This window comes from Taudactylus pleione, unplaced genomic scaffold (assembly GCF_031769625.1).
Source record: "Taudactylus pleione unplaced genomic scaffold, aTauple2 ptg001318l, whole genome shotgun sequence".
NCBI lineage: Eukaryota > Metazoa > Chordata > Amphibia > Anura > Myobatrachidae > Taudactylus > Taudactylus pleione.
Window position 1 is genome coordinate 636,244 of NW_028285718.1, and position 144,179 is coordinate 780,422.

Sequence of the window (144,179 nt, forward strand, 5' to 3'; positions counted from 1 at the left end):
ACTGGCCATCTGACAGAGGTAGCACCAGTATTACAGTATATACAGGGTAGTTTTATACCATACCGCCTGTACTGGCGATCTGACAGAGGTAGCGCTAGTGTTACAGTATATACAGGGGTGTTATATACCTTCCGCCTGTACTGGCCATCTGACAGAGGTAGCGCCTGTGTTACAGTATATACAGGGGTGTTATATACCATACCACCTGTACTGGCCATCTGACAGAGGTAGCGCCAGTTTTACAGTATTTACAGGGGTGTTATATACTTTCCGCCTGTACTGGCCATCTGACAGAGGTAGCGCCTGTGTTACTGTATATACAGAGGTATTATATACCTTCCACCTGTACTGGCCATCTGACATAGGTAGCACCAGTATTACAGTATATACAGGGGTGTTATATACCTTCCACCTGTACTGGCCATCTGACAGAGGTAGCGCCAGTATTACAGTATATACAGGGGTGTTATATACCTTCCGCCTGTACTGGCCATCTTACAGAGGTAGCGCCAGTGTTACAGTATATACAGGGGTGTTATATACCTTCCGCCTGTACTGTCCATCTGATAGAGGTAACGCCAGTGTTACGGTATATACAGGGGTGTTATATACCTTCCGCCTGTACCGGCCATCTGACAGAGGTAGCGCCAGTATTACAGTATATACAGGGGTGTTATATACTGTATCGCCTGTACTGGCCATCTGACAGAGGTAGCGCCATTATTACAGTATATACAGGGGTGCTATATACCTTCCCCCTGTACCGGCCATCTGCAGAGCAGCTCTAGTGACTGTTCTGCAATCAGCACATTCGTCCCAATCTGTGCGAGTTACTTACCCTGCAGAGTTCAGACGTGTCTCTGAGCACTGTCAGGGACTGGACTCTTAGGGGGGGGCATCCACTAGACGATTAAGTTGAGCGATTGAACGATAACTATATCATTGAATTGTTCACTAAAATGTCTAAAACGACCAGTGATGCGCCCTCCAGCTGGTCGTTTAGACATCTATCATCGATCAAACATGCTGAGCTTGTTAGGGGATGATTGATTGAGCCTGCACTGAACTACTGCTCGGTCATTATAGGCACATCACAGACTGACAAATGACTGCTCGCTCATTATAGGCACATCACAGACTGACAAAGGACTGCTCGCTCATTATAGGCACATCACAGACTGACAAAGGACTGCTCGCTCATTATAGGCACATCACAGACTGACAAATGACTGCTCGCTCATTATAGGCACATCACAGACTGACAAATGACTGCTCGCTCATTATAGGCACATCACAGACTGACAAATGACTGCTCGCTCATTATAGGCACATCACAGACTGACAAATGTCTGCTCGGTCATTATAGGCACATCACAGACTGACAAATGACTGCTTGCTCATTATAGGCACATCACAGACTGACAAATGACTGCTCGCTCATTATAGGCACATCACAGACTGACAAATGACTGCTCGCTCATTATAGGCACATCACAGACTGACAAATGACTGCTCGCTCATTATAGGCACATCACAGACTGACAAATGACTGCTCGCTCATTATAGGCACATCACAGACTGACAAACGACTGCTCGCTCATTATAGGCACATCACAGACTGACAAATGTCTGCTCGGTCATTATAGGCACATCACAGACTGACAAATGTCTGCTCGGTCATTATAGGCACATCACAGACTGACAAATGACGGCTTGCTCATTATATGCACATCACAGACTGACAAACGACTGCACGATTACAATGTCATAATTGTGCCATCGTTTTGAGGTCTGCTAGTGGATGGGCAACTTTAAGGGGGCATCCAATTAGCAGCAGATATCGAAAAACTGGGATTTTTCGCTGGTTATTCCTGTTTTTCGCCGATGTTTTTTTTTTTTCTCGCTATCCTATTATCTCAGAGGAAATAATTGTATATTTTGGCCAAAAACACATAGGATCCATGATAAGTTCACGGACCTGTGTTTTCGCCTTTGCGCCGGCGAAGAAACTGCACTTTTCGTGGATTTTTTCTCGGGACACATCAGGTCCCGAAAAAAAATCACGATAAATGCTGGCGTTGGGCGACACTTCGGGAATAATTGGATACCGCCGTTAGTCGCGTTAAGAGCCAGCTGGTGTGTGGTATGCATAGTGAGGGATTGCAGTCAGTGCCTGAGCTGACCCGAGAGATCTGCCCGTTGCTATTGCGATAGGCACAGCGGCAGGAGACACCAGCAGAAAGGACTCGGGATGTAATAACCTCAGATTTTCTACCTTACATTATAGAATGCGAGTAGCTGCAAATTGCCAGAAAGCCGCCGTTGTAAAACTCACTGTGACGCACAGCGCTGTCATGATTTGTGATTTATTTAAAATTCAATATACAAATCTTGAATTTAAATAGAATCAATATGATCCCATCCTAACGTTCTATCATTATTCAGAGTGTTTTCTTTTGCCATTCCAGGATCAGCAGCGTTACATGGACGAGGTGAACCCCCATATTCGGTATTAGGGGTGCAGCTATCACTCTGGCCTGAGGCACCTCTGTTGTTTCATCATTTTCTGCGTCCTGTTTTCATCCATTTCTAATCTCGTACCCGATTACATCCAGCTTCTCCGATATCTGCCGCGGTCCCTCCATTTTGGAATGCGGCCGAAGCCCCCATAGGTTTCCATGGGGGATGCGATGCTGTCAGATTTAGAAGCAGTTTAGCCCCTACAGCTGTCGATGTCTGAAGATGCCGTTGTGCTACTATAATCTATGGGCTACACATCTCAAAAACTACTGGGAGAGGGATCCATAGGAACCCTCCCCGGCAATGGCCGCCGCGCATGCGCAGGAGCCCGGCACGGGAGTAAAGAGACCGCTTACCAGAGGCGGATCTACTGTGAAACTAATGAAGCTTAAGATTCGGGGCCCATAACACCGGACGGGCCCTGGAACAAATTTGTTTTTAATGAGCTCATGGGTCTGGTATAAGCACCGGGGGGTAAATTTACTGAAGTCCGGGTTTATAGAAGTAGAGATGTTTCCCATAGCAACCAATCAGATTCTACTTATCATTTATCTAGCACCTTCTAGAAGATAATAGCTAGAATCTGATTCGTTGCTATGGGCAACAGCTCCACTTCTATAAACCTGCACCTTAGTAAATTACTCCCTGTTGTGCTATATTGTACATTTGTAATTCTGTTTTGTGTTTCTCTCCATTTTCGTGTATTGTACTAATTAGGACTACTTGCCAGTCCTTTAATTATTTGGGTTGATATAACAGAGGGTTATTACCTCCCTTTTGCTTAATATATTGAATTTGCATATCCCACTGAAGATAATCACGAAACTTTGTCTCTTTCTACGAATATATTATTCTATATTGTTTAAAAAAAGAAGGAATGTTTGGCTCTACCTTATTTATTCCCCTTCCCTGTATCCCTATATATTCCTACCTGTTGCTATTTTTGCTTGATTATGACATTGTTTTATATGATACATATATTTTCTATTGTACCATGCAGAGCCATAATAAATATATTTTGGAGAAGAAAAAAGGTTATTTTAGTGATAGAATCATAAGCCAATGGGTTGAAGTAGTTAATATTGACCTTAGAATATGCTTTACAGTAGTGCATGTAGGGGGGGTTTCTGAGTACCCAGAAACTCACCCTGATCAGTACTGGCAGGCAGACATTCTATCTACAGCTCTGACCAGAGGATGGCTTCTCTGAACCACCCTGACATAGAATAGAGAGCTGCTGTCAGTGTCACTGCTGAATGCAGTACTGACAGGTGCCACTAGATTCTCCCATCTCCATTTGTGCTGTCCCATCTACCAAAAGTCAGCCCTGCAGTGCTGACCACAAACTGAAAACTGAGCTGACTGAGGGATGGCATGTAGCTCAGAGGCAGGAGCAGGCAACGTGGGGGAGAGACCTGATTCATGGGGATTCCAGAGATCCCACTCAGGAGGATCAATAGCTGGGATCCTACAGAGGAAGGGAGTACGTTTTGGTTTTGTATGTGATCTATCTACAGTCTCTCTCTCTCTCTGGGGGGTTTCTACATCTATATATCTACAGTCTTTCTCTGGGTTTCTACATATATCTATCTATAGTGTCTCACTCTCTGGGGGTTTCTACATACAGTCAGGTGCATAAATATTGGGACATTGACAGAATTTTCAGATTTTGGCTTCTATTCACCACCACAATGGCTTTGAAATGAAGCAAACAAGATGTGCTTTACCTGCAGACTTTCAGATTTAATTTGAGGGTAATTACATCCAAATCAGGTGAACGGTGTAGGAATTACAACGGCTTCTATATGTGCCTCCCACTTTTTAAGGGGCCAAAAGTAATGGGACTTTCTACTCAAAAGCTATTTCATGGACAGGTGTGGCCTATTCCTTCGTTATTTCATTATCAATTAAGCAGGTAAAAGGTCTGGAGTTAATTCTAGGTGTGACCTTTGCATTTGGAATCAGTTGCTGTCGACTCTCAATATGAGATCCAAAGAGCTGTCACTATCAGTGAAGCAAGCCATCATTAGGCTGAAAAATCAAAACAAACCCATCAGAGAGATAACAAAAACATTAGGTGTGGCCAAATCAACTGTTAGGAACATTCTTAAAAAGAGAGAACGCACCGGAGAGCTCACCAACACCAAAAGGCCCGGAAGACCACGGAAAACATCTGTGGTGGATGACAGAAGAATTATATCCCTGGTGAAGAAAAAACCCTTCACAACAGTTGGCCAAATCAAGAACACTCTCCAAGAGGTAGGTGTATATGTGTCAAAGTCAACAATCAAGAGAAGACTTCACAAGAGTGAATATAGAGGGTTCACCACAAGATGTAAACCATTGGTGAGCCTCAAAAACAGGAAGACCAGATTAGAGTTTGCCAAACAACATCTAAAAAAGCCATTACAGTTCTGGAACAACATCCTATGGACAGATGAGACAAAGATCAACTTGTACCAGAGTGATGGGAAGAGAAGAGTATGGAGAAGGAAAGGAACTGCTCATGATCCAAAACATACCACCTCATCAGTGAAGCATGGTGGTGGTAGTGTCATGGCATGGGCATGTATGGCTGCCAATGGAACTGGTTCCCTTGTATTTATTGATGATGTGACTGCTGACAAAAGCAGCAGAATGAATTCTGAAGTGTTTCGGGCAATATTATATGCTCATATTCAGTCAAATGCTTCAGAACTCATGGGACGGGCGCTTCACAGTGCAGATGGACAATGACCTGAAGCATACTGCAAAAGCAACCAAAGAGTTTTTTAAGGCTAAAAAGTGGAATGTTATGCAATGGCCAAGTCAATCCCCTGACCTGAATCCGATTGAGCATGCATTTCACTTGATGAAGATAAAACTGAAGGGAAAATGCCCCAAGAACAAGCAGGAACTGAAGACATTTGCAGTAGAGGCCTGGCAGAGCATCACCAGGGATGAAACCCAGCTGTGGTGATGTCTATGCGTTCCAGACTTCAGGCTGTAATTGCCTGCAAAGGATTTTCAACAAAGTATTAAAAAGTGAAAGTTAGATTTAGGATTGTTTAGTTTGTCCCATTACTTTTGGCCCCTTAAAAAGTGTGAGGCACATATAGAAACCGTTGTAATTCCTACACCGTTCACCTGATTTGGATGTAATTACCCTCAAATTAATTCTGAAAGTCTGCAGTTAAAGCACATCTTGTTTGTTTCATTTCAAAGCCATTGTGGTGGTGAATAGAGGCCAAAATCTGAAAATTCTGTCAATGTCCCAATATTTATGCACCTGACTGTATATCTATTGTCTCTCACTGTCTGGGGTTTTTACTTTTATCTATCTACAGTCTCTCACTATCGGTGGGGTTTCTACATATATCTATCGTCTCTCACTCTCTGGGGAGTTTCCACATCTTTCTACAGTGTCACTCTCTGGGGGGTTTTACATTTATCTATATACAGTCTCTTACTCTCTTGGGGGTTTCTAAATCTATCTACCTACATTGTCTCACTCTCTGGGGGGTTTCTACATCTATCTACAGTCTCACTCTCTGGGGGGTTTCTACATATATCTATTTTCTCTCACTCTCTGGGTTTTTTTTTTTCTATATTTATCTATCTACAGTCTCACTCTCTGTGGGGTTTCTACATATATCTATTGTCTCTCACTCTCTGGGGAGTTTCCACATCTTTCTACAGTGTCACTCTCTGGGGGGGGTTTCTACATTTATCTATATACAGTCTATGACTCTCTGGGAGGTTTCTATCTAAAGTCTCTCACTCGATAAGGGGTTTCTACATCTTTGACATTTGGGCCTCAAAATTTTTGCAAGGGCAGCAAGGCCCTTTGGACCTTGTTGGATGTTTCCCTATTGGTGCTGGTTGCAAAGGGACCCCCATAACAGTTCAAGCTTCAGGGCCCCAAAAATGTAGATCCGCCACTGCCACTTCACTCCCAGCACATCACAAGAACAAGGGCCAATACTCTCTGCTCATTATCCTTGACCTCTCTGCTGCTTTTTACACCGTGGGCCACCCCTCTCCTCCTGCACATCCCCTATTGTGTCTCTATATGTCTCCTTTAGGTGAGCTCTTCAGCTCTTTTGGCCTCCATTATCATCTCTATGCTGATGATATTCAGATCTACCTCTCCTCCTTTCTCCTCACTCGTATCTCCAACTGTCTCTCTGCCATTTCCTCCTGGATGTCTCAGCACTTTCTTACACTTTCCATGTCTGGGCTGATCATCTTCCCACCCTCCCACATAACCTCACTTCCCACTATTTAATTATCTATTGACGGCACAGCCATCTCCTCTACCCCACAATTGCGCGGTCTTGGAGTTATTCTGCAAGCCTCACATTCAGTACCTTTAGCGGTCCTGCCATCTCCATCTCTGAAATATCTCACTCTGGAGGCGACTAAGAGCCTCATACACTTACTGGTCATCTCCAGATTGGACTACTGTATCCTCCTCTTATCTGGCCTCCTTGACTCCCATCTCTCTTCTCTCTGGTCTGTCCTTAATGCTGCTGCACGGCTCATCTTCCTCTCCATATGCTATACATCTGCCTCCCCTCTCCTACAAGTCCTCCACTGGCTCCCCTTCCCCTTCATAACCCAATTCATACTCCTCACCCAATCGTCTCCTATATACATCTCTGACTTCACCTCCCTTCACACTCCCGCCCAACTACTTCCCTTCACACATGAATGCCGCCTTTTCACCAAACTGACCACTTCCTCTCCCACCCTCCTCCAACACTTTGCCCGTGCTGCTCCACTACCTCTGGAACTCTCTCCCTCTCCCCATCAGACTCTCCACAAATCTTCAAATGGGCTCTCTCAAGACCCCACTACTTCATCAAAGCCTTCCATCTCTCATCCTAACCTGCTGGTAAATTCTCCTTTCTCCCTGTCTACCTCATCTGTGTCACCCCTGTCTGCCCCTCCCCTTTTAGATTGTAAGCTCTCACGAGCAGGGCCCTCTTCCATCATGTGCATTTCCTTCCCTCACCTATACCATCATCTCTTCCCCACTGCCTACAATGGCACCTAACCTTTGGTTCTGCCGCCCTGCTGCAGCAATGTGTATTACCCTTGTCCATGTCCTGCAATGTTCTGTCCTGTAAGTTACTTTTTTCTGGTCTTGCTCATTCTGTTTATGTACATTGTAAGGCGCTGTGGACCCCTTGCGGCGCCATATAAAGGATAATAATAATCACGTGGGGGGTATGGATGCAGGGGGCACTTATCCCTGATCTGGTACCGATTTCCTTATATAGGACAACATCCTTCTCTCTCATCACAAAGACAGGAAGCTCTCCTGCTGGGCTTTCACGCTAATGGTATTAACACTTCCTTCCCTGCCAAGGCAAAATACCTACTGTACCCAACAAGCGGTGACCTCAATCACAGTGTCACTATAACAAGCTGGATCCCAAAATGCCGAACAAATCAAATATGTCAAATACATTTCTACAATTCTCGCACAGCGCAGTGGTTTAATTCCCATCAGTGCATCATCGCTGGGCATTAACTATTCCAGTGCAGCAGGGCCAAATATTAATTTGACACATTAAAGTACTTGAAAGCATTGCCCAGAAATGATTACCTCTACAGACGACATTAGGTAAAAAGCGCAGCCATTTCTCCCTTGATGGTACCGCACAGAGGAAGTGTGACGCTTTCCATGCGGTGGCGGCTATTTTAGTAGATTGACCACAGATACTAAGTAAGAAAATGGTCAGTCCACATTGCTCTACAGGGGTCGGGGTCTTAGTGGAAAATTGTGTCAAGAAAAATGTCGCAAGATAATTGTGCAAAATTCATCCCCAAACGCAGAATCAGCAAATGATCTCACATTTCCACTAAGGTAGGTTCCCAGGGGCCTCATAGACCAATCACATCGCGGCTAGTGGAGATCTTGTTGGATTTACCATTTGGATTAAAAGATACAAATGTGGGTTGGTTTTCCAGTTTGGATGACAAAGTAAGGACCGTCCCTGTAACATAATAACCATGAGAAATCCCATTGTGCTATAACGGTAACTTAATCATTGAAATAATTAATTGCTATCAAATGACAAAGCTATTGGGCTGGTTCTGTGTCGGACATGGCGCCAATATTCACGCAAATGGTCGGTTTTTCAACTGCACTTTTCTAAAGGCTCATACACACTAGACGATGTGCTGCTGTATGAACGATATTGGTGAAAGATTTCCCTTGAACTTTGTGTAGTGCAGGACAAACTATATTGGGTGTACACACTGATAGATAGATATATATATATATATATATATATATTAGACATTGGGTGTACACACTTATAGATCTCTATGATAGACATTGGGTGTACACACTGATAGATATATATGATAGACATTGGGTGTACACACTGATAGATATGATAGACATTGGGTGTACACACTGATAGATATATATATGATAGACATTGGGTGTACACACTGATAGATATATATGATAGACATTGGGTGTACACACTGATAGATATGATAGACATTGGGTGTACACACTGATAGATATATATATGATAGACATTGGGTGTACACACTGATAGATAGATATGATAGACATTGGGTGTACACACTGATAGATAGATAGATATGATAGACATTGGGTGTACACACTGATAGATAGATATGATAGACATTGGGTGTACACACTGATAGATAGATAGATATGATAGACATTGGGTGTACACACTGATAGATATATATGATATACATTGGGTGTACACACTGATAGATGTATATGATAGACATTGGGTGTACACACTGATAGATCTCTATGATAGACATTGGGTGTACACACTTATAGATCTCTATGATAGTCATTGGGTGTACACACTGATAGATGTATAGGATAGACATTGGGTGTAGACACTGATATATAGGATAGACATTGGGTGTACACACTGATAGATATATATGATAGATATTGGGTGTACACACTGATAGATATATATGATAGACATTGGATGTACACACTGATAGATATATAGGATAGACATTGGGTGTACACACTGATAGATAGATATGATAGACATTAGGTGTACACACTGATAGATACATATGATAGATATTGGGTGTACACACTGATAGAGATCTATGATATACATTGGGTGTACACACTGATAGATATATATGATAGACAGTGGGTGTACACACTGATAGATAGCTATATAGGATAGACATTGGGTGTAGACACTGATAGATAGCTATATAGGATAGACATTGGGTGTAGACACTGATAGATAGATATGATAGACATTGGGTGTACACACTGATATATAGGATAGACATTAGGTGTACACACTGATAGATATATATGATAGACATTAGGTGTACACACTGATATATAGGATAGACATTAGGTGTACACCCTGATAGATATATAGGATAGACATTAGGTGTACACACTGATAGATATATAGGATAGACATTGGGTGTACACACTGATAGATATATAGGATCAGATTGGTCTGCATGTATTCGAACGACAAAAGATATCGTTAATGACCCGCGGGAGCGCGCATCATTGGTCATTCACTGCATACACACTGAACGACATATCATTGAACAATTCGTTATCGTCCATACCGTTAATAATAGTCTAGTGTGTATGCGGCTTTAGTTAAAAAGTCACACAGCGCATACGTCCCATGGTGTCACATGTACTGGAAATGTATTGGGCATTCTTGGAGATGTACGGTCGTATGCGCGTTTTATGGGAGCGTCGCAGATGCGCCGCATAACAGATTCCGATCTCAGATGCTTAATCGATTACAATAGTCTACAACTAGCATAGGGCAGGTATTGCGTCTAAAGACTCACAAAGAGCGATTGTATTGTCTAAAGACGCACAAAGAGCGATTGTATTGTCTAATGACGCACAAAGAGCGATTGTATGGTCTAAAGACGCACAAAGAGCGATTGTATGGTCTAAAGACGCACAAAGAGCGATTGTATTGTCTAATGACACACAAAGTGGGACTATATTGTCTAATGATGCACAAAGCGGGACTGTATGGTCTACAGACGCACAAAGCGGGACTGTATGGTCTACAGACGCACAAAGCGGGACTGTATTGTCTAATGACTCACAAAGCGGGACTGTATGGTCTAATAACGCACAAAGCGGGACTGTATTGTCTAATGACGCACAAAGAGGGACTATTGTCTAATGACGCACAAAGCGGGACTGTATTGTCTAATGACGCACAAAGCGGGACTGTGTTGTCTAATGATGCACAAAGCGGGACTGTGTTGTCTAATGACGCACAAAGCGGGACTGTATGGTCTAATGACGCACAAAGCGGGACTGTATGGTCTAATGACTCACAAAGCGGGACTGTATGGTCTAATAACGCACAAAGCGGGACTGTATTGTCTAATGACGCACAAAGAGGGACTATTGTCTAATGACGCACAAAGCGGGACTGTATTGTCTAATGACGCACAAAGCGGGACTGTGTTGTCTAATGATGCACAAAGCGGGACTGTGTTGTCTAATGACGCACAAAGTGGGACTGTATGGTCTAATGACGCACAAAGCGGGACTGTATGGTCTAATGACGCACAAAGCGGGACTGTATGGTCTAATGACGCACAAAGCGGGACTGTATCGTCTAATGACGCACAAAGCAGGACTGTATCATCTAATGACGCACAAAGAGCGATTGTATGGTCTATAGACGCACAAAGCGGGACTGTATGGTCTACAGACGCACAAAGCGGGACTGTATTGTGTAATGACGCACAAAGCGGGACTGTATGGTCTAATGACGCACAAAGCGGGACTGTATGGTCTAATGACGCACAAAGCGGGACTGTATGGTCTAATGACGCACAAAGCGGGACTGTATGGTCTACAGACGCACAAAGCGGGACTGTATGGTCTACAGACGCACAAAGCGGGACTGTATGGTCTACAGACGCACAAAGCGGGACTGTATTGTCTAATGACGCACAAAGCGGGACTGTATGGTCTAATGACGCACAAAGCGGGACTGTATGGTCTAATGACGCACAAAGCGGGACTGTATGGTCTAATGACGCACAAAGCGGGACTGTATGGTCTAATGACGCACAAAGCGGGACTATCGTCTAATGACGCACAAAGCGGGACTGTATGGTCTAATGACGCACAAAGCGGGACTGTATGGTCTAATGACGCACAAAGCGGGACTGTATCGTCTAATGACGCACAAAGCGGGACTGTATGGTCTAATGACGCACAAAGCGGGACTGTATGGTCTAATGACGCACAAAGCGGGACTGTATGGTCTAATGACGCACAAAGTGGGACTGTATGGTCTAATGATGCACAAAGAGGGACTGTATCGTCTAATAGACGCACAAAGCGGGACTGTATCGTCTAATGACGCACAAAGCGGGACTGTATGGTCTAATGACGCACAAAGCAGGACTGTATGGTCTAATGACGCACAAAGCGAGACTGTATGGTCTAATGACGCACAAAGCGGGACTGTATTGTCTAATGACGCACAAAGCGGGACTGTATTGTCTAATGACGCACAAAGAGCGATTGTATTGTGTAATGACGCACAAAGCGGGACTGTACTGTGTAATGACGCACAAAGAGGGACTGTATTGTCTATAGATGCACAAAGCGGGACTGTATGTTCTACAGACGCACAAAGCGGGACTGTATTGTCTACAGACACACAAGGCGGGACTGTATGGTCTACAGACGCACAAAGTGGGACTGTATGGTCTACAGACGCACAAAGCGGGACTGTATGGTCTACAGACGCACAAAGCGGGACTGTATGGTCTATAGACGCACAAAGCGGGACTGTATGGTCTACAGACGCACAAAGCGGGACTGTATGGTCTACAGACGCACAAAGCGGGACTGTATGGTCTACAGACGCACAAAGCGGGACTGTATGGTCTACAGACGCACAAAGCGGGACTGTATGGTCTACAGACGCACAAAGCGGGACAGTATTGTCTACAGACGCACAAAGCAGGACTCTATGGTCTATGGACGCACAAAGCAGGACTTTATTGTCTATGGACGCACAAATGAGGACTGCGGTGGGCGTCCTTGCAGTCAGACCACTCATGTACACCAGGGATAGGGCTGATACTGGCATTAGCAAAAGTCGCATTAGGATAAAGTCGCCTATACTTTACCTCACACGCGATTTTGCTAGTTACAAAACATTTCCTCCCGTGATTCACAACATAAGGCAACACGTGGGTACTACAGTCTGCTCCACCTGCATCTGCAGTAGTGTCACGCAATGTAAGATTATCTTCCCAGCAAAAGTAGCGACAGAGTTAAATAAAAAATGACAGCGTAATGTAACATAATAAACCATCTAATTAGCCGTTTCATCCTGCGGGTAAAGAACATTTTCTTCTAAAGAGACAGGGAGCCGTCTGCTGTGTGTAACGTGTCATCTGTACAAGGGAAAGGCCCAGTATTCTCTCTTCTCTGCGGCCCACGTGCCTGACACCTCCACGTAAATATGTACGGCTTGCTAGCTATGGTGAACTACTACTCCCAGCAAGCTGTGGGGACTTGTAATTCCCAGATGGAGAGTGACCTGGAAATCTCTATTACAAGGAGGATAAAGGAATTGGAAATTCTGAACGATTTTTAAGAACTTTCTGAATGTAAATAAAGCAAAGAGAATAACCTGTGAGATCCGCCAGATAAAGCAGAATATATAGAGCTGGTCAGGAAGGGAGCAGAGGTAATCCCAAACAGAGGACAGGTTGCTCAGAGCAGGGTTTATGTAACGGAAGCCAGCAGGTGGGACTGGTCAGGCCTCACGCTGGGTGATCTTTGGGAAAGTCCTACAATCTTATGTCCAACACTGGGTTTCTGCAGCCCCCCACTGCCCCCTTTATTTTATTTTTGGATTCCTCCATGTGGATATTTGTCTCCAGAGAAAAAAGCCTTTCATATAAATGAAGTGATCGTGTAAAAGTGCATTTTGTCTTTGCCCAGGTGGTCTCTGTCTTATATTCAGTTTTCTCTAAAGTTCTGAAACTAGACAGATACTGTATATAGGTAGGATATAGATGAAATCAGGAGAGGGGCAAAAACATTTTCATGCCACTGTAGTATCAGTGCTGGGAGGGAAATCCAAATGATTCCAGAGTTTAGGCTTCTGGATAAGACTGTAGACCGAGGTGCGGTGGTTCCAGATCGTGCGGTCAGTGTTTAGGAAAGATCCAGGGTTGTGTATATGGGGAAGGTAGAGCAACAAGATGCCCCGAGGTCCATCCACCCGTGCGGGGGCTATAACTGCCCGGGAGAGGGGGGTAGGTCACAGGCCCCACCAGCCAACGTTCCTATTTGGGCCTTCTCCTCCTGTGACCAATAATCCAGGCTGCTCAGCGCGCACTGATCCTAGCCGGGAGCGTACGGCGCCTGTATAATGCCAAAACGGTGTTACCATCAGTGGTCATAGTTATGTTTGCCTTCTGTATAATGCATTTATCTCTCTGTAATTGTCCCTGGTGTCCGTGTAGTCTTTGGCGTCATTAATTCTCACTTCGAAATCTAAAATGTAAAGTATAAAACATATCAAAAGCGAAAGAAATAGTATTATATCTTATTCCAAGGGTGCAGCTCCCATAGCAGTCTCAGGGCCTGATTCAGCGAGGAACGCAACTGCTAATACGCACGCAAGTCGGCAGATTGTTGCCTACTGCGCATGCGTATACATCGCAGTGCACAAACCGGACACTGCGATCTGGATTGCGATCGCAGCGGCTACGAAGGCCCAATGCAGAGTGATTGACAGGAAGTGCCATTTGTTGGTGGTGATGGGGGAGTTGGTGGGGGAAACACAGGCGGCAGTGTGTTTGAACGCTGTTGCAGGGGCGTGCATAAATTATCCACCGAGATGCCATACGCAGCCTGAGGCCTCATAGCGTGCGCTGATGTTAGTAATTCCTGAGTAAGGTCAGAGCCTGTGTAAGTGTGTGTGAGGCTGTGATGGTACTCCATGTTACTGATGGTCTCTCAGTCTTGTGTAATCACTGTGTGTGATGAGGTTAGTAATTCCTGAGTAAGGTCAGAGCCTGTGTAAGTGTGTGTGAGGCTGTGATGGTACTTCATGTTACTGATGGTTTCTCAGTGTTGCTAAAATTTACAGATTTGTGTAAAGTTGGCATCCTTATGTAGTGCTGCGACAGCATAGCGATCGCAATGGATTTGCATACTATCGCAGTTGAACTGCATGCGTAATCGCTATTGCATTCACAGCTGCAATCCATAGTGAATCAGGCCCTTAGCCATTGTGTTAGTAAATAATGAGATATGGTAAGAACTTACCTTTGTTATCTCTGTTTCTACGAAGTCCATAGGGTCCACAGGGTTGACCTTGGGGTATAGCTGGATCTGGATGCACGGGCACCACGCAGTTAAAGCTTTAGCTCCCAGGATGCACTGGGTCCATCCTCCTCTATACCCCGCCCCCGAGCCATAGACACCTCAGTTGGTAAGTAGCCAAGGCCGGAGGAAGAAACACAGAGAAGGAAGACTGGAAGACACAAGAACCATACTCACAGAAAGGATGACGGAAAACCGGTGACCAGCCACACAGCCCATATGAAGCCAGGGGCGTCAGGGTGGGCGCCCTGTGGACCCTATGGACTTAGAAGAAAGAGATAACAAAAAGCAAGTTCTTACCATAGCTCTCATTTTCTTCTTCAGGGTCCATAGGGGGTCCACAGGGTTGACCTTGGGGATGTCCCAAAGCAGTCCAACTAAGGGCGGGGACGCTCCTGGGCTGAAAGGAGAATCCAGAGCCCAAAGGAAGCATCCTGAGAGGCAAAGGTGTCAAAAACATAGAACCTCAGAAAGGTCTGGATGGAAGACCATGTGGCCGCCTTACATAGCTAAACAGCCGAGGCGCCACGGCTAGCTGCCCACGAGGGGCCTACAGACCGAGTAGAATGAGCCTTAACAGAGGCTGGAACGGGCAAGCCCCCCCATGTATAATCCTCAGATATAGCCAAACGAAGCCATTTAGCCAAAGTTTGTTTGTTTGTTGGCAGGCCAACCCCTCCTGTGAGGACGAACAAGGAATCAGACTTCCGAATGGAACTAGTCTGGTCCACAAACTTGAAGAGCCCGGACCACATCCAAGGAAGCCTCACCAGCCGAAAGGTCAGGTGACTGAAAAGCAGGCACAACAATTTCCTCATTAATGTGGAATTTAGAAACCACCTTAAGAAGAAAACCCGGATGAGTGCGAAGCACCTCTGTCTTGGTGAAAAAATCAGAAAATGAGGACAGGAAAGCACCCCCAATTCTGACACCCTCCTGGCCAAAGCAATAGCCAGGAGAAAAGCCGTTTAAACAGTCAACCACTTGAGTTCCACCGACTCTAGTGGTTCAAATGGAGGACCCTGAAGGGCCCAAAGCACCACAGCCAAATCCCATGGAGCCACTGGGGGAACAAAGTTAGACTGAATCCTGAGAACACCCTGGTAAAAGGTGCGAATATCTGGTAGTGGAGCTATCCTTTGCTGGAACCACACAGATAGTGCAGACACATGAACTTTTAGAGAAGCTAGGCATAAGCCGAGGTCCAAACCAAACTGAAGGAACGCCAAAATCCTAGAAACACGAAACACTTGAGGATCGTAGTTTCTCATCTCACACCACTGAAAATAGGTACATCACACTCTGTGGTAACTCCTGGCGGAGACAGGCTTGCGCGCCTGCAGCATCGTGCTGATGACCAAACTAAAGAAACCCCGGGACCTTAAGATGGATGTCTCAAGAGCCACGCTATCAAAGACAGACGACCTAGATCCTGGTAAAGGCAAGGACCCTTAGACAACAGGTCCGGACGTTGAGGCAGAAGGAACGGAGCCTCGATGGAGAGACGCCGCAGATCTGAGAACCAAGGACGTCTGGGCCAAGCTGGAGCCACCAGCAGAAGCGTGCTGCCGTCCTGTTTGAATCTCTGAAGGACCTGAGGAAGCAGGGATATCGGAGAGAACAGATACGCCAACTGGAAGGTCCATCTCACCGACAGCGCTTCCACCAGACTTGCGTCGGCATCTCTTGTCCTGGACCCATACACGGGCAACTTGTGATTCTGACAGGAGGCCATGAGGATGAGGTCTACCTCCGGCAGTCCCCACTTGCCCAAGAGTAGTTGAAACACCTCTGGGTGAAGCGACCATTCCCCGGGATGCATGTCGTGACGGCTGAGGAAGTCCGCCTCCCAATTGAGAACTCCTGGAATGAAGACTGCAGAGATGGCTGGAAGATGGCACTCCGCCCAAGACAGGATGTGTGACACCTCAGTCATTGCTGCTCAACTGTGTGGTGTTGTCGGACTGATCCTGCACGGCTATTCCTTGAAGAGAGTGACCTGATAACTGGAAGGCCCTGTACACGAAGTTCCAGAATGTTGATCGGGAGAATTGCTTCTTCCGCTGTCCAAAGGCCCTGAAGTAAAAGTGGACCTGTCACTGCACCCCAACCCTGGCATCTGTTGTAAGAAGAACCCAGTCTGGGATCCAAAAGGGGCGACCCCCAGTGAGATGATATGATTGAAACCACCAAGACAGAGACAGACGCACCTCTAGAGATAATACCAGCATCTGAGTCCTGATCCGGTGTGGTAACCCGTTCCATTTGGATAGAATCAGCCCCTGCAGGGGCCTGGAATGGAACTGGGCACACTCCACCCTGTCAAATGTTGACACCATGGACCCTAGAACCCTCATTGCCGAGTGAACAGACACTCGGCAACTCTTCAGGCAACTGTGCACCCGCAGTTGTAAGGAGGAAATCTTTTCTGGAGTCAGGAAGATCCTTTGCTGATAAGAATCCAGCAGGGCTCCCAAATGAACCATCCGTTGTGATGGAATCAGGAGGACTTTTTCCAATTTATCAGCCACCCGTGTGCTTGCACACAAGCGATCATCAGGTGTAGATGTTGTAGAAGTACCTCCGGAGAGCTTGCCAGCAATAGGAGGTCGTCCAGATACGTCAGAAGCCGTGTACCCTGGCTCCGTAGATGGGCAGCCATGACCGCCATCATTTTGGAGAAAACCCTTGGAGCCGTGGAGAGGCCAAAGGGCAGAGCCTGAAACTGGTAGTGGTGTTGTCTGATAGCAAACCTCAGGTACCGTTGGTGTGAATACGCTATAGGAACATGGAGGTAGGCGTCCTGGATGTCCAGGGAGACCATGTAATCCCTAGGTTCCATAGCCAGACTGATGGAACGCAGTGTTTCCATCCTGAATTTGGATATTCTGAGGAACTTGTTCAGCGACTTTAAATTGAGGACAGGCCGATGAGACCCATTGGGTTTCTGAACCAGATATAGAGTAGAGTAGTAACCCATCCTGCGCTGAGAAAGCGGAACGGGAACAATGACCCTGGCTTTCAGCAAAGACTCTATGGCTCCCTGAATCTGCAAGGCCCTGATCTCGTCCTGAGGAGGCCTCGTGCAGAAGAACTGGTGGGGAGGTCTGTGACGAAAGGAGAGGGCGTACCCATGAGAGTCCACTTCTCCAATCCATGGTGGTGTTGCACCAGCACTTGGCGAATTGATCCCCCAGAGGGAGGCCCGTCCCATCAGGCAGAAGGTTTATCCTCCGGTTTGGAAGCAGGGCATCTAACACTCCAAGCCTGCTTCTTAGGTTTAGGGGCGGTCTTGGTCGCCGACTGCCTCAGGAAGGACTGTCCCTTGGACTTTCCCTGAGAACAAAAGGACCGAAATGCAGAGGTCCTAGCTTTAGAAGGCACAGCTGCCAATGTAAGAAAAGCTGACTTAGATTTTGCCAGAGTATCCACAATTTTGTCCAGGTCTGGGCCAAACATTATCTCCCCATTAAAGGGTAAGGCCTCCAGGCCCTTCTTAGAGTCCGTATTCGCCCTCCAAGAACGTAACCATAAAGAACAAAAAACAGACACCGCTGCGGCCGAGACTCTGGAAGTCAAAAGACTGGCATCCAAAGCCGCCTCACCAATATATGAAGTGGCATCTCTCATTTGTCCCACTAAAGCTCTCTGAACCTCAGGAGCTTCCTCAGGAAAGGTATCTTCTAGTATATTGGCCCAGCTTTCAATGGCTTTAGCTACCCAGGAGATGACCATGGATGGACGTGCCACAGCCCCTGAGAGAGAATAGATTGACTTCAAGAAAGTCTCCACTTCCCTGTCCGTGAGATCCTTTAAGGACGAAATGGAGGGCATAGGCAAGGTAGCACTCTTGATTAAGCGAGTAACATGGGAATCCACCACAGGCGGAGTTTCCCACGTTTTGCAATGAGCCGCAGGAAACTGATAACTAGACGCTAACCGTTTCTGCGGCTGGAACCTCTTACTAGGCGACTGCCAGGCCTCCGACATGTGGTCAGTCAGCCGGTCAGAGAGAGGAAAAACTGCCAAAGACACTTTTGCCTGTTTGAAATTTGGGTATTTGGATTTAGAGTCCGGAGCGTCATCCTCAACATCAAGAATGGATCGAACCGCCCTTACCAAAGCTGGTACATTAATAGAAGATTTAGTCTCTACTTCCCGGACAGGGGATCCGAGTCAGAGTCCTCCGGCAATTCCCCATCATCCGAGGACGCATCAGAGTCTGACAGTTGCACAGACTGGGCTGACATAACAGGGCGTTTAGACGCCTTCTGAGGCCTGTCGCTCCTTAGCATAGTTTGAAAAGCTGAAGATGAAGCCGCCAAACTCTGGACTGAACTAGAGAACACATCCAGCCAAGGTGGTTGACCTGCCTGAGGGAGTCCCTGAAAGGAAATGACAGACTGCTGAGTCACCGGAGAAGACTGTATATACACTGGTAACCCCGTATAAGGACTAACAGTCTGAGGCCCAGGGGTAGACTGCAACAAATGCGGCAAACCCTGGGATGGGAGGATAGCTGGTTGGGGTAACCCCATATGGGAGAGAGTAGCTGGGACCACGAGGCGATCCACGATAGAGGCCAGCACCTGAGAAAATACCGCCCAAGGAGGGTCTTGTCCCGTAGTTGGGGGGGGGGGTTAGAGGGACCAGGCAACTGATGGCACCTCACACACAGCCCATCCTGTGATAAATCCTCCTTATTGACCCCTGCAACGCAGCGTCTGCAGGAGAACAGAGTGGGAGCAGAGGAGCGCTCAACTTCCTCATCAGACATGACTGACTATAATATATATATATATATATATATATATATAAAAAATTTCAAGGAAAGTCCAGTGGTTCACTCCTGGCGCACCCACAAGCATGCAACACACAGGTCCCCAGATAAGGTACCATGTAGCACGCAACAGTATGTGACCGACCTCACAAATACATGAATTTATATAAGCAAGGTCCAAGAAAAGCCCTTCCCACACACACCTGCAGACCGTAGGAGAAAGAAAGGGATAGGTATAGACTGACAGTAAGTAGAAATAAAGCACAGACAGGCAGCACTAGCACAAGTCACATAACTTTCTGCATTGTAATACTCACTGCACCTTGTCACTACAATCACCCTGCCCAGAGTCAGTGTCTGGGAGAGCTATAGTGCTGTGTACACTGTCCTAGCAGGGGAGAGGTACACAGGGGGACCGGTCCACATGACGCCCGAGATTTGCGCTGCCCTTCAAAGATGGCCGCCGGAGACCTCAGAGGAGGAGTGGTCGAAGGAGGAGAGAAGCTCAGCGACGCCAGGCCAGAGCGGAAAGGCGCGCTGAGCTGAGGAGCCGCTGAACAGGGACGGCTGCCTCCCCCGGCCGGCTATTGACCCCCAGGATGCCGGCTACCGCTTGCCGCTTAATCCCTGGTGGTCTAGTGTACATGTGGGGTATGCCTCCTGAGAGGGGGAGCCCGCCGCCACTGCCAGCGCCTCTGGTCTGTCCCCAGAGACCGGAGGCAAGAGACTGCTTTTACGCGTGGATCGCCGCAAGTGGTGACCCGCGGCTTACCTGTTCCCCGGCAATCCGGCAGCAATCTAGGGAATCCCCAAAAGCCCGGCTAGCACATACTCTGGGGTCCCGCCGTGATCCCCAGATCTGTACTGGCATCACAGCGCCGGCAGGTTGTAGGAGCAGCAGCTTGGACGTCCGCTGGACAGTCCGACACTGCCGCTCTGAAGAGTTCTCAAAATAAAATTTAAAAGCTCAGAAAAATAAAGTCAGCTTAGGAGCTGCTAATCAGCTCCCCTGCATTAACGGTACCCGACTCCGGCCGGGCACCAACTTAAACTGAGGTGCCTCTGGCTTGGGGGCGGGGTATAAAGATGGATCCAGTGCATCCTGGGAGCTACAGCTTTAACTGCGTGGTGCCTGTGGATCCAGATCCAGCTATACCCCAAGGTCAACCCTGTGGACTCTGAAGAAAGTTCTGTATGACGTGGGGCAGCGATATATAGTTCTGTATGACGTGGGGCAGCGATATATAGTTCTGTATGACGTGGGGCAGCGATATATAGTTCTGTATGACGTGGGGCAGCGATATATAGTTCTGTATGACGTGGGGCAGCGATATATAGTTCTGTATGATGTGGGGCAGCGATATATAGTTCTGTATGACGTGGGGCAGCGATATATATAGTTCTGTATGACGTGGGGCAGCGATATATAGTTCTGTATGACATGGGGCAGCGATATATAGTTCTGTATGACGTGGGGCAGCGATATATAGTTCTGTATGACGTGGGGCAGCCGTGGGGCAGTGATATATATAGTTCTGTATGACGTGGGGCAGTGATATATAGTTCTGTATGACGTGGGGCAGCGATATATATAGTTCTGTATGACGTGGGGCAGCGATATATAGTTCTGTATGACGTGGGGCAGCGATATATAGTTCTGTATGACGTGGGGCAGCGATATATAGTTCTGTATGACGTGGGGCAGCGATATATAGTTCTGTATGACGTGGGGCAGTGATATATAGTTCTGTATGACGTGGGGCAGCGATATATAGTTCTGTATGACGTGGGGCAGCGATATATAGTTCTGTATGACGTGGGGCAGTGATATATAGTTCTGTATGACGTGGGGCAGCGATATATAGTTCTGTATGACGTGGGGCAGTGATATAGATGACTCCTGTGCAGACTGTATCACAGCATAAATCTTATCCCAGAAGATTCAGTTTCTGATTTACGCTACAATTACGTCATTTATTCTACGCTGAGACTTCTCATTTGGTCACAATGACGGAATATTTCAAAATGAAGAAATAGTTTTATTAGCAAAGCGGACATCGGTGATCTTGTTAATATTCCGTCCATGTTGGGACTGTTATTGTACTTACAGAGGCTTCTACCTGCTTCTTGCTTCCCACAGTAACATAAGTAATGGCTCCTCATCGCTTTGGCAATATAGCAACAAATCTTGTATTCACATCAGTACTATGTATCATTTTATTTTTGTTTAAATGCCCCGCTATAAAGTGTTCTAAGCCATACGAGGATAAACTCTGAAAAGCTTTGTTTTTAGGAGTTTGGTGCAATGGGGGTCAGACCATAGTCCCCACTAATAATGAGCCTTCTGCAGATTTCTGTGACATCTCCCGCATAAGGCTGTTAGTACATAGGGCGAATACATACATTTCTGCAGAAATTGCTGCTTCTGCTTCGTTTCATAAAAGAGAGCTGAAGCCTGAAAGTGTCTTATATTCATTATCAATAAGGGAACACGCTATACAGTGCAATCATCTGCAGCATCCAGTAGTACATTGTGTTCCGATGGTTTAGGCTCAGGATAAATCTCCTGTCCCCAGACAGCGTTACCCATGTAACTGCCCCACACAGGCCGAGCTGGTACATTGGTTACATCGCCGGCTGTATCTATTCCATATTGCAAATCTCCTCTCCCTACAGCCTAGAGAGTAATGTAATACGGCCTTATTTATTACAGCCCTGATGATGGAACGTCACCAACAGCAGCCACATTACCTGCATCGTCCTTGTCCCAGGACCCTCTCTTCTTGGAATAACTTATTTCTCTGCCTTCCTGGAAGTTCCTGTGTGTTATATCATCTAGGGCTAAGTCTTTAGACACAACACAAACTGCTCTGTGGATGCAGCTCAGCTGTCTCCAATGCAGGGGGCAGAGTTGAGCTTTGTCATATCCAAGGGTGCTGAAAGTTACAATCTGCTTAGATGACAGAAGCTTTGGGGACTAACACAAACCAGCAGGATAATAAATGTGAGTTAGCTGATGTTGAAAAATCATTTTAAGCAGAAGACCCCAATAGTGCGAGATGTGATCAGCAGACGGGGCCCTGGCTGGAAATCATTGCCGTAATGGCGGCATGACCAGGACACGGAGGTGAAGAGACCACGCAGTGCAACATAAACTACAAAAAAGTCTTTATTGTAAAAAGCAGATTATAACAACTAAAGTTTAAATGACGCCTCTGTCGTTTAACATTAAATAACTTAAAGATGATAGCAGTATCGCCTCCTCGGATAAATAAATCTACATTTCCCCAAGTTTTTATTTTTTAAACAATCAAGAGAATCAAACACAGATAATAAAAATAAAGACAATTGTTCTAAGGTACTAAGTAACAAAAGCACAATGAGAGTTCTGCGAGAATTTATACAAAAATAGTTCAACTAAATCCATTTTTTTTATTTGTATTTTTTTGCCGGCATAAAACTACTTTACATGATCTACAAACCGAGCGGATTACATCGCGCCTACAGAGTTGGTCCAAGTTCTTGGGCGAAAAGAGACAACTATATTCTTTCAAAGAAAATGAAAATATATTTCTTAAAAGGAAAAACTTAATTTAAGTCAACGTATATATACTACAGTTAAGAAATTAGGTACAAATATAAAATCGTTCATGACGCAGCTCGTGAGTAAAATATGAAGACACTGAAATCCTTTATCTTAAACCTTTCCATACATTGTCTGGTAGCAATAACGTATGATACAAAGTAACCCTTTAGGTGCTGAGCTGGGAAGTAACCAATTAGGAGCTGCGGTGGGAAGCCGGGGACTAACCCTTTAGCTCCTGCGCTCGGAAGTAACCAATTAGGTGCTGTGGTAGGAACCTGGGTAGTAACCCTTTAGGTGCTGTGGCAGGAAGCCAGGGAGTAACCCTTTAGGTGCTGTGGCAGGAAGCCAGGGAGTAACCCTTTAGGTGCTGTGGCAGGAACCCAGAGAGTAACTTGCTGAGCTGGGAAGTAACCAATTAGGTGCTGCGTTGGGAAGTGACCCTTTAGGTGCTGTGGTGGGAGCCGGAGAGTAACCCTTTAGGTGCTGTGGTAGGAACCCAGGGAGTAACCCTTTAGGTGCTGAGCCAGGAAGTAACCAATTAGGAGCTGCACTGGGAAGCAGAGGAGTAACCCTTTCGGTTCTGTGGTGGGAAGCAGGGGAGTAACCCTTTAGGTGCTGCACTGGGAAGCAGGGGAGTAACCCTTTAGGTGCTGCGCTGGGAAGCCAGGGGAGTAACCCTTTAGGTGCTGCGCTGGGAAGCCGGGCAGTAACCCTTTAGGTGCTGCGCTGGGAAGCCAGGGAGTAACCCTTTGGTCTTGCTGGAGAACACGCTGATTTAGGAATGAAGACTAATGTGACAACATGAATATGAAGTAATCACTAAACGGGACATTGTGGGTATAATCAGGTGCTTGGGGCGTGGTGTAGGCATATTTCTTGCTTTGTAGCCTAGTTTAGTAACGAGCAAGACAAAGTCGCTAATAACACAGTACACAAAGGTCCGGTCACAGCAGAAAGTGACAGTAATACTATTACTCATAGCACTGATGTGAGCCCAGCAATACTATGCGGACTACTACAGAGAGTCCATGCAATGCCAACACCTGGCAACTTGGCATCAAATTAAGGAACTTATAAATTGTGTGTATTTTTTTTCATTTGGCAACTGCAGATTTGTGTTGTGTCCACCTGCGCTGACCGCTGTCCCGTCTCGCCAAGCTGGGTAATGTCCACATTGGCACCTGATGGTCACTCATCACTGAGGACCTTCCTTCTGCTGAGGAGCTCGGCCAGATTGGGCATCAGGAGACGGGGCGTTTCTACACCAGATTGGGCATCAGGAGACGGGGCGTTTCTACACCAGATTGGGCATCAGGAGACGGGGCGTTTCTACACCAGATTGGGCATCAGGAGACGGGGCGTTTCTACACCAGATTGGGCATCAGGAGACGGGGCGTTTCTACACCAGGTACAGGGCGGGATGGGAAGAAATACCGGACATTCCTGTGGCTACGTTTTGTGTTTTCACTACAAACTGTTCCTGGCACTTGGAAAACAAAGAATCCAGCGTTTATAGCTAGGAAGACGGAACCCCCCAGCAATGCTGATAGCAGCCCGTCTTCCTATCAGTATTGCTGGGGGCTTCCGTCTTCCTATCAGTATTGCTGGGGGCTTCCGTCTTCCTATCAGTATTGCTGGGGGCTTCCGTCTTCCCATCAGTATTGCTGGGGGCTTCCGTCTTCCCATCAGTATTGCTGGGGGGTTCCGTCTTCCTATCAGTATTGCTGGGGGGTTCCGTCTTCCTATCAGTATTGCTGGGGGGTTCCGTCTTCCTATCAGTATTGCTGGGGGGTTCCATCTCCACGGAGGCTCCAGACTTGGGAATAAAAAATGTTTTGGAGATTTGTAGGGAAAATACTATTTAGGAGAATGTGGCTGCGCCTCCGGCCGATATCACGCTCAGATCCGTGCAGGAGGGACAGCCGGTGTGAAACGCCTGGGCGCCCTATAAGATCCGTGCAGGAGGGACAGTCTGTGTGAAACGCCTGGGCGCCCTATCAGATCCGTGCAGGAGGGACAGCCGGTGTGAAACGCCTGGGCGCCCTATAAGATCCGTGCAGGAGGGACAGTCTGTGTGAAACGCCTGGGCGCCCTATCAGATACGTGCAGGAGGGACAGCCGGTGTGAAACGCATGGGCGTCCTATCAGATCCGTGCAGGAGGGACAGTCGGTGTGAAACGCCTGGGCGCCCTATCAGATCCGTGCAGGAGGGACAGCCGGTGTGAAACGCATGGGAGCCCTATCAGATCCGTGCAGGAGGGACAGTCGGTGTGAAACGCATGGGAGTCCTATCAGATCCGTGCAGGAGGGACAGTCGGTGTGAAACGCATGGACGCCCTATCAGATCCGTGCAGGAGGGACAGTCGGTGTGAAACGCCTGGGCGCCCTATCAGATCTGTGCAGGAGGGACAGTCGGTGTGAAACGCATGGGCGCCCTATCAGATCCGTGCAGGAGGGACAGTCTGTGTGAAACGCCTGGGCGCCCTATCAGATCCGTGCAGGAGGGACAGCCAGTGTGAAACGAATGGGAGCCCTATCAGATGGTGACGGGATGGTGAAGGAACATTGTGGCCAGTGAGGTTCAGTGTGGAAAAGCTTTATCTGGGGGAAAAAAGGCAGCAATATTATGTGTATTCCAATATACAGATATTAAATATACACTGAGTAGTCATGTCAGTAGTGTGTATAATAATGGGCAGAAAATAATTATCCCTATATAATGATGGTTTCCTCACTATTGTGACGACGTACAGGAACAGTAAGAGAGTCGGGCTCTGCTGACGGACGCCAGATCCACCACATCCGGTCATGCACGGAAATTGCCTATCTTCCCAGCAAGGGGAGGGGGAATGTTTCAGACCTTCTACAGAGGACCAGGGGAGAAGGTGCCCATAATATCCAATCATCTAGTACATTCTATACAATGATAGCTATATTCTGATTGGTTGCTATGGGCAACACCTCCAATGTTCCCCTCAAAGATCAATGGATTTGGTTGTACTTTCTGATTACAGGAAGGGTTACTGTCTTTATGTGCAGCCTTTCATGTAATCTGAGGGGCTGGGTACGGGATGCCTGTGCTCGGGCGGTCACAATCCCAACGCCGCCATCCCGACAGGCTTAGGGTACGGACACTTGTTGGTAAGTATCCTAACCCTCCCCGGTGCCTAAACCTAAGGCCAGTAGTCACCAGCGCCGGCACTCTAATGGTGCGTACACACGTAGTGACCAGCCAGCGAAACGATATCGCTGGCTGATAGTCATGTACCCTCCCTGGTGTGCTGGATAATTGATATCTATCACCCAGCACCCCACTTACTTACCGGCGACTATAGCGGAGTCCCTATAATAACTTGCTCGATATCGAGCAAGTTGACCGGCATGCACGGCCGATAGAGGATATCGCTATCGTCCATACGTGGTCACATATTACTGGTCAATGGTAAGTTCCTTTTAAATGAGCGATTTGAACAACGGTAACGATATAATTATCAATTTGTTCTTTAAAATCGCTACGTGTGTACGCACCTTAAGTGCCCGGTGTCCCGAATGTAGGGACATTGACAGGATTCCACCAGGAAGCTACAGCAGCAGCAACAAGTAGTGTTACCCATTCTGACCTCAGTGACAACTGTACATGCAGAGAAGACTGTACAGTAACAAAAGCACTGACAGCTGCCCGGGATAAGATTGTACAGTAACATAAAAGCACTGACAGCTGCCCGGGATAAGACTGTACAGTAATATAACAGAGCACTGACGGCTGCCCGGGATAAGACTGTACAGTAATATAACAGCACTGACGGCTGCCCGGGATAAGACTGTACAGTAATATAACAGAGCACTGACGGCTGCCCGGGATAAGACTGTACAGTAACATAAAAGCACTGACAGCTGCCCGGGATAAGACTGTACAGTAACATAAAAGCACTGACGGCTGCCCGGGATAAGACTGTACAGTAACATAAAAGCACTGACAGCTGCCCGGGATAAGACTGTACAGTAATATAACAGAGCACTGACAGCTGCCCGGGATAAGATTGTACAGTAACATAAAAGCACTGACAGCTGCCCGGGATAAGACTGTACAGTAATATAACAGAGCACTGACGGCCGCTCGGGATAAGACTGTACAGTAACATAAAAGCACTGACGGCTGCCCGGGATAAGACTGTACAGTAATATAACAGAGCACTGACGGCTGCCCGGGATAAGACTGTACAGTAATATAACAGAGCACTGACGGCTGCCCGGGATAAGACTGTACAGTAATATAAAAGCACTGACGGCTGCCCGGGATAAGACTGTACAGTAATATAACAGAGCACTGACGGCTGCCGGGGATAAGACGGTACAGTAATATTACAGAGCAATGACGGCTGCCCAGGATAAGACTGTACAGTAATATTACAGAGCAATGACGGCTGCCCAGGATAAGACGGTACAGTAATATAACAGAGCACTGACGGCTGCCCGGGATAAGACGGTACAGTAATATTACAGAGCAATGACGGCTGCCCGGGATAAGACTGTACAGTAATATAAAAGCACTGACGGCTGCCCGGGATAAGACGGTACAGTAATATTACAGAGCAATGACGGCTGCCCAGGATAAGACTGTACAGTAATATAAAAGCACTGACGGCTGCCCGGGATAAGACGGTACAGTAATATTACAGAGCAATGACGGCTGCCCAGGATAAGACTGTACAGTAATATAACAGAGCACTGACGGCTGCCCGGGATAAGACTGTACAGTAATATAAAAGCACTGACGGCTGCCCGGGATAAGATTGTACAGTAATATAACAGAGCACTGACGGCTGCCCAGGATAAGACTGTACAGTAATATAATAGAGCACTGACGGCTGCCCGGGATAAGATTGTACAGTAATATAACAGAGCACTGACGGCTGCCCGGGATAAGACTGTACAGTAATATTACAGAGCACTGACGGCTGCCCGGGATAAGACTGTACAGTAATATTACAGAGCACTGACGGCTGCCCGGGATAAGATTGTACAGTAACATAAAAGCACTATTGGCTGCATGGGATAAGATTGTACAGTAATATTACAGCACTGACAGCTGTATGTACAGTGATATAACAGAGTGTCTTCCCGGGATAACAGGAAAACCTGGTTGGAGCAGTGTGTGTAGTATCAGGATTACAATAAGACGATGCTGAGGAACAAGGTGGGAGATCTCGCACCTATGGGGTCTCAGTGCTAACAATACATTACAGGGGTGGAATAATGGTATCTATGGAGGGTCACGGCGGTTATGATGGTATGTATGGAGGGTCACGGCGGCTATGATGGTGTGTATGGAGGGTAATGGCGGCTATGATGGTATGTATGGAGGGTCACGGCGGCTATGATGGTATGTATGGAGGGTCATGGCAGCTATGATGGTATGTATGGAGGGTCACGGCAGCTATGATGGTATGTATGGAGGGTCACGGCAGCTATGCTACCAGGACACAGATCTATTTTAAAACTATTCCTTTTAATTGGCACCTTTGTGTATTTGCAGAGGACTGTGTAGAATTCCGGCTCTGACCATGCACCCCTAGTTCTGCCATCACGTTGTGCTCGCTGTCACGGTGCCTTTAGTCTTTGTACGTACATGTATTGCAGCTACTGAGCTGTGAGATGTATTGTACATAGGCATGTGTCAGGGTGTATGGGGTCAGCACATTTGTACAAGGTTCCGGGGTCATAGATAACCTCCGATGTATCATCACACACTATACCGGCGGTTCTCAAACCCAGCTCATGACTTTAAACAGTCATGTTTTCCAGACCTCCAGCAGGTGCACAGGTTTGTCACCAACTGTCACATTGTAAAGATCCGCAGATGATCTGGAAAACATGAATTGTTTGAGAATCTCTGCTTTAGACTTGGGCAATCTCTGGCCGACAGTTGTCGCACTACACGTCCCAACATGCCATGGGGGGGAGGAGTTATTTGGGTAGGGATGATGGGATGTGTAGTGAGCAGGGGGTTATTGGGGTATGGATGATGGGATGTGTAGTGAGCAGGGGGGTATTGGGGTACGGATGATGGGATGTGTAGTGAGCGGGGGTATTGGGGTATGGATGATGGGATGTGTAGTGAGCAGAGGGGTATTTGGGTAGGGATGATGGGATGTGTAGTGAGTAGGGGGGCATTAATGATGGGATGTGTAGTGAGTAGGGGGTATTGATGATGGGATGTGTAGTGAGCAAGGGGGTATTGGGGTACGGATGATGGGATGTATAGTGAGCGGGCGGTATATGCAGCTATACAGTGAGGTACATTATACATATAAGTATCTCAATAGAGGACAACAGAATTGCCTTACACTAATCTGCAGAGGACAAGTAGGAATGTGGCTCTAACTCCTATAGATTATTATGAGAAGCTATATACAGGCCAGTGTGATGTGGGGAGACTGGTTGGACGGGTGTCAGTGCTGTATTATGCTCCTATAGAGGATTATGAGAAGCTATATACAGGCCAGTGTGATGTGGGGAGACTGGTTGGACGGGTGTCAGTGCTGTAATATTATGCTCCTATATATGATTATGAGAAGCTATATACAGGCCAGTGTGATGTGGGGAGACTGGTTAGACGGGTGTCAGTGCTGTAATATTATGCTCCTATATATGATTATGAGAAGCTATATACAGGCCAGTGTGATGTGGGGAGACTGGTTAGACGGGTGTCAGTGCTGTAATATTATGCTCCTATATATGATTATGAGAAGCTATATACAGGCCAGTGTGATGTGGGGAGACTGGTTAGACGGGTGTCAGTGCTGTAATATTATGCTCCTATATATGATTATGAGAAGCTATATACAGGCCAGTGTGATGTGGGGAGACTGGTTAGACGGGTGTCAGTGCTGTAATATTATGCTCCTATATATGATTATGAGAAGCTATATACAGGCCAGTGTGATGTGGGGAGACTGGTTAGACGGGTGTCAGTGCTGTAATATTATGCTCCTATATATGATTATGAGAAGCTATATACAGGCCAGTGTGATGTGGGGAGACTGGTTGGACGGGTGTCAGTGCTGTAATATTATGCTTCTATAGATGATTATGAGAAGCTATATACAGGCCAGTGTGATGTGGGGAGACTGGTTGGACGGGTGTCAGTGCTGTAATATTATGCTCCTATAGATGATTATGAGAAGCTATATACAGGCCAGTGTGATGTGGGGAGACTGGTTGGACGGGTGTCAGTGCTGTAATATTATGCTCCTATAGATGATTATGAGAAGCTATATACAGGCCAGTGTGATGTGGGGAGACTGGTTGGACGGGTGTCAGTGCTGTAATATTATGCTCCTATATATGATTATGAGAAGCTATATACAGGCCAGTGTGATGTGGGGAGACTGGTTGGACGGGTGTCAGTGCTGTAATATTATGCTCCTATAGATGATTATGAGAAGCTATATACAGGCCAGTGTGATGTGGGGAGACTGGTTGGACGGGTGTCAGTGCTGTAATATTATGCTCCTATATATGATTATGAGAAGCTATATACAGGCCAGTGTGATGTGGGGAGACTGGTTGGACGGGTGTCAGTGCTGTAATATTATGCTCCTGTATATGATTATGAGAAGCTATATACAGGCCAGTGTGATGTGGGGAGACTGGTTGGACGGGTGTCAGTGCTGTAATATTATGCTCCTATATATGATTATGAGAAGCTATATACAGGCCAGTGTGATGTGGGGAGACTGGTTGGACGGGTGTCAGTGCTGTAATATTATGCTCCTATATATGATTATGAGAAGCTATATACAGGCCAGTGTGATGTGGGGAGACTGGTTGGACGGGTGTCAGTGCTGTAATATTATGCTCCTGTAGGAGGTTTTCCTATTCAGAGGAATAAAGAATAAAAAACAAACTATAAACTCTTCCCGCTAATATATCACCCTACAGACACCAGGTGTGTGGTGAGCGCACAGACTATATTTATACGCAGTACGTTTATGGGCTGAGCGACCGTATTTGGATAAGATGGACAGAGTCGGCCTTAGCTATAATTTATAAGACGGGATTAGTATCTGGTTTATAACAAAGGAAAGGAAAAAAAGAAAGAAATCCTGAATGTGGCATTTGTTGTTTTTATTTTTCTGTGTTTTATTTTCAGTTAGTAATATCTATATAGGAAGACGCAATAGATTTTGTGTTATTATTTTTCATGTTATCTGGAAAGGTAATTACAGTTGGGACTATTTTCTTTAGCTGCTGGAAACATTAGACTCAAGAGATATTATGTTAAAATGTACTGTCGGGTACTAGCGTCTTTCCTTGCGATATGCTATTACAGTGGTTCCCAAACTGTGCGCCGTGGCTCCCTGGGGTGCCTGGGGACACTTGCAGGGGTGCCTCAGGTTGGTGCCCAGCACCAAATAAATTCAAAAAAGTTTGGGAACCACTGAGCTATTGTATGATTATTGTGTGATGTAGATTTATAGGTTTATTTCTTTATGTACTGTTATGGTGTATGTTTAAAATTTAAAAAAAATTGAATAAAAAACACTTTATTCAAAACAAATGTATGGACTGAGCCAATATTCAGAATATCACAGGGTTTAGGCGACAGGCCCACTCCTCACTATTCAGAGGTCCTGCTAATCTCCAGCCACCTCCTCTCCTTATCTATAAGCCTGTTCCACCCCATAACTCTGGCAGCGACGGGCCAACTTCTATTGCCTGCAGAAATCACAGCGGTCACGGCTACTAGCGCCCCCCAGTGGCACACTGACACGTTACAGTAGCACCCAGATTACACAAAAACAAACAGTGGTGCAAGAAAATTATTATTTTTGAATCCTCCCTGGTACTTTACGCACGTGTCCATCTCCAGCACGCACCCCTACGTATGCGACTCTCTCTGACGCTACAGAGTGAGCAGCGACCATGCATTGTGGGCGTGGCGGATAAAGGCGATGCATTGTGGGTCAGTACAGTGTGTCGTGGAATTTGGAAGATAATAGAAGATTCTACTTGTTGAGAAGGGTTTAATGGTCATCTCTAGTGAACACAGCATAAAAAAATACCTCATATGTACAGGTTGTGGTTTTCGGTAACACCCTCTGAATTGGGGGGTGGGGGGGAGGTGTAGTCTCCCCCCTCAGTATTTCATCTTGTGGGGAAGGCAAAGTCTATTCACAGCGAAGACGTCTCCTGAGCCTCACCAATCAGCCATTGAGCGAAGACGTCTCCTGAGCCTCACCAATCAGCCATTGAGCGAAGACGTCTCCTGAGCCTCACCAATCAGCCATTGAGCGAAGACGTCTCCTGAGCCTCACCAATCAGCCATTGAGCGAAGACGTCTCCTGAGCCTCACCAATCAGCCATTGAGCGAAGACGTCTCCTGAGCCTCACCAATCAGCCATTGGCAATCCTCCTGGCAGCAAATGGGTTAATACAGATTAAGTGCTAATAATTACTACATCCACTGGTGAGCCACGATGTACACGCCGAGCCTGGCCGCCGTGGGCTCTGTGGACTTGCAGCCACTGACAGGACAATAAATAATGTGAAAGAAGCTGTTAAAAATAAACTACTTTCGCCCTCTGTAGAAATGCACAATAGACATGGGGGGAGCTCAGTGCTGACCCCCCATATGTGTACGCACGGTACCAGAAGGTGTTAGATGACGGGGCGATTACAGTCTCTTCCCAACCGTGGCTTCAATGCCTTAGACTCTCCTGTTCTGAGCTCCAGCTCAGAGTTCTGTCACGTGCATAGGGTAATTGGGGGGATGAGGTGCTGGAGTATTAACACTTAAACGCCTTATATGACAGCTGTGGCACAGGAGATGTCCTTCCAGGGGGTAACACCGGTGACCTTCCTCGTCATTCAGCTGCAGGTGACAGTCCTACAAGGACAGGAGACGGGTTAGTGCTACATACAGTAAGTGTCATCATCATGAGGGCAGATGTACAGAGTAAGGAGGAAGTGACATCATCATGAGGGCACATGTACAGTACAAGGAGGAAGTGAGATCATCATGAGGGCACATGTACAGTACAAGGAGGAAGTGAGATCATCATGAGGGCACATGTACAGTACAAGGAGGAAGTGAGATCATCATGAGGGCACATGTACAGTACCAGGAGAAAGTGAGATCATCATGAGGGCACATGTACAGTACAAGGAGGAAGTGAGATCATCATGAGGGCACATGTACAGTACAAGGAGAAAGGGACATCATCATGAGGGCACATGTACAGTACAAGGAGAAAGTGACATCATCATGAGGGCACATGTACAGTACCAGGAGAAAGTGACATCATCATGAGGGCACATGTACAGTACAAGGAGAAAGTGACATCATCATGAGGGCACATGTACAGTACAAGGAGGAAGTGACATCATCATGAGGGCACATGTACAGTACAAGGAGGAAGTGACATCATCATGAGGGCACATGTACAGTACAAGGAGGAAGTGACATCATCATGAGGGCACATGTACAGTACCAGGAGAAAGTGACATCATCATGAGGGCACATGTACAGTACAAGGAGAAAGTGACATCATCATGAGGGCACATGTACAGTACAAGGAGGAAGTGACATCATCATGAGGGCACATGTACAGTACCAGGAGAAAGTGACATCATCATGAGGGCACATGTACAGTACAAGGAGGAAGTGACATCATCATGAGGGCACATGTACAGTACAAGGAGAAAGTGACATCATCATGAGGGCACATGTACAGAACAAGGAGGAAGTGACATCATCATGAGGGCACATGTACAGAACAAGGAGGAAGTGACATCATCATGAGGGCACATGTACAGAACAAGGAGGAAGTGACATCATCATGAGGGCACATGTACAGAACAAGGAGGAAGTGACATCATCATGAGGGCACATGTACAGAACAAGGAGGAAGTGAGATCATCATGAGGGCACATGTACAGAACAAGGAGGAAGTGAGATCATCATGAGGGCACATGTACAGTACAAGGAGGAAGTGACATCAGGGTAGAATAAAGGTATTTACCTCAGACCAAACTACCAAATTATGTTTTATGGATCATCTAACAGGAGCTCAGGTAGTCTAATCACTGGGAGGAGAATTAGGAAACAGGCGTCATTCAATGCCCCAAATGGAGTGCGAGAAAAGGATTTAACCTAAGAACACAAATCCCATTTTCGCTAGTCATCCACTAGGGGGACCCTGAACAACCTTCACATGGGCCCTAGTAGGGTACATTCAGAAATTGCAGCGAGTGTGTTACTCCAAAACTAGTCTCTTCGGATGCAGAAGCTTTGAACATGTAATATTGCACCGAAGGCCACGTGTCTGCCGATGTTCCTGCACCATGGAGGCTCCTACCAATCCGGTGGAATACATACTCAGCCCAGCCCCAAAGTAAGCCTGGTGAACTGCCAAAGTAACCCCCCCTGGCAATGAACTGTTTGGAAGGTAGTCAGCCTCTCATGTGTATTAGTGAACCCGGCGCTCAACCCCATGGTAATCCAATGGTCCCATGCTCCATGTCACCAGACTCTACACCCCCATGGTAATCCAATGGTCCAATGCTCCCTGTCACCACACTCTACAACCCCATGGTAATCCAATGCTCCCTGTCACCAGACTCTACAAGCCCATGGTAATCCAATGGTCCCATGCTCCCTGGGACCACACTCTACAAGCCCATGGTAATCCAATGGTCCCATGCTCCCTGTCACCACACTCTACAACCCCATGGTAATCCAATGGTCCCATGCTCCGTCACCACACTCTACAACCGCATGGTAATCCAATGGGCACATGCTCCCTGTCACCACACTCTACAACCCCATGGTAATCCAATGGTCCCATGCTCCCTGTCACCACACTTTACAACCCCATGGTAATCCAATGGTCCCATGCTCCCTGTCACCACACTCTACAACCCCATGGTAATCCAATGGTCCCATGCTCCCTGTCACCACACTCTACAACCCCATGGTAATCCAATGGTCCCATGCTCCCTGTCACCACACTCTACAACCGCATGGTAATCCAATGGGCCCATGCTCCCTGTCACCACACTCTACAACCCCATGGTAATCCAATGGGCCCATGCTCCCTGTCACCACACTCTACAACCCCATGGTAATCCAATGGTCCCATGCTCCCTGTCACCACACTCTACAACCCCATGGTAATCCAATGGTCCCATGCTCCCTGTCACCACACTCTACAACCCCATGGTAATCCAATGGTCCCATGCTCCCTGTCACCACACTCTACAACCGCATGATAATCCAATGGTCCCATGCTCCCTGTCACCACACTCTATAACCGCATGGTAATCCAATGGGCACATGCTCCCTGTCACCACACTCTACAACCCCATGGTAATCCAATGGGCACATGCTCCCTGTCACCACACTCTACAACCCCATGGTAATCCAATGGGCACATGCTACCTGTCACCACACTCTACAACCCCATGGTAATCCAATGGGCCCATGCTCCCTGTCACCACACTCTACAACCGCATGGTAATCCAATGGGCCCATGCTCCCGGTCACCACAGTCTACAACTCCATGGTAATACAATGGTCCAATGCTCCCTGTCACCACACTCTACAAGCCCATGGTAATCCAATGGTCCCATGCTCCCTGTCACCACACTCTACAAGCCCATGGTAATCCAATGGTCCCATGCTCCCTGTCACCACACTCTACAACCCCATGGTAGTCCAATGGTCCCATGCTCCCTGTCACCACACTCTACAACCACATGATAATCCAATGTGCCCATGCTCCCTGTTACCACACTCTACAACCGCATGGTAATCCAATGGTCCCATGCTCCCTGTCACCACACTCTACAACCGCATGGTAATCCAATGGGCACATGCTCCCTGTCACCACACTCTACAACCCCATGGTAATCCAATGGGCCCATGCTCCCTGTCACCACAGAGAGACCAGTGAGATTTACTCCCGGTAGCAGAGAGACACTCCTGGTGAGAAGTTTACGCAGTTTAATCATCCATGAGCTGAAATTAAAGTAAAGAACTAATTGGAGATAAAAGTAAAGAACAAATTGGAGATAAAACTAAATGATTCTATGATTTTCCTTTTTACAAGTTTTATCTAAATGTCCGACTCATCGCAACAGCCGCCTTTTGCAGATCAGATATAAGCACCTCACACCTGTAGAGTCTATCTACAGTGGGAATATCACATACTGTGCGGGAAGTTCTCCACAGCCCTGCTGCACCTATAGGCTGCTTTACTGTCACCTTTCAGTCCAGCTCATCCCAAACCAGCTGGATGGGGAGACTGTGCGGCCATGCTATGATGTGATGCTACCATCTTCTTCTTTCCCTGGGAGGCAGCGCTAACATAGCACCCCGATCACTCAGAGAAGAGCGGCACTTGTGTGGGGCACTGGGCGGTATAACACTATATCATTACTGTACAGCCCCCCGATCTCTCAGAGAAGAGCAGCACTTCTGTGGGGCACTGGGCGGTATAACACTATCATTACTGTACAGCCCCCCGATCTCTCAGAGAAGAGCAGCACTTGTGTGGGGCACTGGGTGGTATAACACTGTATCATTACTGTACAGCCCCCGATCACTCAGAGAAGAGCAGCACTTCTGTGGGGCACTGGGCGGTATAACACTATATCATTACTGTACAGCCCCCCGATCACTCAGAGAAGAGCGGCACTTGTGTGGGGCACTGGGCGGTATAACACTATATCAGTACTGCACAGCACCCCGATCTCTCAGAGAAGAGCAGCACTTCTGTGGGGCACTGGGTGGTATAACACTATATCATTACTGTACAGCACCCTGATCACTCAGAGAAGAGCGGCACTTCTGTGGGGCACTGGGCGGCATAACACTATATCATTACTGTACAGCCCCCCGATCTCTCAGAGAAGAGCGGCACTTGTGTGGGGCACTGGGCGGTATAACACTATATCATTACTGTACAGCCCCCCGATCTCTCAGATAAGAGCGGCACTTGTGTGGGGCACTGGGCGGTATAACACTATATCATTACTGTACAGCCCCCGATCACTCAGAGAAGAGCAGCACTTCTGTGGGGCACTGGGCGGTATAACACTATATCATTACTGTACAGCCCCCCGATCTCTCAGAGAAGAGCGGCACTTGGGTGGGGCACTGGGCGGTATAACACTATATCATTACTGTACAGCCCCCCGATCACTCAGAGAAGAGCGGCACTTGTGTGGGGCACTGGGCGGTATAACACTATATCAGTACTGCACAGCACCCCGATCTCTCAGAGAAGAGCAGCACTTCTGTGGGGCACTGGGTGGTATAACACTATATCATTACTGTACAGCACCCTGATCACTCAGAGAAGAGCGGCACTTCTGTGGGGCACTGGGCGGTATAACACTATATCATTACTGTACAGCACCCCGATCTCTCAGAGAAGAGCGGCACTTCTGTGGGGCACTGGGCGGTATAACACTATATCATTACTGTACAGCACCACGATCACTCAGAGAAGAGCGGCACTTGTGTGGGGCACTGGGTGGTATAACACTATATCACTGTACAGCCCCCCGATCTCTCAGAGAAGAGCAGCACTTGTGTGGGGCACTGGGCGGTATAACACTATATCATTACTGTACAGCCCCCCGATCTCTCAGAGAAGAGCGGCACTTGTGTGGGGTACTGGGTGGTATAACACTATATCATTACTGTACAGCCCCCCGATCTCTCAGAGAAGAGCGGCACTTCTGTGGGGCACTGGGTGGTATAACACTATATCATTACTGTACAGCCCCCCGATCTCTCAGATAAGAGCGGCACTTGTGTGGGGCACTGGGCGGTATAACACTATATCATTACTGTACAGCCCCACGATCTCTCAGAGAAGAGCGGCATTTGTGTGGGGCACTGGGCGGTATAACACTATAGCACCCCGATCTCTCAGAGAAGAGCGGCACTTCTGTGGGGCACTGGGCGGTATAACACTATAGCCCCCCAATCTCTCAGAGAAGAGCGGCACTTGTGTGGGGCACTGGGTGGTATAACACTATATCATTACTGTACAGCCCCCTGATCTCTCAGAGAAGAGCGTCACTTGTGTGGGGCACTGGGCGGTATAACACTATAGCACCCCGATCTCTCAGAGAAGAGCGGCACTTGTGTGGGGCACTGGGCGGTATAACACTATAGCACCCCGATCTCTCAGAGAAGAGCGGCACTTGTGTGGGGCACTGGGCGGTATAACACTATAGCACCCCGATCTCTCAGAGAAGAGCGGCACTTGTGTGGGGCACTGGGTGGTATAACACTATCATTACTGTACAGCCCCCCGATCTCTCAGAGAAGAGCGGCACTTGTGTGGGGCACTGGGCGGTATAACACTATAGCACCCCGTTCTCTCAGAGAAGAGCGGCACTTGTGTGGGGCACTGGGCGGTATAACACTATAGCACCCCGATCTCTTAGAGAAGAGCGGCACTTGTGTGGGGCATCGGGTGGTATAACACTCTCATTACTGTAAAGCACCCCGATCACTCAGAGAAGATCGGCACTTGTGTGGGGCACTGGGTGGTATAACACTATCATTACTGTACAGCACCCCGATCACTCAGAGAAGAGCGGCACTTGTGTGGTGCACTGGGCGGTATAACACTATAGCACCCCGATCTCTCAGAGAAGAGCGGCACTTGTGTGGGGCACTGGGTGGTATAACACTATCATTACTGTACAGCACCCCGATCACTCAGAGAAGATCGGCACTTGTGTGGGGCACTGGGTGGTATAACACTATCATTACTGTACAGCACCCCGATCACTCAGAGAAGATCGGCACTTGTGTGGGGCACTGGGTGGTATAACACTATCATTACTGTACAGCACCCCGATCACTCAGAGAAGATCGGCACTTGTGTGGGGCACTGGGTGGTATAACACTATCATTACTGTACAGCACCCCGATCTCTCAGAGAAGAGCAGCACTTGTGTGGGGCACTGGGTGGTATAACACTATCATTACTGTACAGCACCCCGATCACTCAGAGAAGATCGGCACTTGTGTGGGGCACTGGGTGGTATAACACTATCATTACTGTACAGCACCCCGATCACTCAGAGAAGATCGGCACTTGTGTGGGGCACTGGGTGGTATAACACTATCATTACTGTACAGCCCCCCGATCACTCAGAGAAGAGCGGCACTTGTGTGGGGGCACTGGGTGGTTTTAGCCACTTGCTGACACTTACTGCAGCCCAGAGAGTATAACTTGTGGGACAGGGGTATTCAATATGCAACCCTCCAGCTGCTGTGGAACTACATATCTCACCATGCCCTAATAGCATAATTGTGGTAGGGCATGCTGGGATATGTAGTTTCACAGCATCTGGAGTGCCTCATGGAATACTGGTAATGCAGGAGGAATAGAACATGTACTTTTGACTAATAAAATGAATTACATGTAATTGGAGTTCTAGGTTCTCCTATATAATCTCCGTGTAACTTCCTGCAGGTGTTCTCTGTGCATGAATCAGACACCACAGGTGGGGGGGGGGGGCTATGCGTTACACAATCATGTGTTCGCCCTTCCCCCACCAGAACTGCAATTTGGAATATTATAAGACCAGGATTCCTTGGAGGTGTTTGTGGGGTGAGGATGCAGCGTTACCCTGGGGAGACATACTGGGGTGCAGGACTTACCTCACAGTGATAGCACTCCACGTGGTAATCTTTATCCATGGAAACCACCCTGATTGTCTCCTCTGAGCCCTGCGGGGAAAAGCCAGGTAACAGAATGACAATCAGAGCCGCTTCCTGCATTCCCCAATGATGGAAGGACGCACGCTGCTTCCCCCGGCCCCCTCCCCCCGCGCCCCGGGCAGTACAGAACCATTACATACATGTCAGGCTGCTGCTGGAATAATATGAGGATAAGGCAGTGATTGAGGCATGAGGTACGTGGTGATCTGTTAGACTTGTCTACACAAGTGATAGGAATTAGTCTCAGGCCTGGCCCTGCTTCATTACCTAACAATCATATGTAATCCCAAAATACACAGCCCCTCTCCCCTGACCCATTCCTGCCATGGAAATGACAAGTGACTGATAGAGAATGAAAGTCTCGCTCTAAACCTCGGAGTTTAGTATTTACCTTTCTCCCCGATCTCCCCCAAACCCGCAGGGGGGCCGGGGAATCATCCAGCAAGGCACGGCCACAGAGCGATAACGTAATGGGCTGGTGCTATTCCCCCGGCCAAGACCTGCTGGAGCTCAGCCCTGGATTCCAAAATAAAGTCACACTAACTGCAGAGCACCCGCACCGAGAATACACAGCGAGGGCCGTGCGATGAGACCTGCTGCGTCTCCATCTACACCACAGCATCAAGTAGCGGGGAGGGATGGTTCATATAGGAGGATGTGTAAGTGGGAAGCCCAGGAGCAGAGCACTGTGTACCTGGTGGAAGGGGACATGTAGGAGGGAGTGTAAGTGGGAAGCCCAGGAGCAGAGCGCTGTGTACCTGGTGGAAGGGGACATGTAGGAGGGTGTGTAAGGGGGAAGGCCAGGAGCAGAGCGCTGTGTACCTGGTGGAAGGGGACATGTAGGAGGATGTGTAAGTGGGAAGCCCAGGAGCGGAGCACTGTGTACCTGGTGGAAGGGGACATGTAGGAGGGTGTGTAAGTGGGAAGCCCAGGAGCAGAGCACTGTGTACCTGGTGGATGGGGACATATAGGAAGGTGTGTAAGTGGGAAGCCCAGGAGCGGAGCGCTGTGTACCTGGTGGAAGGGGACATGTAGGAGGGTGCGTAAGTGGGAAGCCCAGGAGCAGAGCATTGTGTACCTGGTGGAAGGGGACATGTAGGAGGGTGTGTAAGTGGGAAGCCCAGGAGCAGAGCACTGTGTACCTGGTGGAAGGGGACATGTAGGAGGGAGTGTAAGTGGGAAGCCCAGGAGCAGAGCGCTGTGTACCTGGTGGAAGGGGACATGTAGGAGGGTGTGTAAGGGGGAAGGCCAGGAGCAGAGCGCTGTGTACCTGGTGGAAGGGGACATGTAGGAGGATGTGTAAGTGGGAAGCCCAGGAGCGGAGCACTGTGTACCTGGTGGAAGGGGACATGTAGGAGGGTGTGTAAGTGGGAAGCCCAGGAGCAGAGCACTGTGTACCTGGTGGATGGGGACATATAGGAAGGTGTGTAAGTGGGAAGCCCAGGAGCGGAGCGCTGTGTACCTGGTGGAAGGGGACATGTAGGAGGGTGCGTAAGTGGGAAGCCCAGGAGCAGAGCATTGTGTACCTGGTGGAAGGGGACATGTAGGAGGGTGTGTAAGTGGGAAGCCCAGGAGCAGAGCACTGTGTACCTGGTGGAAGGGGACATGTAGGAGGGTGTGTAAGTGGGAAGCCCAGGAGCAGAGCACTGTGTACCTGGTGGAAGGGGACATGTAGGAGGGTGTGTAAGTGGGAAGCCCAGGAGCAGAGCATTGTGTACCTGGTGGAAGGGGACATGTAGGAGGGTGTGTAAGTGGGAAGCCCAGGAGCAGAGCATTGTGGGGGGTGTAATGGCATCGATCAGTAAATGTGTGATTTTTGAGGACTTGGTTATCGGATCACTTTGCTCTGTAATACCTAATGCTCGGTAGAGGAGTTACATGCAGTACAAGCACAATTACATCGCTGGGCTATGTATGGAGGAGCGATGGGCATAGATGGAATAATACACCTCCCTACTATATATTCTAAGGATATTACAGGCCATCTAGAACATACGTAGCAGAGAACCGGCAGACCTATTACACACATACAGTGATATAACTCGCCGACATCATGCCCCAATCACTACATAGCAGAGCAGCAGTGGCCGGGTCCATCATTGGGCATTTGAAGGTGGGGAGAAGGTATGGGGCTAGTGGATGTCCCAAATGAAACAGCCACAACATTGGGAGGTATGCACTACAAGCAGCAGTGTGGCCAGCATTATCACATTGGGAGGTATTACACGCAGCAGTGTGGCCAGCATTATCACATTGGGAGGTATGTATTACACGCAGCAGTGTGGCCAGCATTATCACATTGGGAGGTATTACACGCAGCAGTGTGGCCAGCATTATCACATTGGGAGGTATGTATTACACGCAGCAGTGTGGCCAGCATTATCACATTGGGAGGTATTACACGGAGCAGTGTGGCCAGCATTATCCTGTGTTATACAAGTTATAGACAGTACATCAGATGTTACCTGCGCTGGGAGAATTGGCTGGTTGCACGAGGCACATTTAGGTGCAAAAACTCTGAAAGGAGACAAAGAAGAAATGCTCAGTACAAGTGCGATGAGCAGGAAGATTCCTATCACGGGTACAGGATTAGATGTGCGGGGGGGGGGGGGACGGGACGGGACTAGGGGGGGACGGGGACTGGGGGGGGGGGGGGGACGGGACTCCACAGCGGGATTCTGTGCTGTAATGTGGAATAAGCCCCTGCAGCCTCCACCATTTCTATACTCAGAGAGAATACTTTGGAAGAGAAAAGTGGGTTTAATGTTCCAAGTTTATTACATAGTAGCATTTCTCCAAATTATTATAAACCCCCTTTATCCAGAAAAATGGTGTTCTTACGTGTGGTAATCTTTGACGCAGTAGATGTTGTTTTCCACGTCTACAGTGAAGGGGACGCCGTCCAGGCACTCGTTACATACCACGCAGCGGAAGCAGCCGGGATGGTACGACTTCCCCAGAGCCTGTAAAATCTTACAAGAGACAGAGAGATTAATGCCGGCAGCCGAGACCAGTGTTGCTCCGTCACCTATCTGTTAGACCACTGTTGCTCTGTCTCCTATCCGTTAGACCACTGTTGCTCTGTCTCCTATCCGTTAGACCACTGTTGCTCTGTCTCCTATCCGTTAGACCACTGTTGCTCTGTCTCCTATCCGTTAGACCACTGTTGCTCTGTCTCCTATCCGTTAGACCAGTGTTGCTCTGTCTCCTATCCGTTAGACCAGTGTTGCTCTGTCTCCTATCCGTTAGACCAGTGTTGCTCTGTCTCCTATCCGTTAGACCAGTGTTGCTCTGTCTCCTATCCGTTAGACCAGTGTTGCTCTGTCTCCTATCCGTTAGACCAGTGTTGCTCTGTCTCCTATCCGTTAGACCAGTGTTGCTCTGTCTCCTATCCGTTAGACCAGTGTTGCTCTGTCTCCTATCCGTTAGACCAGTGTTGCTCTGTCTCCTATCCGTTAGACCAGTGTTGCTCTGTCTCCTATCCGTTAGACCAGTGTTGCTCTGTCTCCTATCCGTTAGACCAGTGTTGCTCTGTCTCCTATCCGTTAGACCAGTGTTGCTCTGTCTCCTATCCGTTAGACCAGTGTTGCTCTGTCTCCTATCCGTTAGACCAGTGTTGCTCTGTCTCCTATCCGTTAGACCAGTGTTGCTCTGTCTCCTATCCGTTAGACCAGTGTTGCTCTGTCTCCTATCCGTTAGACCAGTGTTGCTCTGTCTCCTATCCGTTAGACCAGTGTTGCTCTGTCTCCTATCCGTTAGACCAGTGTTGCTCTGTCTCCTATCCGTTAGACCAGTGTTGCTCTGTCTCCTATCCGTTAGACCAGTGTTGCTCTGTCTCCTATCCGTTAGACCAGTGTTGCTCTGTCTCCTATCCGTTAGACCAGTGTTGCTCTGTCTCCTATCCGTTAGACCAGTGTTGCTCTGTCTCCTATCCGTTAGACCAGTGTTGCTCTGTCTCCTATCCGTTAGACCAGTGTTGCTCTGTCTCCTATCCGTTAGACCAGTGTTGCTCTGTCTCCTATCCGTTAGACCAGTGTTGCTCTGTCTCCTATCCGTTAGACCAGTGTTGCTCTGTCTCCTATCCGTTAGACCAGTGTTGCTCTGTCTCCTATCCGTTAGACCAGTGTTGCTCTGTCTCCTATCCGTTAGACCAGTGTTGCTCTGTCTCCTATCCGTTAGACCAGTGTTGCTCTGTCTCCTATCCGTTAGACCAGTGTTGCTCTGTCTCCTATCCGTTAGACCAGTGTTGCTCTGTCTCCTATCCGTTAGACCAGTGTTGCTCTGTCTCCTATCCGTTAGACCAGTGTTGCTCTGTCTCCTATCCGTTAGACCAGTGTTGCTCTGTCTCCTATCCGTTAGACCAGTGTTGCTCTGTCTCCTATCCGTTAGACCACTGTTGCTCTGTCACCTGTTAGACCAGTGTTGCTCTGTCACCTGTTAGACCAGTGTTGCTCTGTCACCTGTTAGACCAGTGTTGCTCTGTCACCTGTTAGACCAGTGTTGCTCTGTCACCTGTTAGACCAGTGTTGCTCTGTCACCTGTTAGACCAGTGTTGCTCCGTCACCTGTTAGACCAGTGTTGCTCTGTCACCTGTTAGACCAGTGTTGCTCTGTCACCTGTCAGACCAGTGTTGCTCTGTCACCTGTCAGACCAGTGTTGCTCTGTCACCTGTCAGACCAGTGTTGCTCTGTCTCCTATCTGTTAGACCACTGTTATTCTGTCTCCTATCTGTTAGATAAGCATTTAAATGCCCACTTAGCCATGTGGTCAACGGAGAGGAAAGGCCAATAATCTGGAGGGGCCAGGACATTATCTCCTGTATATGACGCTTGGACTCTAAGCTCATCCCACATGTTACCGCGAACACGCACTTGTCAGTTGTTGTACAATGTAGCATGTTCCATGTATGATTCTGCACACGCATGAGCTAGGAACGTGGCTGTACATCCTGCATGCTAATGTGAGACCTGTACATGTCTGCGCACATAGGAAGAATATTTGAAAAATGCGTCTAGGTTTGGATGTCAGGACACGATGACATCAGCCGGAGATTAAGGCGTTGATTCACTTATTCCCGGCTTGTTCATGCAGACGTTCCTCGCCCGTATAAATAAATGCATATTACTATACGTCTACTATTTACACACGGATGTGTCTGCCCTGCGGGTGGGATCTTCTTAATTCTGTGTAATGTTTTTTACGCTCCAGCAGCTAAGTATAAAACAGCCCTTGTGTTCTATCTACGCTACGTCCCGCAGGAGGCAGCCAGCAGTTTGGCGAAATGTGGAAACAGTAGTTTGGGAAATATTTAAAGCAGACCCATCATCTACACAGGATGGGAGACATTTTGTGGGCGGAGCCAATGAGCTAGCAAGCGGTGATATCACTCTGGTATCCATTATAAATGAGGGATTGGTTCAGCCCACAAAATGCCACCACCGCGCACACTGTAACCGCAGTTTTATTGTCACATTTCATTTTAATTATTTTTAAAATCTCAACTCTTACTTCGCTCTGGGCCTGATTCAGAGCCGGACGCCATTTGCGGACGGTTGTTCCAAAAAAAGGGGCCGGCTATTTAAATTGAGCGCTCGCTCTTTGTGGTTTGTTGACGCCTCTATGTCTGAGCAAGCGAATGAAAAATGCGCTCGCTATTTTGTAAAGACGCCCCTTTGCCGTTCGCAACACACGTCATCTCCGGTATTTATTAGATTAATCTGGAACATCGAAAGGCGTCTGAACTGCTCGCAGTGCTTGTGGTAGGTTTTTCTTACCGCAATCACTGCGAGCAGTTCAGGCTAAAAGACAACCAAGTGACGTGGTCGATGACGCTCCTTTAATAATTATGAGCTCCCATTAAACGCCCTTTTGTCCGTTAGGCACGCCTGCGTTCTGATCTCCACTCCCCGTTTTCAAGCACCTTCCCCTGTTACCACAAACGGTACATTCTGTCAATCAAATTAGCAGGCCCTCGCTGTTTTGCGAGCGCACGATTTCCAACCGCAATGACTGGTTTGCGCATGCGTATTACGACCCATACGCATGCGCAGTTGAGCGAACATCGCTCAGAGCGAACGAGCGGCCGCTTACGAGCGGCTCTGAATCAGGCTCTCATTTCCATATTTTTTTTGCCTAATTCCTCTCTCATTCCGGCCCCCTCCCCCCCACATTTATATCAGGTGTGCCCCAATTCTGCAGGAGGGGACGTTATTACTGGGACTGGGCTCACCATCTCCATTATAAGATGTCCGCACACAAAGCACTTGTCTGCCGTTTGCTGGAAGCCGGAATACTGAAATGAGAAGAGAAGATCCGGTTACAGGATCGCATCCATAACCCGCCCTCTCACACTGTGCCACACACTGGTGCCAAGGCCAAGCCAATGCCATCGGACCCTCCGCCACCCCTGGGTGATATACCGCTATTTAGCACATGTGAGATGATCATCTCCATCTGCTACATTTAATAACAACATCAGAGCATTCTGGTTCCTGTGCCATGAAGCTTGCACTCTAATGCAGGACAGAAGAAAGCCCATCATTGTGCCATTGCTCCAGGTCAGGATACGGGAAGCCCTGACTGAACTCCGAGCCTTTCCAGATCATACACTGCAAAATGGTTTAATAGCCAAAATACGTACATAATTCTCATACTGAAGCCTGAGATATATGACCTATAATATACTGCGAGGGGACGACCACCCCCCCCCCCACTTGCTCCATCACGCCTCAGAGCAGATATATTGGGACTTCCAGACTGTTGCTTGTTCACCACCCACATATCTCTGCGGCCATCTGTCTCCAGCACTTTACAATGGGCTGTGACCAGAATGCTCCCTGGAGGCAGAATGAATGGAACGGGACCATCTGGCGATAATCAATAACAGGCCTCAGATTGCTTATCAATCAATGCTATCCCCAGAACACAACAGAGAGATAAATGTCACCTGTGGGTGGGAGCAGTAATAACACAATGGATGACGGGTGTAATAGCACAGACAGTATCATCATCGTACTGCAACAGCGGCCGGACCACACACCCAGGCTGGAGCCTCACTGCCAATCAGAAACAGCCACATAACGTGCGCTGCTCCAAGGCGCAATCACAGCCTTCATCACATCCAGCTCTCCAATCACTGTAGTATTACAACCCCCACCATCCTCTGCTGCTCACTAAGGGGCTGATTCAGACCCGGTCGCAAGCGCTCACAACCGGGTCGATGGTGGCCCAGAGCGCACGACGGAGCCGGCTCCGTCGTGCAAATGCGCGAGACCCGGCTAGAGACGGGCAATCAGTCGCTCAGGGTCTCGCACCAAAGGGGGGGAGCTGTCGATGTTGAGTGACAGCTCGCCCCCTTTGGTGGGCGGCTGCCCAAACGGAGGCATTCCCATGAGAACGCCTACCGTCTGGGGGCGGCCCCAGGAGAGATTCCGGCTCTGTTAGAGCCGAAATCTCTCTGGGGCTTGCGGCCATGAGACCCTACCACAAGGGTTTCGTCGCAAGCCCGATGGCCATCATCATGGCCGCTCGCTGTAGGTGGTCACCAACAGCTATGTGAGCGGCCAGGAGGCCGTTCCGAAAAAAAAAAAAAGCCCGGTCCTGATTCAGAGCGAGCGCTCTGTCAGAGCGTCCGGCTAAGAATCAGGGCCTAAGGTCGTTAATCAACCGATAAAACCAAACTATAGTACACTGCCCAATGGGACAATCGCTCTTGTCCCCCCGGATGCTGCATGTCAGCGGTTTTAACTCCAATCCTCAAGTACCCTCTCAACAGGTCATGTTTTCTGGCTATCTTTGGTCACACACACAGGTGAGCTGATCTAATATGATGAGTCAATAGTTATCCCACCTGCTTCTACTGTGAGAAATACTGAAAACATGACCTGTTGGGGTAACCTGAGGACTGTACTATGTCACCGGCCACATCCAGCCTGCCAGGACATCGGGATAACCACCTTACACCACCTGACAATTTAGCGTCATCTTCTGAAATAGCTTTTGTTGGAGCAGATTTTGGACATATACAGCCCAAGACAGATTAACGCTACACAGGGCAGCACGGGTGGCATAATGGTTAGCATTGCTGCCTCACAGCACTGAGGTCTTGGGTTTGATTCCCAGCAAGGCCCCATCTGTGTGGAGTTTGTATGTTCTCCCTGTGTTTGCATGGGTTTCCTCAAACACTACAAAAAACACACTGGAAGGTGAATTGGAGTAGGACATAAAATGATCCATAGTGTGTGTGTGTGGTAGGGAATATAGACTGTAAGCTCCGCTGGGGCAGGGAGTGACATAGTCTATGTAATATGTGCGTGCTATATAAGTAAGTGTTAATAGAGAAATAAAAGCCAGGCTGGTAGCACTGATCTGTATTAATGAAGGGAGACTCAGAACTAGCATTTATACACTATCATCCCTATTTTTGGTCTCCTTTTATTGCTATGGAGGATAAGAGTGTCACATAATAATGCATTGTGTATGTGCAGCTTATCCCACCTTCATCTTATACGGAGGTAACAAACACCCAGTCACGTGTCCCATAAGGCGCCCACCTTGCTGACCTATATATGCCATAAAGACTGATAGGCTTTGGTGTTAGCTGTTGTCCTTTGTAATACCGGGCACCATCCAGGTGATGGCGCTGTTCCAAAAGCAGTAAGATTAGCGTGGGACAACCTGTGGTGGAACGACTTGCTGGGACTTGCAGTTATTTCACGAATACAGGCCCTAACACGCTGGGAGTGCTCAGTTAAACACACGGACGGTAGGGACTCATGGCTTTGTGTATTTGTATTCATCACCACAGACTGGCAATGCTATAGTGAATACAATATAATAAATGCCCCCAGGAGACAAGTCCACGTCTAGATTTCCCCTTTATTTACCCATGAAACTATATGTGAACAAGTCACTGTTCCCCCAATGTGAAGGACTACATAAAAACGACAGTATAAGGACCCTTCAAGGGTTAACAAATTTGAATGACAAAAATCCATTTTCCCTATAAGGTAAATTCCTGCTCACGGCTGAATAAGGTGTAAAAATAAACAACCTCGTTATATCACAGCGTCGCGTCGCTGCCGGGAAATGGGTCACAGTGATGAATTAATGATCTGATAATGAGGGATCTCTGCTGTCTGTGATATACCCTGCAGTGAAATGGGGCAACCCCCAGGGGCTGGAGTACTCCTGTTCTCTCAGCGCAGGGCCCCAACGTCAGGAGAACAGATGGCAGCCATTAGGAAGTCCCCATTCTCTGTCATTACCTCAGTAAAAGCCAAGTACTGATTAAAGCTGTGCTTTGGAAATGTTACACTCGTATACAGACAAAGCACATGAACGGTCTGTATCACAGAGTCTGGCCGGGGAGCACATGCATATAGCTGGTTAGTAGGGTGGTGCTTCTCTATATGGCATCATGCAGGGGAAAGCCAGAGCGCGTGTTATTGGCTAGATGGTCTCCTAGGTAACATGTACCCCATACAGACTGCAGATTATAAAATATGCCCTGTGTGTGTGCCCGGAGGACTGGATGGGAGAAACGCACAATCCATTACGGACACAACAGAGGGGACTCGCACTTTTCTCTATTGTCAGGTGCCACCTGCGGACGATGCTGGCAGATGTTATGGCGGATCACAGTAGTGGCACCGTAGTGACCACAGAGAGGTAACGCAGCAGCCGGGGCACCAGGACTTACCAGGAAATCTTCCTCGCAGTAAACCTTCCCATTGACGTTGTAGAAAGCTTTCCCCCGTAATCTTCTCCCTGATGGAAGAAACATACAGCGGGTCAATGTGTGCACGCCACAATACCCGCACTGCCCCAGGCCCCTGTACTAGTGCCAATACATTATTATGTCACAGATGAGGTCAGCACACTGTACTCAGAGCTAAATAGGCTTTCCTGTATACATTCTCCTGATTATCTCACTATAGGGGGCGCTGTTCTATTGGCGTTTAGGTGTTCTAGTGTGAGTGCAGAGAGAATTGGCCATTAGTGCCCCTCCTGTTACAGCATCCGCTGAGCATCATGTGACTGCGAAAACAAATAACGCACGTTGCTCAATCATTGGCAGCTCCCAAAAAGGTTAATAAAATGCTACATAAGCAGAGATAAGGAGATAAGGAGCCCTGTGATCTGTGTCATATGCCAAGCATGCAGCCTAACGCACGGTCACTGCTTCCACCCTCACACACATAATGACTAGTATATAGAAGCACTCCGCACTCCTGCACCTCCGCCCCGGGGGACGTTCTGCTGCCCCACTCACCGTGCCCACATGGGGCAGCACTGGGTCTGCGGGGGCTTTACAGCTGTATCCAAAGAGCAGCCACTGGGTCCTCACTGCCGCCTGCTGGCAAGTGATATCGGAGTGCGGCTCTGAGGCTTCTCTTACCCACAGATCACAAATCAATATATATATATATAATCAACTTGAACAACTTTGGAAGCCTAGTGCACTACAAGTGCCAGAAGTTTTCTGCAGCACAGTGTGGATTTTATATTTGCTGTAACAGCTCTGAAATCGCTAAGTGCATATCCTTAACGCATGTTTTATTGCATACACACACACACACACACAATAATATATATATATATATTCATTCTGCTGCTTCTCACCCCAAATACTCTGTCCGCTCTCAGGAAGTATAAGGAGTGCGACCAATCCCCTTCCGTCGCAGCGCACGCACCATCAGTTTTCTCGCGCTCTCCACTACTACAGAAGACAGCTTGTCAGCCTGTTTTGAGAGGCATATATGGGATCGGAAGCGCTGGGAATGCTGGTCATTGTAGTGCGATAGAGGAACATTTTTAGGGGGGAACTCCTGCTAAGTTCTCAATGTAAGAGGACATAAATGTATGCCCCAATATAGGGACCCTTAGCAGGTGGCTTATCATACATCGGCACACGTGTGACATGTATGATGGAGGCTTATTACTGGCGTATTGCAGGGGGTGAGGGAGGGGGGCGTATTGCAGTGGGTGAGGGAGGGGGGGCGTATTTTGCAGTGGGTGAGGGAGGGGGGGCGTATTGCAGTGGGTGAGGGAGGGGGGCGTATTGCAGTGGGTGAGGGAGGGGGGGCGTATTGCAGTGGGTGAGGGAGGGGGGGGCGTATTGCAGTGGGTGAGGGAGGGGGGCGTATTGCAGTGGGTGAGGGAGGGGGGGCGTATTGCAGTGGGTGAGCCTGTAACGAGCGCCTGTGTAAGCCAGTAACCGGCATTCCGTATATCATCGCTAGCCTGACTCCACATGGCACAGAATGAAGTCCGCTCTGTGCCCACCACAGCTGTGTGGCTGTAACCAGGATGGCACTGCCAGCGCCAGGCAACGAACTACAACCAAATCCACAATTAAAAAAGTTTCTGCTTAGTCTAAATTGAAAATAAATCCAATGTATATCTCCATAAACGGAATAATTCGCCATTGTGCTGCACGGGTGACATCGCAGAAACCAAAAAAACCTCCGTCACCACAAGTCCGTCTGTTCCCACATCTCCAAGCCTGGCACAAAATTCCCCATTGGTGCAGAACGTCCCACTATGCCGACAAGTCACCAAAAAAAGTGGATAAAAGTGATAAACAGGAAATAAATGGAAGCACAGCCGTGGCGCCATGTCACCGTTTAATAACTAGGTAGGATACGCCTACAGATCGCACGCCGGCACCGGCACACTAAATTCCTTTGGCACTAAAAGACTTTGTCAATCGGTCCTGCAGCTACCCCCTTACACTACCCAAATCCTCGCAGGCTTAACTAATCAATCTAGAAAGAATCCATACAGAGCATTATCAGGTATCAGGCGGGACGCACACAGTATATAAAGCCGGGACGCTGCGTGCAGGCCGGTCTCAGTGATCAGATCAGGCTGCTCCCCGCTGCGCACAGCTGATCTGCATCTCACCAGGAGACTCGCTGTACTGTATATAAGAGAGGCCGATAGCACACGGTGCCATGCAGTATATGCACCTTCCTGAGGACAGGACTCATTATTATACCGTATGGGAGATCGGATAGGCAGCCAGACACATTTATACTGGGAAATCATCGGCCTGCCAGATTCCTCTTCCGCCTCACACGGAAAAGCTGCTCCAATATTCAGCCGTCCCCGTTGCGCTCGTTCCATGGATTCCAGGTCTGAACGGGTGCCAGGGAAATAAATCTCCCATTCCCTACTACACCCATGAATGAAGCCATTCTTCTGTACAGGCCGCAAGGTACACTGGTCGCTGCGATTATTTCTCCTGGCGGGATGCTGCAATGTCGCCCCAATACACATTACTGCTTCACGCCATGATGGCGACCAGTCAGCGTAATAAGGACGGCGGCTTACAGTCAGTTTCATTCAGAAATTCTCTATTATCCAGCAAAACTTCCTTTCTAATCATTCTGCCATAATTATCAGGCGTTATCCGTCCCTCAGACACCGCGACGACCAACCAGCGGACAATATACAGGTTCGGCAAGGGAGTACCCCCGCCTCGCGCCTCAGAAGTAGGACCCCAAACATATTACACCTTTATGCGCAGTTCATTTCTCAGCACCACCTGGGGCCCCGCGTCTGCATCCAGCCGCTGTCACTGACCGGGACCCCTACACAACAGGGCCACACACATAGACGTGCGCTATCCGAGCGCACAGGCCGACGACAGCACCTCCATAGCCGCTATCACACGTAGGAGACACCCTGGGGGAACACCCTGCGCCCGGTATCTCTGTCAGTATTACAAGATGGAGAAGTCCTGTTACTGTGAATGACATCACTCCGATGTCAGATATAGGAAGCGGGGTCATAGTTCCTGGTGAACAAGACAAGTATCCAGTGTGAGAAGTATAATACATGGTGACAAGTCAATGAGGAACTTCCGCAGCGCTACCGAGCAGGAAGAGCGTCCTCACAGCAGGGCCACAGCCCCACAGAGCCGCTTCCTCCCTCCCTCCGTGTTTACTCAGCAACAACATCCGTCCAGCGCAGTCACCCGTAGAGGAGGATGCAGAACCGCGGCCAGGTTACAGGAGTCACAGGTCACAGAGGAGGAGGAGGAGGATGCACAGGTCACAGAGGAGGAGGATGCACAGGTCACAGAGGAGGAGGAGGAGGATGCACAGGTCACAGAGGAGGAGGATGCACAGGTCACAGAGGAGGAGGACGAGGATGCACAGGTCACAGAGGAGGAGGAGGAGGATGCACAGGTCACAGAGGAGGAGGAGGAGGATGCACAGGTCACAGAGGAGGAGGAGGAGGAGGATGCACAGGTCACAGAGGAGGAGGAGGAGGAGGAGGATGCACAGGTAACAGAGGAGGAGGAGGAGGAGGATGCACAGGTCACAGAGGAGGAGGAGGATGCACAGGTCACAGAGGAGGAGGAGGATGCACAGGTCACAGAGGAGGAGGAGGAGGAGGATGCACAGGTCACAGAGGAGGAGGAGGAGGAGGATGCACAGGTCACAGAGGAGGAGGAGGATGCACAGGTCACAGAGGAGGAGGAGGAGGAGGATGCACAGGTCACAGAGGAGGAGGAGGAGGAGGATGCACAGGTCACAGAGGAGGAGGAGGAGGAGGATGCACAGGTCACAGAGGAGGAGGAGGAGGAGGATGCACAGGTCACAGATGAGGAGGAGGAGGAGGAGGATGCACAGGTCACAGATGAGGAGGAGGAGGAGGAGGATGCACAGGTCACAGATGAGGAGGAGGAGGAGGAGGATGCACAGGTCACAGATGAGGAGGAGGAGGATGCACAGGTCACAGATGAGGAGGAGGAGGATGCACAGGTCACAGATGAGGAGGAGGAGGATGCACAGGTCACAGATGAGGAGGAGGAGGATGCACAGGTCACAGATGAGGAGGAGGAGGATGCACAGGTCACAGATGAGGAGGAGGAGGATGCACAGGTCACAGATGAGGAGGAGGAGGATGCACAGGTCACAGATGAGGAGGAGGAGGATGCACAGGTCACAGATGAGGAGGAGGAGGATGCACAGGTCACAGATGAGGAGGAGGAGGATGCACAGGTCACAGATGAGGAGGAGGAGGATGCACAGGTCACAGATGAGGAGGAGGAGGATGCACAGGTCACAGATGAGGAGGAGGAGGATGCACAGGTCACAGATGAGGAGGAGGAGGATGCACAGGTCACAGATGAGGAGGAGGAGGATGCACAGGTCACAGATGAGGAGGAGGAGGATGCACAGGTCACAGATGAGGAGGAGGAGGCATCACGGCGGCCAGGTTACAGGAGTCACAGGTCACAGATGAGGAGGAGGATGCACAGGCCACAGATGAGGGGGAGGAGGATGCACAGGTCACAGATGAGGAGGAGGAGGATGCACAGGTCACAGATGAGGAGGATGCACAGGTCACAGATGAGGAGGAGGAGGATGCACAGGTCACAGATGAGGAGGAGGAGGATGCACAGGTCACAGATGAGGAGGAGGAGGATGCACAGGTCACAGATGAGGAGGATGCACAGGTCACAGATGAGGAGGATGCACAGGTCACAGATGAGGAGGAGGCATCACGGCGGCCAGGTTACAGGAGTCACAGGTCACAGATGAGGAGGAGGATGCACAGGCCACAGATGAGGAGGAGGAGGATGCAGCACCGCGGCCAGATTACAGGAGTCACAGGTCACAGAGGAGGAGGATGCACAGGTCACAGATGAGGAGGATGCACAGGCCACAGATGAGGGGGGGGGGGGGATGAGACCATTACCTATACATAAAGCCAGGAATACGCAAACTTACTGCATCCCATTCTCACATCGGGGAGTACCAACCTTATGACCTCGCTGTTACTTACACATGTTATTGCTTACTGACGTTCTCTCTGTACACACAATGACCGGCTTCTATCTGCAATGCAGCATTTCCCAGACGCTGATCATTATTACGGGACAATGGTTTGCGTTACTGACTGATAAAAAGCCCCATACATTTGCAGAGGGGCGAATCACTCAGCTCCTAATAAAGGTGATGAGACCCCTCCTCTGAGAACGGTGATCTGGTCATCAGAGAAGGAGCTACAGCAGAGCAGAGACTCTGGGGGTGCAGACTGTGGTTTAATGGGTGTAATTCCCCCACATTTTCAGAGCACCATTACCCATCTGACCAATATGACCCTCATTATTATTATCCTCTATTTATATGGCGTCACAAGGGTTCTGCCGCGCCTTACAGCACATCACAGTGCAGGAGAAGGACGAGGGTTATACACATTGCTGTAATGGTGATTGTAACACTCACATAGGCAGCAGGGAGTCAGGTGTTAGGTGCGCGTGTGGGGAGAGGGAAGGAGAAGCACATGAGGGAAGAGGGCCCTGCTCGTGAGAGCTTACATTCTAAAGGGGAGGGGCAGACAGACATAAAATCTCTCTTACAGGATGCCAGAAAGCAGGCGGGACCCTCCTACTAAATGCCTCAACATTAGACGTTACGCGCGTCACGTCATTGCACAGTCTCAGACAGAATCCATCTACGTCAGGTCAGGTAACCTATGGTTCTCAAGCTCTTCTAGGACCAGAAGCCTTGGGGCCAGATTCTGGGTCACATGCAGGGAAGGCAGCAGCGTCTATGAGCGCGTGCAAGGCCTTCCGCGTGCACGTCAGCCGAGCGTGCAAGGCCTTCCGCGTGCACGTCAGCCGAGCGTGCAAGGCCTTCCGCGTGCACGTCAGCCGAGCGTGCAAGGCCTTCCGCGTGCACGTCAGCCGAGCGTGCAAGGCCTTCCGTGTGCACAAGTCCTTCTGTGTGTACATCAGCCGAGCGTGCAAGGCCTTCTGCGTGCACGTCAGCCGAGCGTGCAAGGCCTTCCGTGTGCACGGCAGCCAAGCGTGCAAGGCCTTCCGTGTGCACAAGTCCTTCTGTGTGTACATCAGCCGAGTGTGCAAGACCTGAGACACCCACATTTAGTGCCAGTACACGCAGTAATACCGACTGGTGCGTCCTTATATATCACCATCATAGAGCAGGTGCAGCGTCTGTCTGGCTGCGGCCTCCTGTGTCTGCGCCTGTAATCGCTGACACTCCCATAACACGCCCACTGAACGGACCATTACTGCGTGCACTACTACCCTCCCCCCAGTCACCGCCCATCACTACACCACCACATTCCTGACACCATCTGTCCCAATGGCAACAGCGCCTCCGTGCGCACACGCTGTAACCCTGAGTGGGGCATGACGAAGGCGCAGACATTTTTGCACAAGCGCAGTTGCAGATAATTGCTCAACTACGTGACCAACGGCATCGTGTGCGGCTAAAAATCGGGCCCACAGTCTGCTCGGACACAATGGCTGGCCTGGCGAGCTGGGACTAGTAGTGCCACAGCTATCTAACTAATCTTCAGGGCATCAGTTCACGTCTACAAATGTAAAAAGCAGCAGCGCGGTCCCTTTAATACAGGAGTGACCGGCGATTCGGACTCTCACAGGAACATGCGAGCGCCCGTCTCTGGCAAACTTCACATGTTTTACCCTTTGACTCCAAAGTTTATAGAATATCCTGTCCCACACTGGCGTGCAAAAATAGCCAGCCCCCACCCCCAGCTCAGTGTTTCCTGCCAAGTTACAGAGGCATTCCAATGTTATGACCCAGAACGAGGCTGGGGGCGAGGGGGCAAGTTAAATACATCCGAATAGGAAAGAAAACGTCTTCAGGGAGGAGAATGGTCCTGAGGTTACCCACACGGCACCTCGCATGGGAGGCACAATAACAGTACAGAGCCATCGCTGGAAAACCGGGAATCATTTAGTCACAATTCTGGAATTTCCAAATTCATTTTCCCTCTGCTTCACACCCGTTCCCCAGTCACTGAGACGCACTGCGACTCACTATACGGGACCACGCCACTCACTATACGGGACCATGCACCATTCTTTCATCACAGTCAATGCTTGGGGACTGTAAGTTTCTCATGTGCAAAGTCTTAATATGCCCGTTTCACATACACGGCAATCTGTGGCTTTTCATGGCACAGCTACCTAGCATGATGTGCAGAACGCAGAACAAATGATTCCATGCACCAGAAAGGCAATAAAGCAGATAAGTGTACATCGTATGGCACATACACGGGTCTTTCACCCATTATCCACAGCTCCATCTCCAAGCAGAGGTCCTAAGTCACTGGTTACAGCTTCATACAGGGGAGGGGACACTGGCCGCAGGGCGCCCGGGGGAGGGGACACTGGCCGCAGGGCGCCCGGGGGAGGGGACACTGGCCGCAGGGCGCCCGGGGGAGGGGACACTGGCCGCAGGGCGCCCGGGGGAGGGGACACTGGCCGCAGGGCGCCCGGGGGAGGGGACACTGGCCGCAGGGCGCCCGGGGGAGGGGACACAGTGACCTGGAGGAAATAATCTCTCTCCATGCGATGATGCTCCCCCACCCGATAGCCGAGCGGCAGCCGTTTCAATCACTGGAAGGGACCTGGTTACAAATGTAAGAAACATCGGTTGTAAAGAGGATGAAACTCACATGGACATCGGTCACAGAATGAGCCGGGAAATCACCCAATAACAAACCATCCCTGCGGACTTTTTCAGCAGTGCCAATAAGGATCGATCTGCCGGCAATGTTCCCCCTGTGTGCAGTCTGTGTGTAAGTCTGGGAACTATGTAGCGGTCAGCAGCCTATAGGTAATGCAGAACGCACAGAAGCGGCGCAGCACACAGCTCAGGGCTACGCTGGAGGCGGGACTTACCGCAGGAGCAGCACACAGCTCAGGGCTACGCTGGAGGCGGGACTTACCGCAGGAGCAGCACACAGCTCAGGGCTACGCTGGAGGCGGGACTTACCGCAGGAGCAGCACACAGCTCAGGGCTACGCTGGAGGCGGGACTTACCGCAGGAGCAGCACACAGCTCAGGGCTACGCTGGAGGCGGGACTTACCGCAGGAGCAGCACACAGCTCAGGGCTACGCTGGAGGCGGGACTTACCGCAGGAGCAGCACACAGCTCAGGGCTACGCTGGAGGCGGGACTTACCGCAGGAGCAGCACACAGCTCAGGGCTACGCTGGAGGCGGGACTTACCGCAGGAGCAGCACACAGCTCAGGGCTACGCTGGAGGCGGGACTTACCGCAGGAGCAGCACACAGCTCAGGGCTACGCTGGAGGCGGGACTTACCGCAGGAGCAGCACACAGCTCAGGGCTACGCTGGAGGCGGGACTTACCGCAGGAGCAGCACACAGCTCAGGGCTACGCTGGAGGCGGGACTTACCGCAGGAGCAGCACACAGCTCAGGGCTACGCTGGAGGCGGGACTTACCGCAGGAGCAGCACACAGCTCAGGGCTACGCTGGAGGCGGGACTTACCGCAGGAGCAGCACACAGCTCAGGGCTACGCTGGAGGCGGGACTTACCGCAGGAGCAGCACACAGCTCAGGGCTACGCAGGAGGCGGGACTTACCGCAGGAGCAGCACACAGCTCAGGGCTACGCTGGAGGCGGGACTTACCGCAGGAGCAGCAGGTGAAGCAGTTGGTGTGGAACAGGTTCCCCATGGCTTGGCAGGCCTGGCTGGCCCCATACACCCCCTTCCCACATTTGATACAAATACCTGTGGAGACAAGAGGAGAGTTATCAGCAGGAACCCCCACAGACACCCCGAAACCCCAATAACACATCAGGCACCTACACACTCCATGGGCAGAGCCAATATCAGGTATGAAGGCACTCTGTACCTCGTGCCTCAGTGAGGTCACTAGAGAATCGTTTAAATTGGTTTAGCCCACAAAAAAAGGAGTGAGTGGGGGTATGATACTGTATGCAGATAACTACAGGGGAGGTATAAATAGGTCAGTATTATTGGAACCAGATATCAGCACTATAACAGTATACTTTCAGCAATAAATCACTATTATACTGTGTATTACAGCCATATATCACTCTCATGCAATATAGAACACTATAATGTAATATTCCAGCCATATATCAGTCTTATGCAGCATATAACACTATAATGTAATATTCCAGCCATATATCACTCTCATGCAATATATAACACTATAATGTAATATTCCAGCCATATATCAGTCTTATGCAGCATATAACACTATAATGTAATATTCCAGCCATATATCAGTCTTATGCAGCATATAACACTATAATGTAATATTCCAGCCATATATCAGTCTTATGCAGCATATAACACTATAATGTAATATTACAGCCATATATCAGTCTTATGCAGCATATAACACTATAATGTAATATTACAGCCATATATCAGTCTTATGCAGCATATAACACTATAATGTAATATTCCAGCCATATATCAGTCTTATGCAGCATATAACACTATAATGTAATATTCCAGCCATATATCAGTCTTATGCAGCATATAACACTATAATGTAATATTCCAGCCATATATCAGTCTTATGCAGCATATAACACTATAATGTAATATTACAGCCATATATCAGTCTTATGCAGCATATAACACTATAATGTAATATTCCAGCCATATATCAGTCTTATGCAGCATATAACACTATAATGTAATATTCCAGCCATATATCACTCTCATGCAATATATAACACTATAATGTAATATTCCAGCCATATATCAGTCTTATGCAGCATATAACACTATAATGTAATATTCCAGCCATATATCACTCTCATGCAATATATAACACTATAATGTAATATTCCAGCCATATATCAGTCTTATGCAGCATATAACACTATAATGTAATATTCCAGCCATATATCAGTCTTATGCAGCATATAACACTATAATGTAATATTACAGCCATATATCAGTCTTATGCAGCATATAACACTATAATGTAATATTACAGCCATATATCAGTCTTATGCAGCATATAACACTATAATGTAATATTCCAGCCATATATCAGTCTTATGCAGCATATAACACTATAATGTAATATTACAGCCATATATCAGTCTTATGCAGCATATAACACTATAATGTAATATTCCAGCCATATATCAGTCTTATGCAGCATATAACACTATAATGTAATATTCCAGCCATATATCACTCTCATGCAATATATAACACTATAATGTAATATTACAGCCATATATCAGTCTTATGCAGCATATAACACTATAATGTAATATTCCAGCCATATATCAGTCTTATGCAGCATATAACACTATAATGTAATATTCCAGCCATATATCAGTCTTATGCAGCATATAACACTATAATGTAATATTCCAGCCATATATCAGTCTTATGCAGCATATAACACTATAATGTAATATTCCAGCCATATATCACTCTCATGCAATATATAACACTATAATGTAATATTACAGCCATATATCAGTCTTATGCAGCATATAACACTATAATGTAATATTCCAGCCATATATCAGTCTTATGCAGCATATAACACTATAATGTAATATTCCAGCCATATATCACTCTCATGCAATATATAACACTATAATGTAATATTACAGCCATATATCAGTCTTATGCAGCATATAACACTATAATGTAATATTACAGCCATATATCACTCTCATGCAATATATAACACTATAATGTAATATTACAGCCATATATCAGTCTTATGCAGCATATAACACTATAATGTAATATTACAGCCATATATCATTCTCATGCAATATATAACACTATAATGTAATATTACAGCCATATATCAGTCTTATGCAGCATATAACACTATAATGTAATATTACGGCCATATATCACTCTTATGTAGCATATAACACTATAATGTAATATTACAGCCATATATCACTCTCATGCAATATATAACACTATAATGTAATATTACAGCCATATATCAGTCTTATGCAGCATATAACACTAAAATGTAATATTACAGCCATATATCAGTCTTATGCAGCATATAACACTATAATGTAATATTACAGCCATATATCACTCTCATGCAATATATAACACTATAATGTAATATTCCAGCCATATATCAGTCTTATGTAGCATATAACACTATAATGTAATATTACAGCCATATATCACTCTCATGCAATATATAACACTATAATGTAATATTCCAGCCATATATCAGTCTTATGCAGCATATAACACTATAATGTAATATTACAGCCATATATCACTCTCATGCAATATATAACACTATAATGTAATATTCCAGCCATATATCAGTCTTATGCAGGGGGGGGGGGGGCGGCTGGGGGGGGGGGCGGGGGGAGCACGGCACCTGAGAGACGGGGGGGGGGGGGCACGGCACCTGAGAGATGGGGGGGGGCCTGCGACGGATGCGCATGAGCGTTGCAAGACTCTACCATATAGATAGAACATACATTACAGAGGGATTTACCTGCAGCCCTCCGCTATCGGCTCTCGCGCAGGTTAGATCGTGACACGAGGAGCGTCATGGACGCGTCTCATAGTTACTAACAAGTCACATTTTCTGGATTTACCATTCCAGGAATAAGTAATTCCTGACTAATGCTGGGTACACACTTTTAGGATTGCAGCCGTGCAGTCTGTCCCCAGTGTGACCCCATCAGCCGTGTACACACTGCGCTATGTCCGCTATGGGATCGGGAGGTCGAACCGACGAATATTAAACCGTACATAAGATGCGACCTCCCGATCCCGACTGTTGCAGGAGCGTTAAAAGCCATTTATCGGCTAACGCTCCTGCATGGGGACAGCGTACACACCTATACAATCCAACCGCTCTCTCCATATTGGATGAATTGGATTAGCTCTAGTCTATTCAGTTAAGCTACAGCGGCCAAGTTAAGGATAGCCTGAAAGCCTGGCCTGCTGGAGACACCAGAGGTGAGAAATCCAGCAGCCTGACTTGGCAGTGCAGAAATACACAGTAGACATCGCAAAGTAAGAACAGCTGTAGCCCAGTAGTCACCAGTCTCCTATACAGTAACATCGTCGCCGTTCTTCCTCCGCCGTGTGTGACCCAGCTAATACCAATCATACATCGGTACTCCCAGGAAACACCTCCCTCCTGTACCTGTACCAGCGAGACATATCCCCATCCCAATCCAATAAAAGGAATGGTAGGTGGTGCGGTAATAAGCCGGTAACCACAGCACCGCAGTCCCCCGGTAACTTCCACCATTTTACCAGATGACTGAGCACACAGGTCTCTCCCACCCTCATCTCCTGACGGAGTCTCCCGGTATTCGTCACACAGGTTTCCCATTTTCTCTTACTGTAATAACCCAGTAACCCGGGACGGTTACATCATGTAGTTCCCCGGTAAGGCCTGGCGGACGCGAGGCAGAGGCCGCAGCCAGTTATTGCTGAATGTGTAAGTGGTCTTGCTTTGGGTGGGGGCTTTAGGTCACCACATCGGAACCCTTTGTGGTCTGATTTATCTCAGTGAGACTAGTAATCACTTGCAGCCATCTGCCCCATGCCAGCTGTCTCCTCTCTCCTGGCAGAGGAACATGCCCTCCTGTAGAAGCCACGGCATCAATGTCCAAAATGTAATGGAAAAAGACCAAAAGGCCACAAGTATCGCCAAATAATGGGGGAATCTATTCTGCAAGTCCCCCAGCGATACTGGGGACACAGGCTACAGCGCAGACTGGCCGCCATGCTTACACACTTTGTTGTACCTCAATACTGGGATTCAAACCCCGACAGCGGTATCCCAGCAGAGGGGAAGATCGTTACAGCGGCTAAGGCGACTACAAACTAACCTAACCATAACCCCCCCCATAACCCTCCTTTAGGGGTGCCTAACCCTAACCTCCCCCCCCCGAAGTGCATCTAAATGCCTAAACCTAAGTCTCCCTTCCCCACTGCCTAAATGTAAGTCTCCTGGGGGGGTGCCTAACCCTAACCTCTCCCCGGGGGTGCCTAACCCTAACCCCCCTTCCCCTAGCCTAACCCTGCTGGGGGGCTGCCTAACCCTATGTCCCTCCTAGGAGCCCCTAACCCTCCCCTCCCCTCCCCCATCCGCACCCAGCTTACCGTCGATTGGGATGCCGGGCGTCGGGCTCCCGGCGTAGGTAAAAATGACAGGCGTCGGGATTTCAATGCCTGTCATTAGACCCTTGCTGGGATTAGACAGTCAGGATGCCAACGGTCGGGATTTAGACTGCATACCTCAATATTAATCTTGAAGACTTCATGGCTGGGGCATCCGCGCTCCATGATACATGTAAAAGTGTTTTTTGCCTTTTGGCCACAAGAACCTCAGACCTGTGACTGGACAGAACGCACAGGACCTCCCAGAACACTTGTACCCAATTTCCAAGGAGGTACAGACCTGACACTGCCCAGAGACCCGAGCCAGACTCTTTAGCCTCCCACTTTGAGGACCACCATTGCTCCAATACAGTGGTTATCAACCTCAACCCTCAAGCAACCCAACAGGCCATGTATTGAGGTGAATGGGTATAGGGTCTGGTCTTCCTATATGTGTGGGATGTGGTATTTGAGTTCGTATCATGTGTCAAGCGAAATAATGACAAGACACTTGGTGTATGGAGCCAAACAGTTTATTGAGTAGACACAAAGCTCTCCGGCGTGGTATGGGAGGGGGGTAGGAGGGTGGTAGATTGGAGTGTAAGGGTGCTGGTAGGATGGGGTGGGGGCGTTTGGGTTGACTGGCTCGGTTGGGAAGATTGGTAGATCCTTTCAGGGGGCTCCTTGCCGTGCGGTTCTTGACCAGCACGTTCTCCCTGCTGGACCGATGGTCAACAGATACTTCCTACCTCATCAACCACCACCGCCACACTCACAGCACCTACAGAGGCTGCAACCCGCACCCTCCACCAACACCAAGGCGCCCATCTCCACAAAGAACCACCTGCAATCAAAGAGACCACCAAGCAATACCTACCAGTAGGTAAGGATGGACACTGATTTCGCGTGGGACGCCGCATCCACAGAACTGCCTCTCGAACCACCACCCAAAGACTACCTACCCCTGACAGCTCACAAGTCTGTTGACCATAGGTCCAGCAGAGAGGACGTGTTGGTCAAGGACCGCACGGCAAGGAGCCCCTGAAAGGGTCTACCAATCCTCCCAACCGAGCCAGTCAACCCAAACCCCCCCTCCCCACCCCCATGCTACCAGCACCCTCACACTCCAATCTACCACCCTCCTACTCATGATTGTCTCCACCCCTGCACATACAACACGTATGTAAGGCAATAATGGTCTCCATCACCGCACACTGCCTCATCCAACACGTATGTACAACATCAGAGATCACACATTAGAAAGTTATGTGCTGCTGGTATATATGGTCAGGGCTGCGTGTGTTATGGGGAAAGGGTCGGTACGGATATATGGTCAGGGCTGCGTGCGTTATGGGGTAAGGGTCGGTACGGATATATGGTCAGGGCTGCGTGCGTTATGGGGTAAGGGCCGCTTCGGATATATGGGCAGTAATTCAAAACTCCAAAATGTATTACCACCACCAATGTCTACTGTACAGCTAGCCGATACGCCCATTCAGCCTGCCGGATGTCTGGATTTGGCAATGTAATAGACTGTGTGTCTGTCGGCACCTTCCATGCGCACATCTAACACTAAAGAGATCAGTCCAACACTGAACAAAGCATCGTCCAAGCATGGGGGTGCCAACTCTTAAGCTGGGTACACACTAAACGATGCGTGTACCCAGCGATGAGACGGACGACCCCCCCCCGCCGACGGGCCGACATATCGGGCGGCCCGTACACACTGGGCAATCCATTGGCCAACATGTCTGCCCTGCCACATCCAGCTTCATGGGGTGGGTCAGCCGCATCGTCTGATTGCCCTGCATGTAGGAAAGATCATACGATACGACCGGCGTCCCCACGGGAGCGCACACTGCACGATACAGTGCACGCACGCTGGACAATGTAATGATTTGTCGTTCCGATGAGCAGTTATCGGGCAAATCATTTAATATAATCGTGTAGGGTGTAGGGGCTTTAGACAATAAGGACGCTATAAAGTAGTGTCGCTATAATTTCCATATAAACGTCTGCGGCTGTGTAGCCGAAAGTGCAAATGGTCTAACTGGCTGCTAACTTAGGCCCTGATTCAGAGCCGGACGCTCTGACCAGAGCCCTCGCTCTGAATCAGGGCCCACCTCCATAAATATGGAGCGTCCTCCTGGACGCTCGTATAGCTGTGGGTCACCACCCACAGCATATACGAGCGTGCAGGATGATGGTCGCGATGGTCTTGACCATCGCGACCATCGCCACTGCGAGCAGAAGCCTGCGGTTGAGTTTTCAACCGCAGGGCCAGGAGTGATTTTGGCTCTATCAGTGATGTCAGTGGGGCCGGCTTCTGACGGTAGGCGTTCCCTTGGGAACGCCTCCATCTCGCAGGCACGCCCCGGCACGCCCACCAAAGGGGGCGTGCTGTCAATCAACATAGACAGCACGCCCCCCTTTGATCAGACACAACGGGCGAAGGAAAGTCCTTTGCTCGTCGCGACTCGCGCACGACGGAGCTCCCTCCGTCGTGCGCATGCGCAGTGCACACCATCGACCCACTTGCGAGCGGATAGCCGCTCGCGAGTGGGTCTGAATGAGGGCCTTAGCTACATAGAGAGTCTGCATAGGTCACATAAATAACAAAATGGAAACGTATAGAGAAACCCCGTATACGAGACCTCATTACTGAGATCCGCCAGTGACATTACAGCCGCAGGCTGGGGCCACGAGTCGCCACAAACTGGCAGCACTAAGGGTCGCTGGCTGAGAGAACCGGTGACACCGACCATAAAGATTTATACCTCACTAATCTGCCGCATGGCACAGACAGCGCCCATGTGCTGCCTACAGATAACGTGGCAGATAATTAGCATTTAACCCTCTGATAGGAAACACCGGTGATCTCCGCAGAGCTTCTCCAAACACATCAAACAATGGGCCCGATTCAGAGTTGGGAATAGAGAGATATCGCTCTCAGCTGATCATCTTGGTGACACCGTGCTGCACTGCAGGGGGGGCAGATTTATAATGTGCAGAGAGATTTGGGAGGAGTGTTTCCAAACGGACATCTCAATTGTAGAGCAGTGGTGTCAAACTCGGGCCCTCCAGCTGCTGGGGGACTACATATCCCAGCATGCTCTTCCACAGTTTTAGCATGCCCTAATAGCAAAACACTGGCAGTGCATGCTGGGATGTGTAGTTCCACTGCAGCTGAAGGGCCCTGAGTTTGACACCACTGTTGTAGAGTAATAATAAAGCTGTGCAGTGTTTGTGGGCTACATGCAAAAGCAGCCAGTATTTACCCCACATGTAAAAAGTGTATGTATTTACACCCCTTGCACTGCAACATGGGCTGGAGAGAGACCTCAGTGGATGCTCCTAGAACAGGCCAGAGTCCGTCTATGGACGATTACAGGGCAATGCAGGACCGGAGTGGGCAACGTCCTGACATGGATGTGATGGACATCTGTACAGCGCACCACGGAATGGCCCATTTCCAAGACCCTTCACTCACCTAACAAGCCAACATGTGTTCATGTTTTATGGCCCACTAGGTGGCACTGTTCTATTGAAGTCTATGGTTACGTTATCCCAGCAATACACACCTCTCATTCATAACAAAGGCAAAACATAGATAGAAGTCTATTTGTCTCTGAACGCACTGAGCGAGCACGTGTAGGTCTCACATTGTGACACAGTCGTGACCAAAGGTTGCACTAGCGAATTGTACGCTGCCGAGTCACTGCAGTCATCCCCGAGAGCGTACACACCGGCAGAGCGCCATCTGTGGAAGCGAGATGCAGATCGGGTTGGCGAAAGCTTTAGGTCTATAAACCACACTATGGGCTATTTTAGTTTAAAGTGCCACAGGCGAATTCAAAATTCAAATAATAACTGGGTTACAGCCGCCATTATCAATGCACCAGAATAGAGTGCGCCAGTTATGAAGCCGACTTAGCCCTAAAGCAGTCATCACATTGGCAGTAAGTGACATAGATCAGGTGCGGGGTCTGACCAGTGCCGCGTGTAACCAGGGGAGGTGCGGGGTCTGACCAGTGCCGCGTGTAACCAGGGGAGGTGCGGGGTCTGACCAGTGCCGCGTGTAACCAGGGGAGGTGCGGGGTCTGACCAGTGCCGCGTGTAACCAGGGGAGGTGCGGGGTCTGACCAGTGCCGCGTGTAACCAGGGGAGGTGCGGGGTCTGACCAGTGCCGCGTGTAACCAGGGGAGGTGCGGGGTCTGACCAGTGCCGCGTGTAACCAGGGGAGGTGCGGGGTCTGACCAGTGCCGCGTGTAACCAGGGGAGGTGCGGGGTCTGACCAGTGCCGCGTGTAACCAGGGGAGGTGCGGGGTCTGACCAGTGCCGCGTGTAACCAGGGGAGGTGCGGGGTCTGACCAGTGCCGCGTGTAACCAGGGGAGGTGCGGGGTCTGACCAGTGCCGCGTGTAACCAGGGGAGGTGCGGGGTCTGACCAGTGCCGCGTGTAACCAGGGGAGGTGCGGGGTCTGACCAGTGCCGCGTGTAACCAGGGGAGGTGCGGGGTCTGACCAGTGCCGCGTGTAACCAGGGGAGGTGCGGGGTCTGACCAGTGCCGCGTGTAACCAGGGGAGGTGCGGGGTCTGACCAGTGCCGCGTGTAACCAGGGGAGGTGCGGGGTCTGACCAGTGCCGCGTGTAACCAGGGGAGGTGCGGGGTCTGACCAGTGCCGCGTGTAACCAGGGGAGGTGCGGGGTCTGACCAGTGCCGCGTGTAACCAGGGGAGGTGCGGGGTCTGACCAGTGCCGCGTGTAACCAGGGGAGGTGCGGGGTCTGACCAGTGCCGCGTGTAACCAGGGGAGGTGCGGGGTCTGACCAGTGCCGCGTGTAACCAGGGGAGGTGCGGGGTCTGACCAGTGCCGCGTGTAACCAGGGGAGGTGCGGGGTCTGACCAGTGCTGCGTGTAACCAGGGGAGGTGCGGGGTCTGACCAGTGCTGCGTGTAACCAGGGGAGGTGCGGGGTCTGACCAGTGCTGCGTGTAACCAGGGGAGGTGCGGGGTCTGACCAGTGCTGCGTGTAACCAGGGGAGGTGCGGGGTCTGACCAGTGCTGCGTGTAACCAGGGGAGGTGCGGGGTCTGACCAGTGCTGCGTGTAACCAGGGGAGGTGCGGGGTCTGACCAGTGCTGCGTGTAACCAAGGGAGGTGCGGGGTCTGACCAGTGCTGCGTGTAACCAGGGGAGGTGCGGGGTCTTACCAGTGCTGCGTGTAACCAGGGGACGTGCGGGGTATGACCAGTGCTGCGGGTAACCAGGGGACGTGTGGGGTCTGACCAGTGCTGCGGGTAACCAGGGGACGTGCGGGGTCTGACCAGTGCTGCGTGTAACTAGGGGAGGTGCGGGGTCTGACCAGTGCTGCGTGTAACCAGGGGACGTGCGGGGTCTGACCAGTGCTGCGTGTAACCAGGGGACGTGCGGGGACTGGAAGGTGAGATGGGTCACCAGTAACAGCTGCCCCCAGACTGGATTCATTACATTACATAAAAGGTTGTTACAGGGCACAGGAGGGACAGCAATCCCCGAATGATCAATGACAAACCAGGGAACACAAGGCTTGTGCAGGAACGGTAACCGCAATGTTTAGATGTGTATTTGCTTGTCTTGGAATGCGATTATGGAAAAATGTGGGCGGTCGGGGAGGAGACGGGCGATGGGGTGAGTGCGTTTGGGAAAATATTTTCACAAACCAAACGTTAACCCTTTACGGGGGCGGCATTTCTGCTGGTATCAGAGGACTGCGGAGGTTTAGCCGAATGCATACAGAGATTCCGTACGTTCCCATCATTATCCCCTATTTATATGGCGATAACATAGTACGCGCAGTCTCTACCATCGATATCAGCGGAGCTTACATTCCCATTAGGGTCATCCCATCCAAATTACAGGGAACACACACATACAAAATTATATTTATACATACACACACACATATATATATATATATATATATATATATATATATATATATATATACACATACATACACACACATATATATTCACACACACACACACACATATATACACACACACACATATATACACACACACACATGGCCTCCGGATGGGACTAGAGCGAGACCTGCAATGCTTACCTCTGGGCTGCCAGTCACGTCCATTGAAGGAAACGGCCATATTGAGCCATTACAGAGCAAGAGTTGTGTCCCATTTTGCGTCGTGCGTATGCGCAGTGCACGCCATTTTCAGTGGCATCTGCTGCACCTGGTGAAGGCGCAAGTGCCACTGATAATGATAGGGGCGTACATTCGCATGGGAATTATGATCGCTGTTGGCATCTTCAGTGCGCACGACCCAGAACTGGACCCACCTACTGTGTAGTGAATGTGCGGAGGGCGCGGACTGAGGACATTGGGCTTGATTCAGCAGGGATCAGAACTGCGTAATCGCACGCAACGAAGCTGCGAAAATATACAAGACGCCCACTACAGCTTTCTCACATCCGTAATACCTCACAGTCCTGCATATATATCAGTAACATCGGAGAACATCGGCCCATCACGCACAATTACAGCAGGGCTGACCGGTCTCAGAAATTACAAGTCTTGGCGCACGCAGTGAGTACTGATGCTGCGTAGGCAATCACGGTGGATAATTTATGCACGCCCATGTAACGCCGTTCCAAAGGACAGGCACGCCTGCGTTTCTGCGTCACCACTCCCAAACGCTCACGGCCTGTCACTCACTCTGCGATGGATTCGCAGTGTGATCGCCGTGCATGCACAGTACGCAACAATCGGCCAATCTGCGCACACGGTTGCAATTGTGATCCGTGCTGAACCTGGGCTATTATACACTATTCTACTAGGATAAAAACATTCAAGAATATGGTCGGACATTTCTCCCACATTACCGAACAGGACTTTGGGGAAAGGAGGTGACTATCATCAAAGTATCTATGAAGTAATGAAGTACCTATAACCGGATGCTGCAGTGCGCCTATAACCGGATGCTGCAGTGCGCCTATAACCTGATGCTGCAGTGCGCCTACAACCTGATGCTGCAGTGCGCCTACAACCTGATGCTGCAGTGCGCCTACAACCTGAAGCTGCAATGCGCCTACAACCTGATGCTGCAGTGCGCCTACAACCTGATGCTGCAGTGCGCCTACAACCTGAAGCTGCAATGCGCCTACAACCTGAAGCTGCAATGCGCCTACAACCTGAAGCTGCAATGCGCCTACAACCTGAAGCTGCAATGCGCCTACAACCTGAAGCTGCAATGCGCCTACAACCTGAAGCTGCAGTGCGCCTACAACCTGAAGCTGCAGTGCCCCTATAACCTGAAGCTGCAATGGATCTACAGTGCATCTGGAAAGTATTCACAGCGCTTCACTTTTTCCACATTTTGTTATGTTACAGCCTTATTCCGAAATGGAATAAATTCATTTTTGTCCTCAAAATTCTACACACAATACCCCATAATGACAACGTGTAAAACATTTTTTTTAGATTTTTGCAAATTAAATAAAAACAATAAATAAAAAAAATAAGACATCACATGTAAATAAGTATTCACAGCCTTTGCCATGAAGCTCAAAATTGAGCTCAGGTGCATCCTGTTTCCACTGATCATCCTTGAGATGTTCCTACAGCTTAAATGGAGTCCACCTGTGGTAGATTGGACATGATTTGGAAGGGCATACACCTGTCTATATAAGGTCCCACATGTGACAGTGCATGTCAGAGCACAAACCAAGCATGAAGTCCAAGGAATTGTCTGTAGACCTCCGAGACAGGATTGTCTCGAGGCACAAATCTGGGGAAGGGTACAGAAAAATATCTGCTGCTTTGAAGGTCCCAATGAGCACAGTGGCCTCCATCATCCGTAAATGGAAGAAGTTCGGAACCACCAGGACTCTTCCTAGAGTTGGCCGGCCGCCTAAACTGAGCGATCGGGGGGAGAAGGGCCCTAGTCTGGGAGGTGGCCAAGAACCCGATGGTCACTTTGTCAGAGCTACAGCATTCCTGTGTGGAGAGAGAACCTTCCAGAAGGACAACCATCTCTGCAGCAATCCACCAATCAGGCCTGTATGGTAGAGTGGCCAGACAGAAGCCACTCCTTAGTAAAAAGCACATGGCAGCCCGCCTGGAGTTTGCCAAAATGCTGTATAACCTGAAGCTGCAATGGGACGTGTTCCTCAGCACGGCTTATAGATATTTAAAACATCTGCCAAAGCGCTGCGTTTGGCGGTCACTCCCACGCTGCGCTAATTGAGAACGCCCCCCCACTAAGGACGCTGCATAATCCTGGTTTGATAACCGCATCCTCCTGACTGCGCACTACTGGCATGAAGATAGGTACAGGCCACAGTATGGCCATCACACAAAGACAGCAGCACACACAGCACCCGTTGGGCTGAGACATGTCCAGACAGACACCACAACCAGAAGCTATATAACAACTGTTACACTAGGAGAAGATGAGACCTAAGCGATCGCGCCTGTGGTTTAACTGCCCTTTAATTAATTGCTCAGTAAACAGAACAGGTCATTACAACCTTCTAAAGACACAGTCATTTGTCTCATCCCTGCTCCGTGCCATAGGCTAGAACAAAACTGCAAACTGGGTGCTAATTAAACTATCCTGCAACAGCAGCCACACAGGCTTCCCCTCACAGATCAGGCGCACGCAGACCGGTGACCAGCGTCTACACCGCGACCAGAACCTTACAGATCATGCGCGCGCGACCGGTGACCAGCGTCTACACCGCGACCAGAACCTCACAGAGCAGGCGCACGCAGACCGGTGACCAGCGTCTACACCGCGACCAGAACCTCACAGAGCAGGCGCACGCAGACCGGTGACCAGCGTCTACACCGCGACCAGAACCTCACAGAGCAGGAGCACGCAGACCGGTGACCAGCGTCTACACCGCGACCAGAACCTCACAGAGCAGGCACACGCAGACCGGTGACCAGCGTCTACACCGCGACCAGAACCTCACAGAGCAGGAGCACGCAGACTGGTGACCAGCGTCTACACCGCGACCAGAACCTTACAGAGCAGGCGAGCGCAGACCGGTGACCAGCGTCTACACCGCGACCAGAACCTTACAGAGGAGGCGCACGCAGACCGGTGACCAGCGTCTACACCACGACCAGAACCTCACAGAGCAGGCGAGCGCAGACCGGTGACCAGCGTCTACACCGTGACCAGAACCTCACAGTTCAGGAGCACGCAGACCGGTGACCAGCGTCTACACCGCGACCAGAACGTCACAGAGCAGGCGAGCGCAGACCGGTGACCAGCGTCTACACCGCGACCAGAACGTCACAGAGCAGGCGAGCGCAGACCGGTGACCAGCGTCTACACCGCGACCAGAACGTCACAGAGCAGGCGAGCGCAGACCGGTGACCAGCGTCTACACCGCGACCAGAACCTCACAGAGCAGGAGCACGCAGACCGGTGACCAGCGTCTACACCGCGACCAGAACCTATTTACTGCAGCAGGCTGAGCCGTCTGTTCACACATCACAATACGTTACATATCCTCTCGCGTAGATGCCAAGCGACGATGATGTGACCTGACGAGACATGTAAATCTGTCCCCTCAACACTGCGGAGGCAGCGATGGTCACCTCACTGAGGCATGAGGCATAGGACAAAGTGCCTCATTCCTCAGTGATGGCACAGATTCCTAGTTGATAGACTGGTTCAGGCCTCAAAATGACAGAATCTCTCTCTATATCTATATCATATATTTCATACTCCGCTGTACAGGAAATAGAAGTATAAAGTAACGCTCCAGGTGCTGCGAGGTACTATGGGAGCCTGTACACACACATAGCCCTGCGGGACTCCTGCATCTCACCTGCATTGTGCATAGCAGAGGACATCCTGGACCTTTCATACTATTCATTATATAAGTCATTAGGCGACTTGTATTGTAGATGTAATGGACATTTAGTATAAAATAAACCTCTATTGTAGATATTTGTGGTCTCTCTCATCTCCTATATCTTTCCCATTCACAGATATTACTAATAACTCTTCTATATCCATTATTTATTTTCCGCCTCTCCTGGCCGGGGACCCACTGAATGTGCACATGTGACGCGGCCATCTGGCCCCCGTCTGTTACTGGCAAAGCGCCGGCGTTATCTCCCCACATCAAAGTTCCAACGTGGGAAAGTTGCGAAAAGGACTCTGGTCCCGTCAGGCTGGGAAGAAAGGAAGAGATTAGGGGACACACAGACGTGTAGCGGGAGCCGGCCATATATCTGTTAGAGTTTCCGCATTATGTACGCCGGGCAGAGGGGGCTCAGACCTGCACTGTTATTACAGGGGACACACAGACGTGTAGCGGGAGCCGGCCATTTATCTGTGAGAGTTTCTGCATTATATACGCCGGGCAGAGGGGGCTCCGACCTGCACTGTTATTACAGGGGGGGGGGACACACAGACGTGTAGCGGGAGCCGGCCATTTATCTGTGAGAGTTTCTGCATTATGTACGCCGGGCAGAGGGGGCTCCGACCTGCACTGTTATTACAGGGGGGGGACACACAGACGTGTAGCGGGAGCCGGCCATTTATCTGTGAGAGTTTCTGCATTATGTACGCCGGGCAGAGGGGGCTCCGACCTGCACTATTACAGGGGGGGACACACAGACATGTAGCGGGAGCCGGCCATATATCTGTGAGAGTTTCTGCATTATGTACGCCGGGCAGAGGGGGCTCCGACCTGCACTGTTATTACAGGGGGTACACACAGACGTGTAGCAGGAGCCGGCCATTTATCTGTGAGAGTTTCCGCATTATGTACGCCGGGCAGAGGGGGCTCAGACCTGCACTGTTATTACAGGGGGGGGACACAGACGTGTAGCGGGAGCCGGCCATTTATCTGTGAGAGTTTCTGCATTATATACGCCGGGCAGAGGGGGCTCAGACCAGCACAGTTATTACAGGGGGGACACACAGACGTGTAGCGGGAGCCGGCCATATATCTGTGAGAGTTTCCGCATTATATACGCCGGGCAGAGGGGGTTCAGACCTGCACTGTTATTACAGGGGTGGGGGGACAGACGTGTAGCGGGAGCCGGCCATTTATCTGTGAGAGTTTCCGCATTATGTACGCCGGGCAGAGGGGGCTCAGACCTGCACTGTTATTACAGGGGGGGACACAGACATGTAGCGGGAGCCGGCCATTTATCTGTGAGAGTTTCTGCATTATATACGCCGGGCAGAGGGGGTTCAGACCTGCACTGTTATTACAGGGGGGACACACAGACGTGTAGCGGGAGCATTTATCTGTGAGAGTTTCCGCATTATGTACGCCAGGCAGAGGGGGCTCAGACCTGCACTGTTATTACAGGGGGGACACACAGACGTGTAGCGGGAGCATTTATCTGTGAGAGTTTCCGCATTATGTACGCCGGGCAGAGGGGGCTCAGACCTGCACTGTTATTACAGGGGGGGGGGGGGGACGGGACACACAGACTTGTAGCGGGAGCCAGCCATTTATCTGTGAGAGTTTCCGCATTATATACGCCGGGCAGAGGGGGCTCAGACCTGCACTGTTATTACAGGGGGGACACACAGACGTGTAGCGGGAGCCGGCCATTTATCTGTGAGAGTTTCCGCATTATATACGCCGGGCAGAGGGGGCTCAGACCTGCACTGTTATTACAGGGGGGACACACAGACGTTGTAGCGGGAGCCGGCCATTTATCTGTGAGAGTTTCTGCGTTATGTACACCGGGCAGAGGGGGCTCAGACCTGCACTGTTATTACAGGGGGGGGGGGGGGACGGGACACACAGACGTGTAGCGGGAGCCGGCCATTTATCTGTGAGAGTTTCTGCATTATATACGCCGGGCAGAGGGGGCTCAGACCTGCACTGTTATTACAGGGGGGGGGACACAGACGTGTAGCGGGAGCCGGCCATTTATCTGTGAGAGTTTGTGCATTATATACGCCGGGCAGAGGGGGCTCCGACCTGCACTATTACAGGGGGGACACACAGACATGTAGCGGGAGCCGGCCATATATCTGTGAGAGTTTCTGCATTATGTACGCCGGGCAGAGGGGGCTCCGACCTGCACTGTTATTACAGGGGGGGACACACAGACGTGTAGCAGGAGCCGGCCATTTATCTGTGAGAGTTTCCGCATTATGTACGCCGGGCAGAGGGGGGCTCAGACTGCACTGTTATTACAGGGGGGGGACACAGACGTGTAGCGGGAGCCGGCCATTTATCTGTGAGAGTTTCTGCATTATATACGCCGGGCAGAGGGGGCTCAGACCAGCACAGTTATTACAGGGGGGACACACAGACATGTAGCGGGAGCCGGCCATATATCTGTGAGAGTTTCTGCATTATGTACGCCGGGCAGAGGGGGCTCCGACCTGCACTGTTATTTACAGGGGACACACACAGACGTGTAGCGGGAGCCGGCCATTTATCTGTGAGAGTTTCTGCATTATATACGCCGGGCAGAGGGGGCTCAGACCTGCACTGTTATTACAGGGGGGGACACACAGACGTGTAGCAGGAGCCGGCCATTTATCTGTGAGAGTTTCCGCATTATGTACGCCGGGCAGAGGGGGCTCAGACCTGCACTGTTATTACAGGTGGGGGGACACAGACGTGTAGCGGGAGCCGGCCATTTATCTGTGAGAGTTTCTGCATTATATACGCCGGGCAGAGGGGGCTCAGACCAGCACAGTTATTACAGGGGGGACACACAGACGTGTAGCGGGAGCCGGCCATATATCTGTGAGAGTTTCCGCATTATATACGCCGGGCAGAGGGGGTTCAGACCTGCACTGTTATTACAGGGGTGGGGGGACAGACGTGTAGCGGGAGCCGGCCATTTATCTGTGAGAGTTTCCGCATTATGTACGCCGGGCAGAGGGGGCTCAGACCTGCACTGTTATTACAGGGGGGGACACAGACATGTAGCGGGAGCCGGCCATTTATCTGTGAGAGTTTCTGCATTATATACGCCGGGCAGAGGGGGTTCAGACCTGCACTGTTATTACAGGGGGGACACACAGACGTGTAGCGGGAGCATTTATCTGTGAGAGTTTCCGCATTATGTACGCCAGGCAGAGGGGGCTCAGACCTGCACTGTTATTACAGGGGGGATACACAGACGTGTAGCGGGAGCATTTATCTGTGAGAGTTTCCGCATTATGTACGCCGGGCAGAGGGGGCTCAGACCTGCACTGTTATTACAGGGGGGGGGGGGGGGACGGGACACACAGACTTGTAGCGGGAGCCAGCCATTTATCTGTGAGAGTTTCCGCATTATATACGCCGGGCAGAGGGGGCTCAGACCTGCACTGTTATTACAGGGGGGACACACAGACGTGTAGCGGGAGCCGGCCATTTATCTGTGAGAGTTTCCGCATTATATACGCCGGGCAGAGGGGGCTCAGACCTGCACTGTTATTACAGGGGGGACACACAGACGTGTAGCGGGAGCCGGCCATTTATCTGTGAGAGTTTCTGCGTTATGTACACCGGGCAGAGGGTGCTCAGACCTGCACTGTTATTACAGGGGGGGGGGGGGGGATGGGGACACACAGACGTGTAGCGGGAGCCGGCCATTTATCTGTGAGAGTTTCTGCATTATGTACGCCGGGCAGAGGGGGCTCAGACCAGCACTGTTATTACAGGGGGGACACACAGACGTGTAGCGGGAGCCGGCCATTTATCTGTGAGAGTTTCTGCGTTATGTACACCGGGCAGAGGGTGCTCAGACCTGCACTGTTATTACAGGGGGACACACAGACGTGTAGCGGGAGCCGGCCATTTATCTGTGAGAGTTTGTGCATTATATACGCCGGGCAGAGGGGGCTCAGACCTGCACTGTTATTACAGGGGGACACACAGACGTGTAGCGGGAGCCGGCCATATATCTGCGAGAGTTTCCGCATTATGTACGCCGGGCAGAGGGGCTCAGACCTGCACTGTTATTACATGGGGGGACACAGACGTGTTAATAGGGACAGGGGTGAGAAAGTGCCCCCATCCTGGAGTATGAGCAGAGGAGGGTGCTGCCTGTGTACAGGGGTCTCCTCTGCTGCAGTGAGACAGTAACTACAGAGGTCATCACACACGTGGGGATCTGTCACCATCACGTATGTGCACATACACCTGCCCTATACGAGGAGCACAAGGCACACCTCCGTACAGGCATACATGCAATGACGTGCTGGGCTGCATTGGTGTAAACAGGCCCTGCGCAAGAACGACCCTTCCCATACCGCCTCGGCGCAGGTTCCATACGTGGAGGCCTACACGGGAGAAAATCACGCAGGATCTGCTACACAAAGTGGCGAGGTAGCTTATTAGTCATATCCGTACTGCGTTAGCTATACGTATCCCTCCAGCCAGCGCTCAGGGAACAGGGGTAATGGATGCAGCGCTGGAGGTGCACGTGAACCGCCTGCACCGCTGCACCCGGCGCCAGTGTCCTCCAGCCCGGCTGTGCCGCAGGGAGGCTCTAAGCCAGATGCCCGCTGAGATGTTATTACCAGCGGGCGCCCGGCTCCTTCCCTGCAGCGCCGCGTTAGCCGAAGGCTGGGGTTCTTCTGAACTCCGCCTTCCGGCTCTCCCCATGCGCACTATGACGTCTCTCCCATAGTTCCGAGGAGCAGCCGGGCGGACAGGACGGCGGCGAATGCGGGAGCGGGGATTAAGGCAAGTTTTTTTTTTTTTTGTACAAGAGGCACTACAGGGGCATTATATGGGGAACCGCTACAAGGGCATTATATGGGGCACCGCTACAGGGGCATTATCTGGGGGCACCGCTACAGGGGCATTATCTGGGGGCACCGCTACAGGGGCATTATCTGGGGGCACCGCTACAGGGGCATTATATGGGGGCACCGCTACAGGGGCATAATATGGGGGCACCGCTACAGGGGCATAACTATGGGGGCACCGCTACAGGGGCATGACTATGGGGGCACCGCTACAGGGGCATAACTATGGGGGCACTACTACAGGGGCATAACTATGGGGGCACTACTACAGGGGCATAACTATGGGGGCACTACTACAGGGGCATAACTACGGGGGCATAACATGGGGGCACTACTACAGGGGCATAACTATGGGGGCACTACTACAGGGGCATAACTATGGGGGCACTACTACAGGGGCATAACTATGGGGGCACTACTACAGGGGCATAACTATGGGGGCACTACTACAGGGGCATAACTATGGGGGCACTACTACAGGGGCATAACTATGGGGGCACTACTACAGGGGCATAACTATGGGGGCACTACTACAGGGGCATAACATGGGGGCACTACTACACGGGCATAACTATGGGGGCACTACTACACGGGCATAACTATGGGGGCACTACTACACGGGCATAACTATGGGGGCACTACTACACGGGCATAACTATGGGGGCACTACTACACGGGCATAACTATGGGGGCACTACTACACGGGCATAACTATGGGGGCACTACTACAGGGGCATAACATGGGGGCACTACTACAGGGGCATAACATGGGGGCACTACTACAGGGGCATAACTATGGGGGCACTACTACAGGGGCATAACTATGGGGGCACTACTACAGGGGCATAACATGGGGGCACTACTATACAGGCATAACATGGGGGCACTACTATACAGGCATAACTATGGGGGCACTACTACACGGGCATAACTATGGGGGCACTACTACACGGGCATAACTATGGGGGCACTACTACACGGCATAACTATGGGGGCACTACTACACGGGCATAACTATGGGGGCACTACTACACGGGCATAACTATGGGGGCACTACTACTCGGGCATAACTATGGGGGCACTACTATATGATTTCCTTCCTTTCAAATCAAGGGGGTAACGTTGGCGTATTTCTAAATATATTTTGTGGTAAAAGGTAAAAAAGTTCCCTGACCCCCTGCTCCAGGCAGTATGAGTGTCTTCCATAACCTGCAGCCCCCACATTGTAACTAACAAGTGGGACCTATCTAGTTGCAGCAATTGGCCCCCAGCTATGAGGCGTCTGCCCCTGGGAATAAGCACACTGGGGGGCACTTATTTTACGTGCAAGACGGACACAGCTATTGTATAGGGGGCCGTGCAAAGCACCAGCATGAAGGCACGTTTACCCTACGTAGGGGCCGCTGCAGAGCTAACACAAGCCGGCCATAATTGCTCATCCATTGCGCGGTCAGATTTGACGCAGTGTAAGATTTTCACTCATGGAACACAATTACAGATATTGCCCCTCGCCAGTGAGATGAGTGGACCCTAGGGAAGTTTAAATTAATTGCCGCAACCCTCCTCCTGGCAAAATGAGTGGGGGAGGTAAAAATAAATAATAAATCACGTAAGTAAACGGACTGCAACATTAAAGCAAGTAGATAGGATCCTATTAGTGAAATATTTTTGTTTAAAAACAAAAAAAACTTCATATCCAGATACATGAAAAACTTTTTAACGCGCCGCTGTGTTATTAAACGGTCTGTAACGCCGCCTTGGCACAGGTGCGGCAGACAGGAGGTTAATACGGAGCGCACGGGGGAGAATGAATGGCCTATTGGTAATCAGGCTGGCTGCGCACTCTGGAATGTGTATTGTTACTTGGCAGGAACCAGAATTTACAAAGCAAACAGTTACTTTCTGTCCCTCCGCAGCGTTTCCGGAGCAGATCGCTCAGCGTTGCGAGAAGATCTCAGCTTCCTGTTTCAGGCCTTTATACCTCTGCAATGAGCTGACACAGATCACACAACTACCGAGGTGACCGATTACAGCATAACCCGCGCAGCCGAGGCCTCTGCAGTCTGCCAGACACATTCCCAGTCTCCGGCCTGACCAGGAGGAAGCAGAGGGCACCTAACCACTGAGCCTCAGCCAGGAAACCCTGTGACCAGCCCTCACTGATCCCGGCCATGCACACGTGCTGCACACACAGACACAGCACAAATGCTGGGCGTGTACACGGGGAACACAATAGACCCTCTGTGATACAACATAATTAGGAAATACACCATCGATCATTTCCTGCGCTATACCGTGCACTGATAGGAGTATATTCCATATGGGAACCAGCAGAGGAGTGACTGGAGCTGGAACCTTTGGGTGCAGAATATCCTGTGCATCAGTCTTACAGTGATTTAATGTTCCCACTGTCAGCCCCCTGCATTCCCTCCAATCTCCCCCCTTCCCCATTTTCTGATTGTAATGTCAGGATGTCTGGAGAACTCAGGGATCAGGGACCCTTCTGTGGGAAAGCGAAGGTTCCCGGGGTGGGACGATTTGGGGTACAAATGCCCCAGGCAGGAATGCTCCGATGGTGCGTGAGAGAGGGAATACTCCATATTAGGGGTTGTTATAACTGCTAGCTGAAGTGTAGTATATAGCTCTGCCTATACCTAGGCCACATCAGCACACAGCGTCAGGACGTACGGTCCCGATACAGGCACAGATGTCTCCATACACTGACAGAAGGTAAAGAACGCACGCTCTGCGGCCACATCAGCACACAGCGTCAGGACGTACGGTCCAGATACAGGCACAGATGTCTCCATACACTGACAGATGGTAAAGAACGCACGCTCTGCGGCCACATCAGCACACAGCGTCAGGACGTACGGTCCCGATACAGGCACAGATGTCTCCATACACTGACAGAAGGTAAAGAACGCACGCTCTGCGGCCACATCAGCACACAGCGTCAGGACGTACGGTCCCGATACAGGCACAGATGTCTCCATACACTGACAGAAGGTAAAGAACGCACGCTCTGCGGCCACATCAGCACACAGCGTCAGGACGTACGGTCCCGATACAGGCACAGATGTCTCCATACACTGACAGAAGGTAAAGAACGCACGCTCTGCGGGCACATCAGCACACAGCGTCAGGACGTACGGTCCCGATACAGGCACAGATGTCTCCATACACTGACAGATGGTAAAGAATCAGCCAATGTAACACACACACACACCGGCAGTCAGTACAGGTATAAATCTATGCCCTGCAGTATGAGAAGTGCCCAGAGGGTGCCCAGCCATCACCATTACAAGCAGTGAGCGCCAGCTGCTGCAGGCAGGTGTAAGTGATCGGAGGATGGGAACGCAGGAACGCCACGCAGACCAGGCAGCGGTAAGGAGACAAATACAATATACAACCGCGGAGCTTCCTCAACAACAGGGAAAATAATGGAATTAACATGACTGAAAAATAAGATTCGGCGCAGCCACTGCTGGGAGACCCGCGTACAGTGATAGACCAGGGGGGGCAGCGGCTTATACAGTGTCCAGCGAGACCGGGAGACAGGGTGGAAGTTCAGAAGACGAGCCGGTAACCAGTGCGGCACGCGGGGATCAAAACAGGGTCATGCGCGGTCACAGCATTCATCGTGGGTCACACAGGAAGGTTAGTAAGAGGAGAGACAGATGTAAGAACAGGGTTTATACCCCAATAAAGGAGCTAATGACAATACAGCAGAGGACGAGAACATTACATGCACCAATATGTAACAGAAGCAATGTGGGACCAATAACCCAAAAGCTACCTACAGAATAATACTAACACCACAGGCGAGAGGCACCCCGAGGTTATGGCATCACAGGATACGAAGGAAAACGTCAATAGGAAACAGAGAGAAACAGGATCCCTGTGTGGGGAATGGGTATGAAATACCGCCGGCCGCATGGCCGGCGGTTGGATTCCCGTCAGCTGCAGGCCGACATCAGCAGAGTTCCGAGCAGCGGAAGCCCGACAGCGCTGGAAATCCCGATCGTGGATAGGTAAGTATCTACTAACCTAACCCTAACCTCTCCCCCAAGTGCCTAACCCCAACTTCCCCCCCAAGTGCCTAACCCTAATCCCCCCTCTAAGTGCCTAACCCTAACCACCCCCTTCCCCGCTGCGTGAACCTAAGTCCCCCCCGGGGGTGCCTAACCCTCCCTCCCCCTAGCCTTACCCTAACCCTCCCGGGGGGGTGCCTAACCCTAACCCTCCCTCCCCCTAGCCTAACCCTAACCCTCCCGGGGGGGTGCCTAACCCTAAGTCCCCCCCGGGAGCCCTAAACCTAACCCTCCCCCCCGCAGCTGTCCGCTCACGGCGCCCGGCATCACTACGATCGGGATGCCGGGCGCCGGTCTCCCTGCGGCGGGGAAATGCGGGCGTCTACATCTAGACGCCCGGCATTTCACCCTTGCCGGGATATGACACTCGGGAGCCGGCTGCCGGTATTTAGGCAGTCGGCTTCCCGGTTGCTTCCCCTGTGTGCGGCACAAGTGAGAGAAACACATCAAATAAAATAGAACTTATTTAAAAACTCATTAAAACTTTGAAGCAATATTAAAAACAAAAATCAAAGTTGCATCTGACAATATCATTCCAGATTATATCAATAGTCTTATTGCCAAGAGCCAAACAATACTCACTAGCTGATCGCTAGTATTGTACAGGAGCACACCCGGGGAGTTATTATAGTATACGGTAATATAGCAAGGAGGGGTGTCCTTCTGGGGAAGGTATATGCTTATATCTTATATTTCTAAATTAGATAGATAGATATGAGAGATAGATAGGTAGATATGAGAGATAGATAGGTAGATATGAGAGATAGATAGGTAGATATGAGAGATAGATAGGTAGATATGAGAGATAGATAGGTAGATATAGATATGAGAGATAGATAGGTAGAGATAGATATGAGAGATAGATAGGTAGAGATAGATATGAGAGAGAGAGAGATAGATATGAGAGAGAGAGAGATAGATATGAGAGAGAGAGAGATAGATATGAGAGAGAGAGAGATAGATATGAGAGAGAGATAGATATGAGAGAGAGATAGATATGAGAGAGAGATAGATATGAGAGAGAGATAGATATGAGAGAGAGATAGATATGAGAGAGAGATAGATATGAGAGAGAGATAGATATGAGAGAGAGATAGATATGAGAGAGAGATAGATATGAGAGAGAGATAGATATGAGAGAGAGATAGATATGAGAGAGAGATAGATATGAGAGAGAGATAGATATGAGAGAGAGATAGATATGAGAGAGAGATAGATATGAGAGAGAGATAGATATGAGAGAGAGATAGATATGAGAGAGAGATAGATATGAGGGAGAGATAGATAGATATGAGAGAGAGATAGATAGATATGAGAGAGAGATAGATATGAGGGAGAGATAGATAGATATGAGAGAGAGATAGATAGATATGAGAGAGAGATAGATAGATATGAGAGAGAGATAGATAGATATGAGAGATAGATAGGTAGATATGAGAGATAGATATGAGAGAGAGATAGATATGAGATATAGATAGATAGATATGAGAGATAGATAGATAGATAGATATGAGAGAGAGATAGATATGAGAGAGAGATAGATAGATATGAGAGAGAGATAGATAGATATGAGAGAGAGATAGATAGATATGAGAGAGAGATAGATAGATATGAGAGATAGATAGATATGAGAGATAGATAGATATGAGAGAGAGATAGATAGATATGAGAGAGAGATAGATAGATATGAGAGAGAGATAGATAGATATGAGAGAGAGATAGATAGATATGAGAGATAGATAGGTAGATATGAGAGATAGATATGAGAGATAGATAGATAGATATGAGAGAGAGAGAGATAGATAGATATGAGAGATAGATAGATGAGAGAGAGATAGATAGGTAGATATGAGAGATAGATAGGTAGATATGAGAGATAGATATGAGAGATAGATAGATATGAGAGAGAGATAGATAGATATGAGAGAGAGATAGATAGATAGATATGAGAGAGAGATAGATATGAGAGAGAGATAGATATGAGAGAGAGATAGATAGATATGAGAGAGAGATAGATAGATATGAGAGAGAGATAGATATGAGAGAGAGATAGATAGATATGAGAGAGAGATAGATAGATATGAGAGAGAGATAGATAGATATGAGAGAGAGATAGATAGATATGAGAGATAGATATGAGAGATAGATAGATAGATATGAGATATAGATAGATAGATATGAGAGAGAGAGAGATAGATAGATATGAGAGATAGATAGATAGGTAGATATGAGAGATAGATAGATAGATATGAGAGAGATATGAGAGATAGATAGATATGAGAGATAGATAGATATGAGAGATAGATAGATATGAGAGATAGATAGATATGAGAGATAGATAGATATGAGAGAGAGATAGATAGATATGAGAGAGAGATAGATAGATATGAGAGAGAGATAGATAGATATGAGAGAGAGATAGATAGATATGAGAGAGAGATAGATAGATATGAGAGAGAGATAGATAGATATGAGAGAGAGATAGATAGATATGAGAGAGAGATAGATAGATATGAGAGAGAGATAGATAGATATGAGAGAGAGATAGATAGATATGAGAGAGAGATAGATATGAGAGAGAGATAGATATGAGAGAGAGATAGATATGAGAGAGAGATAGATATGAGAGAGAGATAGATAGATATGAGAGAGAGATAGGTAGATATGAGAGATAGATATGAGAGATATATAGATATGAGATATAGATAGATAGATATGAGAGATAGATAGATAGATATGAGAGATAGATAGATATGAGAGAGAGATAGATATGAGAGAGAGATAGATATGAGAGAGAGATAGATATGAGGGAGAGATAGATAGATATGAGGGAGAGATAGATAGATATGAGAGAGAGATAGATAGATATGAGAGAGAGATAGATAGATATGAGAGAGAGATAGATAGATATGAGAGAGAGATAGATAGATATGAGAGAGAGATAGATAGATATGAGAGATAGATAGGTAGATATGAGAGATAGATATGAGAGAGAGATAGATATGAGATATAGATAGATAGATATGAGAGATAGATAGATAGATATGAGAGAGAGATAGATAGATATGAGAGAGAGATAGATAGATATGAGAGATAGATATGAGAGATAGATAGATAGATATGAGATATAGATAGATAGATATGAGAGAGAGATAGATAGATATGATAGATAGATAGATATGAGAGATAGATAGATATGAGAGAGAGATAGATAGATAGATATGAGAGAGAGATAGATATGAGAGAGAGATAGATATGAGAGAGAGATAGATATGAGAGAGAGATAGATAGATATGAGAGAGAGATAGATAGATATGAGAGAGAGATAGATAGATATGAGAGAGAGATAGATAGATATGAGAGATAGATAGGTAGATATGAGAGATAGATATGAGAGAGAGATAGATATGAGATATAGATAGATAGATATGAGAGATAGATAGATAGATATGAGAGATAGATAGATAGATATGAGAGAGAGATAGATAGATATGAGAGATAGATAGATATGAGAGAGAGATAGATAGATATGAGAGAGAGATAGATATGAGAGAGAGATAGATAGATATGAGAGAGAGAGAGATAGATAGATATGAGAGATAGATAGATGAGAGAGAGATAGATAGATATGAGAGAGAGATAGATAGATATGAGAGAGAGATAGATAGATATGAGAGATAGATAGGTAGATATGAGAGATAGATAGGTAGATATGAGAGATAGATAGATAGATATGAGATATAGATAGATAGATATGAGAGATAGATAGATAGATATGAGAGATAGATAGATATGAGAGAGAGATAGATAGATAGATATGAGAGAGAGATAGATATGAGAGAGAGATAGATATGAGAGAGAGATAGATAGATATGAGAGATAGATAGATATGAGAGAGAGATAGATAGATATGAGAGAGAGATAGATAGATATGAGAGAGAGATAGATAGATATGAGAGAGAGATAGATAGATATGAGAGAGAGAGATAGATAGATATGAGAGATAGATAGATAGATATGAGAGATAGATAGATAGATATGAGAGATAGATAGATAGATATGAGAGATAGATAGATATGAGAGATAGATAGATATGAGAGAGAGATAGATAGATATGAGAGATAGATAGGTAGATATGAGAGATAGATAGATAGATATGAGATATAGATAGATAGATATGAGATATAGATAGATAGATATGAGAGATAGATAGATAGATATGAGAGATAGATAGATATGAGAGAGAGATAGATAGATAGATATGAGAGAGAGATAGATATGAGAGAGAGATAGATATGAGAGATAGATAGATAGATAGATAGATATGAGAGAGAGATAGATAGATAGATATGAGAGATAGATAGATATGAGAGATAGATAGATATGAGAGAGAGATAGATAGAGAAGAGAGAGATAGATAGATGAGAGAGAGATAGATAGATATGAGAGATAGATAGGTAGATATATGAGAGAGATAGATAGATATGAGAGAGATAGATAGATATGAGAGAGATAGATAGATATGAGAGAGATAGATAGATATGAGAGAGATAGATAGATATGAGAGATAGATATGAGAGAGATAGATATGAGAGAGATAGATAGATATGAGAGATATGAGAGAGAGATAGATAGATATGAGAGAGAGATAGATAGATATGAGATAGATAGATATGAGAGATAGATAGATAGATATGAGAGATAGATAGATATGAGATAGATAGATATGAGATAGATAGATAGATAGATAGATAGATAGATCCTGGTCCTGTATTGTTCTGCAAGTCGCTTGTCTACAACTTGTTTATGTACTGTGTAAGGCGCTACGGAACATTTGTGGCGCCATATAAATAAACGATAAGAATAATAATCGATAGATATGAGATAGATATGATATAGATAGATAGATATGAGATATAGATAGATAGATATGAGATATAGATAGATAGATAGATAGATATGAGAGATAGATAGGTAGATATGAGAGATAGATAGATAGATAGATAGATAGATAGATAGATAGATATGAGAGATAGATAGATAGATATGAGATATGAGATATAGATAGATAGATAGATAGATAGATAGATAGATAGATAGATAGATTTCACAAGTTTTGCCATTAGGATCATTCCGTCGGGCACTACAAGGAGGGAAAGTATAGAATCAGACACATACTGTAAGGAGATTCTCCCACTAAATCAGTGTAACGTACAATCATCCAAGTGTCATATAACAAGATATTAAACAATTACGGAAAAACCATTGTTCCCCAAGAAAACAAGCTCTACACATTATTTATACTGGAGTAGTATAATAAGTGTCACATAATCAGACTACGAACAGATATACTAACATTAAGGATCATCCTTTGATTGAAAAGACAGTTTGTTCCCACAATGTCTCAATTGACAGTAAGATATAATATAGTGCAGTGGTTCTCAAACTCAGTCCTCAGGACCTCACATTTCCCAGGTCACCCAGCAGGTGCACAGGTGTAATCATTACTCACTGACACATTTCCCAGGTCACCCAGCAGGTGCACAGGTGTAATCATTACTCACTGACACATTTCCCAGGTCACCCAGCAGGAGCACAGGTGTACTCATTACGCACTGACAGATTTCCCAGGTCACCCAGCAGGAGCACAGGTGTAATCATTACTCACGGACACATTTCCCAGGTCACCCAGCAGGAGCACAGGTGTAATCATTACTCACGGACACATTTCCCAGGTCACCCAGCAGGTGCACAGGTGTAATCATTACTCACTGACACATTTCCCAGGTCACCCAGCAGGTGCACAGGTGTATTCATTACGCACTGACACATTTCCCAGGTCACCCAGCAGGTGCACAGGTGTACTCATTACTCACGGACACATTTCCCAGGTCACCCAGCAGGTGCACAGGTGTAATCATTACTCACTGACACATTTCCCAGGTCACCCAGCAGGTGCACAGGTGTATTCATTACTCACTGACACATTTCCCAGGTCACCCAGCAGGTGCACAGGTGTATTCATTACTCACTGACACATTTCCCAGGTCACCCAGCAGGTGCACAGGTGTACTCATTACTCACTGACACATTTCCCAGGTCACCCAGCAGGAGCACAGGTGTAATCATTACTCACTGACACATTTCCCAGGTCACCCAGCAGGAGCACAGGTGTAATCATTACTCACTGACACATTTCCCAGGTCACCCAGCAGGTGCACAGGTGTAGTCATTACTCACTGACACATTTCCCAGGTCACCCAGCAGGAGCACAGGTGTACTCATTACTCACTGACACATTTCCCAGGTCACCCAGCAGGTGCACAGGTGTATTCATTACGCACTGACACATTTCCCAGGTCACCCAGCAGGTGCACAGGTGTAATCATTACTCACTGACACATTTCCCAGGTCACCCAGCAGGCGCACAGGTGTAGTCATTACTCACTGACACATTTCCCAGGTCACCCAGCAGGTACACAGGTGTATTCATTACTCACTAACACATTTCCCAGGTCACCCAGCAGGAGCACAGGTGTACTCATTACTCACACATTTCCCAGGTCACCCAGCAGGAGCACAGGTGTAATCATTACTCACTGACACATTTCCCAGGTCACCCAGCAGGAGCACAGGTGTACTCATTACTCACACATTTCCCAGGTCACCCAGCAGGAGCACAGGTGTAATCATTACTCACTGACACATTTCCCAGGTCACCCAGCAGGAGCACAGGTGTAATCATTACTCACTGACACATTTCCCAGGTCACCCGTGACCCGGAACTGACTTTCTGTTGCAGATCCATCAAAAGTGTGGCTGGAAACCCGGCCCACATGGGCATAATGGCGGCCGCGGCACTGAGGGGGCTAATCCTGCTGCAGCACCATTTCCGTATGTACTATCGGCCCTAGGCGCCACGTAATGTAAATGTGTATATAATAATGTGTCTATTAAGTCCAGCAGCTGTGACTGCCCGGTGTGTTACCCCCGGTTCACTTGTTCTGGGGACGGTAAATGTATTAGCCAGGCGCCAGGCGCATCACTGCAGCCGAAGAGGTTATGCTGGGTACACACTATACGATATATTGTGCAATCTTGGTACTTTCGGACACTCTGCATGACCATCGTATGGTCTGTACCCCCAATCCGTCTCTCTCGCCTGCCAATCATGGCATCCTCCCATTTGATGCTCTGCACGGCCATATTGGTTATATGACGCGTGGAAGAATATATTGCGTTGTGGAACGATGGATCATGTACAGCTATGTGATAAATTGTTACATCGCACCATCGTTTAGATGTGTACCCAGCTTTATCCCCAGGCTGCAGTGCATGGCGTTGGGATAGGACGTAGGAAGCCCTGATGCTGGAGCCTCCGCAGCCAGGACTGAGGGCTGTGTTAGTAAAAGATCAGCAGATTACAGAGGAAAATGTTTTCATGTTATTTTTTATGCAATATCGTGTTATATAATTGTAGAAATTCATATTTAAATGTATGGTCTCTACAGTTTTATTATTTATTTTATAAGGAATTGTCATTTTGGGACAAAAATCTGTCATCATCCAGTCATAGTAAATCAGAGGGAAAGCTCAGTATAATATTGTATTACAGCATAATATACATCTGTCAGGAGAATGGAGACAATGCCATTACTCTGTCATTAGCCCCTATTCTTCCCTAGAATGTCTATATTATAAGAGATATAGGCCCTCATTCAGAGCCGCTCGTTAGCGGCAGTACGCTCGTTCCGAGCGATGTTTGCACATCTGCGCATGCGTACGGTTTTTAGTACGCATGCGCGAACCAGTCAGTGCGGCCAAAAATCGTTGGTACGCTATATAGCGAATGCCTGCTATTTTGAATGACAGAATGAGGCGTATGTGGGTGGTAACAGGGGAAGGTGCTTGAAAATGGGGAGTGGAGATCCGAACGCAGGCGTGCTTAAAGGTCAAAACGGGCGTTTTATGGGTGTGTATATTTAAAACAGCAGCGTCATTGTTCACGTCACTGGGTTATTTTATAGCCAGAACTGCTCGCAAATTTGTGGTAGCAAACACCAACCACAAGAATAGCGAGCAGTTCATACGCTGGTCGATGTACTCGATTAATCTAATAAATAGCGGACATGACGTAGGATGCGAGCGGCCAGGGGGCGTTTTTAACAAATAAACGAGCGTATGTTTTGCTCGCTCGTTCAGACTTAGAGGTGTGAACAGACTACAATGTGCGTACGGATCATTTGAATAGCCACCCCTTGTTTTTAAACGAACGACCGCAAATAGCGAACGGCTCTGAATGAGGGCCATTGTACCCTACTGTACAGTATGGATATACGAAGTCCCACCAGCAGCACCTGTGCTTTATATGGTCATAGGACTTGTAATATCCTTATAACTCACAGTATGGAATATATAATATACACACACATATATATATATATATATATAGATAAATATATATATACACACACATAATAAATAGAATATCCCACGTGATAACTCACTACAGTTGTCCCTACAGGCCGAGCTCTCCCAGACGGCAGCTTTGCTGTGTCCCTAATAATAATATTATACCCCGCATCCCAGGTACCCTCAGGATAGACATCTCCACGCATTCAGCGCTCCCAGGTGTGGCCCTGTATCTGCACAACGAGTGGCCCCTGAGAAGTCACTCAGTAAATGTGGAGACCCCACAGCGTCAGCAGTAGGGGCCACGCCGGTCGCGCGCAAAACATGTCGACAAAAACAACGACGCAGAGATGAACCATTTCAAGAGCGCAAGTGAAAAGTCAACTTCAAAAAGAGACGGCAGCAATTTGGACGTGTACCGGCACGACACAGGGCTCGCCGTGTCTCTGTTTATTCTAAGGGGAAGCAGCTAATTTCAGTCCTGTGACTCCAGATGTCCGCCATAATGACGGCTTTCTGCAGGATAAATAGGGCTTTGTGGCTGGTGAATTACAGACCGTGGCCTCCGCAGCCAAGACACGAAGATTCGCGCACGCCCAGTGGTCACACACACGCTGCCAACTGAGGTTTTATTTTAACTAAGGCAGGGCTATATAATTACATCCAGGGAGAGCGCTGCGGAAGGTGAAACCGCGCGGTGCTATCAGGTGGGCGGCCATCTTTTCACGATCGCACAGGGAGCGCGTTAGGGCTTCAGTCACATTCTGTGTAAATTAGAGGAAACAGTTTTATCTCAGAAGAACAAAATCCTATTCTCAGAGGCGCATTGTGGCCACATCCTCTAGTTCCGCCTAGCGCAGGGCAATGCGTCTCATACTAGCAGATATCTGCTACTGTAGGCCGGAGAATGCAGGTACCCTGGTGATATAAACTACCCAGGAGGCTTCACGCAGGGGCACCACCAATGCCAGTCCTATTTATTACCTGCTGCACCTGGAGGGCATTTTCCGGGTGAGAAGGAGGATGCACGTCAATACACTAGGAAATAGCAACATAACTTGAGGCACAGGGTACGGCGAGCCTCATGTCTCAATGGAGTGCCAGTGAATGGACGGGCAGAATATAGGGTCAGCAAACAGGAGGGGCTGCATGTACATTACAGGCAGGAGGGAAATGAGGCTTCCTGCCCAAACTTCATATCCTGTAAGAATCAGATTTGTGGAGTCTCTCTCATAGACGGCCACATATACACAATCCTATACCAAACCAAGGACATCCTGGTATACCTGGCAAGCCCTCACCCCAACACAATGGGCGCAATTCAATTGTTTTAGCACGCCTGATCTCTCGTCTAAAGTGACGTGTGATCGTGGGGCGCTATTCAATTGATGCCTATCTACGTGTCGATCGCGCCCAAAGAGGTTGGGCTTAGCCGCGTAAAACGGCTACATCCGACCAAAGTGCTGGGCGCCGTCGCGAAAAGTGCTGTTTGCCACTTTTCACGCATTTCAGCTCGCCACCCCCCGGGGATTGCGAGCTGAAATGCCGGCGCCGGCATCTGTTCGCGCCCGACAGGAGCAACAATTGAATAGCTCCATCGGGCGCGAGGAGGGTCCAAAACAATTGAATTGCGCCCCGTGAGTCCTGGGGGTGTCTGGTACGTCGCATGCTGACACGGTAACGTCACGCTAAGAGAAAATCAGCGCTATTAATAACAGTAAGGCGGTGTCTGCTCCCCTGCTAATCACTTCTATTCCCCAGCCCCCACCATTGTCAGTCCAGCCCTGTAAGGGATAATAGGAGGGGTGACTCCGGCAGCTCTGGATGAATTCTAGGAATTCCTCGCTCTCGTGTCAATGCCACAGGTGTTTGTGAAAAGAAAGAAGCCTCAATTGGGAGGACAAAAGGTAAGCGCAGTCCCTCGCTGTAGAATAGGCCCCGCAGACAAAAGGCAAGAGGGTGACATTCTGCTGTACATCCAGCGGGGTCCCGTTACCGCTCAGCGCAGAGTCTGTCTCCAGAGAGGACATCGGATATAACAATACAGCCAGGGGTACTAGGACCTCATTCAGAGTCGGGTCGTTGCGGCCAATCGGTCGTACGCCACCGATGTTCGCTAAACTGCGCATGCGTAAAATTCGCAATGCGCGTGCGCAAACTAGCTATTACGATCAGATTAGTTTGAGTGACAGGATGAGGCGTTTGTGGGTGGTAACAGGGGAAGGTGCTTGTGAACGGGGGAGTGGAGATCCGAACGCAGGCGTGCCTAATTATGCGAACGGCGTTTTATGGGAGTGCATAATTAACTAAGTAGTGTCATGGCACATGTGACATGGGAGGTTTGTACACTGACCTGATCGTAGTGCTTAAAGAAAGGGTATGGTCAACCTTAAGTTCCGATGGTTCCCGATGGTCTCGATTAATCCTTATATGCCCGGAGATGACGTGTAATGCGTACGAGAAGGGGGCGTATTTTTAGTCTTAAGGCCGCATCCTCCCCTCGCTCGACCAGCTAACGATCCTATCTTAACGACGCAACTTGCGAGCGCTTCATTTGCATATCCGGCCCCTTTTACCTTACGACCGTGCGGCCGCAACGACCGACTCTGAATGAGGTCCTAGGTAACCCCCAACTCCTCCTGTGTAACATCCACGTGTTGTCTTTGTCCAACACCAGATAGCACCAACAGCAACAGAATGCGAACCCCCCCCCCCCCTCAATACGGAACAGACATTTCTACATTACCGGATTAACAGCGGCCCCAGGGCCAATCCAATCTCCGTATCCCCAATATGGACAGAGTACTGAAATATGGCAGCAGCTAGCAAGTAACTAGGAGTCATTTCTGACTGGTAAGGACAGCTAAGGCTAGGTAACACTAGAGCGGATAAGGGTTATGAATCAATCAGACAGGGGCCACATGTAGGACATTAGCACATACTACTCTCTGTTTTCTCTCTCGGGAAGAAACGCAGAGCAGGAATCTGAGAAATCCTGGCCCGCACAGATTCCTGGACAGGCATGACCTGTAGCCGTGGAGGGGTTAATGCGGCGGGCACAGCCGGCTGGAATGCACTCACTGAGGCTTTCCATGGAAGCGGGAATGTGGAGCCATTGTGTTTGCACCCAGCCCGGCTGAACGTGCTCTTTGTGCTGAGTGCGCCTTGAATTCCCCATTGTAGACAGATCCTCATCCTATGACCTCAAACAGCTCAGTGACTGAAAGGAATTCTCAGAGAAAAACCTCCAGCAGGTCTGAGCGACAGGAAAACCTTCTCAGCCCCGAGATTAGGCAGCATTCTACGTGGCGTGTTATTAAACATTCTGTACGGCGCGGAGCGCCAACTAAAAACGTCCTCACGACACGGGTTCAATTTACCCAGTAAGACCAATGCAGCCGCTCGCTAGTGCCCCGTGTAATAATCCCCATTCTCTATCATCTTACAGCAGAAGATGTTACGCTCGCTAGTGCCCCGTGTAATAATCCCCATTCTCTATCATCTGACAGCAGAAGATGTTACGCTCGCTAGTGCCCCGTGTAATAATCCCCATTCTCTATCATCTGACAGCAGAAGATGTTACGCTCGCTAGTGCCCCGTGTAATAATCCCCATTCTCTATCATCTGACAGCAGAAGATGTTACGCTCGCTAGTGCCCCGTGTAATAATCCCCATTCTCTATCATCTGACAGCAGAAGATGTTACGCTCGCTAGTGCCCCGTGTAATAATCCCCATTCTCTATCATCTGACAGCAGAAGATGTTACGCTCGCTAGTGCCCCGTGTAATAATCCCCATTCTCTATCATCTGACAGCAGAAGATGTTACGCTCGCTAGTGCCCCGTGTAATAATCCCCATTCTCTATCATCTGACAGCAGAAGATGTTACGCTCGCTAGTGCCCCGTGTAATAATCCCCATTCTCTATCATCTTACAGCAGAAGATGTTACCGGGGTGGAGGGGTTATTGGTGCTGCTGCTGGGGAGGACACTGGGAATCTTATACTAACCTATTCCTCACACGCAGCACATAAAGGCTCCTGCTAGTATAGCTTGCTGGGGCTTGTAGTTCCACAACAGCTGGAGAGCCAGAGTCATCTATTTCTGCCTTAAACCCTCATCTCACAGACAGGACGGGTCATCCCGGTCACTGGGCCTCTGCGCGGAGAGTCCGACCATTCAGTCAGATCGGGGATCTCTTGCACAGGTAAAATAAGAGACAGAACTACTCAAAACGCACGCAGCTTCCCCCGATGTACATACAGCGACAGGGAGCGATAACAGAACAGTAATCCCTCAGTCCAGTAATGGCAGACTGGTGCAGCCACCGGAGCCCGACTCGGCAGACTGGTACGGCCACCGGAGCCCGACTCGGCAGATTGGTACGGCCACCGGAGCCCGACTCGGCAGACTGGTACGGCCACCGGAGCCCGACTCGGCAGACTGGTACGGCCACCGGAGCCCGACTCGGCAGACTGGTACGGCCACCGGAGCCCGACTCGGCAGACTGGTACGGCCACCGGAGCCCGACTCGGCAGACTGGTACGGCCACCGGAGCCCGACTCGGATACTTCACTCTCTCAGTGTAGAATGGAGAATTACAATAATAGCGGTCCCGGCATTCCCATGGCCGCTCTGAGACTTTATACCTGTGCTAGGTGCCGATTCCGATATACTCAGCCAGACCGGTCTACCACCAGCCCAGAGGCAAAATATCCTACAATGGGTCTTATACACAGAGTACATCCCGACATCTCCACTTAAGCTGGGTACACACTGATAGATATATCGCCCCTTAAAAGTGCATCGCCGGGTGTGTACAGCGCATAGGTCTAAGAATGACGTAGTTCACAGATATATCGGATCAGCTGACTCGCCGAGCACCCGTACACATTGTACATCGCACTAATATGCAGGTGATGGACTAGGATCGGATCCCTGTGCCTCAGTGATGTCACCGGCTCCTGGGGAAGGGATTGGCCACATACTCAAGATATGTGACTCAATATAGGACGTCCTCCATGGGGTGTATGCTTCTCACACAGACAATGATGGGCTACAGGCGTATGTATGTAATGTGAGTACTGTATGTATGTAGGTGATGCGAGTACTGTATGCGTGTATGTAGGTGATGCGAGTACTGTATGTATGTAGGTGATGCGAGTGCTGTATGTATGTAGGTGATGCGAGTGCTGTATGTAGGTGATGTGAGTACTGTATGTATGTAGGTGATGTGAGAACTGTATGTAGGTGATGTGAGTACTGTATGTATGTGATGTCAGTACTGTATGTATGCATGCAAGTACTGTATGTAGGTGATGCGAGTACTGTATGTAGGTGATGTGAGAACTGTATGTATGTGATGTCAGTACTGTATGTATGCATGCGAGTACTGTATGTAGGTGATGCGAGTACTGTATGCATGTATGTAGGTGATGCGAGTACTGTATGTATGTAGGTGATGCGAGTGCTGTATGTATGTAGGTGATGTGAGTACTGTATGTATGTAGGTGATGCGAGTGCTGTATGTATGTAGGTGATGTGAGAACTGTATGTAGGTGATGTCAGTACTGTATGTATGCATGCAAGTACTGTATGTAGGTGATGCGAGTACTGTATGTAGGTGATGTGAGAACTGTATGTAGGTGATGTGAGAACTGTATGTAGGTGATGTGAGAACTGTATGTAGGTGATGTCAGTACTGTATGTATGCATGCGAGTACTGTATGTAGGTGATGCGAGTACTGTATGTAGGTGATGTGAGAACTGTATGTAGGTGATGTGAGAACTGTATGTATGTGATGTCAGTACTGTATGTATGCATGCGAGTACTGTATGTAGGTGATGCGAGTACTGTATGCATGTAGGTGATACAGTACTCACATCACCTACATACAGTACTCGCATCACCTACATGCATACAGTACTCGCATCACATACATACAGTACTCACATCACCTACATACAGTACTCGCATGTATGTAGGTGCGAGTACTGTATGTAGGTAGGTGATGTGAGTACTGTATGTATATATGTAGGTTATGCGAGTACTGTATATATGCAGGTGATGTATGTACTGTATGCATGTATGTAGGTGATGCGAGTACTGTATGCATGTATGCAGGTGATGTGAGTACTGTATGCATGCAGGTGATGTGAGTACTGTATATATGCATGCATGTGATGTGAGAACTGTATGCATGCAGGTGATGCAACTACTGTATGTATGTCATTTGAGTACTGTATGCAGGTGATGTGAGTACTGTATGTATGCAGGTGATGTGAGTACTGTATATATGTATGTGATGTGAGTACTGTATATATGTATGATGTGAGTACTGTATGTATGCAGGTGATGTGAGTACTGTATGCATGCATGTGATGCGAGTACTGTATGCATGCAGGTGATGCGAGTATTGTATGTAGGTGATGTGAGTACTGTATGAAGGTGATGTGAGTACTGTATGTAGGTGATGTGAGTACTGTATGTATATGTAGGTGATGTGAGAACTGTACGCATGCAGGTGATGCGACTACTGTATGTATGTCATTTGAGTACTGTATGCAGGTGATGTGAGTACTGTATGTATGCAGGTGATGTGAGAACTGTATGCATGCAGGTGATGCAACTACTGTATGTATGTCATTTGAGTACTGTATGTATGTCATGTGAGTACTGTATGTATGTCATGTGAGTACTGTATGCATGCAGGTGATGCGAGTACTGTATGCATGTATGTAGGTAATGTGAGTACTGTATTTAAGTGATGTGAGTACTGTATGTATGTATGTATGTAGGTGATGCGAGTACTGTATGTATATGTAGGTGATGCGAGTACTGTATGTATATGTAGGTGATGCGAGTACTGTATGTATATGTAGGTGATGCGAGTACTGTATGTATATGTAGGTGATGCGAGTACTGTATGTATATGTAGGTGATGCGAGTACTGTATGTATATGTAGGTGATGCGAGTACTGTATGTATATGTAGGTGATGCGAGTACTGTATGCAGGTGATGTGAGTACTGTATGCATGTATGCAGGTGATGTGAGTACTGGATATGTATGTGATGTGAGTACTGTATGTATGCAGGTGATGTGAGTACTGTATATATGCATGCATGTGATGCGAGTACTGTATGCATGCAGGTGATGCGAGTATTGTATGTAGGTGATGTGAGTACTGTATGTATATGTAGGTGATGTGAGAACTGTATGCATGCAGGTGATGCGACTACTGTATGTATGTCATTTGAGTACTGTATGCAGGTGATGTGAGTACTGTATGTATGCAGGTGATGTGAGTACTGTATGTATGCAGGTGATGTGAGTACTGTATATATGCATGCATGTGATGCGAGTACTGTATGCATGCAGGTGATGCGAGTACTGTATGTAGGTGATGTGAGTACTGTATATATGCATGCATGTGATGCGAGTACTGTATGCATGCAGGTGATGCGTGTACTGTATGTAGGTGATGTGAGTACTGTATGTATGTAAGCAGGTGATGCGACTACTGTATGTAATGTGAGTACTGTATGTATGTATGTAAGTGATGCAACTACTGTATGTATGTCATGTGAGTACTGTATGTATGTCATGTGAGTACTGTATGCATGCAGGTGATGCGAGTACTGTATGCATGTATGTAGGTAATGTGAGTACTGTATTTAAGTGATGTGAGTACTGTATGTATGCATGTGGGTAGGTGATGTGAGTACTGTATGTATGTAGGCCGAGTACTGTATGTATGCAGGTGATGTATGTAGGTGATGCGAGTACTGTATGCATGTATGCAGGTGATGTGAGTACTGTATGTATATGTAGGTTATGCGAGTACTGTATATATGCAAGTGATTTATGTACTGTATGCATGTGATGTGAGAACTGTATGTATGTAGGTGATGTGAGAACTGTATGTATGTAGGTGATGTGAGAACTGTATGTATGTAGGTGATGTGAGAACTGTATGTATGTAGGTGATGTGAGAACTGTATGTATGTAGGTGATGTGAGAACTGTATGTATATGGAGGTGATGTGAGAACTGTATGTATGTAGGTGATGTGAGAACTGTATGTATGTAGGTGATGTGAGAACTGTATGTATGTAGGTGATGTGAGTAAAGTATGTATATGTAGGTGATGTGAGAACTGTATGCATGCAGGTGATGCGTGTACTGTATGTAGGTGATGTGAGTACTGTATGTATGTAAGCAGGTGATGCGACTACTGTATGTAATGTGAGTACTGTATGTATGTATGTGATGCAACTACTGTATGTATGTCATGTGAGTACTGTATGTAGGTGATGTGAGTACTGTATGTATGATGTGAGTACTGTATGTATGTGATGTGAGTACTGTATGTATGTGATGTGAGTACTGTATGTATGCATGTGGGTAGGTGATGTGAGTACTGTATGTATGTATATATGTAGGTTATGCGAGTACTGTATGTATGCAGGTGATGCGAGTACTGTATGCATGTATGCAGGTGATGTGAGTACTGTATGTATATGTAGGTGATGCGAGTACTGTATGTATATGTAGGTGATGTGAGTACTGTATGTATATATGTAGGTTATGCGAGTACTGTATGTATATGTAGGTTATGAGAGTACTGTATATATGCAAGTGATTTATGTACTGTATGTAGGTGATGTGAGTACTGTATGCAGGTGATGCGAGTACTGTATGTATGCAGGTGATGTGAGTACTGTATGTATGCACTGTATGTATGTAGGTGATGTGAGTACTGTATGTATGTGATGTGAGTACTGTATGTATGCATGTGGGTAGGTGATGTGAGTACTGTAAGTATGTATATATGTAGGTGATGCGAGTACTGTATGCATGTATGCAGGTGATGTGAGTACTGTATGTATATGTAGGTGATGCGAGTACTGTATGCATGCAGGTGATGCGAGCACTGTATGCATGCAGGTGATGCGAGTACTGTATGTATACATGCAGGTGATGCGAGTACTATATGCATGTATGTAGGTGATGTGAGAACTGTATGTATATGTAGGTGATGTGAGAACTGTATGCATGCAGGTGATGCGAGTACTGTATGCATGTATGTAGGTGATGTGAGTACTGTATGTATGTATGCAGGTGATGCGACTACTGTATGTATGCGAGTACTGTATGTATGTAAGTGATGCGAGTACTGTATGTATGTAGTGATGTGAGTACTGTATGTATGTAAGTGATGCGAGTACTATATGTATGTATGTAGGTGATGCGAGTACTATATGTATGTATGTAGGTGATGTGAGTACTGTATGTATGTAGGTGATGTGAGTACGGTATGTATTTATATGTAGGTTATGAGAGTACTGTACGTATGCACTGTATGTATGCAGGTGATGTGAGTACTGTATGTATGTAAGTGATGTGAGTACTGTATGTATGTATGCAGGTGATGCGACTACTGTATGTATGTATGTATGCGAGTACTGTATGTATGTAAGTGATGCGAGTACTGTATGTATGTAGTGATGTGAGTACTGTATGTATGTAGGTGATGTGAGTACTGTATGTATGTATGTGATGCGAGTACTGTATGTATGCAGGTGATGTGAGTACTGTATGTATGTAGGTGATGTGAGTACTGTATGTATACAGGTGATGTGAGTACGGTATGTATGTATAGGTTATGAGAGTACTGTACGTATGCACTGTATGTATGCAGGTGATGTGAGAACTGTATGTAGGTGATGTGAGTACTGTATATATGCAGGTGATGAGAGTACTGTATGTATACAGGTGATGTGAGTACTGTATGTATACAGGTGATGTGAGTACTGTATGTATACAGGTGATGTGAGTACTGTATGTATACAGGTGATGTGAGTACTGTATGTATACAGGTGATGTGAGTACTGTATGTATACAGGTGATGTGAGTACTGTATGTATACAGGTGATGTGAGTACTGTATGTATACAGGTGATGTGAGTACTGTATGTATGTAGGTTATGCGAGCACTATGTATGTAGGTGATGCGAGTACTGTATGCATGTATGTAGGTGATGTGAGTACTGTATGTATGTATGTATGCAGGTGATGCGACTACTGTATGTATGCGAGTACTGTATGTATGTGATGTGAGTACTGTATGTATGTGATGTGAGTACTGTATGTATGTAAGTGATGCGAGTACTGTATGTATGTAGGTGATGCGAGTACTGTATGTATGTAAGTGATGCGAGCACTATGTATGTAGGTGATGCGAGTACTGTATGCATGTATGTAGGTGATGCGAGTACTGTATGTATGTATGTATGTGATGCGAGTACTGTATGTATGCAGGTGATGTGAGTACTGTATGTATGCAGGTGATGTGAGTACTGTATGTATGTATGCAGGTGATGCGACTACTGTATGTATGCGAGTACTGTATGTATGTAAGTGATGCGAGTACTGTATGTATGTATGTAGGTGATGCGAGTACTGTATGTATGTATGTATGTAGGTGATGCGAGTACGGTATGTATGTATATGTAGGTTATGAGAGTACTGTACGTATGCACTGTATGTATGCAGGTGATGTGAGAACTGTATGTAGGTGATGTGAGTACTGTATATATGCAAGTGATGTGAGTACTGTATATATGCAGGTGATGCGAGTACTGTATGTATGTATGTATGTATGTATGTATGTGAGTACTGTATGTATGTGATGTGAGTACGGTATGTATGTATATGTAGGTTATGCGAGCACTATGTATGCAGGTGATGTGAGAACTGTATGTATGTAGGTGATGTGAGTACTGTATATATGCAGGTGATGTGAGTACTGTATGTATATGTAGGTTATGCGAGCACTGTATGTATGCAGGTGATGTGAGAACTGTATGTATGTATATGTAGGTTATGCGAGCACTGTATGTATGCAGGTGATGTGAGTACTGTATGTATGTATATGTAGGTTATGTGAGCACTGTATGTATGCAGGTGATGTGAGAACTGTATGTAGGTGATGTGAGTACTGTATGTATGTACTGTATGTGCTAGCAGAACATTTTGGTTCGGAGATGACTTTTTTTGGGCCTAATATAACGGGTTTGAGTTACATTCCTGAAATTTACAACATTTTCTGACCTAGAGAACAAGACCACAATATAGAAGGTGCAACACAGAAGATTCATCCTTGCTCATCAGAGCTAACACTCTAATCTGCCCAACATGAAGTTACAGTAGTAAGAAAAATAAATCCGTATTCAGGGTCTGTTGTTAATCTTCCCCATAACAATGAAACACTGTGCAAACAAGCAGGGTCTACCAACGTTCCCATATGGTTCCTGCGCTGACATGGACAGGAGCGTAGTAACCGTCCCAGGAAATCACGCCCGGCTCACATGTTACCAACCTGAGCTGCTATACATCTACTAATGTGCGCCAAGAGGCACCAGCAATGGCTCCAGCCCATCCTGACGCCGTACACCCACTTCAGAGGTCAGCGTCACCAGCACAATTCAACCAAATCCCCGTCCCCATGCCCAGATGGCATGCCTGGCGCATGTACAGTTAAATCAGGAGATATACATTGTAGCAATCCAGGTTGTAGAACAGAGCCCCTATTGTCTGGTCATTACTCAGACTGTTAACCCCTTCCAGGCTGGAGGAGGCTGCACTGCATGATGGGTACCCTGGATGTGGAACGCAGAATAGCACAGATAGTGGAAGGTCTGCTGGACCAAACATGGCCCGGGTGATATAGTAATGACAGATAGCACCAACACCGCGCACAGATTATTATTAGCATTACGTGTACAACGCCAGCACTTTATATCATACAGCAGGGACGATTATTCCATAACTGCATGATAAACGCCACATTTCATCTAAGCAACATACGTGACCCCACAATCACACAGTCATGAAGAAAGAGGGTGCAGAGACCACTATATTATATACGAGGAATAAAGAGTAATTAAATCTCTGAAACGTTGACTGCAAAACCTGCTTTATAACTATTATATTGGGAGTCCGAGTACCGTCCATGTATGTATGTATGTATGTATGTATGTATGTGTACACGCACTGTCAGATATATCCTACAAAGCTCCCCAGAGACCGGGCTCCAGGTCCCGTAACTACAACACTCAGGTAATGTATGTAACTCACCAAAGTATTCCTTCTTCATGTGCATCTCCAACTCCTTCTCCAACTCTAGGGTGAGAGCCTCCAACCTCTTCTCCGCCTGGCTGGGCCCACTCTCCTTGGACGGGGTGACCTGGTAAGGAACCTTAAACCTGTGCACGGTGGCAGAGCCCTTGGCGGAGCTGAAGCTGTAGGATGCCCCCGAGCTGGGCTCGGGATTGGGGGGCAGCGGCGGTGGCTGCTGCTCCTGTCTCGGTGGAGACTGGGTGAGGACTTTGTAGTGACAAGTCTCTCCAGGATCCTGCATGAGGGTCTCTTCCTGTACACTGGGCCCCAGCATAGAGGACCTGGGGGAGGGTACTGGGAGATCAGTGTATGCCCCCATGGACCCCCTGGAGCTTCTGGAACTGCGGGAACTGTGGCTGGAAATGCTGGACCTTGGGCTGACCACAGACGGGTTGCAGCTCCCCAGGGTGGCAGCTCTCCCGTCTTGTAGGCACATACTGGACCTGGGGCTCACCAGGCTCCCGTGACCCACCACCCCATCTAGGTCTGGGTTCCCGGTGGGCACATAGCGCGAGTCGGAGTAGCTGGACCTGGGGCTGGCGGTGCTGGACCTGGGGCTGATGTGCCTCTGGTCGTAGCCCATGCTGATGCCACTGGTGCGGTTGCTGCTGGTGAGACTGGCCCGGGGGCTGGAGTGCTTGCTGGTGTCACTGGCGGTACTGGCATAGCTGGACCTGGGGCTCAGGACTGCCCCCTCATACTGCCCCAGGCTGGGGTACTTCTCACCCTGCCCTGGCACCACCAGGCTGGACCTGGGGCTGGAGAACCTGTCCATGCAGAGGGTATTATTGCTGCTGTTGCTGCTGGCACAATGCCCCACCATGCTGGCACTGCCCATCTTACCCCCTGCCCCCTGCTTGGCCGCCAGGGGGACCCCGTCGTAGCTTCCTCTATAGAACTCTGCCGAGTACCTCTTGTTCCTGTCGGGCAGGCCGGAGTAGCAGGGCAGGGCCACCTCCGAGCGGCAGATGCCCCCTTCCCTCAGCTGGCCGGTGTCGGACGGGCAGTGGGGCAGGTACTGGCCATTCACCCTCCGGGCCCCCCGGCTCTCCCCCAGGCACAGGCCGTCATACAGCGCAAGGGCCACGTCCTCCTCGTACTGCTCCATGCCGCCGCTCTATGGCCGGGCCCCGGGGTGCAGGGGCCCCCACACTCGCCTCATCCCAGCTGCAGCACCGGGCTCTGAGTGGCGGCTGCGCGGACGGATCTCCGGCCAAGGGGTGAGGAGGCCGCGGACTCTTTTCTGCCGCCGCCGTCACTTTATTCTTCCCGGGAGGAATGTGCGGAGGGAGACAGAGGTGCTGCGGCTAAGAGGAATGTGCTCTGCAGCCAGACTGCTACTTCAGGGTGCTCTGCTCTGCTCCACTCACTGAGGGTGCACTCTGCTCTGCTCCACTCACTGAGGGTGCACTCTGCTCTGCTCCACTCACTGAGGGTGCACTCTGCTCTGCTCCACTCACTGAGGGTGCACTCTGCTCTGCTCCACTCACTGAGGGTGCACTCTGCTCTGCTCACTGAGGGTGTACTCTGCTCTGCTCTACTCACTGAGGGTGCACTCTGCTCTACTCACTGAGGGTGCACTCTGCTCTGCTCTACTCACTGAGGGTGTACTCTGCTCTACTCACTGAGGGTGCACTCTGCTCTGCTACACTCACTGAGGGTGCACTCTGCTCTGCTCACTGAGGGTACTCTGCTCTACTCACTGAGGGTGCACTCTGCTCTGCTCACTGAGGGTGTACTCTGCTCTGCTCACTGAGGGTGTACTCTGCTCTGCTCTACTCACTGAGGGTGTACTCTGCTCTACTCACTGAGGGTGCACTCTGCTCTGCTCCACTCACTGAGGGTGCACTCTGCTCTGCTCCACTCACTGAGGGTGCACTCTGCTCTGCTCCACTCACTGAGGGTGCACTCTGCTCTGCTCCACTCACTGAGGGTGCACTCTGCTCTGCTCACTGAGGGTGTACTCTGCTCTGCTCTACTCACTGAGGGTGCACTCTGCTCTACTCACTGAGGGTGCACTCTGCTCTGCTCTACTCACTGAGGGTGTACTCTGCTCTACTCACTGAGGGTGCACTCTGCTCTGCTACACTCACTGAGGGTGCACTCTGCTCTGCTCACTGAGGGTACTCTGCTCTACTCACTGAGGGTGCACTCTGCTCTGCTCACTGAGGGTGTACTCTGCTCTGCTCACTGAGGGTGTACTCTGCTCTGCTCTACTCACTGAGGGTGCACTCTGCTCTACTCACTGAGGGTGCACTCTGCTCTGCTACACTCACTGAGGGTGCACTCTGCTCTGCTCCACTCACTGAGGGTGCACTCTGCTCTGCTCCACTCACTGAGGGTGCACTCTGCTCTGCTCCACTCACTGAGGGTGCACTCTGCTCTGCTCCACTCACTGAGGGTGCACTCTGCTCTGCTCCACTCACTGAGGGTGCACTCTGCTCTGCTCACTGAGGGTGTACTCTGCTCTGCTCTACTCACTGAGGGTGCACTCTGCTCTACTCACTGAGGGTGCACTCTGCTCTGCTCTACTCACTGAGGGTGTACTCTGCTCTACTCACTGAGGGTGCACTCTGCTCTGCTACACTCACTGAGGGTGCACTCTGCTCTGCTCCACTCACTGAGGGTGCACTCTGCTCTGCTCACTGAGGGTGTACTCTGCTCTGCTCTACTCACTGAGGGTGCACTCTGCTCTACTCACTGAGGGTGCACTCTGCTCTGCTCTACTCACTGAGGGTGTACTCTGCTCTACTCACTGAGGGTGCACTCTGCTCTGCTACACTCACTGAGGGTGCACTCTGCTCTGCTCACTGAGGGTACTCTGCTCTACTCACTGAGGGTGCACTCTGCTCTGCTCACTGAGGGTGTACTCTGCTCTGCTCACTGAGGGTGTACTCTGCTCTGCTCTACTCACTGAGGGTGTACTCTGCTCTACTCACTGAGGGTGCACTCTGCTCTGCTCCACTCACTGAGGGTGCACTCTGCTCTGCTCCACTCACTGAGGGTGCACTCTGCTCTGCTCCACTCACTGAGGGTGCACTCTGCTCTGCTCCACTCACTGAGGGTGCACTCTGCTCTGCTCACTGAGGGTGTACTCTGCTCTGCTCTACTCACTGAGGGTGCACTCTGCTCTACTCACTGAGGGTGCACTCTGCTCTGCTCTACTCACTGAGGGTGTACTCTGCTCTACTCACTGAGGGTGCACTCTGCTCTGCTACACTCACTGAGGGTGCACTCTGCTCTGCTCACTGAGGGTACTCTGCTCTACTCACTGAGGGTGCACTCTGCTCTGCTCACTGAGGGTGTACTCTGCTCTGCTCACTGAGGGTGTACTCTGCTCTGCTCTACTCACTGAGGGTGTACTCTGCTCTACTCACTGAGGGTGCACTCTGCTCTGCTACACTCACTGAGGGTGCACTCTGCTCTGCTCCACTCACTGAGGGTGCACTCTGCTCTGCTCCACTCACTGAGGGTGCACTCTGCTCTGCTCCACTCACTGAGGGTGCACTCTGCTCTGCTCCACTCACTGAGGGTGCACTCTGCTCTGCTCCACTCACTGAGGGTGCACTCTGCTCTGCTCACTGAGGGTGTACTCTGCTCTGCTCTACTCACTGAGGGTGCACTCTGCTCTACTCACTGAGGGTGCACTCTGCTCTGCTCTACTCACTGAGGGTGTACTCTGCTCTACTCACTGAGGGTGCACTCTGCTCTGCTACACTCACTGAGGGTGCACTCTGCTCTGCTCACTGAGGGTGTACTCTGCTCTGCTCACTGAGGGTGTACTCTGCTCTGCTCTACTCACTGAGGGTGTACTCTGCTCTACTCACTGAGGGTGCACTCTGCTCTGCTACACTCACTGAGGGTGCACTCTGCTCTGCTCCACTCACTGAGGGTGCACTCTGCTCTGCTCCACTCACTGAGGGTGCACTCTGCTCTGCTCCACTCACTGAGGGTGCACTCTGCTCTGCTCCACTCACTGAGGGTGCACTCTGCTCTGCTCCACTCACTGAGGGTGCACTCTGCTCTGCTCCACTCACTGAGGGTGCATTCTGCTCTGCTCCACTCACTGAGGGTGCACTCTGCTCTGCTCACTGAGGGTGTACTCTGCTCTGCTCACTGAGGGTGTACTCTGCTCTGCTCTACTCACTGAGGGTGCACTCTGCTCTACTCACTGAGGGTGCACTCTGCTCTGCTCTACTCACTGAGGGTGTACTCTGCTCTACTCACTGAGGGTGCACTCTGCTCTGCTACACTCACTGAGGGTGCACTCTGCTCTGCTCACTGAGGGTACTCTGCTCTACTCACTGAGGGTGCACTCTGCTCTGCTCACTGAGGGTGTACTCTGCTCTGCTCACTGAGGGTGTACTCTGCTCTGCTCTACTCACTGAGGGTGTACTCTGCTCTACTCACTGAGGGTGCACTCTGCTCTGCTACACTCACTGAGGGTGCACTCTGCTCTGCTCACTGAGGGTACTCTGCTCTACTCACTGAGGGTGCACTCTGCTCTGCTCCACTCACTGAGGGTGCACTCTGCTCTGCTCCACTCACTGAGGGTGCACTCTGCTCTGCTCACTGAGGGTGTACTCTGCTCTGCTCCACTCACTGAGGGTGCACTCTGCTCTGCTCCACTCACTGAGGGTGCACTCTGCTCTGCTCCACTCACTGAGGGTGCACTCTGCTCTGCTCCACTCACTGAGGGTGCACTCTGCTCTGCTCACTGAGGGTGTACTCTGCTCTGCTACACTCACTGAGGGTGCACTCTGCTCTGCTCACTGAGGGTGTACTCTGCTCTGCTCACTGAGGGTGTACTCTGCTCTGCTCTACTCACTGAGGGTGCACTCTGCTCTACTCACTGAGGGTGTACTCTGCTCTGCTCACTGAGGGTGTACTCTGCTCTGCTCTACTCACTGAGGGTGTACTCTGCTCTACTCACTGAGGGTGCACTCTGCTCTGCTACACTCACTGAGGGTGCACTCTGCTCTGCTCACTGAGGGTGTACTCTGCTCTACTCACTGAGGGTGCACTCTGCTCTGCTCCACTCACTGAGGGTGTACTCTTCTCTGCTCCACTCACTGAGGGTGCACTCTGCTCTGCTCCACTCACTGAGGGTGCACTCTGCTCTGCTCCACTCACTGAGGGTGCACTCTGCTCCACTCACTGAGGGTGCACTCTGCTCTGCTCCACTCACTGAGGGTGCACTCTGCTCTGCTCCACTCACTGAGGGTGCACTCTGCTCTGCTCCACTCACTGAGGGTGCACTCTGCTCTGCTCACTGAGGGTGTACTCTGCTCTGCTACACTCACTGAGGGTGCACTCTGCTCTGCTCACTGAGGGTGTACTCTGCTCTGCTCACTGAGGGTGTACTCTGCTCTGCTCTACTCACTGAGGGTGCACTCTGCTCTACTCACTGAGGGTGTACTCTGCTCTGCTCACTGAGGGTGTACTCTGCTCTGCTCTACTCACTGAGGGTGTACTCTGCTCTACTCACTGAGGGTGCACTCTGCTCTGCTACACTCACTGAGGGTGCACTCTGCTCTGCTCACTGAGGGTGTACTCTGCTCTACTCACTGAGGGTGCACTCTGCTCTGCTCCACTCACTGAGGGTGTACTCTTCTCTGCTCCACTCACTGAGGGTGCACTCTGCTCTGCTCCACTCACTGAGGGTGCACTCTGCTCTGCTCCACTCACTGAGGGTGCACTCTGCTCTACTCACTGAGGGTGCACTCTGCTCTGCTCACTGAGGGTGTACTCTGCTCTGCTCACTGAGGGTGTACTCTGCTCTGCTACACTCACTGAGGGTGCACTCTGCTCTACTCACTGAGGGTGTACTCTGCTCTGCTCACTGAGGGTGTACTCTGCTCTGCTACACTCACTGAGGGTGCACTCTGCTCTACTCACTGAGGGTGTACTCTGCTCTACTCACTGAGGGTGCACTCTGCTCTGCTACACTCACTGAGGGTGCACTCTGCTCTGCTCACTGAGGGTACTCTGCTCTACTCACTGAGGGTGCACTCTGCTCTGCTCCACTCACTGAGGGTGTACTCTTCTCTGCTCCACTCACTGAGGGTGCACTCTGCTCTGCTCCACTCACTGAGGGTGCACTCTGCTCTGCTCCACTCACTGAGGGTGCACTCTGCTCTGCTCCACTCACTGAGGGTGCACTCTGCTCTGCTCCACTCACTGAGGGTGCACTCTGCTCTGCTCCACTCACTGAGGGTGCACTCTGCTCTGCTCACTGAGGGTGTACTCTGCTCTGCTCACTGAGGGTGTACTCTGCTCTGCTCTACTCACTGAGGGTGCACTCTGCTCTACTCACTGAGGGTGTACTCTGCTCTGCTCACTGAGGGTGTACTCTGCTCTGCTCTACTCACTGAGGGTGTACTCTGCTCTACTCACTGAGGGTGCACTCTGCTCTGCTACACTCACTGAGGGTGCACTCTGCTCTGCTCACTGAGGGTACTCTGCTCTACTCACTGAGGGTGCACTCTGCTCTGCTCCACTCACTGAGGGTGCACTCTGCTCTGCTCCACTCACTGAGGGTGCACTCTGCTCTGCTCCACTCACTGAGGGTGCACTCTGCTCTGCTCCACTCACTGAGGGTGCACTCTGCTCTGCTCACTGAGGGTGTACTCTGCTCTGCTCACTGAGGGTGTACTCTGCTCTGCTCTACTCACTGAGGGTGCACTCTGCTCTACTCACTGAGGGTGTACTCTGCTCTGCTCACTGAGGGTGTACTCTGCTCTGCTCTACTCACTGAGGGTGTACTCTGCTCTACTCACTGAGGGTGCACTCTGCTCTGCTACACTCACTGAGGGTGCACTCTGCTCTGCTCACTGAGGGTACTCTGCTCTACTCACTGAGGGTGCACTCTGCTCTGCTCCACTCACTGAGGGTGTACTCTTCTCTGCTCCACTCACTGAGGGTGCACTCTGCTCTGCTCCACTCACTGAGGGTGCACTCTGCTCTGCTCCACTCACTGAGGGTGCACTCTGCTCTACTCACTGAGGGTGCACTCTGCTCTGCTCACTGAGGGTGTACTCTGCTCTGCTCACTGAGGGTGTACTCTGCTCTGCTACACTCACTGAGGGTGCACTCTGCTCTGCTCACTGAGGGTGTACTCTGCTCTGCTCACTGAGGGTGTACTCTGCTCTGCTACACTCACTGAGGGTGCACTCTGCTCTACTCACTGAGGGTGTACTCTGCTCTACTCACTGAGGGTGCACTCTGCTCTGCTACACTCACTGAGGGTGCACTCTGCTCTGCTCACTGAGGGTACTCTGCTCTACTCACTGAGGGTGCACTCTGCTCTGCTCCACTCACTGAGGGTGTACTCTTCTCTGCTCCACTCACTGAGGGTGCACTCTGCTCTGCTCCACTCACTGAGGGTGCACTCTGCTCTGCTCCACTCACTGAGGGTGCACTCTGCTCTGCTCCACTCACTGAGGGTGCACTCTGCTCTGCTCCACTCACTGAGGGTGCACTCTGCTCTGCTACACTCACTGAGGGTGCACTCTGCTCTGCTCACTGAGGGTGTACTCTGCTCTGCTCACTGAGGGTGTACTCTGCTCTGCTCTACTCACTGAGGGTGCACTCTGCTCTACTCACTGAGGGTGTACTCTGCTCTGCTCACTGAGGGTGTACTCTGCTCTGCTCTACTCACTGAGGGTGTACTCTGCTCTACTCACTGAGGGTGCACTCTGCTCTGCTACACTCACTGAGGGTGCACTCTGCTCTGCTCACTGAGGGTACTCTGCTCTACTCACTGAGGGTGCACTCTGCTCTGCTCCACTCACTGAGGGTGCACTCTGCTCTGCTCCACTCACTGAGGGTGCACTCTGCTCTGCTCCACTCACTGAGGGTGCACTCTGCTCTGCTCCACTCACTGAGGGTGCACTCTGCTCTGCTCACTGAGGGTGTACTCTGCTCTGCTCACTGAGGGTGTACTCTGCTCTGCTCTACTCACTGAGGGTGCACTCTGCTCTACTCACTGAGGGTGTACTCTGCTCTGCTCACTGAGGGTGTACTCTGCTCTGCTCTACTCACTGAGGGTGTACTCTGCTCTACTCACTGAGGGTGCACTCTGCTCTGCTACACTCACTGAGGGTGCACTCTGCTCTGCTCACTGAGGGTACTCTGCTCTACTCACTGAGGGTGCACTCTGCTCTGCTCCACTCACTGAGGGTGTACTCTTCTCTGCTCCACTCACTGAGGGTGCACTCTGCTCTGCTCCACTCACTGAGGGTGCACTCTGCTCTGCTCCACTCACTGAGGGTGCACTCTGCTCTACTCACTGAGGGTGCACTCTGCTCTGCTCACTGAGGGTGTACTCTGCTCTGCTCACTGAGGGTGTACTCTGCTCTGCTACACTCACTGAGGGTGCACTCTGCTCTACTCACTGAGGGTGTACTCTGCTCTGCTCACTGAGGGTGTACTCTGCTCTGCTACACTCACTGAGGGTGCACTCTGCTCTACTCACTGAGGGTGTACTCTGCTCTACTCACTGAGGGTGCACTCTGCTCTGCTACACTCACTGAGGGTGCACTCTGCTCTGCTCACTGAGGGTACTCTGCTCTACTCACTGAGGGTGCACTCTGCTCTGCTCCACTCACTGAGGGTGTACTCTTCTCTGCTCCACTCACTGAGGGTGCACTCTGCTCTGCTCCACTCACTGAGGGTGCACTCTGCTCTGCTCCACTCACTGAGGGTGTACTCTGCTCTGCTCCACTCACTGAGGGTGCACTCTGCTCTACTCACTGAGGGTGCACTCTGCTCTGCTCACTGAGGGTGTACTCTGCTCTGCTCACTGAGGGTGTACTCTGCTCTGCTACACTCACTGAGGGTGCACTCTGCTCTACTCACTGAGGGTGTACTCTGCTCTGCTCACTGAGGGTGTACTCTGCTCTGCTACACTCACTGAGGGTGCACTCTGCTCTACTCACTGAGGGTGTACTCTGCTCTACTCACTGAGGGTGCACTCTGCTCTGCTCCACTCACTGAGGGTGCACTCTGCTCTGCTCACTGAGGGTACTCTGCTCTACTCACTGAGGGTGCACTCTGCTCTGCTCCACTCACTGAGGGTGTACTCTTCTCTGCTCCACTCACTGAGGGTGCACTCTGCTCTGCTCCACTCACTGAGGGTGCACTCTGCTCTGCTCCACTCACTGAGGGTGTACTCTGCTCTGCTCCACTCACTGAGGGTGCACTCTGCTCTACTCACTTGCACTCTGCTCTGCTCACTGAGGGTGTACTCTGCTCTGCTCACTGAGGGTGTTCTCTGCTCTGCTACACTCACTGAGGGTGCACTCTGCTCTACTCACTGAGGGTGTACTCTGCTCTGCTCACTGAGGGTGTACTCTGCTCTGCTACACTCACTGAGGGTGCACTCTGCTCTACTCACTGAGGGTGTACTCTGCTCTACTCACTGAGGGTGCACTCTGCTCTGCTACACTCACTGAGGGTGCACTCTGCTCTGCTCACTGAGGGTACTCTGCTCTACTCACTGAGGGTGCACTCTGCTCTGCTCCACTCACTGAGGGTGTACTCTGCTCTGCTCCACTCACTGAGGGTGCACTCTGCTCTGCTCCACTCACTGAGGGTGCACTCTGCTCTGCTCCACTCACTGAGGGTGTACTCTGCTCTGCTCCACTCACTGAGGGTGCACTCTGCTCTACTCACTGAGGGTGTACTCTGCTCTGCTCCACTCACTGAGGGTGCACTCTGCTCTGCTCCACTCACTGAGGGTGCACTCTGCTCTGCTCACTGAGGGTGTACTCTGCTCTGCTCCACTCACTCAGGGTGCACTCTGCTCTGCTCCACTCACTGAGGGTGCACTCTGCTCTGCTCACTGAGGGTGTACTCTGCTCTGCTCCACTCACTGAGGGTGCACTCTGCTCTACTCACTGAGGGTGCTCTGCTCCACTCACTGAGGGTGCACTCTGCTCTGCTCCACTCACTGAGGGTGCACTCTGCTCTGCTCACTGAGGGTGTACTCTGCTCTGCTCACTGAGGGTGTACTCTGCTCTGCTACACTCACTGAGAGTGCACTCTGCTCTACTCACTGAGGGTGTACTCTGCTCTACTCACTGAGGGTGCACTCTGCTCTGCTACACTCACTGAGGGTGCACTCTGCTCTGCTCACTGAGGGTACTCTGCTCTACTCACTGAGGGTGCACTCTGCTCTGCTCCACTCACTGAGGGTGTACTCTGCTCTGCTCCACTCACTGAGGGTGCACTCTGCTCTGCTCCACTCACTGAGGGTGCACTCTGCTCTGCTCCACTCACTGAGGGTGTACTCTGCTCTGCTCCACTCACTGAGGGTGCACTCTGCTCTACTCACTGAGGGTGTACTCTGCTCTGCTCCACTCACTGAGGGTGCACTCTGCTCTGCTCCACTCACTGAGGGTGCACTCTGCTCTTCTCACTGAGGGTGTACTCTGCTCCACTCACTCAGGGTGCACTCTGCTCTGCTCCACTCACTGAGGGTGCACTCTGCTCTGCTCACTGAGGGTGTACTCTGCTCTGCTCCACTCACTGAGGGTGCACTCTGCTCTACTCACTGAGGGTGCTCTGCTCCACTCACTCAGGGTGCACTCTGCTCTGCTCCACTCACTGAGGGTGCACTCTGCTCTGCTCACTGAGGGTGTACTCTGCTCTGCTCACTGAGGGTGTACTCTGCTCTGCTACACTCACTGAGGGTGCACTCTGCTCTACTCACTGAGGGTGTACTCTGCTCTACTCACTGAGGGTGCACTCTGCTCTGCTACACTCACTGAGGGTGCACTCTGCTCTGCTCACTGAGGGTACTCTGCTCTACTCACTGAGGGTGCACTCTGCTCTGCTCCACTCACTGAGGGTGCACTCTGCTCTGCTCCACTCACTGAGGGTGCACTCTGCTCTGCTCCACTCACTGAGGGTGCACTCTGCTCTGCTCCACTCACTGAGGGTGTACTCTGCTCTGCTCCACTCACTGAGGGTGCACTCTGCTCTACTCACTGAGGGTGTACTCTGCTCTGCTCCACTCACTGAGGGTGCACTCTGCTCTGCTCCACTCACTGAGGGTGCACTCTGCTCTGCTCACTGAGGGTGTACTCTGCTCTGCTCCACTCACTCAGGGTGCACTCTGCTCTGCTCCACTCACTGAGGGTGCACTCTGCTCTGCTCACTGAGGGTGCACTCTGCTCTGCTCACTGAGGGTGTACTCTGCTCTGCTCCACTCACTGAGGGTGCACTCTGCTCTACTCACTGAGGGTGCACTCTGCTCTGCTCCACTCACTGAGGGTGCACTCTGCTCTGCTCACTGAGGGTGTACTCTGCTCTGCTCACTGAGGGTGTACTCTGCTCTGCTACACTCACTGAGGGTGCACTCTGCTCTACTCACTGAGGGTGTACTCTGCTCTACTCACTGAGGGTGCACTCTGCTCTGCTACACTCACTGAGGGTGCACTCTGCTCTGCTCACTGAGGGTACTCTGCTCTACTCACTGAGAGTGCACTCTGCTCTGCTCCACTCACTGAGGGTGTACTCTGCTCTGCTCCACTCACTGAGGGTGCACTCTGCTCTACTCACTGAGGGTGCTCTGCTCCACTCACTCAGGGTGCACTCTGCTCTGCTCCACTCACTGAGGGTGCACTCTGCTCTGCTCCACTCACTGAGGGTGTACTCTGCTCTGCTCCACTCACTGAGGGTGCACTCTGCTCTACTCACTGAGGGTGCTCTGCTCCACTCACTCAGGGTGCACTCTGCTCTGCTCCACTCACTGAGGGTGCACTCTGCTCTGCTCACTGAGGGTGTACTCTGCTCTGCTCCACTCACTGAGGGTGCACTCTGCTCTACTCACTGAGGGTGCTCTGCTCCACTCACTCAGGGTGCACTCTGCTCTGCTCCACTCACTGAGGGTGCACTCTGCTCTGCTCACTGAGGGTGTACTCTGCTCTGCTCACTGAGGGTGTACTCTGCTCTGCTACACTCACTGAGGGTGCACTCTGCTCTACTCACTGAGGGTGTACTCTGCTCTACTCACTGAGGGTGCACTCTGCTCTGCTACACTCACTGAGGGTGCACTCTGCTCTGCTCACTGAGGGTACTCTGCTCTACTCACTGAGGGTGCACTCTGCTCTGCTCCACTCACTGAGGGTGTACTCTGCTCTGCTCCACTCACTGAGGGTGCACTCTGCTCTACTCACTGAGGGTGCTCTGCTCCACTCACTCAGGGTGCACTCTGCTCTGCTCCACTCACTGAGGGTGCACTCTGCTCTGCTCCACTCACTGAGGGTGTACTCTGCTCTGCTCCACTCACTGAGGGTGCACTCTGCTCTACTCACTGAGGGTGCTCTGCTCCACTCACTGAGGGTGCACTCTGCTCTGCTCCACTCACTGAGGGTGCACTCTGCTCTGCTCACTGAGGGTGTACTCTGCTCTGCTCCACTCACTGAGGGTGCACTCTGCTCTACTCACTGAGGGTGCTCTGCTCCACTCACTCAGGGTGCACTCTGCTCTGCTCCACTCACTGAGGGTGCACTCTGCTCTACTCACTGAGGGTGTACTCTGCTCTACTCACTGAGGGTGCACTCTGCTCTGCTACACTCACTGAGGGTGCACTCTGCTCTGCTCACTGAGGGTACTCTGCTCTACTCACTGAGGGTGCACTCTGCTCTGCTCCACTCACTGTGGGTGCACTCTGCTCTGCTCCACTCACTGTGGGTGCACTCTGCTCTGCTCCACTCACTGAGGGTGCACTCTGCTCTGCTCCACTCACTGAGGGTGTACTCTGCTCTGCTCCACTCACTGAGGGTGCACTCTGCTCTACTCACTGAGGGTGTACTCTGCTCTGCTCCACTCACTGAGGGTGCACTCTGCTCTGCTCCACTCACTGAGGGTGCACTCTGCTCTGCTCACTGAGGGTGTACTCTGCTCTGCTCCACTCACTCAGGGTGCACTCTGCTCTGCTCCACTCACTGAGGGTGCACTCTGCTCTGCTCACTGAGGGTGTACTCTGCTCTGCTCCACTCACTGAGGGTGCACTCTGCTCTACTCACTGAGGGTGCTCTGCTCCACTCACTCAGGGTGCACTCTGCTCTGCTCCACTCACTGAGGGTGCACTCTGCTCTGCTCACTGAGGGTGTACTCTGCTCTGCTCACTGAGGGTGTACTCTGCTCTGCTACACTCACTGAGGGTGCACTCTGCTCTACTCACTGAGGGTGTACTCTGCTCTACTCACTGAGGGTGCACTCTGCTCTGCTACACTCACTGAGGGTGCACTCTGCTCTGCTCACTGAGGGTGCACTCTGCTCTGCTCCACTCACTGAGGGTGTACTCTGCTCTGCTCCACTCACTGAGGGTGCACTCTGCTCTGCTCCACTCACTGAGGGTGCACTCTGCTCTGCTCCACTCACTGAGGGTGTACTCTGCTCTGCTCTACTCACTGAGGGTGCACTCTGCTCTACTCACTGAGGGTGTACTCTGCTCCACTCACTGAGGGTGCACTCTGCTCTGCTCCACTCACTGAGGGTGCACTCTGCTCTGCTCACTGAGGGTGTACTCTGCTCCACTCACTCAGGGTGCACTCTGCTCTGCTCCACTCACTGAGGGTGCACTCTGCTCTGCTCACTGAGGGTGTACTCTGCTCTGCTCCACTCACTGAGGGTGCACTCTGCTCTACTCACTGAGGGTGCTCTGCTCCACTCACTCAGGGTGCACTCTGCTCTGCTCCACTCACTGAGGGTGCACTCTGCTCTGCTCACTGAGGGTGTACTCTGCTCTGCTCACTGAGGGTGTACTCTGCTCTGCTACACTCACTGAGGGTGCACTCTGCTCTACTCACTGAGGGTGTACTCTGCTCTACTCACTGAGGGTGCACTCTGCTCTGCTACACTCACTGAGGGTGCACTCTGCTCTGCTCACTGAGGGTGTACTCTGCTCTGCTCCACTCACTGAGGGTGCACTCTGCTCTACTCACTGAGGGTGCTCTGCTCCACTCACTCAGGGTGCACTCTGCTCTGCTCCACTCACTGAGGGTGCACTCTGCTCTGCTCACTGAGGGTGTACTCTGCTCTGCTCACTGAGGGTGTACTCTGCTCTGCTACACTCACTGAGGGTGCACTCTGCTCTACTCACTGAGGGTGTACTCTGCTCTACTCACTGAGGGTGCACTCTGCTCTGCTACACTCACTGAGGGTGCACTCTGCTCTGCTCACTGAGGGTACTCTGCTCTACTCACTGAGGGTGCACTCTGCTCTGCTCCACTCACTGAGGGTGTACTCTGCTCTGCTCCACTCACTGAGGGTGCACTCTGCTCTACTCACTGAGGGTGCTCTGCTCCACTCACTCAGGGTGCACTCTGCTCTGCTCCACTCACTGAGGGTGCACTCTGCTCTGCTCCACTCACTGAGGGTGTACTCTGCTCTGCTCCACTCACTGAGGGTGCACTCTGCTCTACTCACTGAGGGTGCTCTGCTCCACTCACTGAGGGTGCACTCTGCTCTGCTCCACTCACTGAGGGTGCACTCTGCTCTGCTCACTGAGGGTGTACTCTGCTCTGCTCCACTCACTGAGGGTGCACTCTGCTCTACTCACTGAGGGTGCTCTGCTCCACTCACTCAGGGTGCACTCTGCTCTGCTCCACTCACTGAGGGTGCACTCTGCTCTACTCACTGAGGGTGTACTCTGCTCTACTCACTGAGGGTGCACTCTGCTCTGCTACACTCACTGAGGGTGCACTCTGCTCTGCTCACTGAGGGTACTCTGCTCTACTCACTGAGGGTGCACTCTGCTCTGCTCCACTCACTGTGGGTGCACTCTGCTCTGCTCCACTCACTGTGGGTGCACTCTGCTCTGCTCCACTCACTGAGGGTGCACTCTGCTCTGCTCCACTCACTGAGGGTGTACTCTGCTCTGCTCCACTCACTGAGGGTGCACTCTGCTCTACTCACTGAGGGTGTACTCTGCTCTGCTCCACTCACTGAGGGTGCACTCTGCTCTGCTCCACTCACTGAGGGTGCACTCTGCTCTGCTCACTGAGGGTGTACTCTGCTCTGCTCCACTCACTCAGGGTGCACTCTGCTCTGCTCCACTCACTGAGGGTGCACTCTGCTCTGCTCACTGAGGGTGTACTCTGCTCTGCTCCACTCACTGAGGGTGCACTCTGCTCTACTCACTGAGGGTGCTCTGCTCCACTCACTCAGGGTGCACTCTGCTCTGCTCCACTCACTGAGGGTGCACTCTGCTCTGCTCACTGAGGGTGTACTCTGCTCTGCTCACTGAGGGTGTACTCTGCTCTGCTACACTCACTGAGGGTGCACTCTGCTCTACTCACTGAGGGTGTACTCTGCTCTACTCACTGAGGGTGCACTCTGCTCTGCTACACTCACTGAGGGTGCACTCTGCTCTGCTCACTGAGGGTGCACTCTGCTCTGCTCCACTCACTGAGGGTGTACTCTGCTCTGCTCCACTCACTGAGGGTGCACTCTGCTCTGCTCCACTCACTGAGGGTGCACTCTGCTCTGCTCCACTCACTGAGGGTGTACTCTGCTCTGCTCTACTCACTGAGGGTGCACTCTGCTCTACTCACTGAGGGTGTACTCTGCTCCACTCACTGAGGGTGCACTCTGCTCTGCTCCACTCACTGAGGGTGCACTCTGCTCTGCTCACTGAGGGTGTACTCTGCTCCACTCACTCAGGGTGCACTCTGCTCTGCTCCACTCACTGAGGGTGCACTCTGCTCTGCTCACTGAGGGTGTACTCTGCTCTGCTCCACTCACTGAGGGTGCACTCTGCTCTACTCACTGAGGGTGCTCTGCTCCACTCACTCAGGGTGCACTCTGCTCTGCTCCACTCACTGAGGGTGCACTCTGCTCTGCTCACTGAGGGTGTACTCTGCTCTGCTCACTGAGGGTGTACTCTGCTCTGCTACACTCACTGAGGGTGCACTCTGCTCTACTCACTGAGGGTGTACTCTGCTCTACTCACTGAGGGTGCACTCTGCTCTGCTACACTCACTGAGGGTGCACTCTGCTCTGCTCACTGAGGGTACTCTGCTCTACTCACTGAGGGTGCACTCTGCTCTGCTCCACTCACTGAGGGTGTACTCTGCTCCACTCACTGAGGGTGCACTCTGCTCTGCTCCACTCACTGAGGGTGCACTCTGCTCTGCTCCACTCACTGAGGGTGTACTCTGCTCTGCTCCACTCACTGAGGGTGCACTCTGCTCTACTCACTGAGGGTGTACTCTGCTCTGCTCCACTCACTGAGGGTGCACTCTGCTCTGCTCCACTCACTGAGGGTGCACTCTGCTCTGCTCACTGAGGGTGTACTCTGCTCTGCTCCACTCACTCAGGGTGCACTCTGCTCTGCTCCACTCACTGAGGGTGCACTCTGCTCTGCTCACTGAGGGTGCACTCTGCTCTGCTCACTGAGGATGTACTCTGCTCTGCTCCACTCACTGAGGGTGCACTCTGCTCTACTCACTGAGGGTGCACTCTGCTCTGCTCCACTCACTGAGGGTGCACTCTGCTCTGCTCACTGAGGGTGTACTCTGCTCTGCTCACTGAGGGTGTACTCTGCTCTGCTACACTCACTGAGGGTGCACTCTGCTCTACTCACTGAGGGTGTACTCTGCTCTACTCACTGAGGGTGCACTCTGCTCTGCTACACTCACTGAGGGTGCACTCTGCTCTGCTCACTGAGGGTACTCTGCTCTACTCACTGAGGGTGCACTCTGCTCTGCTCCACTCACTGAGGGTGTACTCTGCTCTGCTCCACTCACTCAGGGTGCACTCTGCTCTGCTCCACTCACTGAGGGTGCACTCTGCTCTGCTCACTGAGGGTGTACTCTGCTCTGCTCACTGAGGGTGTACTCTGCTCTGCTACACTCACTGAGGGTGCACTCTGCTCTACTCACTGAGGGTGTACTCTGCTCTACTCACTGAGGGTGCACTCTGCTCTGCTACACTCACTGAGGGTGCACTCTGCTCTGCTCACTGAGGGTACTCTGCTCTACTCACTGAGGGTGCACTCTGCTCTGCTCCACTCACTGAGGGTGTACTCTGCTCTGCTCCACTCACTGAGGGTGCACTCTGCTCTACTCACTGAGGGTGCTCTGCTCCACTCACTCAGGGTGCACTCTGCTCTGCTCCACTCACTGAGGGTGCACTCTGCTCTGCTCCACTCACTGAGGGTGTACTCTGCTCTGCTCCACTCACTGAGGGTGCACTCTGCTCTACTCACTGAGGGTGCTCTGCTCCACTCACTCAGGGTGCACTCTGCTCTGCTCCACTCACTCAGGGTGCACTCTGCTCTGCTCACTGAGGGTGCACTCTGCTCTGCTCTCTGAGGGTGTACTCTGCTCTGCTCCACTCACTGAGGGTGCACTCTGCTCTACTCACTGAGGGTGCTCTGCTCCACTCACTCAGGGTGCACTCTGCTCTGCTCCACTCACTGAGGGTGCACTCTGCTCTGCTCACTGAGGGTGTACTCTGCTCTGCTCACTGAGGGTGTACTCTGCTCTGCTACACTCACTGAGGGTGCACTCTGCTCTACTCACTGAGGGTGTACTCTGCTCTACTCACTGAGGGTGCACTCTGCTCTGCTACACTCACTGAGGGTGCACTCTGCTCTGCTCACTGAGGGTACTCTGCTCTACTCACTGAGGGTGCACTCTGCTCTGCTCCACTCACTGAGGGTGTACTCTGCTCTGCTCCACTCACTGAGGGTGCACTCTGCTCTACTCACTGAGGGTGCTCTGCTCCACTCACTCAGGGTGCACTCTGCTCTGCTCCACTCACTGAGGGTGCACTCTGCTCTGCTCCACTCACTGAGGGTGTACTCTGCTCTGCTCCACTCACTGAGGGTGCACTCTGCTCTACTCACTGAGGGTGCTCTGCTCCACTCACTGAGGGTGCACTCTGCTCTGCTCCACTCACTGAGGGTGCACTCTGCTCTGCTCACTGAGGGTGTACTCTGCTCTGCTCCACTCACTGAGGGTGCACTCTGCTCTACTCACTGAGGGTGCTCTGCTCCACTCACTCAGGGTGCACTCTGCTCTGCTCCACTCACTGAGGGTGCACTCTGCTCTGCTCACTGAGGGTGTACTCTGCTCTGCTACACTCACTGAGGGTGCACTCTGCTCTACTCACTGAGGGTGTACTCTGCTCTACTCACTGAGGGTGCACTCTGCTCTGCTACACTCACTGAGGGTGCACTCTGCTCTGCTCACTGAGGGTACTCTGCTCTACTCACTGAGGGTGCACTCTGCTCTGCTCCACTCACTGAGGGTTCACTCTGCTCTGCTACACTCACTGAGGGTGTACTCTGCTCTGCTCACTGAGGGTGTACTCTGCTCTGCTACACTCACTGAGGGTGCACTCTGCTCTACTCACTGAGGGTGTACTCTGCTCTGCTCCACTCACTGAGGGTGCACTCTGCTCTACTCACTGAGGGTGCTCTGCTCCACTCACTCAGGGTGCACTCTGCTCTGCTCCACTCACTGAGGGTGCACTCTGCTCTGCTCCACTCACTGAGGGTGTACTCTGCTCTGCTCCACTCACTGAGGGTGCACTCTGCTCTACTCACTGAGGGTGCTCTGCTCCACTCACTCAGGGTGCACTCTGCTCTGCTCCACTCACTGAGGGTGCACTCTGCTCTGCTCACTGAGGGTGTACTCTGCTCTGCTCCACTCACTGAGGGTGCACTCTGCTCTACTCACTGAGGGTGCTCTGCTCCACTCACTCAGGGTGCACTCTGCTCTGCTCCACTCACTGAGGGTGCACTCTGCTCTGCTCACTGAGGGTGTACTCTGCTCTGCTCACTGAGGGTGTACTCTGCTCTGCTACACTCACTGAGGGTGCACTCTGCTCTACTCACTGAGGGTGTACTCTGCTCTACTCACTGAGGGTGCACTCTGCTCTGCTACACTCACTGAGGGTGCACTCTGCTCTGCTCACTGAGTGTACTCTGCTCTACTCACTGAGGGTGCACTCTGCTCTGCTCCACTCACTGAGGGTGTACTCTTCTCTGCTCCACTCACTGAGGGTGCACTCTGCTCTACTCACTGAGGGTGCTCTGCTCCACTCACTCAGGGTGCACTCTGCTCTGCTCCACTCACTGAGGGTGCACTCTGCTCTGCTCCACTCACTGAGGGTGTACTCTGCTCTGCTACACTCACTGAGGGTGCACTCTGCTCTACTCACTGAGGGTGTACTCTGCTCTACTCACTGAGGGTGCACTCTGCTCTGCTACACTCACTGAGGGTGCACTCTGCTCTGCTCACTGAGGGTGCTCTGATCCACTCACTCAGGGTGCACTCTGCTCTGCTCCACTCACTGAGGGTGCACTCTGCTCTGCTCACTGAGGGTGTACTCTGCTCTGCTCCACTCACTGAGGGTGCACTCTGCTCTACTCACTGAGGGTGCTCTGCTCCACTCACTCAGGGTGCACTCTGCTCTGCTCCACTCACTGAGGGTGCACTCTGCTCTACTCACTGAGGGTGTACTCTGCTCTGCTACACTCACTGAGGGTGCACTCTGCTCTACTCACTGAGGGTGTACTCTGCTCTACTCACTGAGGGTGCACTCTGCTCTGCTACACTCACTGAGGGTGCACTCTGCTCTGCTCACTGAGGGTACTCTGCTCTACTCTCTGAGGGTGCAATCTGCTCTGCTCCACTCACTGAGGGTTCACTCTGCTCTGCTACACTCACTGAGGGTGTACTCTGCTCTGCTCACTGAGGGTGTACTCTGCTCTGCTACACTCACTGAGGGTGCACTCTGCTCTACTCACTGAGGGTGTACTCTGCTCTACTCACTGAGGGTGCACTCTGCTCTGCTACACTCACTGAGGGTGCACTCTGCTCTGCTCACTGAGGGTACTCTGCTCTACTCACTGAGGGTGCACTCTGCTCTGCTCCACTCACTGAGGGTGCACTCTGCTCTACTCACTGAGGGTACTCTGCTCTACTCACTGAGGGTGTACTCCGCTCTGCTACACTCACTGAGGGTGCTCTGCTCCACTCACTGAGGGTGCACTCTGCTCCACTCACTCAGGGTGCACTCTGCTCTGCTCCACTCACTGAGGGTGCACTCTGCTCTACTCACTGAGGGTACTCTGCTCTACTCACTGAGGGTGCACTCTGCTGTACTCACTGAGGGTACTCTGCTCTACTCACTGAGGGTGTACTCTGCTCTGCTCCACTCACTGAGGGTGCTCTGCTCTGCTCCACTCACTGAGGGTGCACTCTGCTCTGCTACACTCACTGAGGGTGTACTCTGCTCTGCTACACTCACTGAGGGTGCACTCTGCTCTGCTCACTGAGGGTGTACTCTGATCTGCTACACTCACTGAGGGTGCTCTGCTCCACTCACTCAGGGTGCACTCTGCTCTGCTCCACTCACTGAGGGTTCACTCTGCTCTGCTACACTCACTGAGGGTGCACTCTGCTCACTGAGGGTGCACTCTGCTCTGCTCCACTCACTGAGAGTGCACTCTGCTACACTCACTGAGGGTGCTCTGCTGCACTACTCACTGAGGGTGCACTGCTACACTACACTCACTGAGGGTGCTCTGCTACCCTACACTCACTGAGGGTGCACTCTGCTCTGCTACACTCACTGAGGGTGCACTCTGCTCTGCCACACTACACTCACTGAGGGTACTCTGCTCTGCGCCACTCACTGAGGGTGCACTCTGCTCTGCCACACTACACTCACTGAGGGTACTCTGCTCTGCGCCACTCACTGAGGGTGCACTCTGCTCTGCTCCACTCACTGAGGGTGCACTCTGCTCTGCTACACTCACTGAGGGTGCACTCTGCTCTGCTCCACTCACTGAGGGTGCACTCTACTCTGCCACTCTCACTGAGGGTGCACTCTGCTACACTCACTGAGGGTGAACTCTGCTCTGCCACACTACACTCACTGAGGGTACTCTGCTCTGCGCCACTCACTGAGGGTGCACTCTGCTCTGCCACACTACACTCACTGAGGGTACTCTGCTCTGCGCCACTCACTGAGGGTGCACTCTGCTCCACTCACTGAGGGTGCACTCTGCTCTGCCACACTCACTGAGGGTGCACTCTACTCTGCTACACTCACTGAGAGTGCACTCTGCTACACTCTCTGAGGGTGCTCTGCTACACTACACTCACTGAGGGTGCACTCTGCTCTGCTACACTCACTGAGGGTGCACTCTGCTCTACTACACTCACTGAGGGTGCACTCTGCTCTACTACACTCAGTGCGGGTGCACTGCTGCACTACTCACTGAGGGTGCACTCCTACACTACACTCACTGAGGGTGCACTCTGCTACACTACACTCACTGAGGGTGCACTCTGCTCTGCCACATTCACTGAGGGTGCACTCTGCTCTGCCACACTCACTGAGGGTGCACTCTGCTCCTCTCACTGAGGGTGCACTCTGCTTTGCTTCACTCACTGAGGGTGCACTCTGCTCTACTCACTGAGGGTGTACTCTGCTCTGCTCCACTCACTGAGGGTGCTCTGCTCTGCTCCACTCACTCAGGGTGCACTCTGCTCCACTCACTGAGGGTTCACTCTGCTCTGCTACACTCACTGAGGGTGCACTCTGCTCTGCTCACTGAGGGTGCACTCTGCTCTGCTCCACTCACTGAGAGTGCACTCTGCTACACTCACTGAGGGTGCTCTGCTGCACTACTCACTGAGGGTGCACTGCTACACTACACTCACTGAGGGTGCTCTGCTACCCTACACTCACTGAGGGTGCACTCTGCTCTGCTCCACTCACTGAGGGTGTACTCTGCTCTGCTCCACTCACTGTGGGTGCACTCTGCTCTGCTCCACTCACTGAGGGTGCACTCTGCTCTGCTCCACTCACTGAGGGTGTACTCTGCTCTGCTCCACTCACTGAGGGTGCACTCTGCTCTACTCACTGAGGGTGTACTCTGCTCTGCTCCACTCACTGAGGGTGCACTCTGCTCTGCTCCACTCACTGAGGGTGCACTCTGCTCTGCTCACTGAGGGTGTACTCTGCTCTGCTCCACTCACTCAGGGTGCACTCTGCTCTGCTCCACTCACTGAGGGTGCACTCTGCTCTGCTCACTGAGGGTGTACTCTGCTCTGCTCCACTCACTGAGGGTGCACTCTGCTCTACTCACTGAGGGTGCTCTGCTCCACTCACTCAGGGTGCACTCTGCTCTGCTCCACTCACTGAGGGTGCACTCTGCTCTGCTCACTGAGGGTGTACTCTGCTCTGCTCACTGAGGGTGTACTCTGCTCTGCTACACTCACTGAGGGTGCACTCTGCTCTACTCACTGAGGGTGTACTCTGCTCTACTCACTGAGGGTGCACTCTGCTCTGCTACCCTACACTCACTGAGGGTGCACTCTGCTCTGCTCACTGAGGGTACTCTGCTCTACTCACTGAGGGTGCACTCTGCTCTGCTCCACTCACTGAGGGTGTACTCTGCTCTGCTCCACTCACTGAGGGTGCACTCTGCTCTGCTCCACTCACTGAGGGTGCACTCTGCTCTGCTCCACTAACTGAGGGTGTACTCTGCTCTGCTCCACTCACTGAGGGTGCACTCTGCTCTACTCACTGAGGGTGTACTCTGCTCCACTCACTGAGGGTGCACTCTGCTCTGCTCCACTCACTGAGGGTGCACTCTGCTCTGCTCACTGAGGGTGTACTCTGCTCCACTCACTCAGGGTGCACTCTGCTCTGCTCCACTCACTGAGGGTGCACTCTGCTCTGCTCACTGAGGGTGTACTCTGCTCTGCTCCACTCACTGAGGGTGCACTCTGCTCTACTCACTGAGGGTGCTCTGCTCCACTCACTCAGGGTGCACTCTGCTCTGCTCCACTCACTGAGGGTGCACTCTGCTCTGCTCACTGAGGGTGTACTCTGCTCTGCTCACTGAGGGTGTACTCTGCTCTGCTACACTCACTGAGGGTGCACTCTGCTCTACTCACTGAGGGTGTACTCTGCTCTACTCACTGAGGGTGCACTCTGCTCTGCTACACTCACTGAGGGTGCACTCTGCTCTGCTCACTGAGGGTACTCTGCTCTACTCACTGAGGGTGCACTCTGCTCTGCTCCACTCACTGAGGGTGTACTCTGCTCCACTCACTGAGGGTGCACTCTGCTCTGCTCCACTCACTGAGGGTGCACTCTGCTCTGCTCCACTCACTGAGGGTGTACTCTGCTCTGCTCCACTCACTGAGGGTGCACTCTGCTCTACTCACTGAGGGTGTACTCTGCTCTGCTCCACTCACTGAGGGTGCACTCTGCTCTGCTCCACTCACTGAGGGTGCACTCTGCTCTGCTCACTGAGGGTGTACTCTGCTCTGCTCCACTCACTCAGGGTGCACTCTGCTCTGCTCCACTCACTGAGGGTGCACTCTGCTCTGCTCACTGAGGGTGCACTCTGCTCTGCTCACTGAGGGTGTACTCTGCTCTGCTCCACTCACTGAGGGTGCACTCTGCTCTACTCACTGAGGGTGCACTCTGCTCTGCTCCACTCACTGAGGGTGCACTCTGCTCTGCTCACTGAGGGTGTACTCTGCTCTGCTACACTCACTGAGGGTGCACTCTGCTCTACTCACTGAGGGTGTACTCTGCTCTACTCACTGAGGGTGCACTCTGCTCTGCTACACTCACTGAGGGTGCACTCTGCTCTGCTCACTGAGGGTACTCTGCTCTACTCACTGAGGGTGCACTCTGCTCTGCTCCACTCACTGAGGGTTCACTCTGCTCTGCTACACTCACTGAGGGTGTACTCTGCTCTGCTCACTGAGGGTGTACTCTGCTCTGCTACACTCACTGAGGGTGCACTCTGCTCTACTCACTGAGGGTGTACTCTGCTCCACTCACTGAGGGTGCACTCTGCTCTACTCACTGAGGGTGCTCTGCTCCACTCACTCAGGGTGCACTCTGCTCTGCTCCACTCACTGAGGGTGCACTCTGCTCTGCTCCACTCACTGAGGGTGTACTCTGCTCTGCTCCACTCACTGACGGTGCACTCTGCTCTACTCACTGAGGGTGCTCTGCTCCACTCACTCAGGGTGCACTCTGCTCTGCTCCACTCACTGAGGGTGCACTCTGCTCTGCTCACTGAGGGTGTACTCTGCTCTGCTCCACTCACTGAGGGTGCACTCTGCTCTACTCACTGAGGGTGCTCTGCTCCACTCACTCAGGGTGCACTCTGCTCTGCTCCACTCACTGAGGGTGCACTCTGCTCTGCTCACTGAGGGTGTACTCTGCTCTGCTCACTGAGGGTGTACTCTGCTCTGCTACACTCACTGAGGGTGCACTCTGCTCTACTCACTGAGGGTGTACTCTGCTCTACTCACTGAGGGTGCACTCTGCTCTGCTACACTCACTGAGGGTGCACTCTGCTCTGCTCACTGAGTGTACTCTGCTCTACTCACTGAGGGTGCACTCTGCTCTGCTCCACTCACTGAGGGTGTACTCTGCTCTGCTCCACTCACTGAGGGTGCACTCTGCTCTACTCACTGAGGGTGCTCTGCTCCACTCACTCAGGGTGCACTCTGCTCTGCTCCACTCACTGAGGGTGCACTCTGCTCTGCTCCACTCACTGAGGGTGTACTCTGCTCTGCTACACTCACTGAGGGTGCACTCTGCTCTACTCACTGAGGGTGTACTCTGCTCTACTCACTGAGGGTGCACTCTGCTCTGCTACACTCACTGAGGGTGCACTCTGCTCTGCTCACTGAGGGTGCTCTGATCCACTCACTCAGGGTGCACTCTGCTCTGCTCCACTCACTGAGGGTGCACTCTGCTCTGCTCACTGAGGGTGTACTCTGCTCTGCTCCACTCACTGAGGGTGCACTCTGCTCTACTCACTGAGGGTGCTCTGCTCCACTCACTCAGGGTGCACTCTGCTCTGCTCCACTCACTGAGGGTGCACTCTGCTCTACTCACTGAGGGTGTACTCTGCTCTGCTACACTCACTGAGGGTGCACTCTGCTCTGCGCCACTCACTGAGGGTGCACTCTGCTCTGCTCCACTCACTGAGGGTGCACTCTGCTCTGCTACACTCACTGAGGGTGCACTCTGCTCTGCTCCACTCACTGAGGGTGCACTCTACTCTGCCACTCTCACTGAGGGTGCACTCTGCTACACTCACTGAGGGTGAACTCTGCTCTGCCACACTACACTCACTGAGGGTACTCTGCTCTGCGCCACTCACTGAGGGTGCACTCTGCTCTGCCACACTACACTCACTGAGGGTACTCTGCTCTGCGCCACTCACTGAGGGTGCACTCTGCTCCACTCACTGAGGGTGCACTCTGCTCTGCCACACTCACTGAGGGTGCACTCTACTCTGCTACACTCACTGAGAGTGCACTCTGCTACACTCTCTGAGGGTGCTCTGCTACACTACACTCACTGAGGGTGCACTCTGCTCTGCTACACTCACTGAGGGTGCACTCTGCTCTACTACACTCACTGAGGGTGCACTCTGCTCTACTACACTCAGTGCGGGTGCACTGCTGCACTACTCACTGAGGGTGCACTCCTACACTACACTCACTGAGGGTGCACTCTGCTACACTACACTCACTGAGGGTGCACTCTGCTCTGCCACATTCACTGAGGGTGCACTCTGCTCTGCCACACTCACTGAGGGTGCACTCTGCTCCTCTCACTGAGGGTGCACTCTGCTTTGCTTCACTCACTGAGGGTGCACTCTGCTCTACTCACTGAGGGTGTACTCTGCTCTGCTCCACTCACTGAGGGTGCTCTGCTCTGCTCCACTCACTCAGGGTGCACTCTGCTCCACTCACTGAGGGTTCACTCTGCTCTGCTACACTCACTGAGGGTGCACTCTGCTCTGCTCACTGAGGGTGCACTCTGCTCTGCTCCACTCACTGAGAGTGCACTCTGCTACACTCACTGAGGGTGCTCTGCTGCACTACTCACTGAGGGTGCACTGCTACACTACACTCACTGAGGGTGCTCTGCTACCCTACACTCACTGAGGGTGCACTCTGCTCTGCTACACTCACTGAGGGTGCACTCTGCTCTGCCACACTACACTCACTGAGGGTACTCTGCTCTGCGCCACTCACTGAGGGTGCACTCTGCTCTGCCACACTACACTCACTGAGGGTACTCTGCTCTGCGCCACTCACTGAGGGTGCACTCTGCTCTGCTCCACTCACTGAGGGTGCACTCTGCTCTGCTACACTCACTGAGGGTGCACTCTGCTCTGCTCCACTCACCGAGGGTGCACTCTACTCTGCCACTCTCACTGAGGGTGCACTCTGCTACACTCACTGAGGGTGAACTCTGCTCTGCCACACTACACTCACTGAGGGTACTCTGCTCTGCGCCACTCACTGAGGGTGCACTCTGCTCTGCCACACTACACTCACTGAGGGTACTCTGCTCTGCGCCACTCACTGAGGGTGCACTCTGCTCTGCTCCACTCACTGAGGGTGTACTCTGCTCTGCTCCACTCACTGAGGGTGCACTCTGCTCTACTCACTGAGGGTGTACTCTGCTCTGCTCCACTCACTGAGGGTGCACTCTGCTCTGCTCCACTCACTGAGGGTGCACTCTGCTCTGCTCACTGAGGGTGTACTCTGCTCTGCTCCACTCACTCAGGGTGCACTCTGCTCTGCTCCACTCACTGAGGGTGCACTCTGCTCTGCTCACTGAGGGTGCACTCTGCTCTGCTCACTGAGGGTGTACTCTGCTCTGCTCCACTCACTGAGGGTGCACTCTGCTCTACTCACTGAGGGTGCACTCTGCTCTGCTCCACTCACTGAGGGTGCACTCTGCTCTGCTCACTGAGGGTGTACTCTGCTCTGCTCACTGAGGGTGTACTCTGCTCTGCTACACTCACTGAGGGTGCACTCTGCTCTACTCACTGAGGGTGTACTCTGCTCTACTCACTGAGGGTGCACTCTGCTCTGCTACACTCACTGAGGGTGCACTCTGCTCTGCTCACTGAGGGTACTCTGCTCTACTCACTGAGAGTGCACTCTGCTCTGCTCCACTCACTGAGGGTGTACTCTGCTCTGCTCCACTCACTGAGGGTGCACTCTGCTCTACTCACTGAGGGTGCTCTGCTCCACTCACTCAGGGTGCACTCTGCTCTGCTCCACTCACTGAGGGTGCACTCTGCTCTGCTCCACTCACTGAGGGTGTACTCTGCTCTGCTCCACTCACTGAGGGTGCACTCTGCTCTACTCACTGAGGGTGCTCTGCTCCACTCACTCAGGGTGCACTCTGCTCTGCTCCACTCACTGAGGGTGCACTCTGCTCTGCTCACTGAGGGTGTACTCTGCTCTGCTCCACTCACTGAGGGTGCACTCTGCTCTACTCACTGAGGGTGCTCTGCTCCACTCACTCAGGGTGCACTCTGCTCTGCTCCACTCACTGAGGGTGCACTCTGCTCTGCTCACTGAGGGTGTACTCTGCTCTGCTCACTGAGGGTGTACTCTGCTCTGCTACACTCACTGAGGGTGCACTCTGCTCTACTCACTGAGGGTGTACTCTGCTCTACTCACTGAGGGTGCACTCTGCTCTGCTACACTCACTGAGGGTGCACTCTGCTCTGCTCACTGAGGGTACTCTGCTCTACTCACTGAGGGTGCACTCTGCTCTGCTCCACTCACTGAGGGTGTACTCTGCTCTGCTCCACTCACTGAGGGTGCACTCTGCTCTACTCACTGAGGGTGCTCTGCTCCACTCACTCAGGGTGCACTCTGCTCTGCTCCACTCACTGAGGGTGCACTCTGCTCTGCTCCACTCACTGAGGGTGTACTCTGCTCTGCTCCACTCACTGAGGGTGCACTCTGCTCTACTCACTGAGGGTGCTCTGCTCCACTCACTGAGGGTGCACTCTGCTCTGCTCCACTCACTGAGGGTGCACTCTGCTCTGCTCACTGAGGGTGTACTCTGCTCTGCTCCACTCACTGAGGGTGCACTCTGCTCTACTCACTGAGGGTGCTCTGCTCCACTCACTCAGGGTGCACTCTGCTCTGCTCCACTCACTGAGGGTGCACTCTGCTCTACTCACTGAGGGTGTACTCTGCTCTACTCACTGAGGGTGCACTCTGCTCTGCTACACTCACTGAGGGTGCACTCTGCTCTGCTCACTGAGGGTACTCTGCTCTACTCACTGAGGGTGCACTCTGCTCTGCTCCACTCACTGAGGGTGTACTCTGCTCTGCTCCACTCACTGTGGGTGCACTCTGCTCTGCTCCACTCACTGAGGGTGCACTCTGCTCTGCTCCACTCACTGAGGGTGTACTCTGCTCTGCTCCACTCACTGAGGGTGCACTCTGCTCTACTCACTGAGGGTGTACTCTGCTCTGCTCCACTCACTGAGGGTGCACTCTGCTCTGCTCCACTCACTGAGGGTGCACTCTGCTCTGCTCACTGAGGGTGTACTCTGCTCTGCTCCACTCACTCAGGGTGCACTCTGCTCTGCTCCACTCACTGAGGGTGCACTCTGCTCTGCTCACTGAGGGTGTACTCTGCTCTGCTCCACTCACTGAGGGTGCACTCTGCTCTACTCACTGAGGGTGCTCTGCTCCACTCACTCAGGGTGCACTCTGCTCTGCTCCACTCACTGAGGGTGCACTCTGCTCTGCTCACTGAGGGTGTACTCTGCTCTGCTCACTGAGGGTGTACTCTGCTCTGCTACACTCACTGAGGGTGCACTCTGCTCTACTCACTGAGGGTGTACTCTGCTCTACTCACTGAGGGTGCACTCTGCTCTGCTACCCTACACTCACTGAGGGTGCACTCTGCTCTGCTCACTGAGGGTACTCTGCTCTACTCACTGAGGGTGCACTCTGCTCTGCTCCACTCACTGAGGGTGTACTCTGCTCTGCTCCACTCACTGAGGGTGCACTCTGCTCTGCTCCACTCACTGAGGGTGCACTCTGCTCTGCTCCACTAACTGAGGGTGTACTCTGCTCTGCTCCACTCACTGAGGGTGCACTCTGCTCTACTCACTGAGGGTGTACTCTGCTCCACTCACTGAGGGTGCACTCTGCTCTGCTCCACTCACTGAGGGTGCACTCTGCTCTGCTCACTGAGGGTGTACTCTGCTCCACTCACTCAGGGTGCACTCTGCTCTGCTCCACTCACTGAGGGTGCACTCTGCTCTGCTCACTGAGGGTGTACTCTGCTCTGCTCCACTCACTGAGGGTGCACTCTGCTCTACTCACTGAGGGTGCTCTGCTCCACTCACTCAGGGTGCACTCTGCTCTGCTCCACTCACTGAGGGTGCACTCTGCTCTGCTCACTGAGGGTGTACTCTGCTCTGCTCACTGAGGGTGTACTCTGCTCTGCTACACTCACTGAGGGTGCACTCTGCTCTACTCACTGAGGGTGTACTCTGCTCTACTCACTGAGGGTGCACTCTGCTCTGCTACACTCACTGAGGGTGCACTCTGCTCTGCTCACTGAGGGTACTCTGCTCTACTCACTGAGGGTGCACTCTGCTCTGCTCCACTCACTGAGGGTGTACTCTGCTCCACTCACTGAGGGTGCACTCTGCTCTGCTCCACTCACTGAGGGTGCACTCTGCTCTGCTCCACTCACTGAGGGTGTACTCTGCTCTGCTCCACTCACTGAGGGTGCACTCTGCTCTACTCACTGAGGGTGCTCTGCTCCACTCACTCAGGGTGCACTCTGCTCTGCTCCACTCACTGAGGGTGCACTCTGCTCTGCTCCACTCACTGAGGGTGTACTCTGCTCTGCTCCACTCACTGAGGGTGCACTCTGCTCTACTCACTGAGGGTGCTCTGCTCCACTCACTCAGGGTGCACTCTGCTCTGCTCCACTCACTGAGGGTGCACTCTGCTCTGCTCACTGAGGGTGTACTCTGCTCTGCTCCACTCACTGAGGGTGCACTCTGCTCTACTCACTGAGAGTGCTCTGCTCCACTCACTCAGGGTGCACTCTGCTCTGCTCCACTCACTGAGGGTGCACTCTGCTCTGCTCACTGAGGGTGTACTCTGCTCTGCTCACTGAGGGTGTACTCTGCTCTGCTACACTCACTGAGGGTGCACTCTGCTCTACTCACTGAGGGTGTACTCTGCTCTACTCACTGAGGGTGCACTCTGCTCTGCTACACTCACTGAGGGTGCACTCTGCTCTGCTCACTGAGGGTACTCTGCTCTACTCACTGAGGGTGCACTCTGCTCTGCTCCACTCACTGAGGGTTCACTCTGCTCTGCTACACTCACTGAGGGTGTACTCTGCTCTGCTCACTGAGGGTGTACTCTGCTCTGCTACACTCACTGAGGGTGCACTCTGCTCCACTCACTGAGGGTGTACTCTGCTCTGCTCCACTCACTGAGGGTGCACTCTGCTCTGCTCCACTCACTGAGGGTGTACTCTGCTCTGCTCCACTCACTGAGGGTGCACTCTGCTCTACTCACTGAGGGTGCTCTGCTCCACTCACTCAGGGTGCACTCTGCTCCACTCACTGAGGGTGCACTCTGCTCTGCTCCACTCACTGAGGGTGTACTCTGCTCTGCTCCACTCACTAAGGGTGCACTCTGCTCTACTCACTGAGGGTGCTCTGCTCCACTCACTCAGGGTGCACTCTGCTCTGCTCCACTCACTGAGGGTGCACTCTGCTCTGCTCACTGAGGGTGTACTCTGCTCTGCTCCACTCACTGAGGGTGCACTCTGCTCTACTCACTGAGGGTGCTCTGCTCCACTCACTCAGGGTGCACTCTGCTCTGCTCCACTCACTGAGGGTGCACTCTGCTCTGCTCACTGAGGGTGTACTCTGCTCTACTCACTGAGGGTGCACTCTGCTCTGCTACACTCACTGAGGGTACACTCTGCTCTGCTCACTGAGGGTACTCTGCTCTACTCACTGAGGGTGCACTCTGCTCTGCTCCACTCACTGAGGGTTCACTCTGCTCTGCTACACTCACTGAGGGTGTACTCTGCTCTGCTCACTGAGGGTGTACTCTGCTCTGCTACACTCACTGAGGGTGCACTCTGCTCTACTCACTGAGGGTGTACTCTGCTCTACTCACTGAGGGTGCACTCTGCTCTGCTACACTCACTGAGGGTGCACTCTGCTCTGCTCACTGAGGGTGCTCTGATCCACTCACTCAGGGTGCACTCTGCTCTGCTCCACTCACTGAGGGTGCACTCTGCTCTGCTCACTGAGGGTGTACTCTGCTCTGCTCCACTCACTGAGGGTGCACTCTGCTCTACTCACTGAGGGTGCTCTGCTCCACTCACTCAGGGTGCACTCTGCTCTGCTCTACTCACTGAGGGTGCACTCTGCTCTACTCACTGAGGGTGTACTCTGCTCTGCTACACTCACTGAGGGTGCACTCTGCTCTACTCACTGAGGGTGTACTCTGCTCTACTCACTGAGGGTGCACTCTGCTCTGCTACACTCACTGAGGGTGCACTCTGCTCTGCTCACTGAGGGTACTCTGCTCTACTCTCTGAGGGTGCACTCTGCTCTGCTCCACTCACTGAGGGTTCACTCTGCTCTGCTACACTCACTGAGGGTGTACTCTGCTCTGCTCACTGAGGGTGTACTCTGCTCTGCTACACTCACTGAGGGTGCACTCTGCTCTACTCACTGAGGGTGTACTCTGCTCTACTCACTGAGGGTGCACTCTGCTCTGCTACACTCACTGAGGGTGCACTCTGCTCTGCTCACTGAGGGTACTCTGCTCTACTCACTGAGGGTGCACTCTGCTCTGCTCCACTCACTGAGGGTGCACTCTGCTCTACTCACTGAGGGTACTCTGCTCTACTCACTGAGGGTGTACTCCGCTCTGCTACACTCACTGAGGGTGCTCTGCTCCACTCACTGAGGGTGCACTCTGCTCCACTCACTCAGGGTGCACTCTGCTCTGCTCCACTCACTGAGGGTGCACTCTGCTCTACTCACTGAGGGTACTCTGCTCTACTCACTGAGGGTGCACTCTGCTGTACTCACTGAGGGTACTCTGCTCTACTCACTGAGGGTGTACTCTGCTCTGCTCCACTCACTGAGGGTGCTCTGCTCTGCTCCACTCACTGAGGGTGCACTCTGCTCTGCTACACTCACTGAGGGTGTACTCTGCTCTGCTACACTCACTGAGGGTGCACTCTGCTCTGCTCACTGAGGGTGTACTCTGATCTGCTACACTCACTGAGGGTGCTCTGCTCCACTCACTGAGGGTTCACTCTGCTCTGCTCCACTCACTGAGGGTTCACTCTGCTCTGCTACACTCACTGAGGGTGCACTCTGCTCACTGAGGGTGCACTCTGCTCTGCTCCACTCACTGAGAGTGCACTCTGCTACACTCACTGAGGGTGCTCTGCTGCACTACTCACTGAGGGTGCACTGCTACACTACACTCACTGAGGGTGCTCTGCTACCCTACACTCACTGAGGGTGCACTCTGCTCTGCTACACTCACTGAGGGTGCACTCTGCTCTGCCACACTACACTCACTGAGGGTACTCTGCTCTGCGCCACTCACTGAGGGTGCACTCTGCTCTGCCACACTACACTCACTGAGGGTACTCTGCTCTGCGCCACTCACTGAGGGTGCACTCTGCTCTGCTCCACTCACTGAGGGTGCACTCTGCTCTGCTACACTCACTGAGGCTGCACTCTGCTCTGCTCCACTCACTGAGGGTGCACTCTACTCTGCCACTCTCACTGAGGGTGCACTCTGCTACACTCACTGAGGGTGAACTCTGCTCTGCCACACTACACTCACTGAGGGTACTCTGCTCTGCGCCACTCACTGAGGGTGCACTCTGCTCTGCCACACTACACTCACTGAGGGTACTCTGCTCTGCGCCACTCACTGAGGGTGCACTCTGCTCCACTCACTGAGGGTGCACTCTGCTCTGCCACACTCACTGAGGGTGCACTCTACTCTGCTACACTCACTGAGAGTGCACTCTGCTACACTCACTGAGGGTGCTCTGCTACACTACACTCACTGAGGGTGCACTCTGCTCTGCTACACTCACTGAGGGTGCACTCTGCTCTACTACACTCACTGAGGGTGCACTCTGCTCTACTACACTCAGTGCGGGTGCACTGCTGCACTACTCACTGAGGGTGCACTCCTACACTACACTCACTGAGGGTGCACTCTGCTACACTACACTCACTGAGGGTGCACTCTGCTCTGCCACATTCACTGAGGGTGCACTCTGCTCTGCCACACTCACTGAGGGTGCACTCTGCTCCTCTCACTGAGGGTGCACTCTGCTTTGCTTCACTCACTGAGGGTGCACTCTGCTCTACTCACTGAGGGTGTACTCTGCTCTGCTCCACTCACTGAGGGTGCTCTGCTCTGCTCCACTCACTCAGGGTGCACTCTGCTCCACTCACTGAGGGTTCACTCTGCTCTGCTACACTCACTGAGGGTGCACTCTGCTCTGCTCACTGAGGGTGCACTCTGCTCTGCTCCACTCACTGAGAGTGCACTCTGCTACACTCACTGAGGGTGCTCTGCTGCACTACTCACTGAGGGTGCACTGCTACACTACACTCACTGAGGGTGCTCTGCTACCCTACACTCACTGAGGGTGCACTCTGCTCTGCTACACTCACTGAGGGTGCACTCTGCTCTGCCACACTACACTCACTGAGGGTACTCTGCTCTGCGCCACTCACTGAGGGTGCACTCTGCTCTGCCACACTACACTCACTGAGGGTACTCTGCTCTGCGCCACTCACTGAGGGTGCACTCTGCTCTGCTCCACTCACTGAGGGTGCACTCTGCTCTGCTACACTCACTGAGGGTGCACTCTGCTCTGCTCCACTCACCGAGGGTGCACTCTACTCTGCCACTCTCACTGAGGGTGCACTCTGCTACACTCACTGAGGGTGAACTCTGCTCTGCCACACTACACTCACTGAGGGTACTCTGCTCTGCGCCACTCACTGAGGGTGCACTCTGCTCTGCCACACTACACTCACTGAGGGTACTCTGCTCTGCGCCACTCACTGAGGGTGCACTCTGCTCCACTCACTGAGGGTGCACTCTGCTCTGCCACACTCACTGAGGGTGCACTCTACTCTGCTACACTCACTGAGAGTGCACTCTGCTACACTCACTGAGGGTGCTCTGCTACACTACACTCACTGAGGGTGCACTCTGCTCTGCTACACTCACTGAGGGTGCACTCTGCTCTACTACACTCACTGAGGGTGCACTCTGCTCTACTACACTCTGTGCGGGTGCACTGCTGCACTACTCACTGAGGGTGCACTCCTACACTACACTCACTGAGGGTGCACTCTGCTACACTACACTCACTGAGGGTGCACTCTGCTCTGCTCACTGAGGGTGCACTCTGCTCTGCCACATTCACTGAGGGTGCACTCTGCTCTGCCACACTCACTGAGGGTGCACTCTGCTCCTCTCACTGAGGGTGCACTCTGCTTTGCTTCACTCACTGAGGGTGCACTCTGCTTTGCTTCACTCACTGAGGGTGCACTCTGCTCTGCTACACTCACTGAGGGTGCACTCTGCTCTGCTACACTCACTGCGGGTGCACTCTGCTACACTCACTGAGGGTGCTCTGCTACACTACACTCACTGAGGGTGCACTCTGCTCTGCTACACTCACTGAGGGTGCACTCTGCTCTACTACACTCACTGAGGGTGCACTGCTACACTACACTCACTGAGGGTGCACTGCTACACTACACTCACTGAGGGTGCTCTGCTACACCACACTCACTGAGGGTGCACTCTGCTCTGCTCCACTCACTGAGGGTGCACTCTGCTCTGCTATACTATACTCAGGGTCCACTCTGCTCTGCAGCTAGACTACTCTGAGGGTGCACTCTGCTCTACTACACTCACCGAGGGTGCACTCTGCAGCTATCTACTCTGAGGTGCACAGCTCTGCTTTGCTACACGCACTGGGGATGCACTCTGTTTTGCAGCCAGACTACCCTGAGAGTGGTCCGGAGTGTGCACTGTACAATATAACACTCACTGGAGTGTGTACTGCACAATATAACACTCATTTAAGTGTGCACTGTATAATATAACTCACTGGAGTGTGTACTGCACAATATAACACTCATTTAAGTGTGCACTGTATAATATAACTCACTGGAGTGTGTCCTGCACAATATAACACTCACTGGAGTGTACACTGTACAATATAACACTGGAGTGTGTACTGCACAATATTCCACTCATTGCAGTGTGCACTGTACAATATAACACTCACTGGAGTATGTACTGCACAATATAACACTCACTGGAGTGTGTACTGCACAATATAACACTCACTGGAGTGTGCAATGTACAATATAACACTGGAATGTGTACTGCACAATATAACATGAGAGTGTGCACTGTACAGTATAACTCACTGGAGTGTGTAATGCACAGTATAACACTCACTGGAGTGTGTACAGCACAATATAACACTGGAGTGTGCACTGTACAATATAACACTGGAGTGTGTACTGCACAATATAACACTCATTGGAGTGTGCACTGTACAATATAACACTCACTGCAGTGTGTACTGTACAATATAACACTGGAGTGTGTACTGTACAATATAACACTGGAGTGTGTACTGCACAATATAACACTAAAGTGTGCATTGTACAATATAACACTGGAGTGTGCACTGTACAATATAACACTCACTGGAGTGTGCACGTACAATATAACACTGGAGTGTGCATTGTACAATATAACACTCACTGGAGTGTGCACTGTACAACATAACACTCACTGGAGTGTGTACTGCACAATATGACATGAGAGTGTGCACTGTACAGTATAACTCACTGGAGTGTGTACTGTACAATATAACACTCACTGGAGTGTGTACTGTACAATATAACACTCACTGGAGTGTGTACTGCACAATATAACACTCATTTAAGTGTGCACTGTATAATATAACTTACTGGAGTGTGTACTGCACACTATAACACTCATTTAAGTGTGCACTGTACAATATAACACTCACTGGAATGTGTACTGTACAATCTAACACTGGAGTGTGTACTGCACAATATAACACTGGAGTGTGCACTGTACAATATAACACTGGACTGTGTACTGCACAATATAACACTCACTGGACTGTGTACTGCACAATATAACACTCACTGGAATGTGTACTGTTCAATATAACACTCACTGGAATGTGTACTGTACAATATAACACTGGAGTGTGTACTGCACAATATAACACTGGAATATGTACTGTACAATATAACACCATACCTCCCAACTTTTCAACAGCTGAAGGAAGGACAGGGTGCGCGCCGAATATAACATGAGAGTGTGCACTGTACAGTATAACTCACTGGAGTGTGTAATGCACAATATAACACTGGAGTGTTCACTGTACAATATAACTCACTGGAGTGTGTACTGTAGAATATAACATTCACTGGAGTGTGTACTGCACAATATAACACTCACTGGAATGTGTACTGCACAATATAACATGAGAGTGTGCACTGTACAGTGTAACCCACTGGAGTGTGTACTGCACAATATAACACTTACTGGAGTGTGCACTGTACAATTTAACTCACTGGAGTGTATACTGCACAATATAACACTGGAGTGTGCACTGTACAATATAAAACTCACTGGAGTGTGTACTGCACAATATAACACTGGAGTGTGCACTGTACAATATAACACTGGAGTGTGTACTGCACAATATAACACGAGTGTGTACTGCACAATATAACACGAGTGTGTACTGCACAATATAACACGAGTGTGTACTGTACAATATAACACTGGAGTGTGTACTGCACAATATAACACTGGAGTGTGCACTGTACAGTATAACACTGGAGTGTGTACTGTACAATATAACACTCACTGGAATGTGTACTGTACAATCTAACACTGGAGTGTGTACTGCACAATATAACACTGGAGTGTGCACTGTACAATATAACACTGGAATATGTACTGTACAATATAACACCATACCTCCCAACTGAAGGAAGGACAGGGTGTGCGCCGAAGGCGCGCGTCCGGAAAAGGGGTGTGGCTTCTAAAAGGGGTGGGGCCAACTGAAAACTGGGCGGAGCCTCGCAGCTTCTCCCCGTTTTCATCACTATAGGGGGCGTGCCCAGCACTCTCCAAGATGCTGGGCAGCCCCCCAGGCTCTCCCTACGCTAGTGAACAGATGCCGTGCGATGCGCACGGCATCTGTTCACCTTCTGCACACCCGCTGCTCTGCTAGGCAGAGCAGCGGGTGTGCTCTCCCCAACTTCCCCCCCACCGCGGGACACTGCGGCCCGCAGGCGGGACAGCGGGACAGTCCCAGTAAAATGGGACTGTCCCGCTGGAAGCGGGACAGTTGGGAGGTATGTAACACTGGAGTGTGTACTGCACAATATAACACTGGAGTGTGTACTGTACAATATAACACTGGAATGTGTACTGTACAATATAACACTGGAGTGTGTACTGCACAATATAAAACTGGAATGTGTACTGTACAATATAACACTGGAATGTATACCGTACAATATAACACTGGAGTGTGTACTGCACAATATAAAACTGGAATGTGTACTGTACAATATAACACTGGAATGTGTACTGTACAATATAACACTCACTGGAGTGTGTACTGCACAATATAACACTGGAATGTGTACTGTACAATATAACACTGGAATGTATACCGTACAATATAACACTGGAGTGTGTACTGCACAATATAAAACTGGAATGTGTACTGTACAATATAACACTGGAATGTGTACTGTACAATATAACACTGGAGTGTGTACTGCACAATATAAAACTGGAATGTGTACTGTACAATATAACACTGAGTGTGTACTGTACAATATAACACTGGAATGTGTACTGTACAATATAACACTCACTGGAGTGTGTACTGCACAATATAACACTGGAATGTGTACTGTACAATATAACACTCACTGAAGAAGTGGTCAGTCCGTCCTTCGACCTCACTCTCCATCCTTGCGCTCATGCCTGATCTGATTCAGGTTTCTTTCTACGGTGCATGCACAGCTCGCTGAGATCCACGGACTGCCCGCAAACACTTATGCTGGGTACACACTGGCAGATATATTGCCCAATATATCTTGTGTGCGTTGGCCAGTGTGTACCAGCGATATGTGCTGCACAGCCGATGGCAGATAAATCTGCAGATATCGTACACTTGCTGCAGAGGCCGCGGGGAGGGGGGAGTGACGTGACCCCCAGCCAGCAGGACCCGCGGCCAGATAACAGATAATGGATGGTCCGTGTGTTTGCACAATCATCATCTGCAGATATAGCTGGTAGGTGTGTACCCAGCTTTAGGTGGGACTCATATCAGGCCCTGTGCAATGTGGGTACGAATGGCCACCACATTGGACTGACTCACCAGGGTATTGGCGGGATCCACTGCTAGTCCGTGTATGCCGGGACACCCGACTCTCTGCACTTGCACCAACAAGCAGTATCCATGGCTGTTATGCCAGCGATACCGTTCGTATGTGCGGCAGTGGGTGATGAGAGCCGGGTGCCTCTAAACAACAGACTCGCGAGCATTGGTTCTGAGACCCGTGATTGGCTAGTAACAGCATTGCTCTGTTATATATCGGGCATAAACGCGATATCGCTGGAGTTTAGAACCCGACGCTTAGTGAATAAACCCCTACATATGATTGGGAGACGGGGGCAAGAATGGGCGTGCAGTCGCAGGGAGTGGGCATGCAGACCCACCCATAGTACTGTAAGGGGGCTGCGTAGCTGTGTAATTGCGATTGTCGCTAAAGTAGGTGCTTGGAGGGGTCCTCCTTGCGGGTGCTGTAACCCTGGTGTGTTGGACAATGATAATGATGACAGCGGCGCCGAGAGGGTGGGGGAGCGGGTGCTAATTACCTGTGCCCGAGCTTGATGAAGGGACCCAGGTCTACCGACCGCCTCTCCCCCCTTCCCCCTCACCTGTTGTGTACTAGGCTGCAGTGAGACAGGTGAGGCTGCTGCCACTAACCCCGGCTTTGGCCACGCCCTCCTCAGTACCCGGGCCCATAGCAACCAATCAGCTTCTACCATTCATTTTATAGAATGTACTTTTTAAATGCTACCTCAAAGCTGATTGGTTCCTCCGGGCAACTACTCCACTCTTATCACGGCGTGATACATCTCCCCCAATGTTACAGAGCTATCTCACGGGACAACACAAATAATAAAGACTTTACAGCGAGTGATGGCCCAGGTGCAAAACTATGTCATACACAGGGCCGGCTCTAGGGGTGTTCCACCAGTGCGGTCACACAGGGGCGCCACCTGCAGAGGGCACACCCCTCCCCAGCATCCAGATTTCAACGGGACAGTACCGTCCCGCTGTTCCACACCTCCAAATGACGTCACATAGGGGCATGGCCTATGGTAATTAGGCCACACTCCCAAATTTTGTCACGCGCGGTGTAAAAGCGCGTTATTAAGGGCCGGCACAGGGTGCTCCAACCCCTGGAGCCAGCCCTGGTCATACAGTAGTGCCCCCTATTCTTATTCTGGCGAGATGGGGGTCCCCAAATCGGGACTGTCCCACCTAAATGGGGCCACTTGGGAAGTATGCTTAGTGTTAGACAGAAGAGAGCCGGCTTTCCAGGGGGTGGTGGTGGCTGCGCGTTATAATCCAATCGATCTATTCTGGAATTCTTATTACGTGCTGTAAATGTTCCGCGTATCTGCAGGAGAGAAGACACTTTGCTCCGTCCTGCAGCCAGAACATTCCATTAGGTCACCAGGCTGGTTAAATATTAAACGGGCAGCAAGTGAGGCACGAGGCCGGGATAAAGGTCCCAGCACCAACATATAGGAACTCCAGGAATTCCTGGCAATCCCGGATATTGATTTCACAAACAGCAACGCGACGCACAGAATCTTCAGCGTGGATGGACGCCACAATCGCGCAGAGAGTAGACTCATAAAATTCCCACGTCCAACTACAGGTCTCCTCATTTTCTTCCAGACCTCTCTGCCATAAAGTCACCTTTGTGTCAGAGTCTAGATCGGTGGTCTCCAACCTTAATGGGGGTGGGAGCTACTTGAGAATAATGAGACGTCTTTAAGAGCCACATTTTATTTTTGAAAACTAAAATCTGGCTAATGACCAAATTTTTTCATAGAAAGACACCAATGCATTTATTAATACAGTGATAAATAGGACTATTAATAATTACATGCGTTGTTGTTTTTCTATAAAAAATGTGGTTATTAGCCAGATTTTAGTTTACAAAAATAAAATGTAGAGAGCTGCCAGCGGGGAGCAGGGGGCTGCTGGATGGATTGCGCAGGTGGGACAGAGGATAGCCAGGTCCCACACTCCCTCCGCGCCGTCAGCCCACTGCCGTATGGAGAGCAGCCACCGTGCTACCGCTGTAAGGCGAGCCCCATGCTTGCGGCCGAGAGCTACCGGTGGCCCGCGAGTGACGAGTTGGCACCCACTGGTCTGGATTTTGCAAAAGCAAAATATTTGGATTCCACCTCCTACCACAGAACCCAGGAAGCTGGTTGTGCAACAGATAATCGACTCCCCCTATGTGACTGCAAACACAACGTACTTCTTAGGGTCGCATCCTGTGTACGTTTTTTACTATACTGGGAAACGTCACTATTTATTCATCCAGAATCAGACGAGTATGAATTTGTCCTTTCAAAAAGAATTTGCCACACCCACTTCAGAGACCAGTTGCCAAACCACAGGACTCCTCGTTCCTAATATAGCCAGAGTATGTTGTACAATACAGAGCCGGGTACTGCCAGGCTCGCTGACCACGAGAACATACAGCCATGTATACTATATATGTAATATAACAGGAATAGGCTACACACATTTCCCGCATATGGTGAAGCACCATGACTAAACTCTGCGCGGGGGAGCGCACTGCGCCACAACATTTGGAGAGCACACGTTTCGAAAAAGGCAACGAGCGGACCAGCTGGATGATGGGATTTCCCAGGTGCAGCAGGAGGGGGGAAAATATGCAAAAATTAGATTTTATATTATGTGATTATGTGATGCAGCACTTTACTGTACACACCCTATGAAATATAACTAAGGGGTATATTTAAGTGAGGGTTTATAGAAACGGAGATGTTGCCCATAGCAACCAATCAGGTTCTACTTAACATTTATCTAGCACCTTCTAGAGCAGGGGTGGGAAACCTTTTTTCTGCCAAGGGCCATTTTGATATATATAACATTATTTGCGGGCCTGGTGCAGGTCACGCCCCTTCCGTGTGATGTCACACGGGGGTGGGGCCACAATCACCGGTGATTACTGCAATGCCCGGATCATCCTGAGGATGCTCCTGGGAGCTGGAAGGGCAGCGGTGTGACCATATGAAGCATCCTAAGGACGCTCCAGGCGGTACTGCTGCATAGATTCTGGCTGCAGGGTGACATTCTAGGCACAGTGATAGCCAGGTGAGGCCAGCAGAATACAGCTCAGAGAGCCAGACCAAATGATTCCCGGGGCCTGATACCTGAGGTTCCCCATCCCCATCTCCGGCTGTTCTGGATAGAGCCAAGTGCTGTAACATCTGTATGCTGTGCCCCCTTAAAGCTGAGGGGAAGGGTCTTTTTCCTATTGAGCAACAAACATCTTTTCCTTTACGACTTCATCTAAATCCTGTGACCAACAGAATTGAGCAAAATGCTATTGCGTTCTTCGGTTGCTCTGGATTGAGCCAGGTGCCTCCAAAGCTCAAGTCCTCTGCCCGCTACCGCGCAGAGGGCCTGATGCAGAGCCGCTCGTAAACGGCCGCTCATTCGCTCCGAGCGATGTTCGCACATCTGCACATGCGTATGGGTC

At 50.5% G+C, this 144,179-nt stretch overlaps 1 protein-coding gene across 1 annotated transcript; it reads right to left on the reverse strand.

Annotated features, from left to right (window-relative positions):
- Positions 1-22,830: 22,830 nt before the first annotated feature.
- On the reverse strand, positions 22,831-103,623 carry LOC148443175 (Wilms tumor protein 1-interacting protein homolog). The gene is made up of 8 exons (XM_088463126.1): positions 102,338-103,623; positions 58,469-58,570; positions 49,722-49,789; positions 46,251-46,313; positions 42,863-42,993; positions 42,487-42,538; positions 39,962-40,030; positions 22,831-33,157 (listed from the first exon to the last, which is right to left on the reverse strand). Exons 1-8 carry the CDS (start codon positions 103,485-103,487, stop codon positions 33,005-33,007), a joined length of 1,788 nt encoding a protein of 595 aa, XP_088319252.1. The 5' UTR covers positions 103,488-103,623; the 3' UTR covers positions 22,831-33,004.
- Positions 103,624-144,179: the final 40,556 nt, after the last annotated feature.

Excerpts from the sequence above, each read along its gene's own strand:
- LOC148443175 (XM_088463126.1), bottom strand. The coding sequence starts at position 103,487 with ATGGAGCAGTACGAGGAGGACGTGGCCCTTGCGCTGTATGACGGCCTG. Across the intron at positions 46,314-49,721 it reads ACTGCGAGGAAGATTTCCTG|TATTCCGGCTTCCAGCAAAC; the intron begins GTAAGTCCTGGT and ends TTCTCATTTCAG. Across the intron at positions 40,031-42,486 it reads AGCCAATTCTCCCAGCGCAG|GGCTCAGAGGAGACAATCAG; the intron begins GTAACATCTGAT and ends TTTTCCCCGCAG.